The sequence below is a fragment of the Podarcis filfolensis genome (genome assembly GCF_964270895.1).
Source record: "Podarcis filfolensis genome assembly, chromosome: 3".
Classification (NCBI taxonomy): domain Eukaryota; kingdom Metazoa; phylum Chordata; class Lepidosauria; order Squamata; family Lacertidae; genus Podarcis; species Podarcis filfolensis.
The window spans coordinates 19,899,089-20,042,691 of NC_139606.1; the positions used below are offsets into that span (position 1 = coordinate 19,899,089).

A 143,603-nucleotide genomic window follows, 5' to 3' on the forward strand; every position below is an offset into this window, starting at 1 on the left:
GCTCCCCATGCCTCAGAGCCCACTGTGTTCATGGAGATAGGAGCCCCCCTGACTCTGGTGATGGGTCCTGCTGCTCTGATTTTTGCTCACTGACCCCTATCCCCTCATCATCCTCAGCCACCCTGTGAGTATTTCCTACAGAGAGCCAGTGTGGTGTAGTGGTTAAAAGCGGTAGACTCGTAATCTGGTGAACCAGGTTCACTTCCCCGCTCCTCCACATGCAGCTGCTGGGTGACCTTGGGCTAGTCACACTTCTCTGAAGTCTCTCAGCCCCACTCCCCTCACAGAGTGTTTGTTGTGGGGGAGGAAAGGAAAGAAGAATATTAGCAGCTTTGAGACTCCTTCGGGTAGTGATAAAGCGGGATATCAAATCCAAACTCTTCTACACCAGCTTCTCCTTCCCCATCCCCAGTGTGTCCCAGTCCCGGCTATTTTCCTCGCTGGGATCCTCTTTCTTCTCTTCCTCCTCCCTGTTGTCCTGCCCAGTTCAATCTCAGTCTGAACATCATCACTGCTTGGTGTAAGAGCTCCAGTGCCTGAACTGGTTAAAGAGCACCTGCATAATGAATATACTCAGGACCTGCGTAGAGAACTTAGAAAAACTCATTTCACACACATCTGTCCTTGTGAAGTTTTCATCCTCTCTTAGACATAGATCAGGTCATTGAAATACCCAGAATGTAATACTCACAGGCAAGCCCAAAGGCCAGCACCCCCTCCCCTCTGCAGGCACCCCCTCCTCCCTGCCTTTTTGGGCAACCTTCCCCAAGAGTTAAGTGGGGTTTTTTTACATGAAAAACAGCTCCCTCCATCTGCTCCAATTCTGAATCATGGATATCTTAGGTAACGTCTCTTTCAGCACGATGAAGTGGCTGGGGCCTTGGTGGCCCCCAGAGACATTACATCGTCATAAATAAGGGGATTTATTTACAGATATAAATCAAGGCACAGCGTTTGAAACACACCATGGGGAAAACGGGGAAAAGGGGAGCGCAATCAAGAGATGGGCCAAAACCTCCGCAAAAATAACTCTTCCCAAACATAGCGAACATTGTTTCAGGCTCGCATTGGACCTGTCCCCAGCATCTGAGCTTCTTTCATGACTCATTTCCCACAGATTGGCAAGTAACAGTTTCCTCCAACAACTGGCTGACAAACATGGCTAAAACTGAGCAGATGTACTTTGATTGACTGAGTTGCTTTGGTTCTGAGGGGAGGGGGTGCCGCTCCTCAAAGGCTACTGTGCATCAAACGTTTCATGGCTGAGAAAACAAACCCTTCTCTTCTTTTCAACCAGATGTGAGTACGTTGCTCAATTCTACACATACCAGAACAACACTGAGAAATAACTGCAGGAGAAACATCTGGTCAGAATATTGCTCTCCAGATTGTCGTGTTTTGCTTGGGGAGACATACCTGCAAGTCTCTGAGAAGTCCTAGGCTCTTTTTGAGAGATGGCCAAAGGTTTCCCTGTAGAGGAGTCTTCTGCTATTGAAAGGGCTCTAGAATTGTGCCTCTTTTCTTCCATGGGGTAGGGGAAAATGGAAAAATTAACAAACAAGTTCCTTTCAGAAATGGTCAAAAGAAGAACTCTATACAGTGGCACCTCAGGTTACAGACGCTTCAGGTTATAGACGCTTCAGGTTACAGACTCCGCAAACTCAGAAATAGCACTCGGGTTAAGAACTTTGCTTCAGGATGAGAACAGAAATAGTGCAGCGGCAGCGGAAGGCCCCATTAGCTAAAGTGGTGCTTCAGGTTAAGAACAGTTTCAGGTTAAGAAAAGACCTCCAGAACGAATTAAGTTCTTATCCCGAGGTACCACTGTATCAACTTGACAGAAACTGATCCAATAAAAGGCAAGGGGGTGGCTGCCTAGTAACGTTTTAGCTTGCAATCCTTAATCTATTTCAACTCTGGAGTAACTACCATTTAAACACAGGCTTAGTTCTATTGAGTAAGGCCTGACATCAAAAGAGACCTAGGAATCAGATTCCGACTGTATTGTCTCACCCAGTTACTGATTACAGTAAAACAAAACAGCAGTCGGATAACTGGAGCATCTAGAGGAAACTTCACAAGAAACATATGAATTGGCCATTGGAGCTGCTGGACACAGGTGTTATAGCAAACACAGTGGTCTTAGCTCTGTCTAGGGGGGGAAAGCGAGTGACTTCAGTTGACAGAACTACAGCAGCACCTATGTGAAGCAGAGTCCATCTCATTATGTTACCTATCAATTGCTATTGTTATATAAAAGCTAACTCCAGTGATTGTCCACTGATATCTCAGTTTTGGTCTGAAGTTGCTGCCCTTATTAATCTTGTCTTGGCAAAAATCCTTGATATTCAGGGATGTAAATTTATTTTAAATTACATTCTTGTAATATGGTAAAAAAAATAATATGGTGACTAATGGCGGGGGGGAGGATTTTATGAACCCTTGTGGTTGCTAAGGGACATATACTTCAAGCTTGGAAGGATAAATATTCACGATCTGTTTATACAGTTTTCTAAGGACCGTTATGCCATTGCTAGATTTGAATTTGCTTTCTATAAACACCAACATATCTATTCGAACATTTGGAGGGCATATATAGTATGTGTCAGTTAAAATGGATGTGCTGATATTTATTGTGTTGTGAATGAGAGTTGATGACTTTTTGGTTTGTTTTTGTTGTTTTCCCTTTTTGGGTGTTGTGTTTTTTTTTTCTTTAATAAACTTGCAATTTTAAAAAATCAATAAATAATAAAAGCTCACTCCAATCTAACAAGTGTTTCAGTTTGTCCCAATGTGCATTTCCTCGTGGAGGATGAAAAATGGCTGGGGCAGGAGCTCCCAAACTGTTGTTCACATGCTTCATTCAAGTGTTTTGCAGCATTTCCTTGAATTTGTCATTGAAGATAGGAGATGCCAAATCCTTTGCACTAGATATTTGTATTGCTTTCAACTGTATATTTGTTGCTTCCTTTATTTTTTGCATTGCATTTGAATTCTATAGAATTCAAATTGCAATGCAATAAAATACCCCCTGTAAGAAATAAAAGAAGCAATTAAGGTAAAGCTAAAGGGGCCCCTGACCATTAGGTCCAGTCGTGGCCGACTCTGGGGTTGCGGCACTCATCTCGCTTTATTGGCCAAGCTTCCGGGTCATGTGGCCAGCATGACTAAGCCACTTCTGGCGAACCAGAGCTGCGCCCGGAAACGCCGTTTACCTTCCCGCTGGAGCAGTACCTATTTATCTACTTGCACTGGCATGCTTTCAAACTGCTAGGTTGGCAGGAGCAGAGACCGAGCAACGGGAGCTCACCCCGTCATGGGGATTCGAACCACCAACCTTCTGATCAGTAAGTCCTAGGCTCTGTGGTTTGACCCACAGCGCCATCCGTGTCCCTTAAAAAAAAGAAGCAATTAAAATGCAATTTTAAAAATCTAACACAGAGCATTACAACAGGCAGGAAAAATAAATTGTTACGTGGCCTGCCAAGACCCACAGCAATTTTTGAGTTGTCTGGGGGATGGGATTAGGAACCCCTGGCCAAGAGTACTCCTAGCCTTACACCCAGCCCAGTTCTTTTCTGACCATTTTTCAGCTGTGTGGCCAACACTATGTCCCATATAGAAACAATAGAAATTCCCTTCACAGTACAGGTAAGCCGGAGATATACCGTATGTAGTAGGTTTAAGTGGATAGAGGGAGAGGAGGAGGAGAGGCTACCATTGCCAAGGCCCAGCCCTGCATGATATGCCATCTATGAGGGGATGTGGGTGGCGCTGTGGTCTAAACCACTGAGCCTCTTGGGCTTGCCGATCGGAAGGTAGGCGGTTCGAATCCACATGACAGAGGTAAGCTCCCATTGCTCTGTCCCAGCTCCCGCCAACCTAGCAGTTCGAAAGCACACCAGTGCAAGTAGATAAATAGGTACCTCTATGGCGGGAAGATAAACAGTGTTTTTGTGCACTCTGGTTTCCATCATGGTTGCACCAGAAGTGGTTTAGTCATGCTGGCCACATGAGCCGGAAAGCTGCCTGTGGACAAACGTCGGCTCCCTCGACCTGAAAAGTGAGATGAGCACCACAACCCCATAGTCACCTTTGACTGTCCTTAACTGTCCAGTGGTCCTTTACCTTTACCTTTTGCCTGCCATCTCTGAGGGGCAGGCAGAGGACTGGGTCACCCTGGGTGGGAAGAAAGAGGAAGCAGAGCACAAGGAGTTTTGATTTAATTTTTTTTAAATACTTTGTGCATCAGTGTCTAATCTTGCTCTAATCTTGCTCCTTTCTAAAAATTTCTTTATTGGTGTGTATTTTTCTTTTCTTTTAATCTACCAAAGAATAAAATAAACTCAATTTGGGATTAAGGGGTTTTCTCCAGATGATGGAAGGCATGTTGGTGGAGCAGTGGGGGCACTCGCCGTTCTTCTGGTAGGAAAGGGGGGCAAAAAAAGATGAGGGGGTTCGAGGAGGGTCAGTGAAATATACTTGGAGTCGAGACTGTATTTCATGCTCTTTATTCAGCTCATAGTGGTGAGGAGGAATTGAAGTTCCCCCACAATATCTGCTTTATATACATTATTTACACAATGGGCTGCACGTGATTGGCTAATTCTGGGATTCTACTGTAGGCCAATCAGGTTGTGGATTCACTTCCACCTGGAGCTGGATTGGGTGGCTCCTGCGGACCAATCATACTGCTGCATTGCTCTAGGACCAATCAGACTGCTACATTTTGGATCCTATTGTTCTAGGACCAATCAGACTGCTGCATTTTGGATCCTATTCAACTCAGTACATAACAGTCAGGTGGGCAGGGAATGAAAAATATCCCTATTTTCCTCTGAGGAACGTCGGAGGGCAGGCTTCTGAAATGCGACTTAGAGAAGCCCCCAGCAAAAGCTGTGAATCGTGGACTTTTATTTGCCCATGAGACGACTGCCACTGATGGCTGGCTGGCTGGCTGAGAACTGCGGTTTTCCTGGTGCTGACACACTTTCTCGATGGATGCGAAGCTTTTCCAAACCTCAGGCTTTTGAAACTAGATACTGGCAGCCCTGCTCAGAACAATGATTTCATCCAGATACACACAAAGCCAAAGAACACAAGCCTGTGCCCCTCTGATGTTTATTTTAAAATAATTATTGCATGTTCTCTCTTGCTTTGGAGAGCGCAGAAATATCGTGCTAGGCGTGATTCAGTTCAGAAGGACCGCAGATGGCTGCCGTGAGGGAAACCCGGGGACAGAATCCTGAACTGAGGTATCCATGCAGAAACAGAGACTCAGGAACATAGGTAAACTACCTTATACCAAGTCAGAGTATTAGTTCACCCAGTTGATTGGACGTGACTCTCCTGGGTTTCAGACGCAAGTCTATCCCAGCCCTATCTGCAGTTGCCACGGGTTGAACCAAAGACCTTTTGCAGCAAATCACATGCTGTACCCTGACCTTTGGTCCTTCCCTGCAACAAATCCAACGCTGCTCTCAAGGACTTGTTTTCTTCTCACATCATTTGGGTCCTTAAGTGCAATTTTTTCCCCCTGGGGCTGAAAATTCTATCAGGCGCAATTTCCGCTCTCGAAATTACCAAACCCTCTTTGGCCTCAATTCAGTAGCCTCCTGCAGGGGTGGGTAGATTTTACACTGACGACAGCAACACTACAGAAGGGTAAATAGCCAATTAACTTTTGAAGGATGGGGAAAGAGACAGGCCTTCCCACCTGCAATGTTTATTTTGCACGTCCCACACTTGCAATTCAAAATACATAAATGGTTGCCTCCATTCGAAAGTGGCCCTCTAGCCCGCATTAACTTTCAGATGGTGGAACACCTATTACACATTCAAAAACACAGGCCATAAAGAAAGCAAACCTGCTAAGAACTGGACAGAGAAGAACAGAATGCAGTAGAAAACTGAGGGAGGGCTGGCTGTGAAGGGGGGATTAACCCCTACCAGACTGGAGATTCTTTAATTTTCTTTCTACAACTGGGCTTGCTTCAGAGCACGGGTAGGCAAACTAAGGCCCAGGGGCTGGATCTGGCCCAATCAACTTCTACATCCAGCCCACGGACGGTCTGGGAATCAGCGTGTTTTTACATGAGTAGAATGTGCCCTTTTATTTAAAATGTATCTCTGGGTTATTTGTGGGACCTGCCTGGTGTTTTTACATGAGTAGAATGTGTGCTTTTATTTAAAATGCATCTCTGGGTTATTTGTGGGGCATAGGAATTCATTCATTATTATTTTTTTCAAAATATAGTCCAGCCCCCCACAAATATGGCAACCCTAAGTTAGGGTTCCAAGCAGACGTTTGCAAACATACATGTAGACCTCTGTAAGAAAATGTGTTTTCGGGAGAAGATTGGGCAAAGAGAAGAAGTGGGTAAGGGTTGAGCACCACTTCCCTCCACTAAACTGCCCCATTTTGACCCTATTGTTATTCATTTAACAATGAGGCATTGAGGGAAGATCTAGTAAGCTCCTTAGCATTTCCCCATCGCTCGCAAGTTGTGTTAATATGCTAGCGTATGTCGTGGGAAGGGGCTGTGGGAGACCCTTGCATGCTGCCAAGTCAGCCTGAACCTAATTTGTGGGCATCTTCTAATGGAAATAGACCATATAAAATATATACAAATTCGCCGTTTGTAGTCTGGGGTCAAATAGACAGTTTAACTTAGAAATAATTACAAGCAAAGTGTCCCCCGTGAGCTGCCAGGCAGACACGATGATTGCCCAGACTTTCATTAAGAAAAGAAACCCAACCAGAAAAAGAAGGGGGGGGAAGGTTCCAGGCATTCTTTAACTCTATCGAGTTTGTCAGCACACTGCAGCTGATGACAATGTATCTGCCTGCGGATGCCAAAATAAGATGTTGAAATTTTTGTGATGCCTGTATTGCATTAAAAAAAATAAAAAAAATAAATCCCAAGTGGAGCCAATTTGCTGGGCACAAGCAGGGTTCAGGGAGTAGAGTGGGATGGGGAATCGGGAGTTGTCAAAAAACAGGTGTGCTGTTGCCAGGACTTGGATCCAGCCAAAAAGCAATTGTTGTTCAAGAGTGTTGCCTTCTCCGCCCCCTTTCAAAAGCCCATCACAACACTTGACCCCGTTTCCCTCCAAAATCCCTGTTCCTTTTTTCAGTTTCACCAGTAAAGAGTTACAGAGAAGAACAGTCTTGTAGCAGCTGTTTCCAGTGGACTTTGATCAAGAGATGCCGTAACCCCTAAAGGGAGGCATGCTTAATTTAAAAGGTATTCTTGGTGCTATTCCCGTGGAACAGACATACGTGTGTCCTGGACAGCATTCATAACCCATCCCACCCCCACCTCTCTCTCTCTCTCTCTCTCTCTCTCTCTCTCTCTCTCTCTCTCTCTCTTCTCTCTCCCTCTCTCTCTCTCCCATGTAACTACCATACAGTATTTCCCCCCTCCCCCAAGCTAAGGGCTTTTGTTCAAGGGACATTTGTTATAATGAACCTCCTCGACTTATGATACAGGGGGCAGCTGTGTCTAAGCATCACTGAAGACTTGGTTTTTCCATCTTGTTGTTGTTGTTTAATCGTTTAGTCGTGTCCAACTCTTCGTGACCCCATGGACCAGAGTACGCCAGGCACTCCTGTCTTCCACGGCCTCCCACAGTTGGGTCAAACTCATGCTGGTAGCTTCGAGAACACTGTCCAACCATCTCGTCCTCTGTCGTCCCCTTCTCCTTGTGCCCTCCATCTTTCCCAACATCAGGGTCTTTTCCAGGGAGTCTTTTCTTCTCATGAGGTGGCCAAAGTACTGGAGCCTCAGCTTCAGGATCTGTCCTTCCAGTGAGCACTCAGGGCTGATTTCCTTAAGAATGGATAGGTTTGATCTTACTAGTTTTAGTTAGTTTAATCATAATAGTTTTTAGTTAGACTAAATTTCTGTGAAATTGCAGGCGAAGGCTGAGAAATATCAACTTGCGTGGGACTTAACTTCAGGTTAAACACTATAGGCTTGCACCGTACACAGGCCCGGGGCAGGAATTTTTCCACTTGGCAACTTGGCACTGGCCATTGGGTTTTCTCCCCTTGGGTCCAATCCATGAAACAGCCCAGAGAGAAATGGCAAGACAAATGGAGGCTGCTGCTCATTTTCCTAACTCCTGTCACTGTTCCCTTGCATAGAGTAGACAACTGAACAGGCCAAGGCAGAAAGGAGAGTTAAAAGCAGATGGCTCTAGCGGTTGGCAATGGTTCCTGCTGCTGTGCAGGCCTTGACATTTGCCCGCTGATGCTGATTCCCAAAACTGGGCCTGATTACTTAAGGATATAGCTTGAAAAAGCCGCTCATGATCAAAAGTAAGAATAAATGTCCATGACCTAAGGTTTCCTCAGACTTTCCTTCACATCCGTCTAGGAACACCAATGAACGCTTGACAGATTTCCTGTTCCTCATTGTTTCCAGGGCTGAATCCACACTGCATAGAAACTCTGCAAAAAACCAAAACTTCGACATTCATTTTCATTCCAATACACCACTTTCTTGGAAAATATTTATCTTTGCATCTTACTAAATGATCGGGTAGGAGTCTATTAACATCACCATGAAATATGCAAAAGCATAATCGTGTTTGAATTTGCGCAAATGGATGCTAGCCAAAGGGAAATTATAAAACATTTCTATAGTCATATTCGCTTCTTTTCTGATTTTATCCTTAATTACTTCTAATTTCAAAGGGTCTGGTTCCTTTGCTTTCTTCACTAATATTTGCTGCTGAACACTTTGTACGAATTATGCCGCAGGAGACTGAGGTGTGGAGCTAATTGTACAACACTGCTCCCTTTGGTTTCTGTTCTCTGCGTCCCTACTACTATCATTATGTCCATCGTGTACATTTTTGAAGCAATAGGGAGCCAAGTATACCACCAACAGACCACCAGTATACTACACAGAGCACCTCACAAACACACTAACTGCAGCCTTTCTTTGTCCCATTGAAGGTGCCAATTCTCCCAAATAAAGTTTCAGACATGGGCTGATTTTTAGAGGTCCATGGCATCCATTTCCATCCAGGACTTACTGCCCTGTAGGAATGCAACTGACTAACATTACCAAATTTTTTTAAAAAATGAGCGAGGACTTCCATTAAGAGGTTTAGTTTCAGTTGTTACCACAATCAAATTTCATTATGGTTTTTTGTGTTTTTTTAAAAGGTTTTTGGACAGCTCCTTTGACAGACAACAGGGGTTAGTTTACACAGCCACTTGTATCCTTGATTTCCTTTATGGTGAACTGGGCAATGATGGTGTTTTTTCATTTCATTAGACCAGCAGTGTATCAACGTTTTTAGCCGAAGTGAAACTTTATAAGTCTTTCAGTATGTACTAGGCATTCGCACGCAATCATTATTACCGATTTGATTTGTCCTTTGCTTTCTGATGGCAGCCTGGAAACGGCACTATGCTCAAATATATTTGGATTAAACAATGTGTATTATTGTCCTTGGCCACATTCCTGATACTCAACATGTTTATCCACAGGATCGCATTCCACTGAAATCAGAGGAATTATGACTTCCATTGCTTTTCTTTAAATGGACGGGCAAGCACTTGCTACATCAAACCCCATTGCTACATTAAACACTGTGTTTGGGTTGTTGTTCTTTTCAAAATGGGGAGGAATGAATATTCTCTCCTTTAAAAAAAAAAAGGTGGACTGCCCCCCAGTGGCATGGGGGGGAGTACAATGACCATTTCACCATTTCAGATTAGTGCATCAGTCATTTATCTTCATAGGGACGCGGATGGCGCTGTGGGTTAAACCACAGAGCCTAGGACTTGCCAATCAGAAGGTTGGCGGTTCGAATCCCCATGACGGAGTGAGCTCCCGTTGCTCAGTCCCTGCCTCTGCCAACCTACCAGTTCGAAAGCATGTCAAAGTGCAAGTAGATAAATAGGTACCACTCCAGCGGGAAGGTAAACGGCGTTTCCGTGCGCTGCAATGGTTCACCAGAAGCAGCTTAGTCATGCTGGCCACATGACCCGGAAGCTGTACGCTGGCTCCCTTGGCCAATAAAGTGAGATGAGAGCCGCAACCCCAGAGTCGGCCACGACTGGACCCTTTACCTTTACATTTGCCTTTACCTTTACATTTGCAGGACAAAGATTTGTTCACTGACTGTAGAACATAGGAGCCAATTCCCAAGGGCTGAGATCCCTTCACGCCCCCCCCCCATAAAATATTTGAGGAGGCTGGGGCCACCCAAAGTTGATGGGCATTGCCATTCAAATGGTGGGCATGTACCATGTCATGTGATCAGCTTACCTCCCCCCCCCCCAATATTTTATTCAAGTTGGCACCCCTGTTATGGAAAATAGGCACTGCAACTGCTATAGGTTTTTCCATATGTGCCATCAATGTTCAATGGTCCTTTTTCTTAAAATCCTAGAGGTGGGGTGAGGGAGAACTTCTCCACTCCAACTACTGCAATTGCGAAAGTAACAGCACTAACATTACATCTGTTTTCTAGAAGAGAGACTTGAGGGGGGTGGGCAAAAGGGGGGGAAGTTGGCATCCATGTCCTGTTTCCTCGGCCACTAATGGCTACTTGTTTGAAGAAAATGAAATGAAATGAAAAGGCACTGCTTCTAGGATGCTGATTTTTTTAATGGACATTTTAAATGAATTATCGTGATTGATCTGCTTGTCAAGATAATTAGATAAATTATTCCTTCAATCTACATTTACAAACTCAGTCCAACAGGTACAGAAAATTATCCAGACTAAGAAGTTAAAGGACTCTGATGTAAATCAACAATGAGATTAGTGTTCCTATCGCTCGCTCTTTCCCCGACATACTGGACAACAGAATGAATAAGCTTATGTTTCAGCTTCCTTTACCTTCTGCTTTGAGTTCCCCCATTTCAGCTCTGTTTAAACGTAAAAGCATTTGAATGACGAGCACTGTAGTTTTCTAAAGAGCGTTCATGAGAAGATCGCGAAGTATTTCCAGATCTTAGGCGCCAGTTCTTGGCAAACTTGCTCGGGTAAGAGAAAAGATCTACTTAAAGGCAGGAGAATATCGAAGGGTTGTTTTTAAGTAACATGAATGTACATTTAAAAAAAAGAACAGTACATTGTTGTAATTGTTTATTTCCAGGAGATTAAAAATGTATGCGCCAGGCTTATAAAGATAAAAAACAAACTTTGCCTTAGACAGTTAAAGCATTTGTCCCACACTATTTTCATTGGGAGTGTTAAAGCATATGCCTAGATCTCTCCCACTTGTATCTGCGGGATTCACAAGTGCTTAAATGCAACTAGATCGTGCCTTTATTATGCATCTGCATTTCATCCAAATATTACTTGTCAACATGTCCTTCAAACAGGATTTTTTAAAACTTTTGTTTAATATTTAATTAATTAAATTTTATTTATCTTCCACCTTACACCCGGAGGTCTCAGGGCGGTTCACAGAACAAAAATCAAAATATAAAACCACAATATATATATAATCAAAATAAAAACAAAAACCCAATAACACCCTCTCTCCAAAAAGAGAGAGAGAGAGAGAGAGAGAGAGAGAGAGAGATTTTAAATGGGCATAGGCTGTCAATCAAATCAACCAAAGACCTGGTTAAAAAGGCACATTTTTGCCTGGCACCTAAAGGTGTATAATGAAGGCGCCAGGCAAACTTCCATGGGGAGAGGATTCCACAGACGGGGAGCCACTGCAGAAAAGGCCCGTTCTTGTGTTGCCACCCTCTGGACCTCTCGAGGAGGAGACACACAAAGAAGGGCTTCAGAAGATGATTTCAGGGTCTGGGTAGGTTCATATGGAAAGAGGCGGTCCTTGAGGTATTGCGGTCTTGAGCCATTTGTTTATTTATTTAGGGTTTATTTATTTAGTTATTAAATTTATATTCTGCTTTAGCTGAGATTCCTACATTGCAGGGGGTTGGACTAGATGACCCTTGGTATCCCTTTCAACTCTACAATTCCTCCCAAATGAGCCCAGGGTTGCAGCCAAGACTTCATGGGTGGCATTCCCCTTTCCCTCATCCCTTGTTGCCCGCCCCACCCCAAAACAGACTGCTCCAGAAGATCCCACAACCCTCTGTGCCATTGGGGGTGAAGTCAAGGTATTGCATGGTGGCAACACCTTCTGTGGCTGTAGGGACTGATATGGGAGAGACATGTTTTGTTACAGCTGGGGGAGATAAAAAGTGTGTAAAATGGTACACTGGGTAAAACCAAACAGCCTACCTCCCCTACTGTGCATATACTGCCTACATAGTTTAAGCATGAACACGAAGTGGAAATTATGCTAGTGACCATTGTGCAGTGAAGGTGGCTTTCCCAACAGGGAAAAGAAAAACAAACTAAGACAGGTAGAAGGAGTGGGGCAGCTGGTTCGCAGGCAGTCTTGAAGCAGCAGCACAGCCCCTTTTTCTCCCTGAATGCTGAAACAAACCTATGAAGACAGAAAGATCTCCCTTCTGTGAAGATAAAGGTAAAGGGACCCCTGACCATTAGGTCCAGTCGTGACCGACTCTGGGGTTGCGGCGCTCATCTCACTTTATTGGCTGAGGGAGCCGGCGTACAGCTTCCGGGTCATGTGGCCAGCATGACTAAGCCACTTCTGGTGAACCAGAGCAGCGCACGGAAACTCTGTTTACCTTCCTGCAGGAGCGGTACCTATTTATCTACTTGCACTTTGACGTGCTTTCAAACTGCTAGGTTGGCAGGAGCAGGGACTGAGCAACGGGAGCTCACCCCATTGCAAGGATTCGAACCACCGACCTTCTGATTGGCAAGTCCTAGGCCCTGTGGTTTAACCCACAGTGCCACCCGCGTCCCTTCTGTGAAGTCACTGGCTAAAGATTTCTCTTGAATCACAAGGAGACCAAAGAACAAAAACCCAAGATACATCAGAAGAGCCCTGGCTGATAAGATGTTCCTTGGCTGTTGTCGTCTTATGGACACATAAAACTTATCCAACCTGGGTAAGGCGCACCACAGTAATAGGGAAAGACTTGAGAAGGGAGTGAGGAACAACTGTTTGGTGATGAGGAATCACTGGCAGACCACATGGATGACTAGAGGAGATATCTATCTTTTGGTGTTCATGATTTCCCCTTTTATGTTAGTTGGCCCAAGATCCTTTTACATTTTGTGCGCAATTGTGGCAAAGCGTAGTAGGAGAAGGCAGCTTATAAATGTTTCAAGGTTTGGAACCGAAATCAGAGGATAATGACAAGCAAGTTTCCTAACTGAGGACTGCAGATTATTTGCCATCATACTTAATCCACTTTGTGTTTCCTTTCATGTGCTCCTTCATGCCAAAGGCTAGCAGCGACCAAGAGCATTCGAACAGTGGAGGTTTTGTCTCTGAGCTCGGGCAACAAGTCTACGATAGTTTTCCTCTCATAGTTTTTTTTTCCTTTTGTGATGGATGTGGTGATTCTGAAAGGTGAGCACTTGGAAAACAATACGGGCTGTTTTAGTCAGCTCAGGTTCGCAGGCCAGCAAGCAAATTGACCAAATTTTTAAAAATAATACAGTGATCTATTCTGTAGAAATTTGTTAAGCCTGCTTCACTCTTTCCTGGGATATGGCACACACAGTGAGTAGAGAGGGTGAAATGCTGTTCAGTCTTTGCAGCATGAAAATGGGCTTCTACTACCCATCATGCCACAGACAGGTGACCTTTGACATTGGAGTAAGTGAGGCGTCAGGGGGCGAAACCCTGTATGGCCTCCCCATGGTGACCAAAATGCAAAGAGCCGAGCTTGTGCATTTTTTCGAAGAGGGAATTTAGATAGGTGCAGGTTTATTGCCTACACAGAGCTAGAGAATGAGGGGAGACAATCTGGAGTTGCCCCTTTTCTAAACATCTATTAAAAATTACAAGAACTCTGCCTCTATTGTATCTGATCGATTGAGTTAAATCTAATCAGAAGTGCAGACTTCACATGTCCATATTTTCCAGGGACAATCCCAGATTTACAGAAGCCATCCCAGTTTCTGATTTGATCCCGGAATGTCCCGCTTTTCCTTAGGATGTCCCTATTTTCATTGGAGAAATGTTGGAGGGTATGGCATTGTGTGATCCCTGAGCTAAGGAGATAAGTAGCTATACGACCTGAAGAAGAAGAAGAAGAAGAAGAAGAAGAAGAAGAAGAAAAAGAGGAGGAGGAGGAGTTTGGATTTGATATCCCACTTTATCACTACCCGAAGGAGTCTCAAAGCGGCTAACATTCTCCTTCCCTTCCTCCCCCACAACAAACACTCTGTGAGGTGAGTGAGGCTGAGAGACTTCAGAGAAGTGTGACTAGCCCAAGATCACCCAGCAGCTGCATGTGGAGGAAAGGGGAAGCGAACCCAGTTCACCAGATTACGAGTCTACCGCTCTTAACCACCACACCACACTAGAAGACATCTGAAGGCAGCCCTGTATAGTTTTATTATGTTTTATATATGTTGGAAGCCGCTCAGAGTGGGTGGGGCCACCTGTCAGTTGGGTGGCATAGGAGCTAACTCCTAGGGGCTGTGGAGCTTTAGTCCCCAGAATGAAATATTTGAGGGGGCTGCCCCCCAAGTTGATGGACATTCCCATTCCCATGATGTGTGTGCACTGCATCATGTGATCGATTATGCAGGGCGGGACTTACCTGGCCCCCACAATATTTTATTCAAGTTGGCACCCCTGATGGATGGGTATAGATAATAAAGTTGTTGTTGTTGTTGTTGTTGTTGTTGTTGTTGTTGTTGTTGTTGTTATGGAGTAGGATGTACCTATTTTCATCAGAGAAATGTTGAAGGGTATGGAAGTGTGGTCAGATATAGTTATCAGATCCCCACTGGAAAATATTAGGTGGCAGTGAAAAATAACCAATGAGCTCCATGCAGTGTGAACTCAGCAAACTAAGTATGTATGATTGACAGCATGCATGTTCACATACTGACTCTTCTTCCCATTTTCTCCACTTTCATTGCCACACTTCCAGGCTGAGAATGAAATACCTGCCAGCAGTGTGGAATATTCCCTTGATTAATTGCATAACACTTTTTTGAGGGGGAGGGAGCAAAGCTGAACAAACTTGAGATTTCTTGAACTGACCAGAAGCACTCGTAGAGCTATTCCCTATGATGCGAATGAGGTTACAGACTCTGCGAATGCTTCAGGTTACAGACTCTGCTAACCCAGAAATAGTACCTCAGTTTAAGAACTTTGCTTCAGGATGAGAACAGAAATCGCCCGGCGGCAGCGGGAGGCCCCATTAGCTAAATTGGTGCTTCAGGTTAAGAACAGTTTCAGGTTAAGAACGGACCTCCAGAACGAATTAAGTTCTTAACCCGAGGTACCACTGTATTCGTATTCAAAAAGGCATTGCTTCAAAAAAGGAGAGCATACGCTTTATAACAGGGCTTTAATTCATTTCGCTGATTGGCACCTAATGAGATTGTGACCCATGAAGCAGCAACATGCATTGTGGGTGCAGCTAACATAATAATAATAATAATAATAATAATAATAATAATAATAATAATTTATTATTTATACCCCACCCATCTGGCTGGGTTTCCCCAGCCACTCTGGGCGGCTCCCAACAGAATATTAAAAACACGATAAAACATTAAACCTTAAAAAACTTCCCAATACAGGGTTGCCTTCAGATGTCTTCTAAGAGTCAGATAGTTGTTTATTTCCTTGACATCTGATGGGAGGGAATTCCACAGGGCGGGTGCCACTACCGAGAAGGCCCTCTGCCAGGGCCTTCTGGTTCCCTGTAACCTCACTTCCTGCAGTGAGGGAACTGCCAGAAGGCCCTCGGAGCTGGACCTCTGTGTCCAGGCTGAACAATGTGGGTGGAGACACTCCTTCAGGTCTACTGGACTGAGGCCGTTTAGGGCTGTAAAGGTCAGCACCGACACTTTGAATTGTGCTCAGAAACATACTGGGAGCCAATTAATTAAGAACTGTGAAATAACACACTATTAGACTGTACAGGTGATCATTCTAACTGCCTGCCTTAATGTGTTTGCGTTGCATTGTGTTAGTGGACTTTGCTGTTGTGGATATTATGCATTTTTTAAATCATTTAAACTGTTGTGGATATTTTTGGCATAATGCAAATATGTGTGTGCTTTTCTCTGCAATAACAATGTATTAGAATCGTGGGTGGGTGAGTGTGCAATGGCAATAGCTTTATATTCCCTCTCACACTGTTTCTCTCAAACACCTCACCCTCGACTAAAACCAAAACCGTACACAAAATTCAACTGCATACACATTCACAGCCTCCTTCATGCATAGGACACCAGTAATTGCCAACAGAAAATGTACTGCATTAAAGCGACAATCCTGCACACACTTACCTGGAGAGTAAGCCCCCAAAATGCAGCGGGACTTGTTTCCAGTTTGAAGGAACAAACAGCACAGGAACAAGCTTTGTGCCTTGAATGTACAGTGGTACCTCAGGTTACATACGCTTCAGATTACAGACTCCGCTAACCCAGAAATAGTGCCTCGAGTTAAGAACTTTGCTTCAGGATGAGAACAGAAATCGTGCTCTGGCGGTGCGGCAGCAGCGGGAGGCCCCATTAGCTAAAGTGGTGCTTCAGGTTAAGAACAGTTTCAGGTTAAGAACAGACCTCCGGAACGAATTAAGTACTTAACCCGAGGTACCACTGTATCGCAACACTTTTTTGTTTCATTTTCACTTTTTTTTTCAAAGTTTCAGTGTAAAGTTTTTCAAAGCTTAAGCTGCATGTATTCAGGTCTCACCTCACCCCAAAAGAAAGAAAGAAAGAAAAGATAGCTCAGCACTAAAGAAAGGCCAAGAAAAATAACCCACTCACCCTGACCTGCCGAATGTTTCCCAAGAGTCGCTCTTAAACAGGTCAGAATGTCTGTCTCTGGTACATTATTATCCTAACCTTAAGCCTGAACATTCCATGAATTAAGGCGAGTTTCACCCTCATGTTGCTTTAAAAACTTACCTCCGTTCGAAAGGTAACCCTGACTTGCATTCTTCCAAGTTCAGGTTTATTTAAACCGAGACTCACTTGTCTCCAGTTATGACAAGAAGGTGCACATGCGAGAGAAAATTGCTTGCCTCAAATGTGGAGAAGGGAGACATCCCGTGGAGATGAACCGCAATGCAGTCCGAGGGTGAATGAGCTGCGTTTGTGGGAAACGGTGGGAAATGATAGAGTGTCAGTGTTGTGTTACTCTCACTTTACAGCAGCTTGGAAGGTAGACAGTAAAAAGTGTAGCATTCCTCAAGCGCTTTCTCACACATAGGCTGAGTAGAGGCAAAAGAGGGCTTCTGTACTTTTAATTGTTATCATATGGGAAGGGGAATTTCATTGAGGCCCAAAGACATATCTAGTCCACCATTTTTTTCCCCTCACAGGCGCTAACTAAAAGCCAATGAGAACACCACAAACAGACATGAGCACAATAGCTGTCTTTCACTCATGGTCTCTGACAAACTCCACCTGTTGAAATAACCTCAATTATTAAACACACGGGATCCCTGACTGCCTTAGCCTTTGCTCACTCTACAGCTGTGCTCCTCCTCACACTTACCTGGGAGTAAGCCCCACAGAAGATGCCAGGGCTTAATTCTGAGTAGACCCTGATAGAATTGCACTTCAAGTGTGAATTTACAATAATACATTCGCGGCGCATGCCGTCCCCACAGCTCGGATTTGAACCCATTGCCTAAGAGGTTTTCCCACGAGCATTCATGAAACTCATAAAAACGAGCAGAGTTTCAACGCTGGAGCCAACATGTGATCACACAGCCATCTGCCATACAGTACTTACTTTGTATTCACACAACCTCCAAGATTCAAATAACCAAAGTTTTGTAGAAGATCTTAGCTTTGGTGTTTAACTTTAACCACAAGGTTATTCTAGCTGGTTCAAATGACTGTAGGGAACATCTATACGGACCATTACTCATCCAACAAATATTGTTTTTGTAATCCTGACGTTTTTATTTGTCACTTTTAGGCAATAAAATGCATACTTCTGCCAGTTATTTGACATTACACTGGCTTTGGACAATTGCCTTTCCCACATATTAATAGTAACTCATTATGGACACAGGACTGGTATTTAGTTAGAGCAGGCCAGATTTTCCAAAAAAGAAAAGAAAAGAATGAAATAACTGTTTCATATTGCAAAAAGAAGAAAAAAGAAACCCAAATGTTTTAAATTTTCATACAGGGAAAAAACACAAAGTTCTGTTGTTTAGGAAAGTGATCACAAACATGAAAGATTAAAAAAAAAACACCAAGTGGTTTTGGTGTTGTCGTATTTTTTTAAAAAAAAAATACATAATTATATAGCTTCATTTATTTGTACCTTTTCCTCTTTGCAAACACAGGCCTATAAATAGCATAATGCTACATTAGGGCAAAGGTCCTGAAGCACCTCATTGCAACACGTTAGCATTTGAAATAATACAGCCGGTTCAGAGGGAAATAAAATTGCACAAGGAAGATCCAGATGGCAAAAAGGTACCCATAAATATCCCAGATCAAAACATGCATACTGAGAAGGAAAGTTTCCGGCTTCAACAGGAGTAGCCTCTACTCCTGGCAGGTATGCTTAGTAATGCAACATTGCAGTGGGAACTTAAGAATGCAGAATTAAGGTTCATTCAATTTCGTTTACTTCCAAATAAAACTGCGATCCTATGCAGGGAATAGGGAATAGGGCAACCTGGGAATAGGGTTGCCACCTTTGTTCTGGCAAAATACAGGACAGAGTGGGGGGGTTGGGGGTGTGTTTTAAAAAATAAATAAATCTAGTGCTAAATTGTCTTCAAAGCCAGTGGCGTAGCGTGGGGGGTGCAGGGGGGGCGGGCCGCACCGGGCGCAACATCTGGGGTTAGGGCAAATCCATGGGTTAGGGGGCGCAAATCCACGGGTTAGGGGGCGCAGATCCACGGGTTAGGGGGCGCAAATTACTTGCCTTGCCCCGGGTGCTGACAACCGACGCTACGCCACTGTTCAAAGCAATCCATTACATTTTATTGCAGCCTAACGGGATGGCTCCTCTGGAAATTGACACACACAGAGACACAAATTTGTAAATCTGTCTGTGCTTGGCTTAAATATATGACCTTTCAAACACCCTTTTGAACACATGCATTTGGAGCGGATCTCTAACATGGGAGAGGGAGAAGACCTGAAATACAGGACAAAACTGTATCAATAGTACAGGACGCCACATTTTACATTGAAACACAGGACAAGCCTGTATTATGTAGGACAGGTGGCAACAAGTTCAGTTGAAATCAGTTGGACTTACTTCAGAGTAAATATGAAGCAGTCAGGCTGATTAGGACTGCAGTTTGCAGCTTTGTGTGTTTATTGGGAAGCAAATCCTGTTAACAACTCAGAAATGTGATAGCACAGGGAAATGGCAAAGTTAGGCTAAGCCACGTGGCTGGAGGCTGCAGCTGACCACTTCTCTGAAGAATGGTTAGCTTTTAAACTGCTGATCATCTGAAACCAGCCACACACTAGCCCAGTGGCAGCCAAACTCGGCCCTCCAGATGTTTTGGGACTACAACCCCCATCATCCCTAGCTAACAGAGCCAGTGGTCAGGGATGATGGGAATTGTAGTCCCAAAACATCTGGAGGGCCGAGTTTAGCCACCACTGCACTAGCCCAAAATATTTTGTCCTGTACCTTTAACAATGGGGACTTAGCAGGTGGCTTTTTCTGTGGCAAGGAAGGGAAAATGTTGGGGACAGCTATCAGAATCACAGGGGTGAAGCAGCCCCACTAATCATCCCAGAGCTTACATAGATTTACTCAAAAGTAAATCTCATTGAATTCAATTGATTTTAGGTCCTGGGTTTTGCTCCAAAAGGCTCCCATGGGATTGCATACAGATCGACATCATCCCTTCTGGTGATTAACAATTGCTGCTGGAGCACCTGCCCCTAATTTAGTGAAATTGTGGGACAGTTTTTCTTTATAAAGGGGACCCAATCGGATTCCGCCATTTAGAATGTGTCTGTTTTGTTTGTGGTTTGTGTTGTGTCATTGAGGAGCTATCCTGTAAAAAGAACTGGATGAACTTGGACTACACTCCTTTGGAAACATGAAGACTCTAGAAAAACTGCTTTGCAGGTAAAGTGCTTTGAGAGAGGCTCCTCCTCTCACACTTACTCAGTTTTGTCTGATCTATTTACATGGTTAATTTCTCTCTCTCTCGTTTATAGAATATTACTCCTGTTTCTCTGGTTCCAGTCTGGAGCAGGGAGGAATGGACCAGCATTTACTCCTCCAGGTTGGAGAAAAGACTCAATTGCTTCCTGCCCTGTTAACCATGGCTCTAGGGGAACTCTAAAAATTGTGTATCTTCGTGTTGTGTGATTACTGTATTATTATTGTAACTGTAAAACCTTTAATCTCTCTTAGGTTTTATAGAAAGCACCTGTTCCTCCAGTATGTTTTGGGTGAAGCTGCATAAGTCCTTTCTTCAGGACAAATTCTTCACAGTAGAAATAATTGGTGAGCTGTAATCCATGGGGAAAGATAAAGAGGGTATCACTTCATGCTTGCAGCCTTACTCCTATGTGTACATGTTCCTTTGGGAGTATCATTCAATTATATCAGGGTTTCCCAAACTTGGTTTTTGCACTACAACTCCCGTCATCCCAGATAGCAGGACCAGTGGTCAAGGATGATGGGATTTGTAGTCCAAAAACAGCTGGGGGCTCAAGCTTGGGGAAACCCTAGATTCGATCAGTGGGGCTTACTTGGAAGCAAGTGTGACCCAATTAAGCTGTTTACAAGAGGGCATAGGTTTTTCTCAGTGAAAATTCAGTAGCTCTAACCTGAAAACTTCATTTACCATCTATGTTTACATGTATTTCTTGAGTTTCTTGCTGACAAATCTAATAAATTACTGGGAGAAGCCAAGAAGTAATAAGTTTCTGAAGGGGAAATGTTTAATGGCAAAGTTGGGTTCCTGGGTGATCTTGATTGTGAATAACTGTTCCTACTGTAGGTAGGAAGACTGAACTGAAAACTAAAAACCCTTCAGTTTCATTAAAGTAACACTTGAGCAAATGTTTAAAGGATGGGTGTGTCTGTTAACCAAGTTTGTTAGTGTCCATCTTCATCACTTAGTTTTCCTTGAAAGCGAGATGGATGGATTCATAATCCCCTTTCCAAAACCTGCTTATTCAAGCCTTGCAATGACAAAAGTATGCTAAATTGAAATTATTATGTGTCATAAAGCAATGCCTTCTTTTTAAAATCACACACACACAACCCAGAGGACATGTGCCATTTGAAGGCTATTCTTAGCAATTAAATATGTTGTTGGAATAAACAACTGGCTCCAAACTCCACTGAAAGTCTCTAAAGATGGTAGTACATTCTTAATTGTGATGGCATGTTTGACCAGAATAAACTAGCAGCTAACACTCTGTTGTGTGTGTCTCTAGATCCCTCTGGTGTCTTGGTTCTGCTTGACGAGGAGCTAGAAGCTCGCTGTGGCTATGTCCTGTCAAATGATGTGTGGGGTAATACCATATTCCGGGCTTCTTTTCTTGGCTGTCATGTTATAAATGAGGTGAGGCCAACTCATGCTCTGATTCTATACTCTCAGTATCAGCAGTGCAGGAAAGGTTAATGTGCAGTATTACTGTTCGGTGCCCCCTACCAGAATGAAACAAAAGATTTGATCTGTGAAACTTCTGAGAATTGTGGCAGGGACTCCTGACTTGGAAAGCTCCCCTCATTCAGTCTAATCTTTGGTTTTACATTGAGGTAGCGGCTTACAAGTCTTGCAACGCTAGGATCCCTAGCTCAAAGGAGGATGGGAAGCAGAGGCTGGATTTGATTTTCCAGAGATGCTGGATTTCCCCTTACCCAACTGGGGACCTTCTGGGTGAACACTGAGCATTTATCTTGATTTATTTGAACAAAGTTTACATGTAGCTTAGACATAATTCAGCAGTGCATTCATCCTGATTTGCCTGTGGAGTGTTCTTCCTGTTAGTCATCTGACTTTCTTCAATGCATTCCTATGTCCCTTCCTGACTTCAAAAAGCCCACTTAATTTTATTTTATTTTATTTTTGCTACACTAGAGTTACAGAACACTCTAGTCCAATGCAATTTAATTGCACAAAGCTAAATTTCCAGTGTGTGCTTGAATCCCCCCAAAGTTTGCAATGAGGGGGTAGACCACCTGTGCTTTTTTCCTCCTTTTTGCCTGCCCTCTGCGTACGTATTATGCTAAAAAACACCAGATGCACTTCCAGGCTTCCAAACTTTTGCAAAGATCTCTCACATTTGAGCAGATACTGATAATAATAAACAACAACAACAACAACAACAACTTTTTATTTATACCCCGCCCTCCCCAGCCAAGGCCGGGCTCATGGCGGCTAACAACCAATAATAAAAACAAGTTGAATGAATACAACTTAAAAACAAGAATAAAATACAACATTAAAATATTGAAGCATTAAAATATTAAAATGCAGCCTCATCAGGAGTGCAACATCGTATCCCATTGCAAAGAAAGCGGATACCTTGCAATAAATTAGCAATAGTGCTCTTGCAAAACAAATCTGCTCCCCCGTGCAAAAAATGATAAAATTTCAGTTTTAGTTTATTGAGGCAAGAAAAGTGACAGAAAACTACTGTGGAATGTGCAGGATAACAGCCACATGACAGCGCTGCTTTATAATCTCCATGCAGTTGCTCAAAAAAATTTTATCCGGAAGCCACCCAGTTTTGGATCACACAATGACAAATGTCATTAATGGGCAGGAGTCTTTTCCTGGATACCCAGGCAAGCAACTAGTACTGAGTGAAAACATGATTGCCATCTTTGTGGACCCCAGTCCTCCACACTTCCTATAGATAAATCCAGATGGTAATTTTGAAGTTGCATGTGCAGAAAAACAGAATAAATCATTCTTCTTTTCATACAATTTAGTGCTGGGCCCGATGTTGTCAAAATGGCGCCATTCAAACAGGTGGGGGAAATCAGCTGAAAATGAAAATAAATAAATAAATCAGGCAAAATAAACCTAAAGAGGGGTACCCCCAAACCATGTGTAAAGGGAATTGGGGGTTGCTCGTGCGTAAGGGGGCTGCTGCTCTAGGCAACGTTGTCTGGCTAAACCTTTCCCTGGCTGGACAGCCCTTTCTCCGTGGCTGTGTCAGTCACTGGCAGAATCCGTCAGTGGGCGTTTCCTGAACTTCTTCCAACATAAAAGCTCTTTGACGCCAAGTCTCCGCCTAGCCTCCCTGCACGGACGTCTTCTGCGCAGAGTGGGCGTGGCCAGCGGAGGTCCTGGGCTCTCCCCGCTGGTCTCTGTGGAAGAGACTTGGAGCCATCTCTCCGAAGTCCTTCCCTGCTCCCCTTTCTTCCTGGTGTCACGCCGATTTCCTTCCCCAAAGGAAGTGTTCTCTCTCTCCCTGCTGGTCCCTTCTCCTGCATCGTTGGGGAGCCTTACCTCCACTCTTGGCTCCGATGGCAGTTCCCTGACACCATGAGGACTAAGTAAGCTCAGCAAACATATAATTTTGAAAAGGGAGAAGTGTGAAGAGAGATATGAAATATAGTATCCAGGAAAAGAGCCATCAATGATGTGCTGGAATACTGAATAGGAACACTCCATACTTCAGGATTTTGTAACAGGACCTATTTGTTGTAGGTGTTCTGCTGTCCAAGCATGCTAACCCACACACATTTGTATTTTGACTGTCAAGAGAAATGTGTGATGGGGGAAGCTGGGACTATTATTATTATTATTATTATTATTATTATTATTATTTTATTAATACCCTGCCCATCAGACTGGGTTTCCCCAGCCACCCTGGGCGGCTTCCAACAAAATATTAAAAAGACAATAAAATGTCAGACATTAAAAAAATATCCTAATGAAAGGCCATAGATGTGGAGGCAATGAGAAAACAACTCTGGGATAATGTATGCAAGCATTAAATTAAGTTATTTTAAGGAACCAGTTATGTCAGATTCTCTGTGAAAAGCACTGAGTTGGGTTTTGGAAGAGAACAGCAGAAGAAGAATCTGCTCCAAGTGATGTTCAGTGACAAAATCTACAGAAGCTCAGTGTTCTCCTCTGATATTATCTCCTCCTTGAAGATGTAAACTACAATGGCACAACTGATAGTAAATGCAGCAAACTTGTATAGATCATCACTCTGGCTTTATTAAGCACTTTGGTGTGTGGGGGGGAATGCATCTCTATCACTAAATTCAGTGTTTTCTTCCCAAACCAATATCCCAAATGATTGCAGATGGATGAAAAGTTCTCTCTTACTTTAAACATCAGAGTGTCATTATTCCAAGACCTGAGGGCAGCTACAACCTACCAACACCCTATGCGCTGCTCCTACCCCACATGGGCTCCAAGGGAAATTCTGTGTGAAGAGAATTACATGGAGGTAAGAAATGGTTTGATATGCTTCATAAGAATGAGTTGGTATAAAAATGATAAGAATATAAGAGCATTTAGCTAAAAGATTATCAAAATAAGACAAAAATTAAGCAGAAGTAGCAAATATTTAAAGAAGCAGAAAGGGAAGTTGAGGGAAGTCACAGAGTGGGGGGAATTTTATTTTCTCTCTTTTATATGATAAATGTGTCGAATATTAAATTGTAAAATTAATATATATATATATATATAGAATGAGTTGTGCTACCAATGATCCTGCCAAGTGCAGGATGTGATCAGCCTTCCTCCTTTGCACAACAAATAAAAACATTGGAAATTTAAGTTCTCTAAAATAAGGAAACTGCTAGGAGGGAACTGAACAAATTTGGACCTCATAACTTGTTGCACATTCTATAAATAAGTATAATCTCGTTTCAAGGTATCAGTGAAGACCGATGTCCCTGTGATTTCGGATTATGAGACTGCAGAATGGATGTCTGCATTGCCTGAGGTAAGAGGGGGGAAGTATATGATACGCTGGTTTTTGTAAGTTTTATTACCTAGCTTTCATGGTAAGAAACACTCTAGAGTTGACTTATGGCAATTCAAAAACAGAAAAATTTAAATTTAAATCCAATGAAATATCAGTTGAAATCTCTCTGTCCCTTTCTCCCTCTGAAAGAAATGGTTTGTAATAAGCTATCCATCCTATGTGTTATGTACTGAGTTGAATAGGATCCAAACTGCAGCAGTCTGATTGGTCCTAGAACAATAGGATCCAAAAGGCAGCAGTCTGATTGGTCCTAGAACAATAGGATTCAGAATGCAGCAGTCTGATTGGTCCTAGAACAATGCAGCAGTATGATTGGTTAGCAGGAACCACCCAATCATGCTCCAGATAGAAGTGAATCCACAACCTGATTGGCTTACAGTAGAATTCCGGAATTAGCCAATCATGTGCAGCCCATTGTGTAAATAATGTATATAAAGCAGATACTTTGAGGGGATTTTCATTCATTCCTCCTCACCACTATGAGCTGAATAAAGAGCATGAAATCACTTTGCGACTCTGAGTATATTTCACTGGCGACGAAGGTGGGATCCCGCTGAGCTGACTGCCACACACAGCACCGCAGCACCGCCACCTGCCGCACCGCTGCCTCGCACCGTGTATCCAGGCTTCAGCTCCGGGAGACAAGGAACTCAGAATGGCAACCGACAACAGCTTCTCACCGTTCAACCCAGCATCTGGAGACTGGGAAGCGTACGCCTCCCGTTTCACCTTCCTCCTAGAAGCCAAAGGGGTCACCGATGAAGAAGACGCCAAGAAGAGGGCAATATTCTTCAGCGTCTGCGGAGAGGAGACGTTTGAAATCGCCCGGGCTCTCCTTGCACCTGAAGACGTTGCTACTGTTCCATACAAAACAATAATGGAACAGCTGAAGGGGCACTTTTCGCCACAGCCCTCAGTGGTGGCTCGTCGAAATGCCTTCTACGCAAAGCGGCAAGCCCCTGGGGAAACCATAACTGGGTTTGTGACCTCTCTCCGCCAAGCTGCCCGGTTCTGCAACTTCTCAGAGCTGGAGAACATGCTTCGTGACCGCCTCGTCGGTGGCCTGAAGGATGAGAAGCTGCAACGACGCCTCTATGCTAAGAAGAACCTAACGTTCCAGGTTGCTCTGGAGGAGGCCCTGGCAACGGAAGCTGCCGAGAGGTCGACGCAAGAGGCACGGCCGAGCCAGCCATCCCAACCGAGGGTCCACCACGAAGACCTCACCGACGACTCAGGATCCAACAGGGAGGAGGTGCACCGAGTACAGCAGCGCACTCAAGCAGCCCACATACCACAGCTGCCTCGACGAGAAGGAGGGAACTGCGCAAGCTGTGGAGAAAGTCACGAGAGGAGGACCTGCCGTTTCCGCAACGCAGAGTGCAGGCAGTGCAGAAAATTGGGACACATCGCCCGGGTGTGTCGGGCTCGGCCCACCCGACGCCAGGCATCAGATGACCAATCCAAGAGCCCCAGGTCCCGGGGCCCAACACACCAAGGCAACTCGACGGAGCTCACGGACTTCCAGGTATACCAGTTGCCCCACCCCAACGTAGAGAAAATTTATGTAGAGGTACAGATAGAGGGGGCCCCATGCCGCATGGAGCTTGACACGGGTTCAACTCTATCCATAATCTCGGCAAGGACCTTAAGGAAACTGTGTCCTACTGGGGGTCCCAAACTCAGGCCGGCCCCATTCACCCTCCGGGACTTCCAGAAACGTAAGGTCCCCACAATGGGGGTGGGGACCTTCAGGGTGCAGTACCGAGGGCGGACGCGGCAACTGGACTTGCTTGTGGTCAAGGGCCCCTACATTAGCTTACTGGGATTGGCATGGTTTGGACCACTGGGGCTAGCCGTCACCGGGGTGAACCACACTACCTTACAAGTGGACGTGGATGCCATATGCAAGGAATTTCCAGGGGTTTTCGATGGGAAATTGGGACAGTATACGGGCCCCCCCATTGCTCTACAGCTTGACCCCGCAGTACGACCGGTCAGGCTCAAGGCCCGTCGGGTCCCGTTTGCCCTGAAACCCCGTATAGACGAGGAATTGGACCGACTCGTGGAGCAAGGAGTGCTGGAGCCGGTGCCTAATGCCCCCTGGGAAACCCCAATCGTCACACCCGTCAAGCCTAATGGTTCGGTCCGCATCTGCGCAGACTACAAATGTACCATAAACAAGGCCCTCACGGCCCATGCATACCCAGTGCCAGTGGTCAGCCATGTCCTTGCTACCCTGGCTGGGTCGAAAATTTTTGGCAAGCTGGACCTGGCCCAAGCATATCAACAGCTGCCAGTAGATGAGGCCACAGCAGAGGCACAGACGATTGTGACGCACAGAGGAGCGTTCAGGGTAAAGCGACTGCAATTTGGTGTCAGCGTGGCACCAGGCATATTCCAGAATCTAATGGACTCTCTCCTTAAAGGGATTCCTGGCGTCACCCCCTTCTTCGATGATGTGTTGATTGCCGGGCCCACACCCGAGGAGTTTGAGGACCGCCTCCGCACCGTTCTGCACCGTTTCCAGACGGCAGGCCTCAAGGTGAAGCGGGAAAAATGTCTACTAGGAGTGCCTCAGGTGGACTTTCTAGGATTTATGGTGGACGCAGAAGGGGTCCACCCGACTGGGGACAAGGTACGGGCCATTTGTGATGCCCCAGCGCCCAAGAACAAGACTGAACTTCAGGCCTTCTTGGGACTATTGAACTTTTACCATTCCTTCCTTCCCCACAAGGCGGCAGTAGCGGAGCCCCTACACAGACTCCTGGACAAGCGGGCCCCTTGGGTGTGGGGCCAGCGCCAGGAGGCCGCATTCCAGGCAGTCAAGGACTTGCTTGTCTCAAACTCGGTCTTGGCACACTTCGACGAGAGGCTGCCGGTGGTGCTAGCATGCGACGCCTCGCCCTATGGCATTGGCGCTGTCCTGGGACACCAACTCCCGGATGGAAGAGAGGTACCGGTGGCATACTTTTCCCAGACACTCAACAAAACCGAGCGGAACTACTCGCAAATCGACAAGGAGGGTCTGGCAATAGTGAAGGGAGTAAAAAAATTCCATGATTTCTTGTACGGGCGGCCCTTCACCGTGGTGACTGACCACAAGCCGTTGCTTGGCTTGTTTGCCCCCGAAAAGCAGACCCCCCAAGTGCTGTCTCCTCGCGTCCTCAGGTGGTCAATTTTCCTTGCCAGCTACCAGTATGCACTGATTCATCGCCCTGGGAAGGCGATGGGCCATGCGGACGCCCTCAGCAGGCTACCACTACCGGAAACAGGCCCCGACCCAGCACCTGCACAAGAGGTTATGAGCCTGGAGCTGCTTCCCGAGCGCCCCATTCAGGCACAAGAAGTTGCACACCATTCCAAGAAAGATAGGGTCATCTCCCGGGTCCTGGACTGGGTGTGGAGGGGATGGCCCAGCAGCAGCCCCGGGCCAGAATTCGCCGGCTACACAACCCGCAAACATGAACTGTCAGCCCACAAGGGGTGCCTGTTATGGGGAAGCAGGGTCATTGTTCCCCAGCCCCTCCGCAAAAGGGTCCTCACAGCCCTACACGAGACACACCCAGGGGTAGTAAGAATGAAGGCCCTTGCCAGGAGTTATGTGTGGTGGCCGGGGATCGACGGAGAGATAGAGGCCTGGGTCAAACACTGCCAGGCCTGCCAAGAATCCCGCCCAGATCCCCCAAGGGCCCCAGTCCAGTCCTGGGAGTCCGCCCGAGCACCATGGTCACGCCTGCATGTGGACTTTGCTGGCCCCTTTCAGGGGAAAACATTCTTCATAGTGGTGGACTCCTACACCAAATGGCTGGAAGTCGCACTGGTACCGTCCACTTCTACGTCCGCAGCCATCCGGGTACTACGCAGGCTGTTTGCAACCCACGGGCTCCCTGACACTCTCGTCTCAGACAACGGGACTGCATTTACGTCAGGAGAATTCCAAACCTTCACAGTGCAGAACGCCATCCGCCACATCCGTTCAGCGCCATTCCACCCTGCCACCAATGGCCAAGCAGAACGCATGGTGCGGACCACCAAGGACACCCTTCGCCGCATGACGCAAGGGGATTGGGAGTACCGCCTTGCCACATTCCTTCTAGCACAGCACAGCACCCCCAGCTCAACGACTGGCCGGAGCCCCGCTGAACTACTAATGGGTCGGCGCCTTGCAATCAGATTGGACCGCCTTCACCCCAATAGAGCTCAGGATGAGGTAGTGGTGGGGGAAGGCAGGAACCCCCGGACCTTCGAGGCCCAGGACCCAGTGTACGCAAAGAATTTTGGGGCAGGCCCTGCATGGGTACCCGCCACAGTCACCAGGGTCACTGGCCCCGTGTCGTACGAGGTGCTAACAGATGGGGGGCAATGCTGGCGCCGCCACTGCGACCAGATACGGCGACGATTCCCGGGAGAAAACCAGGAGGAGGAGGACAGGTCAGAGGAGTCCCAAGGGAACAGTGGGGCAGTGAGGCCCATAGAGCAGGAGGGGCAAGCAGGAGAGGCAGAATCAGTAAATACAGAGAGGACCCATGAGGCCGAAAGGACACCGGAACCAGAACCACGACTGAGCGAGCCGGTTGCGCCAGACCATACAGCCCCATCACAGCCAGGATCCTTGGAACACGAGCCAGAACCTGAACCCCAGACCAGGGAACACCCCAGGCCGCAACGCACACGTAGGCCGCCGGCGTACCTTGAGGACTATGAATGCAACCTCCCGGGCAGGACTGGAACTTAGAGGGGAGGGGTGTTATGTACTGAGTTGAATAGGATCCAAACTGCAGCAGTCTGATTGGTCCTAGAACAATAGGATCCAAAAGGCAGCAGTCTGATTGGTCCTAGAACAATAGGATTCAGAATGCAGCAGTCTGATTGGTCCTAGAACAATGCAGCAGTATGATTGGTTAGCAGGAACCACCCAATCATGCTCCAGATAGAAGTGAATCCACAACCTGATTGGCTTACAGTAGAATTCCGGAATTAGCCAATCATGTGCAGCCCATTGTGTAAATAATGTATATAAAGCAGATACTTTGAGGGGATTTTCATTCATTCCTCCTCACCACTATGAGCTGAATAAAGAGCATGAAATCACTTTGCGACTCTGAGTATATTTCACTATGTGTATACAGTGGTACCTCGGGTTACATACGCTTCAGGTTACAGACTCTGCTAACCCAGAAATAGTACCTCAGCTTAAGAACTTTGCTTCAGGATGAGAACAGAAATCGTGCTCCAGTGACGCAGCGGCAGCAGGAGGCCCCATTAGCTAAAGTGGTGCTTCAGGTTAAGAACAGTTTCAGGTTAAGAACGGACCTCCGGAACGAATTAAGTACTTAACCCGAGGTACCACTGTATAATGGAATGCAGAGCCAAGTGCAGTCATTATTTGTGGTCCACCAAAGGAACTTGAAGTAGTGGTTTTGGATTTTTTAATTTATTAAAAAGGGAAGGGGAGTTGTTAAAACTTCATCCTCACAACCGTAAGGTAAGTTAGACTGAGATAGAATTACTGTTTCAAAGTCACCTAGTGAGGTAGCAGGTATTGAAACCCAAGTTTCACTGGGCAACATCTAGTACTTTGTCTGCTACGACAAATCACATCAATTCTGGTCATGGCATAGTTTCTCCAAACCTCAAAGTGCCCACTGAGAGGAATATCTCCATTCTGCAAGGTGGATCTGTAGCCATGACTAGATAGCAGCCCCCCTTTTATGTCCTAGCTTACAAAAATCTACGGCACTTCAAACCCCCTGACAAAAAAGTACCCATCACACTTTACTAATACAGAAATAGTTGGGTATTCCTCTGAATATATCTAGCTCATAAATGCCAGTGGATTTTATGGCTGGTTGAAGATTTGTACTGAAGTCTAGACCTTGCATAACATTCTTTAAAAGCTTGTAATGAAAATGAAAAATTGCTCATTTTTGTTCTGAAGCTTAAGCTGCGTGAAAATGCTTATCAGCCTAATATGCTCCCCCCCCCCCATTTAGGCACGAAAAGTTCTGTATCAGATATGGCAGCTGATATTCTATTCTCCTTCGGGGAGAAAGAAAACATTGGTGAGTGATGCTGACAAGCTTGGCTACAGTTTCAATAATACGCTGTCGAGAGTGTTCCTCCGGTCTCCCTACTCTACAAATGAAACAGAACATTCAGTGGTGAGTTAATCCTATTAGGAAGAAGATGGTATTGCTGAGATAGGTCTCGTATTCCAACTGGACTAATAAAACTTTACCAAATGTTTTTTTCAATAGGCTAATGGGGTCACTATGAGCACAATCAGCTCCACTTCCATGTACAGACAAAGGTGGCTGCTTCTGTTGATTGACACCACAGTGTCATGCCCAGTTGGTGAGTACCTCCCTTCTTTTACCCTAAAAAAGCATAGTTCATTCCTACAATCCAGTGTGACCTGATCCTTTCTCGGAAACTGTTTCCTTTATGACCCTTTTCATGAAGTCCCACGACACCTGGTCAAATGCCTTTTCCGCATCTATTGATATTAAAGCAGCCTTTTTGTCTGATCTTTCTTCTTGGTATTCTAGTGAATCTACTACATTCCTCATGTTGCTGTGTATGTATCTACCTGGCAGAAAGCCAGTTTTCTGGGAAACTGTTACATGAATGTTAATACAAGCAAGGGCCTACAGCAACTTGAGTTGTATGCCTACTGTGTTCATAAAAAAAAAGTATTAGTACTAGGTCTTAAAATAAGATTTGGCCAGCTTGTGCATGGGTGGTGTTGCAAGGTGATTCACAAACATTTAAATGTTACCTCCTGGTGATCTTGCCTGTTTTTTGTCAAGCACTGATCTGAGTCTTACCAATCGGCAGATGGTACCAGCTTTACGGATGTTGCCATAATATGGACTGTGCCAAGTATGATCCCCCGATTGGTCCTTCAAGAACCCACCTTTACATCCCATAATATATCAATGGCGGTTGATGGGCAAAGAATAGAGAATCCTGAAAATTTCGGTTATACGCTGGATCATAACAACACACACATTGTAACGACTATCCCAATTGGAGCGTCTGGGGGCAGGTTAAAGGTAAATGTGATTTTTATAAAATCAAACAATATGGAAGCAGACTCAAGTTGGTATACAAAAAAAAAAATGCAATGGAAGTTTCCATTAATTCAGTCAGCTGTTAGATCAGCACTTCAGCAAAGCAAAACCCAACTACTTATTTCCTTTGCATATAGATATTGCAATCAACCCAGCTGGCATAGGGTAGGCCTGTCTCCTGACTTGTTCTGCATATGTAGGTGAACTCTGAGGTCTCATGATATGGGTTTACAAACTAGAAAACAGTATAAACTCGCCCCATGAAATTTCTGCTTATGTACAACACTGTGACCTGCCTTTTGGGTCTCTGAAGGAATGAGGTCACTAAAACCTTGCGACAGAAAGATTAGTGTGTTCATGTTGACTTCATATTGCCATTGAAGTGTTATGAAACCTTTGTTGTTGTTTAGTCGTTTAGTCGTGTCCGACTCTTCGTGACCCCATGGACCAGAGCATGCCAGGCACTTCTGTCTTCCACTGCCTCCCGCAGTTTAGTCAGACTCATGTTTGTAGCTTCGAAGACACTATCCAACCATCTCGTCCTCTGTCGTCCCCTTCTCCTTGTGCCCTCCATCTTTCCCAACATCAGGGTCTTTTCCAGGGAGTCTTCTCTTCTCATGAGGTGGCCAAAGTATTGGAGCCTCAGCTTCACGATCTGTCCTTCCAGTGAGCACTCAGGGCTGATTTCCTTAAGAATGGATAGGTTTGATCTTCTTGCAGTCCATGGGACTCTTAAGAGTCTCCTCCAGCACCATAATTCAAAAGCATCAATTCTTCGACGATCAGCCTTCTTTATGGTCCAGCTCTCACTTCCATACATCACTACTGGGAAAACCATAGCTTTTACTATACGGACCTTTGTTGGCAAGGTGATGTCTCTACTTTTTAAGATGCTGTCTAGGTTGGTCATTGCTTTCCTCCCAAGAAGCAGGCGTCTCTTAATTTCGTGGCTGCTGTCACCATCTGCAGTGATCATGGAGCCCAAGAAAGTAAAATCTCTCACTGCCTCCATTTCTTCTCCTTCTATTTGCCAGGAGGTGATGGGACCAGTGGCCATGATCTTCGTTTTTTTGATGTTGAGCTTCAGACCATATTTTGCGCTCTCCTCTTTTACCCTCAATAAAAGGTTCTTTAATTCCTCCTCACTTTCTGCCATCAAGGTTGTGTCATCTGCATATCTGAGGTTGTTGATATTTCTTCCAGCAATCTTAATTCCGGCTAGGGATTCATCCAGCCCAGCCTTTCGCATGATGAATTCTGCATATAAGTTAAATAACCAGGGAGACAATATACAGCCTTGTCGTACTCCTTTCCCAATTTTGAACCAATCAGTTGTTCCATATCCAGTTCTAACTGTAGCTTCTTGTCCCACATAGAGATTTCTCAGGAGACAGATGAGGTGATCAGGCACTCCCATTTCTTTAAGAACTTGCCATAGTTTGCTGTGGTCGACACAGTCAAAGGCTTTTGCATAGTCAATGAAGCAGAAGTAGATGTCTTTCTGGAACTCTCTGGCTTTCTCCATAATCCAGCGCATGTTTGCAATTTGGTCTCTGGTTCCTCTGCCTCTTCTAAATCCAGCTTGCACTTCTGGGAGTTCTCGGTCCACATACTGCTTGAGCCTTCCTTGTAGAATTTTAAGCATAACCTTGCTAGCGTGTGAAATGAGTGCAATTGTGCGGTAGTTGGAGCATTCTTTAGCACTGCCCTTCTTTGGGATTGGGATGTAGACTGATCTTCTCCAATCCTCTGGCCACTGCTGAGTTTTCCAAACTTGCTGGCATATTGAGTGTAGCACCTTAACAGCATCATCTTTTAAAATTTTAAATAGTTCCGCTGGAATACCATCACTTCCACTGGCCTTGTTATTTGCAGTGCTTTCTAAGGCCCATTTGACTTCACTCTCCAGGATGTCTGGCTCAAGGTCAGCAACACCTGGGGTGTACGAGGCATCCATTTCTTTCTGGTATAATTCCTCTGTGTATTCTTGCCACCTCTTCTTGATGTCTTCTGCTTCTGTTAGGTCCTTACCACTTTTGTCCTTTATTATGGCAATCTTTGAACGAAATGTTCCTTTCATATCTCCAATTTTCTTGAACAGATCTCTGGTTCTTCCCATTCTGTTGTTTTCCTCTATTTCTTTGCATTGCTCGTTTAAGAAGGCCTTCTTATCTCTCCTTGCTATTTTTTGGAAATCTGCATTCAATTTCCTGTATCTTTCTCTATCTCCCTCGCATTTTGCTTGCCTTCTCTCCCCCGCTATTTGTAAGGCCTCATTGGACAGCCACTTTGCTTTCTTGCATTTCCTTTTCATTGGGATGGTTTTCGTTGCTGCCTCCTGTATAATGTTGCGAGCCTCCATCCATAGTTCTTCAGGCACTCTGTCTAGCAAATCTAAATCCTTAAACCTGTTCCTCACTTCCACTGTGTATTCATAAGGGATTTGATTTAGATTGTATCTTACCGGCCCAGTGGTTTTTCCTACTTTCTTCAGTTTAAGCTTGAATTTTGCTATAAGAAGCTGATGATCCGAGCCACAGTCAGCTCCAGGTCTTGTTTTTGCTGACTGTATTGAGCTTCTCCATCTTTGGCTGCAGAGAATATAATCAATCTGATTTCGATGCTGCCCATCTGGTGATGTCCACGTGTAGAGTCGTCTCTTGTGTTGTTGGAAAAGCGTGTTTGTGATGACCAGCTTGTTCTCTTGACAGAACTCTATTAGCCTTTGCCCTGCTTCATTTTGCTCTCCAAGGCCAAACTTGCCCGTTGTTCCTTTTATCTCTTGATTCCCTACTTTAGCATTCCAATCCCCTATAATGAGAAGAACATCCTTCTTTGGTGTTGCTTCTATAAGGTGTTGTAAGTCTTCATAGAACTGGTCAATTTCAGTTTCTTCAGCACCAGTAGTTGGTGCATAAACTTGGATTACTGTTATGTTAAAAGGTCTGCCTTGGATTCGTATCGAGATCATTCTATCATTTTTGAGATTGCATCCCAGTACTGCTTTCACCACTCTTTTGTTGACTATGAGGGCCACTCCATTTCTTTTCCGGGTTTCTTGCCCACAGTAGTAGATATGATGGTCATCCGAACTGAATTCGTCCATTCCTGTCCATTTTAGTTCACTGATGCCCAGGATGTCAATATTTATTCTTGCCATCTCATTTTTGACCACATCCAACTTACCCAGATTCATGGTTCTTACATTCCAGGTTCCTATGCAATATTTTTCTTTACAGCATTGGACTTTCCTTTCGCTTCCAGGCATATCCGCAACTGAACGTCCTTTCGGCTTTAGCCCAGCCGCTTCATCAGCTCTGGATCTACTTGTACTTGTCCTCCGCTCTTCCCCAGTAGCATGTTGGACGCCTTCCGACCTGAGGGGCTCATCTTCCAGCGTCATAACTTTTATATGCCTGTTGTCTTTGTCCATGGAGTTTTCTTGGCAGGGATACTGGAGTGGCTTGCCGGTTCCTCCTCCAGGTGGATCACGTTTGGTCAAAACTCTCCACTATGACCTGTTCATCTTGGGTGCCCTGCTCGGCATAGTTCATAGCTTCTCTGAGTTCTTCAAGCCCCTTCGCCACGGCAAGGCAGTGATCCATGAAGGGGTATGAAACCTTAGATGGTTGAAATCATCATACCTGAGAAATCAATAAGGCTGACATGAGTCCTCTTAAATATATCTATGCACCAAATCAGATTTTTAAAAAGATGTGCAAAGATATTGATGGCTGCTCTTTAACTCTGGAGCGCCCTTCCTCTAGAGTTTTCTGAGCCTGCCTTCAGAAATCACTGTCATATTTTTCTATTCAGAATAGCTTTTGACAGTATCGTGTACTGTCAATCTATCCAGAACCCTCTGGATGGGGCAAGCTTTGAAGTCAATAAATATAAAGTGTTAAACTTCTGTTATTCGGGACAATGATAGATGCATTTAAGCACTGCAGAATAGAATGTGGGAAGATACAAACCCTGTATGTTTTGAGTTCATGGGCATATAACTACTTAACTGTACAGGTGGTTTTCACTGCTGTTCGTCTAAATCAGGCATGGCCAAACTTGGCCCTCCAGATGATTTGGGACTACAATTCCCATCATCCCTGACCACTGGTCCTGTTAGCTAGGGATGATGGGAGTTGTAGTCCCAAAACATCTGGAGGGTCAAGTTTGGCCATGCCTGGTCTAAATGAATCTACTTTCCTTAACACTTTTTTTCCTCTTGTAGAGCACTGTATCCAATGGTGTCTATGGGGCAGTATATAGCATTGACTTATTATTGGAGCATACCTGGACAGATACAGATTGGCACTTGACCAAGTACACTGTGATTAAGCAAATCACCACACCCTTCATGCCTAGAATACCAAGAGTAGTCAATAGTAAGTGGGGCTAAGATGCATCTACTTTTCAGTTATATGTAAAACATAGGATTGCTGCTGGGTCGTTGTAAAAAGCTGTGCCTTATTGATAAAGTATTTTGATTTTTTTTTATTAAGAGATTAATGTACTTTCATTAGTTCCTCTGCTGGGTTTTTTAAAAAATAAAATCTTAATTTACCATTTGGGATCTAATCCCCTAGTCCTGGGTCCTAATATTGACTCAAAGATGGTATGTAGAAGCGTGTAAATGCATGGCTTGTAGCTTTTTTGTCTCAAAGGTGAAGAAAATAGTTCTGCAGTAAAGGGTCTTGTTGGAGGGACAAGACTAAGATCCCAATTTCTTATTGAACAAGTTTATTTTGTAGGTTTCTTTGCAAAATACATCCAAGAACACACTCCCTAGGCAGAATATAGATCCTTAAAGAAGACCCTTTCTTCTGCATGGAAAGTTTTTGGGAGTCAGTTTACTAAACCTACCAGTTATTACCAGTGGCTACCAGCTGACTTCCATCATCTAGTTACAAAAAACATGTAGATCAGTTTACAGAAACTTGAATTCTCTCTCCCCCCCCCCCCCGCCCCCAGTCACATTCTTAAATGAGGGTAAGCCAGCAATAAATTCTTAAATTTAAGAATTCACATTCTTAAATGAGGGTAAGCTAGCAACAAACTCCTGAGAGTTTGTTTTCAAAGTGGAGACCACGGGGAACAAACTGTGTTCTAATGTTCTAGTTACAGGTAGGTAGCCTTGTTGGTCTGCCGTAGTCGAAACAAAATTTAAAAATTCCTTCCAGTAGCACCTTAGAGACCAACTAAGTTTGTTATTGGTATGAGCTTTTGTGTGCATGTATCTGAAGAAGTATGCATGCGCATGAAAGCTCATACCAATAACAAAAATAACAAACTTACCGTATTTTTCGCTCTATAAGACGCACTTTTCCCCTCCTAAAAAGTAAGGGGAAATGTGTGTGCGTCTTACGGAGCAAATGCAGGCTCCATGGCTTCAGTGAAAGAAGAAGAGGAGGAGGAGTTTGGATTTGATATCCCGCTTTATCACTACCCTAAGGAGTCTCAAAGCGGCTAACATTCTCCTTTCCCTTCCTCCCCCACAACAAACACTCCGTGAGGTGAGTGAGGCTGAGAGACTTCAGAGAAGTGTGACTAGCCCAAGGTCACCCAGCAGCTGCATGTGGAGGAGCAGGGACGTGAACCCGGTTCACCAGATTACGAGTCCACCGCTCTTAACCACTACACCACGCTGGCTCCCGCTGCAGTCCGGAGGCTTCGTGCACACCAATCCCTCTTGCTCTCCTGGCTTCGCTTCGCTGGAGAAGCGCTGCGCAGCTTTCCCTCTCTGCGCAGCGCCCCTTCAGCGAAGCGGGAGGAGAAATGGAAGGGGCTCCGCTTCTCCTGCCACTTCCCTAAAGGGGCGCTGCGCAGAGAGGGAGAGAATATTTCTTTTCTTGTTCTCCTCCTCTAAAACTAGGTGTGTCTTAAGGTCGGGTGCGTCTTACAGAGCGAAAAATATGGTAGTTGGTCTCTAAGATGCTACTGGAAGGATTTTTTGTGTTCTAATGCACTATTCCTAAACTTTGAGTCCTTGGATATTATTGGACTAAAATTCCCATGATCTCCAACAAACACCTGGGTGCCTTACGCTGAAGAACACTGTTCTAATATTCATGCCTTCCCAGTGACAAAATGCTTTTGTTTTAACACAGACACTGTTCCAGAAACACGACTCTTTGATGTAACCTTGGGAGTCTTCCTTCATGATGTCATTCTGGTAGCACTTAAAATAGGAGAGGAACATCTATCCCGTAAGGAAGCACAGCAAAGGGGTTACAAGATCTCTGACATTCACTTCCCCAATGGAACAATAGGCTTTAATCTGGTAGTACCTTTTGACGATCCCAACATCTTAAGAGAGGTAAGGCAGCTGGGCATGACATCTCACTGGGGCAAGCATTGTACACACATAATGGTTGAGCTACTGGTAGGTTGGATACAAGAGGTATTTGAGTCTCCTTATGCATGTACTTTCTTGATCCCGGAATTAGACATTAACTCTAAATGTGCATATAATTAACTTGATCTTGGCAAATATGCATGTGTTTCCCTGTGCTGACCACTCAAAGTATTGAGAGTATTGGGAAACTCTTGCCTCAATAAGTTTGATCTTGTGCTTTCTAGCATCTTACAGTAAAATATTGGTGGGAAGTGGTGTTGAAAGCTAATATGAAGGTACATGTGGGAGACGTTCATACCTAGAATATGGCGGTGGGGAGAAAAACATCTGTGCAGCACTAGAGATCTTTCTACTGTCGTCCTTCCAAAGTGATTTTGGCATAATGTGACTATTGCCCTGAAAATCCGTTCTGATTAAGCTAATGCAGTCAAATTTTCTCTCTTCGTGGGTTTTATAAAACTTGTTTAAAGTATGTGAACAAAAATGAAACCAAGTATCACCTTCATGTGAACTACACTCTGAATGTGGGACCTCAGCTGAAGTTGTATCACCACCCTGCCGACATAGAATGCATAATTGCAGATGTTGGTAAGTTGTTTTGTCTAAACTGACAAAGTTATAACTCCTGAATGGCTTGTTTAAGTTGCATGCACGATAGCTAGACAATTCCTATTGTATCCTCTAGAAATATAAACCACTGGGAGCAATGAAATCTGTGTGAAACTGAGTAGATGAGCCAGTAAATGTCTGGATAGATTTTCTTTCTTTGCTTTTTAAGAGTTTAAAACTCTCATAGCATGTCCTAAAGAGGTCTCGTTATCCAAAGGAGAGGCAAATATTTGCAATACATAACCCCAAACTGTATGATAGCAGTCTTCTTTAGGCTCTGGGTTCCACCATCAATCCTAATTTGAAACAAAGAATCTACTTCTACTTTTCTCTCACTCCATGACTCCTCCATTTTTATTTTTATATACATAATTTAATCACTTTTTTTTTAGTGTAACCTATCTAGGGCACAACCCCAAATTTGACCATATATGTACCATGAGTTGGAAGACCAAGTATGCAGATAAACTGTGGGAAATCTGTGGCCTTCCAGATGTTGAGGGACTTCAACTCTATTGGCCATGCTGGCTGGGGCCAAAGGGAGTTGGGGGTCCCAACAACATCTGAAGGACACCAGGTTACCCATCCCTAATATTGATAATCTTTATATTTGCAACCAAATGGAGAAAAGTTACCCAACAGAGAAGCAGTTTCTGGTGTCTCTACCTGTTAGGAATTTGAATGTTAAGCCACTTCTGTCAGAAGCCTCATGAGATGATATCTTTTCATATAGCTTTTTTCAAAAACAACAACATTCACTTAGCAACTTTCTTTTTTCCTTTACAGAACTACCAGAAGGCATTGGATACTGTGACAAAGAGAACATGTATTTAGCTGTTCCGATTGCAGGCCTATACAAATACTGGAGCCTATATGTAGGCAGTAAGCCGCTAAGTCAAGCCACTGCCCTCGCAGATGGGTATTTTGTTACTACAAATGATACTCATCTAATATTGCAAGTGCCTCTCTTTGCTGTTGGGATTATTTATGAGGTATACAACGGGAAGGCCTTGACGCATAAAGCTTCCTTATCTCACTTGATGGAAAAAGCAGTGATATAACTAAATGTGATTTTCTAGGGATGGGGAGCCAGCAGAACTCCAGATGTTGCAAGTTCTATCAGACCCCAGCTAGCAGGGTTAATAGAGATGATGGGAATGTAATCCAAAATCACCTGAAGGTCCACAGGCTCCCCGTAGGCTTTTCTTCTGCAAGGATATGTGTGTCAAAGTATGGATGCCCAGGGAGGGTGGACAGTGCCTCAGATGATGGCAGGGGTGGGCCATGCATAGGTTCTAGGTATGGAGAAAGGGGTATTCACAGGACTGTGTAAACTAGTGCTGTTATCCTTTCAAAGCAATCCTAGTTGATTAGTGTGGCGTTTGTACGGAGCCCCCGGTCGTCTCGCGGACTATTGACCCGTACACCACTAATCCACAGCCACCAACCAGGTCCTCCCCGGTAAATCACTTAGTCTCAGTCAGGTTCTCAAGTTAACAAAGAAGAGTGTAGTTTATTGCAGACAAAAACAAACTTTAACTGCATTCCAAATGTTGTTACTCTTTACCTTCTTAGTCTTATTTTATCCTGCCTCTATCTCTTCTACCTCCCCTCACACAAGAACCCACTGCACTAACTGTCTCTCTATTTCCAACTGCCTGCCAACTGCTTTTCCAACTGCCTTTCCCAACCAACCAACACACTAAAACCAACCAACTACCCACCAGCAACTAACTCAAACCTCGGGCTAAGCCCATTTATAAACAGGTAGGCTCCGCCTCCAGCTTTCCTATTGGTCTACATTTTAATCCTTCCCCCCCGCCCCCGTACAGACATTTTCTAAACGAACGGGCAAACGCCAGTTAGTCATATGGGTTTTAACTGATGATGGGTTTTTAATTTATTTTCGTTGATGAGATGATGGCTCAAATGCTTAACTTTTAACTAATGCTAGAATATATAAATGAAAAGTTATCCTTATAGATACACTTCTTATCATGTTTAAAGGAAGTGTCATTTGAGAGAATTCGAGCCAGGTTTGATCTTCTTCTGAAGAAAACAAGCACTATGGAGACTTTGGATATCTTCTCTGTTAGATGCAATTTTCAGTCTTCACAATTCATAGGTGAGCTGTATTCCAGTCCAGTTTATCACTAAAACAATGAGGAGATGTCTTATGATCTGATTTATTGTTTGGTTTTTTTTAAAAAAAGGTTTTTATTTATGCTTTTCAAATTTATACATTTCACATTCCAAAATTTGACTTTCTTCCTCCTCTTTCTTGCGGTTCCTTAAATTTATTTTTTAATACCTTCTGCAGATCCAAATTCATTTAACTTGTTCAATTAATTATGTACTGTAAATATATACTCTCATAAAAGTCCAGGTTATTACAATAATCCTGCTAATGTTTTTATCTGTTTACAATTTATCTGTAAATATTCAATGATTCTTATGATCTGATTTACTGTGATCTGGCTTTTCTTAGTGTGCTACCCTAATGGAACAGTAACCGTATCTGCTCTCATGAAGACTGTGCCATCCATTGACATGGGCAAAACTAGGCTGAAGGACAGCACCTGTAGGCCTAAGGAGTTTACAAAGGAGCAAGTCTTCTTCCAGTTTCATGTTTCTACTTGTGGCACTTCACTAAGGGTTAGTCCTTGGGCGAAGGGTGTGGAGAACAGAAGGGGAAAGGTGTGCTCTTTCCAAGCATGATGAACCTGAAATATTTTTTCCCGACAGTTTGAAGGTGATCACCTTATTTATGAAAATGAATTATTATTTGAAAAAGAGACTCTTCCAGCACAGGGACCACCAACTATCACAAGAGATCCAGCCTACAGGTAGGAGTTACTTTTTTAAAAAAATATGAAACCAGCACTACTCTAGTATCTAAGAAATGTCCCTCTGTTGCAGGCTGACTATCTTGTGCTACTACCCAATCAAAGAAACGCTCATGCAAAGTGCTGTGATCTATGGCTCCTCCTCCTCTTCTAGAACTCTTCCTACTGGCTATGGCACAATGATGACTAGGACAAATGTAGCAGGTAAGCAATCTTGTAAAATGCAAAAACCAGGAAGTATGTAACTTCATTTTGTGTGTGTGTGTGTGTGTGTGTGTGTGTGTGTGTAAGAGAATAATCATTAAATACGTTCTTCTCCTATAGGCCCTAGAAGAGCAAGGCAAGTTCTACATATCATCTCAAGCATCTTCAAAGGTAACATTTTCCTAAAGGGAGAAGGAGAGCTATTCTAGAACTAAAACTGAATATATCAATTGTTTTAAAAATAATGATCTCCTTCTCTTTATTGCTCTTGCTGTTGGCAGATGAATCTTTCACAGAAACCTATGGGCAACATTCGGTAGCTCTCAAATACTCAAGGGAACCTGTTTATCTTGAAGTTGAGCTAAAAGACGAAGCTCCTGGTGTTGAACTGTTCTTGGAAAACTGCTGGATGGCTGGGTCTGAAGAGTTTGGCGACATTCCCCAATGGAGCATCATTGAAGATGGGCAAGTGGCTCTAAACAACTGTTCTATAACCGTATTGATCAAGCTTTGTGGACTAATGACTCTTATGGTTCCTCTCTCAAACAGATGCGAGAGCAAAGACAGTGGATCTGTGAGCTTCAGCCCAGTTACTAAAAGTAACAGAGTGAAATATCCCAATCACTTCAAAAGGCTGAGAATACAGATGCAGACTCTTCCTCTGAGAAAGGTACAATCCAAGTGAAACAGACAGGACTAGAAAATACTCATTGTGCAACTTCCATAGTTGAGGCAATCAGTTCACAATTGTCAGTTTTACTTGAGCATCAGTAATTAAGTACAGTACTGTGGCATTCCCAATCAAATGTCCCACCCCGCATTTGCAAATAGATTGGGTGGGAAGTGCTTGATGTTACCCAGTGAGCAGTACTTAATTTTAGTTTCTTTGGGATTCCATTCCATATGGCAAAAGCCGCTTAAGCCAAACTCCTACTGAAGATCAGTAAAACCAGAAATGGCACACGAAGGGCCAGTGCAAATGATGTCATGCAGGGGAAACAGAATAAGCAGCCCTAGAGTAACAGCAAAAACATCTGACATCATCCCTCTTTGCTAGTGAACACTGATGGGCGGTCTGAATAGGTCTTTTTCTCTTAAAGTTCTGAATGGCATAGACCTGGCCTGCACAAGTTGTGATCCATCAGGTCAAATGCAGAGAACTCAATTGTTTTAATGGTTCCCTACCTCCTTGCCTTGGAATGCAAGAGGGGGCTGTGTTGGTTAGGCTTAATCAGTGTTTTTATTGAGTGAGTATCTTCTCACACACAAAAAGAGTTTTGATGCATCACAGTCATGCAGGACTGCTCTATACTGTTGTCATCCAAGCACTGGTCAGAAGTGTGTCACTTTTAAGCAACTTTTTAAATGCTGTCACTTAGCATATTGCTATTTGAAACAAAAATGTAAAATCCCACTACAACAAAGCTAGCATCTTTTCATAAAGCTTTTTTTTTTTTTAAAGTTCAATTAAGGGATCCTCTCCATAGAAATAAGGCTTGTTGAATGAGAGCACTTGGGTACAACATTTTCGGCTGTAGGACTTATTCTTGCAATTTTCTATGCCCGCCTGAAATAAGGGTCCTTTAATTTCTCTCTTCCCCTTCTAGGTATACTTCCACTGTACCGTAAAAGTCAGCACCTGCCTTCATCTGCCTGGTAATGGTCTTCCAGAAGGACAATGTTTACAAGGAAGGAAGCTTGGTAGGTGCACCACTGAAAACTCGGGAGATGCTGGCCATTAACCAGCTGCTGAACTTTTAATATATTGTAAGGTTACTTGTCTTATCCCATAATTTCAGTGCAATGTTGTTGTTAAAGAATGGGGGGGGGGGGGTCACCAGCTCTTTTCAAACTTCCTGGTAAATATGCACCCATTAATTCCAGGAACAATTGACTATACTTGCCATACTTCAGATCAGCGTTCTGAAATCCACGGTTACGCAGTAGCTGGACCAGTCTTGGTTAATCACTCCTGAACAAATTAAGTAGTCGGACACGTAGATATATAAGGTATGTTTGGGGAATTTCAATAAACAATATACAGAAGTTACTTTTTTATATAGAATTGTGCATCTATCAGTATTGCTGCTTGCCTGTGGCAATCCAGGGTTCTCCAACTTAACTTTCGTAGATCTACCTTGAAATTCTGATTAAACCTGGAACACTTCTGCATGCAAAGCATAAATTCTACTCAGCTATAGGCCCCAACCTTATAGCAAAATGGTGTATAAGATGCTGCGCATGGAGGACGAAATAACGCCTTCGGTCTTAAGATCAATAACTTAGGCCACAATTGGTGCTGCAATATATATGCAGTTAGGTTCTGCTGATGACAAATAGATTTAACCTGTCTGCACTTCATTGGTGGCAGATTTAAGCATGTCTAATTCTACATGGTGTTGGAGGAGACTCTTGATAGTCCCATGGACTGCAAGAAGATCAAACCTATCCATTCTTAAGGAAATCAGCCCTGAGTGCTCTCTGGAAGGACAGATCCTGAAGCGGAGGCTCCAATACTTTGGCCACCTCATGAGAAGAAAAGACTCCCTGGAAAAGACCCTGATGTTGGGAAAGATGGAGGGCACAAGGAGAAGGGGACGACAGAGGACGAGATGGTTGGACAGTGTTCTCGAAGCTACCAGCATGAGTTTGACCAAACTGCGGGAGGCAGTGGAAGACAGGAGTGCCTGGCGTGCTCTAGTCCATGGGGTCACGAAGAGTCGGACACGACTAAACGACTAAACAACAACAAATTCTACACTGAATTTTGGGCAGAGTCTTTCTCCCAGACTCTGAAACCATAAAAATGAACCCCATGATCACAGACCTGCAAGGCTGGTGTGGAGACAAGGACACTTTGCCTATCAATCCTGTTCTTGATCCTGCCACAGGCATAGGCAACAGTCCAAGACAATGGCCCACCACCTGGATCCAGAAACCTTTTGACAAATTTAGCAGCTTGATGTAGCCACACCTGCTAAATGAGAAGTTTGACTTAACTTTCACAAGCCGTTGACTGCTGATGATTCTAGTACCAAGAAGATCTAAAAGTTCCTCCTTTCTCCAAAACAAACATACAAACCGAAAACACCTACCTGGTACAAAACCCATGCTTATTTGCTGAATTCTAGGATGAAGGGCAAGTCTGTGTGTGGTCCATGTATGTAGTAGGCACCCACATGTGTAAGGGGACAAACTGAAAATTATTTTTCTTTTCCAGATACAGCTACACAACCCTACTTGCTATGACTGGCCTTTGGATTCGATGTATTACCTGGGACTGATTTAAAATGTACATATTGGCTTCCTATGGCAACACTTCATAAATAAAAATCTGGAGGTGCAAAATGTGAGTTGACCTTATTTTAGGACTGAATTTGCTACTTCTACAAAAGCATTTTGAATAATTTTGAATTTTGGGGGGAGCCAAGAGGCCTGTGGGGTGCAGTTACAAACTCAGATAATCAGTGCTGGATTGGTGAGGGGGTCAAGACCCTCGTTTGCCAAAGGATACAGTCGTACCTTGGTTGATGAACACCTTGTGAGTCAAAAGTTTTAGTTCCCGAACGCTGCAAACCTGGAAGTGAGTATTCCAGTTTGCAAACGTTCTTTGGAACCTGGACGTCCAACACGGCTTCCACAGCTTCCAGTTGGCTGCAGTAGCTTACTGCAGCCAATCGGAAGCCGCGCCTTGGTTTCCGAATGTTTTGGAAGTCGAATGGACTTCATGCTAATCTATCACCTTCTTGCATAGTCTTAGTTACAAGGATAAAATGAGAACCTCGACTTAAAATGCTTTAAGTATCTTACAGTAGAAAGAATCAAACTGTCTCATTCTGCATGACAAATTCATTTATTCTTGGAGGCAAAATCACATTATTTTGTATCTACTCAATTGTACTAGACAGCTTGGCAAATATCCAGAGTTAGCTAGTAAAACATTTTGCAACAACCCATGCCTTTGCCATTTCAAGCAACACCAATGTAACTTTATTCCCCATTTTGTAAGGCCAAGAGTTGAATAGCTGGCTGTCAAGCAACAGCCTACTTTAGACCTCCTGCCAGGTGTGCATGTGGGCCAAACTACCTCATAGAATAAAACAAAGCCTTATGTAATGCAGTGAACCACTTCTAGACAACTATAGTAGAATCACCAGACAAAAGTATGGCCATTGTTTGACATTAATGGCGCAGATCTTATAGGAAGTGATGCATCCCAATTTAGAAGAAACGTGAGAAGTGCATAAAATAATCTTCATCATTGTTCTGGACATTCTAAGGCTTTTCTTACAATGTAACTGAAGGCTTCCCATAAACTGTCCATGTCTGAAGACATCCTAGCCAAGGGAGAGTCCACCAAACCTACAAATCAGCAGCTGCCCATCTGCTAAATTTACAGGCCCCCAGGACGGTGAAAGGCACTGCCAGAATTGCTTCATGCATTCGTCATATAGTGCTGGAAGGCTGTAATCCTGCATGCTGACCTATTTTTCTATAGAATCTCTATAGCTTATTGTCTCTCTGAAGCTCAGCAGGCTCTTTTCCGTTGGAAATATATTATTAAAATGTAGGGGGGGTTGTTTCGCAGTCTCTCTACTAATCAATCTATGAAGGCTTTACACAATGATTATTAAACCTGCTTGTAAGAGCCGATGTGACTTGGTTGTCACATTTGTCTAATGTCCTACGTGTGGCAGGTTGTTTCATACTATGCGAAATCCTTAAATAAGTGAATGTGGCCCCTGAAGGAATTTAATGCTTGTCTTGAGAAAGACAAAATGTTACCCACCCTTGGTTCCAATATTTACAACGAAGAGAACCCGAGGCAAGGTTAATCCAGTACTTTTAAAAAAATAATCTGCTCTGTCATTAGAAAACATCCACAGTACAAACAGGTTACACTTCAAATTAACTGACTTTAAATTTAACAAATTAACATAGTGGAGTGAGGTGGGGAAAATATGTGTGTTCCTATTACCAGGTAATCTAAGGCAAAGGAAATATGTGTGTTCCTATTACCAGGTAATCCAATCCCAAATTTGTCCAGGTTCATCTGGAGTAGAATTTCAATAGTTTCTTTTTAGCTTTTCTTCTTTATCAAGAATAGTCTGCTTTAAACTCAGAGAAGCATCTTCAAACGTAGGGTTTAGCTCCAAGACCTTGTTGAAATCCTTCATGGCTTCATCAAAGAAACCTGCCTCAAAAAAAAGAGATGCATTTGTCTTACTCTGCATATGACTATTGTACTATTTTTCTGTATCTCTTCTATCAATACAGTCTATTTAATCTTGCTGCCCTGCAGAAACTTCAACTGCTTACTTTCATTGTCACTCACAGAACCCCTCACAAAACCCAAATTTGTTGGGTTGCCCTAACAAATTTCATAAATGAATAATAATTATTTGCACCCTTTTCTGTTTTCCAAAGACGCAAAAAGTGCACACCAGATACTATTCCTTGGTATAGTGTAATGATTAATATAGTGAATAATAAACTCTGAACTAATTTATGTTTGTATGTCTGTGTGACTGAGGCTTCAGTCATCTGGCTGCATGAGTAGACAGAATTACAATGTAGGCTATAGAATCTATCACAAAGCAGTTAAGTCCCCCCTTCCCCTTGCCTCTGAGGCCATTTCAGTGTGCTGTTCCTTTGCCTACAAGTGGGTGTTTTCACCTCATATATTAGTTAGCAATACTAATCCTAATACATAGGCCCAATAAGACAAAGTAATGGGTATTACAGTGCAATTGTGCAGACTTGTGTTTAGGAACTATCCAAATGCTTGAGTAAACCGTTTACATGTACGGTAGAAGTATACCAGGTTGAGCAGGAGATTAAGCAAGGTTTCAGTCAGTCATTACTTTGAACTGATCTATTTCTGATACATTAGTTTGAATCTTCTTCATAAAACTTTATCTAATAAATCACAGCACACAAGTAAAAGGGCAGAATCTTCAAACAGGAAACAAAGCAGCTTTTACAAAGTCAACACACATTATGGACACTGTGCCCTTTTAGAAAGTGGGTCATTGTGTTCTAGGGTCAAACATTGCACAAGCACTTTATTTTTACAGTGCTGCATTTCTAAAGTATAATCTTTTGGGAATACGGTGTTATGTAAACCCAAGGGAAATCACGAAATGTGCTGCTACAGTTTTGCATTACCTTTTTATTCCACTTGTTAAAGGGGATGTGATGGCATTAAGAAGGGGGGCTTACTCTGTGTTCTGCTGAAATCTGGGTTTCCTCAGTGGAAGGACTGATAATGGCAACAAGGTTTCTGGAAAGACTGGTCACCTACACTAGCAATAAGCCATGGGTTGGCAAACTAAGGGCCACGTGCCGGATCAGACTCAGTTGCCTTCTAAATCCGGCCCATGGAAGGTCCAGGAATCGCTGCATGGATCGCCAGTGCGCATGTTCTTTCCCTCCCTCCCTCCCTCTCCCTCACACGGCAGCGCAGCAGTGCCTCCTCCCTCCCGGCTTCTCCCCGCCCTGCCTAGAGGAGGAAGGGGGCTGGGCTCTGTTGGTGACAGCCCCTCTCCGGAGCCCTTTCGTGCACCACTCATCATTCCCCCTCCACCAGCCCCTGGCACTCTCAAGACACAGGTAAGCAGCCACCGGCGCTCGTTCAGTGCTGTGGAGAAGGTAGGGGAGAGCTGGGGGGTGGCTTACCTGAGTAGAATGTGTCCTTTTATTTAAAATGCATCTCTGGGTTATTTGTGGGGCCTGCCTGGTGCTCTTGCAAAGAATATTGTGCCCTTTATTTAAAATGCACTACAAATACAATATGTGTAGTGTGCATGGGAATTCTTTTATATATTTTTTCAAAATATAGTCCGGCCCCCCACAAGGTCTGAGGGACAGTGGACCGGCCCCCTGCTGAAAAAGTTTGAGGACCCCTGATAAGCCCTGGCAGTGCACAACCACAGGAGAGCACTGGGTTTATGCTAGGGCAAGGAGCAGAAAGTAGATACCTCTCAAATGTTTAGCAGCAGCAGAAACTCTGATTATACTGTTGAATATAAGGAAGCTGGGGTTAATCAGAGGTTCAGCTCAAAACTAATTCCTGCACATAGAATTATTTAATTTTAAGTTAGAATTGGGACGTGGGTGGTGCTGTGGGTTAAACCACAGAGCCTAGGACTTGCCGATCAGAAGGTCGGCAATTTGAATCCCCGTAACGGGGTGAGCTCCCATTGCTCGGTCCCTGCTCCTGCCAACCTAGCAGTTTGAAAGCACGTCAAAGTGCAAGTAGATAAATAGGTACCGCTCTGGCGGGAAGGTAAACGGCGTTTCCGTGTGCTGTTCTGGTTCTCCAGAAGCAGTTTAGTCATGCTGGCCACATGACCCGGAAGCTGTACGCCGGCTCCCTCGGCTAATAAAGCGAGATGAGCACCGCAACCCCAGAGTCCGTCACAACTGGACCTAATGGTCAGGGGTCCCTTTACCTTTAAGTTAGAATTAGCCTCTATTCTGTGGAACTTGGGATTGATCCTGCAAGCCTGAAGTCTGCCCTGTTTAGAGAAAATTTTAATATTTGATGTTTTATTGTTTTTAATCTGTTGGGAGCTGCCCAGGGTGGCTGGGGAAACCCAGATGGATGGGTGGGGTATGAATAATAAATTATAGTAATGATGATGATGATGATGATGATGATGATGATAGGGTGCAGCCTTACTTCATACAAGTGAAGCCTAAGAGCCTGATAAGCACTGATGTGCACACAAGAATCTACCTCAGAATCTTGCTAGACTGGGGTTCCTCAACAAAGTGGAAAAGGTTCCCAGAAGGTAGAAAGTTTTAAAGCCATCTGTCAAGAGAACCTACTCTGAATGTTGCCAATTAAATGAGGACAAAGAAAGGCATTTAAATATCCAAAAATGAAAGCTTACTTCCATACCTAGCCTATATAATATTAATCCTCGGTTATAGTATGGGACTTCAAATTCAGGCCAGGCTTCTATAGCTGATGTATAATCCTCCATTGCTTCATAGAAGTCAACTCTCAAATACTTGATCTGTCCCCTGTTGTTAAATGCTGTTGCCAGATCATGACTGATGAAAAGAAAGGGAAGAGAGTTATGGTCACCTACAAAGAATTGTGCTGCCTAAACATAAAATGACACAGAAAATCTGTCAACATTTAAAAAGTTAAGACATGGTTGAAATAAAGTGAGTTTTAAAAATTAGGTGAATAAAAACAAAAAACTGCTTAAAATCCATCCTTTGGAACTACAGGAAGAAGATGCACACAGGAGTCACAAATCTGTTGCAACATCTTAAGCAACAACCCAGGGCTAATCCTATGCATGTTTACTCAGTACAGTGAGGCTTGCCTTTGAAGTAAAAGTACACAGAATTGCAGTCTTGGGATTGCTTGCAAAATCACTTCCTGTGTAAATGACACGGAGGTCTGTTTCCCAAATCCTCATGTCCTTGCATTTAAATCCCACCCTTTTCTCCAAGGATTGTAATGTGACGTCAGTAGTCCTCACCCTCCTCATTTTATCCTCCACATCGACCCTGGGAGGTAACCCAAGCTCACCTAGTGAGCTTTATGGCCCAGTGGGAGGATTTGAATCCTGCCATCCCAGATCACGCAGTCTGGTACTCTAACTACTACACCACACTGCCTCCCCTTCCTTCCCTCCCCCTCTTTTAAAAGGGAAAAGGAGGGGAAGGGGCTGTGAAGTTCATTTACTGCAGCAGAGACGTTGAACGATTTTGGATGAGGGGGAGAGAGAAAATACGTGACAGCTTCCCTGCGAAACACACACACGATATTAATCTCGTCTATTGGAACTAGACTCCCCACCTGCCGGCACATGCGCAGTAGTCGATGTAGCTGCTGTACAGCTCTTCCGCCCTTTCGTACTGTCGCTCCCGAAACGCTGCGTGCGCATCACGCAGGACGTTCAGCGCAGGCGCAGACTCAGCTGTCGAGCCTCGGTCCATTATTATTATTTTAACGGCCGCTGTACTCGGCGGCTCCCAACACGCAGCTCTTCCTCCCAACCCGCCACAAAATATCTACAGTGGGAGCAGAGCCCCTTTCCTTCCCTCGCGCGTGCGCGCTCTCCCGCCCGCTCGCGCCCAACTGTCCTTCGTGGCAGCCGTTGGGGCTGAGGCAACGTCGCGCGTCTCTCCTGCCGTGACGTCATCGGGAAGGCCCCAACCATAGATCTATTCAAGAAATGAAGACTGCCGAACGTTTCGGAGCTTCCGGGTTAGTTTGGGATATTCGCTCGGATGGCCGCTAAACGGAGCACATGCGGTTTTTAGTGGGTTTCGGCTACGGAATTTTATGGGGAATAATTATTATTATTTTAAATATTGCTAATAGTATTTATGGCAGTGTGTAAGCAAATATATATGTATGTGTGTATGTGTATACATGCATATATATATATATATATATATATATATAATTAGTAATATATATATATATCGAACATTATATATGCAAATAAAAATACAGTGGTACCTTGGTTTACGAACTTAATCCGTTCCGGAAGTCCGTTCTTAAACCAAAGCGTTCTTAAACCAAGGCGCGGTTTCCCATAGCAGCGGGGGACTCAATTTAAAAATGGAACAAAACTCAACAGGAAGCGAAACATGTTCTGCTTCCAAGGCAAAGTTCCCAAACCAAAACACCTACTTCCGGGTTTGCAGCGTTCTTAATCCAATTTGTTCATAAACTAAGCTGCTCTTAAACCAAGGTACCCTTGTAATAATATTAATAAGAGAAGTGGTTGGATGGCCCTTTGTCATGGATGCTATAGCTGAGATTCTTTCATTGCAGGGGGTTGGACTAGATGACCCTCGGGGGTCCTTTCCATCTCTCACATCATAAAACTGTAAATTTTAAAAGGCAAAAAGTTGGAAGGGACCCTGAGCAATACTCTCCAACATTTTCTCAGATGAAAATAGGAACGTCCCATTATCCATAAGGATAATTTTACTATTTCTACCCCACCCATCTAACTGGGCTGCCCAACACATATAAAAAACATAATAAAACATTAATTTTTTTTAAAAAAAAACAACCATACGGCTTTGGGGGGTTGGATAACTCTGTACCCTCCAACATTTATCTGATCAAAATAGGGGCATCCTAAGGAAAAGCAGGACGTCCTGGGGTCAAATCAGAAACCGGGATGGCTTCTTTAAATCAGGGACATCCCTGGAAAATAGGAGGCTTCTGCAATGCACGAATCGCAGCAAAAAAATCTCTGGTATAAGGCCATTGAACCTCTGTTTAGAAACATCCGATAAAGGAATCCACCCTGTTCCAAGACATTTCTACAGTCCAAAAGCTCTTACCCTCAGAAAAGTTCTTTCTCGTGTTTAGTCGGAATCTCCTTTTTCTTGTAATGCCTTCTTTCATTCCATCAGTTCAGGTCCTACCCTCTAGATCAGAAAAGTTCTCTCCATCTTCATCGTGACAGCCCTTCAGATATTTGAAGATCACCATCATCACCTCTGAAAGATGGAGGGCGCTAGGAGAAGGGGACGACAGAGGACGAGGTGGTTTGGACAATGTTCTCGAAGCTACCAGCATGAGTTTGACCAAACTGCGGGAGGCAGTGGAAGACAGGAGTGCCTGGCGTGCTCTGGTCCATGGGGTCACAAAGAGTCGGACACGACTAAACGACTAAACAACAACAAATCATCACCTCTCAAGTCTTCTCTTCTCCAGGCTTAGCAATGCCCGACTCCCTCATCCGTTCCTCAGAAGGCTTGGTTGCCACACCTTTAACATCTCTGTCTCCTTCCCCTTACTCCAGTCTGGAGAGGGGCACTACACATACACAAATAAGCTTACAGGTGTGTATTCTCGCCTGAGTTGAAAATTGAATGTTCAAAATGCATCCTCTGTATGTAGTTCTCACATGCGGCCTTTAAAAATTGCTTATATTCTGCTGATCGGCTGCTTGGGCAGAGCGTGGATTCAGCCTTCACCCAATACCTGATTTGAAGGTGTTTTAGCTTTGGGGGAAAACACTCCCTGTGCTGCTGTGACTGATCTGTTTGAGCATGGGTTGCCATCACAAATTCTTTCCTTCCAACGTTTTTGGAAACTTCTTTGGCCCAGTATATAGTGTCCATACAAAAAGAAGAAGAAGGAAGGCCTTGTGAAGTAGAGAGGGACTTCAAGAAACCAGAGAAAGTCAGTACAGGCATTCATTTTGTTTGTGTTATGTCTCAGGCCTCGTTTATGTTAAGAAAGTGTTCTGCCAGATTTGAAGAAAAGGTTCAGATCATTTCAGTTGCAGGAATGGATGAGTCATTAAATTGCTTTTTTTGTTTGTTTCTGAGTTCATTCTGTCCTCTAACCACTTTAATGGGTTTCTAAACTTTTCAGACCATATCTATCAGGTGTGTAGAATCCCATAACTAATACCATATGACAGGAAAGACATGTTAGAAGGTTCTCTTCTCTCCAACTAAACACACTGAAGCAGTATAATTTTTGCAGAAGAACCCCAAAACTCAATATTATAGTGTTGTGGGGGGGTTATGCAGGGGGTTAGGCTGTATCCTTGAGTCTCTTCTGTTTCCTGGGTCCAGCAAAGAATCAGTTGCTGAAATAGCCATGCTATCTTCCTGGTGAGGTAATGCCCTTTGTATGTGTTGTTAAGGTAACAAAGAAAATGGCTCTGTGCCAGAGGACAAATGTGTGGTGCTCCCTTGCCTCAACTGGTTGGTAGTTACCGAAAGACAAAAGCCAGAGTTGGAGGTGGGTGAGAACTAGAAGCAGGCAGCAGGCTGAAGCATGTAAGGGAGAAATATGCTTGATATCTGTGGAAATCCAAGGCTGTGGCTATGGAAGAAGCAAGGCCGCCTTGGGGGGTTAATGCTGTGAGCCCCTGACTCGTAAGCTCAGGTTGAATATCTGTGTAAGCGCCTGGAACCCCTGAAATCTCACACAGCTCTGAGATTGGGATGGCACGCAACAACAGGATTGCTCTTTGTTTAGGGTTGCCATATTTCAAAAAGTAAAAACCAGGACACCCTGAAAGTTGTTTTGTGGTTTTTTTTTACAAAAACACCCAAAAAAAGACTTATACAAGCATATGAACAACTTGCATATAAACGCAGACTTCCATGGACGAATTAAATGATATTTGGAATCCATTCTTACAAATACTGTTATAGGTTAAAATCTGGTGAAGTGCAAAAACAACCTTGTAAAATATACAGTTTTGGTTTTTCCCCCCTCACCCCTTTATTTTCCCTTCTACGCGGGTTCTGTTTCTCTTTTTCTGTTTCTCTTTTTTATTTGCATCTCACCATGTTCAGTGCACATATAATTATGTACTTTTTGAACTTTTAATAAAGATGTACAAAAACAAAAATGCCAAAAAGCCCATAATTTTTCGCCACATCTCAGGAATTCCCCCCATACGTCATTTCTGCCTTTGAAATCCTGGAAATGTCCGAACGTATGGCAGCCCTACCTTTGTGCATGAAAACAAACAAGCTGTTCTAATCAAAGCTCTGGTTACAGCTGTGAGTCATAATAAAAGGTAAAGGGACCCCTGACCATTAGGTCCAGTCGTGGCCGACTCTGGGGCTGCGGCACTCATCTCGCTTTATTAGCCGAGGGAGCTGGCGTACAGCTTCTGGGTCATGTGGCCAGCATGACTAAGCTGCTTCTGGCAAACCAGAGCAGCGCACGGAAACGCCGTTTACCTTCCCACCAGAGCGGTACCTATTTATCTACTTGCACTTTGACGTGCTTTCGAACTGCTAGGTTGGCAGGAGCAGGGACCGAGCAACAGGAGCTCACCCTGTCGCGGGAATTCGAACCACTGACCTTCTGATCAGCAAGTCCTAGGCTCTGTGGTTTAACCCACAATGCCACCCGCGTCCCCTGTGAGTCATAATACTATCTGTTAAATTACCCCTGTTTACAACTTCACTAAACTGTGATTTGGATCCTGGTTAAGGCTACAGTACACACTTAACTGGAGTATGTTTCATTGAACTCAGTGGCGCTTACTTCTGAGAAGGCATTCCTACAGATATGTGATGATTGCTCTGTAAGTCTGTTGCATGTAGATTCCATTGAACGCTGTAGGGCAAATTTATCATTGCTTAGTTCTCAATCAAAACAGTGAGGCTTAAGTGCAACTAACTTACAGTGCTATCTTTCAGATGCCCAAAAAACCAATCTTTTAAGTTCAGTGGGCTGTCAGTGAAGCTGCAGCAGAAACAGCCAATGTGGATCATAAGACACCATTGAGGCTGCAGCATTCAGAACCAATTGAAGTTTCTGAACTGTCTTCCAGGGACATGGAGTGAAATGATTCTATATTGAGTTAAATTAGCATGTGGGAAAGGGAAATTAACCCTACAAGTAAGATATTGACATAGCGAGGTTGCAAATCCTATTAGTGCTGCTGAGTTTATTAATCATGTCACCAGTTGCTGTGCAGTTTTGAAATCCAATTATTGGCCCATTCACAAATTTCCTTTGTTGTTTCTATAGGAACATATTTCAACCAGTATTTGTTTTCTCTGCAGAATTATCTTCTACAACCTGAGCGCCACAAGGGAAGCCTCAAATACACATTAAGTCATGCCGGTAATCAGGGTTTGCAAAAATGACTCTAAGAATACCCAAAACAAAGCTGTAAATTATTCTGAAAATCTGAACAAATGTGAGCCTTAAAAAAACAAAACCTCTCAGACCTACCTCACAGAACTTTGGTCTGACTACCAACTTTTTGTTTACTATGGCAGTGACACATTTACTCTGAGCGATGGACCATTGCCTAAATTTCCACACCTGGTTTGAAACTCTTGCTTTTTTCCTTTTCTTTTCAAAGAGTGTGTACACAACAGTCCTAGTCAAAACCCAAATGGGTATGGCCTTGGAAATGAAAAGTAAAACCAAATAAAACTACTCTCCTGAGTTGACATGACTTTGATAGATACTGTTGATGTCTTCTCTGGAGACAGACGAGACCAATATGGGTCCAACAGTCACTAAGGTGTGTTTTTTTCTGCATGTGCTGTGGGGGGGGGGGATGAGGGGCAGATGGGGCTCATCAACCTGGGAAGGCAGCCCATCTAGGAGAAGGAAAACGCTTATCCTAAACCTCTGCTGCCTTGTGGAACATCTTTGGGAGAGAAAAAGGCTAAGGGGTAAACCCTACACAAATTTGGAGTGGAGTCCCTAAGACAGTAGGATGTCATCCTGTACTACTACTCCTGGCTCAGACGCAGGTGGCGCTGTGGTCTAAACCTCTTGGGCTTTCTGATAGCAAGGTCGGCAGTTCAAATACGCAGGGTGAGCTCCCATTGCTCTGTCCCAGCTCCTGCCAACTTAGCAGTTTGAAAGCACGCTAACGCAAGTAGATAAATAGGTATCGCTGCGGCGAGAAGGTAAATGACATTTCCATGCGCTCTGGTTTCCATCACAGTGTTCCATTGCTCCAGAAGCTGTTTAGTCATGTTGGCCACGTGACCTGGAAAGCTGTCTGTGAACAAACACCGGCTCCCTCGGCCTGAAGCAAGATGAGCGCCGCAACCCCATAGTTGCCTTTGACTGGACTTAACTGTCCAGGGATCCTTTACCTTTTACCTTTTTACTCCTCCTTCTGGCAACCCCCACAGCTAAGCTGGTGCCAGACCTATTGCTCTGCTTTCCTTTGGACCACATCAGCAAGACAAAGAGCAGGGTCTTGTCATCTGGGCAGCCCAGGACCTCCATACGCACTGCCCAGACTTGTGCCCCAGGGAGGTCACTATATAATAATAATTGTTATAAAATGTTGTTATTTGACAAATTGGATTCCTTGTTCCCTGAAACCGTATAAATGTTATTATCTAATAATCAAAATCGGGATAAGTTAAAACACACACATACACACACACACACACACACACAGAGAGAGAGAGAGAGAGAGAGAGAGAGAGAGAGAGAGATGCAGAGCAAAACCACTAATATGTTTGTGATAGTAGTTAATAAAGTATCTCTCAATTTGTGAGTATTTGATTCACCCAAAGGTGATCTCAGGCAGTTTTATCTTGGAAACAGCAACCCTGGGTAGCTTTCATCAAAGACTGGCAAAATAAAGTACAGTCTTACCTCAGGTTAAAGTTGCTTCAGGTTGAGCGTTTTCGGGTTGCACTCCGCGGCGACCCGGAAGTAACGGAATGCGTTACTTCCAGGTTTTGCCGCTCGCGCATGCACAGACGCTCAAAATGACGTCATGCACAGAAATGGTGAATCGCGACCCACGCACGCGCAGACACCAGTTGCATCTCTTCGCATCTCTTCAGGATGCGAACGGGGCTCCGGAACGGATCCTGTTCACATCCGGAGGTACCACTGTATTGATTGAAATCGCAGCTTACGCAGGTGGCTTTGGGCATCATTCAAAAGGCATATCATTCATCTTCATTGTAGACTCTGAAAGAAAACAAGTGTTGATGGGTGACCAGGAAGATTGGATTTTGAAGCAGGAGAAACAGGGCCATGTTGGAAAGAGTAAAAACAATTTAGGGCAAGGAGTCACACATCGCAAAACAAGATACAGTGGTACCTCGGGTTACAGACACTTCAGGTTACAGACACTTCAGGTTACAGACTCCGCTAACCCAGAAATAGTACCTCAGGCTAAGAACTTTGCTTCAGGGTGAGAACAGAAATCGTGTGCTGGTGACGTGGCGGCAGCAGAAGGCCCCATTAGCTAAAGTGGTGCTTCAGGTTAAGAACAGTTTCAGGTTAAGAACGGACCTCCAGAACGAATTAAGTTCTTAACCCGAGGTACCACTATAGTCCTAACCTCTGATCAAAGTATTGTGCAAGATAAAGAACATAAGAGGATCAGCCAGAAGAAGACTGACCCATCTAGTTCAGCATCCTTTTTCCACAGACACCAGTGGGGAGCCTGAGAGCAGAACCTGACCACAACAGCACTCTGGTGATTCCCCATAACTGGCATTTAGAGTCCTACTGCCTCCAACTCTGGAGTGGAGAACATGGTCGCTGATAGCCTTTCTCCTGCATGAATTTGTCTAATCCATTAAAGCCATTCGGGTTTTGCTATGAAAATCAATAGCCCTCTTCAGTAGAGCCGGATTTAGGTCTGATGAGGCCCTAAGCTACTGAAGGTAATGGGGCCCTTTATATGTCCAGCTGTCCTTTCTCAACAACAAATTGTCACTGTTTTTTGTGTTGAATATATGCTATATGGTAATTTGTGGACCTAACACGTATCTAAAGCCATTTGCACATAACAAAATATGTATTTTATCTTATATTTTGGAAATGTACATCCAGTTCTTTTTTCCTTTAAGTTTTTTTGGGGCCCCCAAGAGAGTGGGGTCCTAAGCTATAGCTTGTTTAGCTTATATGTAAAACCAGCACTGCTCTTCAGGTGTGCATCGGGGAGGAAAAACATGCTTAGAATGGGGCTGTACTTCTGGTCCTGTACCTGAAGTCACTAGGCATCCCTCTGATGTCCACGGCTAATATGTGAACAATCGGTGTAGGAATCATCAGCACTATGCAATACTGAGAGTGGGGCCAGAGCACCAGCCCCATTCTTCCAGTGATTCCGCTTCATGCAATCCACAGGTGAAGGGGGCTGATAGATGTGCATTTAACATGCAGCCTCGACCATCCCTATTATTTTGTGCCTTAGGAGCATTCCATGACAGCGAAGATAAAGAGCCCAAACCTTTAAATTCAGCTCACCTTATATTCCCTCCGAAAAAGTACTCTGGGCCTTTTCCCACCACTTAGGAAAAACTGAGAAAACCAGGGGAGGATCTTAAATTATTACAGAGCGAGGCAGAGCAAAAACTGGAAAAATATGTGAATCAGATATTTCAAAGCCTTTAAAAAAAAAAAATAGCCAGACCTTTTCATAAAATTGGCAGGCGATCTGTGACAGGAATTTGATGGGATACCCACAAGACAAAAACATTAATTATTTTGCTGTGTTTATGAAAAGTGACATTTGTTAAGTCTGAACTAGTGAGGCTACAGAAACCTTTGCTGATTAAAAAATGCAAATAGTCCTAGTCTCAGGTATTTACCATTCTTTGAAGGTGGTGGATATTTGCCATCTAGTATTTTTAACAGATGACACATAGAAGTTAGGATCCAAGCCACAGTGAATAGGGTGAGTTTGGCTTATTATACATTTTATATTATATGTGATCATCTATTAGCAGAAAACACTGAATGCACATGTGGAATCATGCAATTCAGTGAATGTACTTGGTTGATTTATTTCTTAAATGATATTCATATATTAAATGTAAACATAACTTAACATTTAGGCATGGCAGATTAAATAGAGTCACTGGTATTCCATAACAGGATATACACATAAAAAAGTGGAATATACTGACCGATAGTGGAGTTCTCAATTCAAGGAGAAAGCTGCGCAGAGGCAGTCAAGTATTTCAGGGATAAATTGATCTAGTTCCATCTTGAGGAAAGTTGTTCTCTAAGGTGCTACTGGAAGGAATTTTTTTTACAGTGGTACCTTGGGTTACATACGCTTCAGGATACATGTGCTTCAGGTTACAGATCTCTGCTAACCCAGAAATAGTGCTTCAGGTTAAGAACTTTGCTTTAGGATAAGAACAGAAATCGGGCTCCGGCGGCACGGCAGCAGCAGGAGGCCCCATTAGCTAAAGTGGTACCTCAGGTTAAGAACAGTTTCAGGTTAAGAACGGACCTCCAGAACGAATTAAGTACTTAACCCGAGGTACCACTGTATTTTGTTTCGAGGAAAGTTTGGTTCTCTCTCTCCACCTTTCCACACAAATGTGTCACCTGTTCTTTTATCATGGCTTTCATTTCCATCCATCGCTTCTGAGGTGTGGGCAACCTTCCTACCTTCAAAAATGAGGAACAATTTCCTGGGGTGATCGTCTCCAAAAACAAAAGGTTTTCCCACCCCCCATAATGGGCTCCCTTAAAGGTTGGCTTTTGGAAGCTAGTATTGGGGGGTGCGGGTGGCGCTGTGGGTTAAACCACAGAGCCTAGGACTTGCCGATCAAAAGGTTGGCATTTCGAATCCCCGTGATGGGGTGAGCTCCTATTGCTCGGTCCCAGCTCCCGCCCACCTAGCAGTTTGAAAGCACACCAGTGCAAGTAGACAAATAGGCACTGCTGCGACGGGAAGGTAAACAGTGTTTCCATGCGCTCTGGTTTCCATCAAGATGTCCCGTGGCACCAGTAGCGGCTTAGTCATGCTGGCCACATGACCCGGAAGCTGTATGCCGGCTCCCTCGGCCAATAAAGCAAGATGAGCGCCGCAACCCCAGAGTCTGTCATGACTGGACCTAATGGTCAGGGTTCCCTTTACCTTTACCTTATTGGGGGCTGCTGAGAATGGAGAGGGACAAAGCGAGAAATGGGGTGAGGGAGAGCTCAGCTGTATGACCAGTTATGACTTGGCTGTCCAGGTGCAACTTGGATGTCTGCCCACCCAGAGGCTGGAGTTACTACTCCCCATGTTTATTTTATCTAATACAAGTCCTGAACATCTTTGACAGCTGTGTGAGAAGATTTTTTTTTTTTGACAGGTTTAACCTCCCTTCTTCAGTGCATCTCTCTGTGTTGACATTAAGTATCCAAAAATCAGAGACACAGAGCCTTTATTATGAACGCTCTAGTCTACTTCCTCTCTTGCTTCAGTTTATATCTGTGCAATTCATTTTCCCCACCTCAGGGTATGAACATATATTCACACACAGTTAGGTTTGCCATACATCTGGAATTTCCTAAGACAAGTCCGGGATTTAATTCCGGCAGGGAGTTTGGAAAATCAGCAAAATATCTAGGAGGTTGTTACCTGAAGAAAGCTAAATGACTTTTGTGTCCTGACTCTTACTTCTAGAAATATGGCAACCCTAACTTAGTGAACAATAAGCAGTGCATGTAGGGTCCCTGTGGGAAAATCAAACTTGCTGTTCAGATATAAAAGCATTTGTTTATTTTAAGGACCTGTAACAGAGAATAAGGGACAACTATATTAAGAAGAGTTTGGATTTGATATCCCGCCTTTCACTCCCCTTCAGGAGTCTCAAAGCGGCTAACATTCTCCTTTCCTTTCCTCCCCCACAACAAACACTCTGTGAGGTGAGTGGGGCTGAGAGACTTCAAAGAAGTGTGACTGGCCCAAGGTCACCCAGCAGCTGCATGTGGAGGAGCGGGGAAGCGAACCCGGTTCCCCAGATTACGTGACTACCGCTTTTAACCACTACACCACGCTGGCTCTCGTGGTGAGAGATAAGAACTCACTCACGTTGAATCAATGAATCGTACACCATGGGCTAAGTCACTTTCACAGCGACAAACAAATTTCCCGTTTTTTTAATGTGTTGTATACATTCTCACAGAGCTACATAGAAAAGAAAAAAAAAACTTTTTCAGAGTATGCTGATCTTTATTAAAATGAAAGGTTGCAAGATGTAAATTACATTAACATGTGCCATTGGCAAATAATATCAGGGGCTTTTAACCTTCCGCTGTACATTGTGTTTCATCCACATAGTAGTGATATTTGAGCCAGTCCATTCTGCTGATATATTTTGAGTCCTTCTGGATTAAAAAATTGGGAATAAAGGGACCTGAATGTCATTTAGAGCAGCTTGTCCCACTGGACATATATGTCTCTAAGGGCAAAGAAATATCATTTAAATGGAAATCAGAGATAGGAGATAGCATTTATATTCTACTTTGCCAGATGCAGAAAAGTTTTTACAATGCACCATACCAACCACAACTATTTATATGGCTTTATCTGTACCTATAAATGGTTGGATATGAGAGGGGCAGATTTAGTTTTAACCACTGCATTCAGATACAGTTGTAAAAGTATGCACTGCACAGTGCATACGACCATAAAAACAACATTGATTTTTATGCAGAATGAACTTTCTTTGATTAGACACAATTATGTGCATTACACAAGTGACATCACTACACACATTTGCACATATTTTTTTAACCACAAAGCAACTCCTTTGAAAGAAAAGCTTGCAAAGTGCAATAGAAAGGAATTGTTTTTAATTGCAGCAGGTTCTTCAGCTCTAGACATGCTCTGCTCCATACTGGTATGCTTCTAATTTCTTGGACAGATCATCTAGTGGTCAACCGTTAAGGAACACATCACATGGTTGCAGATCAGATTTTGCAGAGATGTTTGCTGCACGAGGAAGCAAGTGAAATAGCAATGCACCCACCATTGAAAAGATCTCAAAAGAAAGGATATGTTTTGTAGATATTGCCTCAAGGTATGAAGTGGCCAGCTTGTGAAATTTAGCAAGTGATTCACATTTACAGGCCTCTTCCGTTGTCACAGAAGGAAGACGGCTTCTTGCTATTCCTGAGGAGAGAATGAACCATATGCTTTCGGTTATCCACGTATTAACAATACTTGTTACCCACTTTTCAGCGGGTGGCACTGTGGGTTAAACCACAGAGCCTAGGACTTGCCGATCAGAAGGTTGGCGGTTCGAATCCCCACGATGGGGTGAGCTCCCATTGCTCAGTCCCTGCTACTGCCAACCTAGCAGTTCGAAAGCACATCAAAATGCAAGTAGATAAATAGGTACCGCTCTGGCGGGAAGGTAAACGGCGTTTCCGTGCACTGCTCTGGTTCGCCAGAAGTGCCTTAGTCATGCTGGCCACATGACCCGGAAGCTGTACGCTGGCTCCCTCGGCCAATAAAGCGAGATGAGCGCCGCAACCCCAGAGTCGGTCACGACTGGACCTAATGGTCAGGGGTCACCTTTACCTTCATTGCCACAGGCAATATCAGAGCAGGGTACAATAAATAAAACATTAGAATCTAAACCAGTGGTTCCCAATTAGCTGAGTACTGCAGACGCCCTGTTTTTTAAAAGGCTGAGTCATGGACCCCCTTACTTTTGAAAATGTTGATATCTCTGTGGTAGGTTTTTGCTGTGTGAATGGTGCCACTATGCCCTCCAGCATGTCCCAGTACAAAACCGGGATGTGTGTCTTCCGGGCCTCGCTCCCATGTGAGTCACAAGACCCATGGGAGAGCACAGCTCCCCAAAATGGGATGTCCTGAACAGAAAACCATTAAACGTTTCCATGACAGAAGATATCATGACAGCATAGCTTTCCTCCTCAGTACATCTCTCTTCAAGGGTAAGTGTTGTCCTGTCATGCAGCTGTTACACACCACACGTTTAAAAACACATTTCCACACACCCCAAAGAATCCTGGGAACTGTAGTATGTTTGGATGCTGTGTGGGGTGAACTACAGATCCCAGGATTCTTGAGGGGTGGGTGCCTTAAATGCATGGCACGTACGCAGCCATGGGGGGAGAGACCATTCCCAAGAAAAATGGCACTAAGCCCACTAATAATGCAGTTTCTCAAGCAAACTGATATATGTACTGGGGGGAAGGAAGCAACACAATGCTTTTCCTTCCTGATGTATCGGCCAGATTCTTACTTGAGCATGTTTTCTTATCTGCATTCAGGGTGAATCCTTCATAGCACTCACAACGATGGGAACTGCCACTGGGAACACAGATTTGTTGGCAGTCGTGGGTTCCAGGAGCACAGACGTCCAAAGCTGAAGAATGAACTATTAAAAAAAAAAATTGCGATAAATAGGCTTGCACCCTCCCTTTCTCATTAAATATATGCTGAATGAGCTGCCATATCTTTACTTGAACAGGTCTTCTTGTCCGGATTCAAGGTGTGCCCTTCAAAGCAGTCGCAGTGCCAAGAGTCACCGCTGGCGACACAGATCTGTTCGCAGTCATGGTCTCCAGTTGTGCAAACATCCTTTTCTCTAGCTAGGGAGGGAGTTGAGATATACTGTGTAACTTGGTCTTCCCAAAGACACATTCACTTATTTAGCACATCCATATCCTGCCTTTCCATCAAGGGGGCTCAAAGTGGTGTGACCTAGTACAATGATTATATATATAGCGAGAGAGAGAGAGTTCTTCGTTTATAAAGACTTTTGTAACTGGGGGGGAAACAAGACATGCTAATTGAAAAATGATTCGAATCACCCTCTTGAGGTATTTAGAGAGAGTGGATGTGACATAATAGCTAGGTTTGTCACCTGAGACATGGGGAACTCTCCAACTCAAACTGTACTTTAGCCATGACATGGCAAGGTATAAATAAAGTTTTGGGGATGCTATTCCCTCAGACCCAGCCCTCCTTTACCAGCAATATGGGAATAAATAATAATGACCTACCTTACAAGATAGTTTTGAAGAGCAAATGTGAATAAGAAATCACATTGCTGAATGTTTTTAAACCAAAAAAACACAAAACCTCCCGTCACGAAATGTGCTGGCTAATGAAGCTGCCAGATTCTTACATGAGCAAGTCCTCTTGTCTTGATTCAAGACGTAGCCTTCAAAGCACTCACAATGCCAGGAGCCATCACTACTCACACAGATTTGCTCACAATTATGAGTCCCAGGTACACAGCTCTCCCCACCTAGGACAGATGAGGAACTACATTAATAATTCAATACTAAACTATTTTTTTTAATAATAAAAAGACCCTCAGAAAATGTATTACGTGAAGGAGCCTCCAGATTCCTCCTCGAGCAAGTTCTTTTATCCGGATTCAAGGTGTACCCTTCATAACACTCACAATGCCAGGAGCCATTACTACTCAAACAGATTTGCTCACAGTTGTGTGTTCCAGCTACACAGTTCTCTTCACCTAGGTTGGATAAGGAACTATATCAGTAACTAAATAATAATTTAAAAAACAACAAATCTCTTCATAACATGTTACCTGAGGGAGCCTCCAACTCCTTCCTTGAGCAAGTTCTCCTGTCTGGATTCAATGTGTACCCTTCATAGCACTCGCAGCGCCAGGAGCCATCTGTACTCACACACAATTGCTCACAGTCATGGCTTCCAGATACACAACCCTCTCCACCTAGGATGGATGTTAAGGAATTACATTATTAGTTGAATAATAAATGGAAAAATTACACAGAAAACAGAAGAAATCTCACAAAATGTGTTACATGAGAGAACCTCCAGCTCCTTCCTTGAGCAAGTTAAGTAATAGTTGAATATTAAATTGCTGAATTGCTTAGAAAACAAAATAAATTTCATGAAATGTGATACCTGAGGGGGCCTCCAACTCCTTCCTTGAGCAAGTTCTCTTGTCTGGATTCAAAATGTACCCTTCATAGCACTCACAGCGCCAGGAGCCATTGCTACTCACACACAATTGCTCACAGTCGTGGCTTCCAGATACACAACCCTCTCCACCTAGGATGGATGTTAAGGAATTACATTAATACAGTGGTACCTCGGGTTACAGACGCTTCAGGTTACAGACTCCGCTAACCCAGAAATAGTACCTCGGGTTAAGAACTTTGCTTCAGGATGAGAACAGAAATCGCACGGCGGCAGCGGGTGGCACCATTAGCTAAAGTTGTACCTCAGGTTAAAAACATTTTCAGGTTAAGAACAGAGCTCCAGAACGAATTAAGTTCTTAACCTGAGGTACCACTGTAGTTGAATAATAAATGGATAAATTACTTAGAAAATAGAAGAAATCTCACAAAATATGTTACCTGAAGAAGTTTCCAACTCTTTCCTTGAGCAAGTTCTCTTATCTGGATTCAAAGTGTAACCTTCATAACATTCACAGCGCCAGGAGCCGTCTGTACTCACACACAATTGCTCACAGTCGTGGCTTCCAGATGCACAACCCTCTCCACCTAGGGCAGATGTTAAGGTCTTACATTAATAATTGAATAATAAATGGATAAATTACTTAGAAAACAGAAGAAATCTCACAAAATGTGTTACCTGAGGGAACCTCCAGCTCCTTCCTTGAGCAAGTTCTCTTGTCCGGATTCAAGGTGTACCCTTCATAGCATTCACAACGCCAGGATCCATCTGTACTTACACACAATTGCTCACAGTCGTGGCTTCCAGATGCACAACCCTCTCCACCTAGGGCAGATGTTAAGGTTTTACATTAATAATTGAATCATAAATGGATAAATTACTTAGAAAACAGAAGAAATCTAACAAAATGTGTTACCTGAGGGAACCTCCAGCTCCTTCCTTGAGCAAGTTCTCTTGTCCGGATTCAAGGTGTACCCTTCATAACATTCACAGCGCCAGGATCCATCTGTACTTACACACAATTGCTCACAGTTGTGGCTTCCAGATGCACAACCCTCTCCACCTAGGGCAGATGTTAAGGAATTACATTAATAGTTGTACCTTGGAAACCCGAACGTGTTGGTACTTGGACATTTTGGCTCTCAAACAGCGCAAACCCGGAAGTGAGTGTTCCGGTTTGCGAACGTTCTTTGGAACTCAAACGTCTGATGGTGCTTCTGCAGCTTCGGATTGGCTGCATAAGCTTCCTGCAGCCAATAGGAAGCCACACTTTGTTTTCCGAACGTTTTGGAAGTCGAACAGACTTCCGGAACGGATTCCATTTTACTTCCAAGGTATGACTGTAATAGTTGAACACTAAATGGATAAATCACACAGAAAACAAAATACCGTATTTTTCGCTCTATAAGTCGCACCAGACCATAAGACACAACTAGTTTTTGGAGGAGGAAAACAAGAAAGAAAATATTCTGAATCTCAGAAGCCAGAACAGCAAGAGGGATCGCTGCGCAGCGAAAGCAGCGATCCCTCTTGCTGTTCTGGCTTCTGGGATAGCTGCGCAGCCCGCATTTGCTCCATAAGGCGCACACACATTTCTCCTTACTTTTTAGGAGGGGAAAAGTGAGTCTAATAGAGCAAAAAATACGGTAAATCTCACAAAATGTGTTACCTGAAGAAGCTTCCAATTCCTTCCTTGAGCAAGTTCTCTTGTCTGGATTCAAGGTGTACCCTTCATAACATTCACAGCTCCAGGAGCCATCGCTACTCACACAAAGTTGTTCACAGTTGTGGATCCCAGGCTCACAGGTCTCCCGACCTAGGAGAGGCATTAAGGAACTACATTAATAACGCAATAATAAATTGATAAAAAGACAAATCTCAACATAAAATGTGATACCTGAGGGAACCTCCATCTCCTTCCTTGAGCAAGTTCTCTTGTCCGGATTCAAGGTGTACCCTTCATAACATTCACAATGCCAGAAGCCATCTGTACTCACACACAATTGCTCACAGTCGTGGCTTCCAGATGCACAACTCTCTCCACCTTGGACAGATGTTAAGGAATTACATTAATAGTTGGATAATAAATGGATAACTTACTTAGAAAAAAAATAAATCTCATAAAATGTGTTACCTGAAGAAGCTTCCAACTCCTTCCTTGAGCAAGTTCTCTTGTCTGGATTCAGTGTGTACCCTTCATAACATTCACAACGCCAGGAGCCATCACTACTCACACACAATTGCTCACAGTCGTGGCTTCCAGATACACAACCCTCTCCACCTAGGATGGATGTTAAGGAATTACATTAATACAGTGGTACCTCGGGTTACAGACGCTTCAGGTTACAGACTCCGCTAACCCAGAAATAGTACCTCGGGTTAAGAACTTTGCTTCAGGATGAGAACAGAAATCGCACGGCGGCAGCGGGTGGCCCCATTAGCTAAAGTTGTACCTCAGGTTAAAAACATTTTCAGGTTAAGAACAGAGCTCCAGAATGAATTAAGTTCTTAACCCGAGGTACCACTGTAGTTGAATAATAAATAGATAAATTACTTAGAAAACAGAAGAAATCTCACAAAATATGTTACCTGAAGAAGTTTCCAACTCTTTCCTTGAGCAAGTTCTCTTATCTGGATTCAAAGTGTAACCTTCATAACATTCACAGTGCCAGGAGCCATCGCTACTCACACAAAGTTGCTCACAGTTGTGGATCCCAGGCTCACAGGTCTCCTGACCTAGGAGAGGCATTAAGAAACTACATTAATATCGAAATAAGAAATTGACAAAAAGGCAAATCTCAACATAACATGTGTTACCTGAGGGAACCTCCAACTCCTTCCTTGAGCAAGTTCTCTTGTCCGGATTCAAGGTGTACCCTTCATAGCATTCACAATGCCAGGAGCCATCTGTACTCACACACAATTGCTCACAGTTGTCGCTTCCAGATGCACAACCTTCTCCAGCTAGGACAGATGATAAGGAATTATATTAACAACTAAATTATAAATTACTTTTTTTAAAAAAAAAATCTCCTCACAAAACATGTTACCTGAAGGTGCCTCCAACTCCTTCTTTGAGCAAGTTCTCTTGTCCGGATTCAAGGTGTACCCTTCATAACATTCACAGCGCCAGGAGCCATCGCTACTCACACAAAGTTGCTCACAATTGTGGATCCCAGGCTCACAGGTCTCCCGACCTAGGAGAGGCATTAAGGAACTACTCTAATAACTTAATAATAAATCAATAAAAATCCTAATTTCTTCATAAAATGTGTTACCTGAGGGAGCCTCCAACTCCTTCCTTGAGCAAGTTCTCCTGTCTGGATTCAGTGTGTACCCTTCATAGCACTCGCAGTGCCAGGAACCATCTGTACTCACACACAATTGCTCACAGTTGTGGCTTCCAGATGCACAACCCTCTCCACCTAGGGCAGATGTTAAGGAATTGCATTAATAGTTGAATAATAAATGGATAAATTACTTAGAAAACAGAAGAAATCTCACAAAATGTGTTACCTGAAGAAGCTTCCAACTCCTTCCTTGAGCAAGTTCTCTTGTCCGTATTCAAAATGTACCCTTCATAGCATTCACAACGCCAGGAGCCATCGCTACTCACACAAAGTTGCTCACAATTGTGGGTCCCAAGGGCACAAACATCTACAGCTAGGGAAGGAGTGTACAGAAGAATTATGTCCGCTGGTGCCACAGAAAACATTTAATGCTCTCTGGTCAAATAACTTATTAAGCATTTCCTGGCTGAGATGGCACAACTGTCTCATAGAGAGACACAGTTCAGTTTTTATGTGGGGAATTTATTTATTTATTTTAAACATTTGTATAATGCTGTATCATGAAAAGATATTACAAATCAACTTACATCAATAAAACCATATAATACATTAAAAAAGAAAAAGGGAAAAAACCCGATTTACCTAACAACATACTTTGAATTCTGAACACCCTGAAACTCAGACGTTTTGGCTCCCGAACGCCGCAAACCCAGAAGTGATTGTTCTAGTTTGCAAATGATCCTTTGGCACTGAATGCCCGATGGGGCTTCCGTGGCTTCTCATTGGCTTACAGGAGCTTCCTGCAGCCAATCAGAAGCCGCGCTTTGATTTTCAAACGTTTTGGAAGCTGAACGGACTTCCGGAATGGATTCCGTTCGACTTCCAAGGTATGATTGTATAATTTTATCCTAGCAGCAGAAACAAAAGGGAGTATTCACCATGTAGTGATTATCTTACCACAGAACGTTTTTCGAAATTTGGAAGCCAGCTTTTCTATCACACCGTAGGTCTCCACATAAGAAACGTGCTCACTGACCGGCTCACTCACTATCAGCCGCAAGAACTCCATATCTGCTCGGTCAACCCCAACGGCATAAATCTCGATTCCAGAGGCTCGAGCCTTGTAAGCCACCTCATGAACCTGATCCTGAGGTCGACCATCGGTCACTATAATGACCACCTTAGGGACGTCATGGGAAGAGTCCCTTGCCCCTCCGTCTCTGGTGAAAACTTCGTTGATGGCTGTCTGGATGGCCAAGCCAGTCATAGTCCCCACAGATAATGGATGGATGTGATAGATGGCATTCTTCATGGAAGCTTTGTCAAAGTACTTCTGAAGATTAAATTCAATCTTGACTGTGCTGGCATAGTTCACCACCGCCACACGAGTCGCTCTTTCCCCCACATCCAAGGCTTCAATCAGTTGGGCCAAGAAGGTTTTCACTTTTTCAAACTCCTGAGGCCGGACACTGCGGGAGCTGTCTATTATAAATACAAGGTCTATGGGGCGACTCCGGCATATATCCTCTGCAAGACAATTGAAGCACAATATTCCAAATTAAGTGGCTGGACTTAAAAGAGACTTTGACAAACTACTCCTGATTTTTTCTTTTCTTTTACAAGTTGGACTCCAGTGTGGTACAAATGTAAAATCGAGAAATCTGCCTGCCTGGGATAGTAATGTGTACCACAAAATGGTGCAGTTTTAGAAGTACATTTAGGAAGAATATAGAAGAGTTTAATAGGGCTTACTTCCCTCAGGTGAGTATAGATTTGCAGTCAAGACTTTAATAATTTTATCACTGTGAAAGGATTGAGAATATCAGCGCTTTTTTTTTAAAATGATTTCTACACTAATGGTCATCACAACAGGCTTGACACAATTGGAATAGTGTGTTTTCAGATAAGTGCTTATTGTGGGATTGGAACTCCTCACACATGCAAGTTTTTCGCAATGTCCCGCCACCCCCATTTAATATGAAGTTGCCAATTCTGGAGAAAATCTGAAAGTAGGACACACACACAAACATGTCGCCAATGGCCCATTTGTAATATTTCAACAACTTCTTTGCAGTTTAAGCCCCTGTCTGGAGATCCAACCATGGTAGCAAGTCAGGGAGAATATTTAACATTTGTGCATCTTTTACAGCTTCTTCAAATTCCCTATCCTCTCTCCACCCCCACCCTGCCTGCCTTATTTTTGATTGCTGCAGCTTAGCCGCATGGCTCTAACAAGCCTCTCTTGAGTTCCTATATACTAATGATTTGGGAACTTTCACCACTTTGCAACTAAGCCAAGTTATACTGCCTGTGCAACTTTTCCGAGGGATGTACGGAATAGCACATGGACCGGACCTTGGAAGGGTTCGTAAGTAAACCAATTTTTAACTCAACTAATGTGGGGTCTTCTTCTATGCTAGGGGAAGAGGGAAGTTTTGGAACTCACAAGGGCATAATTAAAAGTTCTAACAACCTATATTTCCATGTGTATTTATAATATATATTTATATTACTACTTGGCTTTTCTCTAAAGCACCCTGGTATCCTCCAGGTGCTTTGGGCAACAACTTCCATCATCCCTGATCATTTGTCATGCTGGCTATGGGCTTGTGAGAGCTGTAGTCCACAACATCTCGGCTACAGCGTTGAGAAAGTCTGGCCTCAAAGTATCCCAATATATCATCAGGAATTCTCATCAATCCAATATGGTTGTTGAGTGTTTATGATAGAATGCCTGCCATCATCACATCTCGTCAATAAAAAAAATACACCAGAACAATTTTTGTCCCACCTGCAGACCTGCCAGAAAAAAAGGAGATTGTGTTGGTCCTGAGTGGGGTAACTGTGCCCCTGAAGGACTAGGTGTGCAGCCTGGGAGTCATTTTGGACTCACGGCTGTCCATGGAGGCGCAGGTCAATTCTGTGTCCAGGGCAGCTATCTACCAGCTCCATCTGGTACGCAGGTTGAGACCTTACCTGCCCACAGACTGTCTTGTCGGAGTGGTGCATGCTCTGGCTATCTCCCACTTGGACTACTGCAATGTGCTCTGTGTGGGGCTACCTTTGAAGGTGACCCGTAAACTACAATTAATCCAGAATGCGGCAGCTAGACTGGTGACTGGGAGCGGCCGCCAGGACCATATAACACCAGTCCTGAAAGACCTACATTGGCTCCCAGTACATTTCCGAGCACAATTCAAAGTGTTGGTACTGACCTTTAAAGCCCTAAACGGCCTCAGCCCAGCATACCTGAAGGAGCGTCTCCACCCCCATCGTTCAGCCCGGACCCTGAGGTCCAGCTCCTATTATTATTATTAACTGAATATTTGGGAATACAAGAAATAGAGCATATAGCCAACACCTAGAAAATATGCCTGACCTTTAGCATTTCTCCAGACCCTCTGCCCATAGCACAGAAGCTAAATTACCTGTAGAGGAGACTGTTGAAGAACCCTCGGTATCTCCGGAGTAGGGGTCATCAGCCCTTGCTGCAGCTTTTCCGCCGAATCTCTTGCCCTGCAGTGGAATGGAGCGCAAACCTACCCGAACTGAGCGCTTAGGAAACCTGTACCGGACCCCTAAAACTGCAGGAAGTAGTAGGAAAAGGCAAGCGCCAGGCGTCTTGAGTAGCCAGAGCATTTCAGCTGCTTTGGTTTGAAGACCAGCTCCTCTACCTCCCTGACACTGTCTGTGTGCTTTTCCTTGAGACAGGTTTTATTTTATTTTTTAAGTTCCTGGCCAGACAGCAAGTGTGTGGCGGGCAAGGAGAAAGCACAGTCAGTTCACTCCACCCTTTCCCAGGCAGTTTCTTCCGTTGAGTCACCCACGTTCCCTCAGTAGCCTTCTCAGTAATCACAGTGGGGAAAATCAAAGCCAGGTACTTCGCTTCATCAATCAAGTGCTTCAGCTGTCAGGATTTGGGGTGGCCAACTTCAACTTAGCAAGGGGATCAGCTGCAATGAAAACAGGGCACAAAGGGAAGCCAGAATCCAAGAAAAATGCAGGACAGGGTAGGAAAAGAATGAATTTAATTCATCGGAACTAGCATTCGATTTAAATTCATAGGTGACAACCAGGAAAGTGAATTTATCTCCCCACCACCCCCTGTCCAAATATCTTTGGGAAAACTCATACATGCATTTCAAACTAACTTGACAGATTTAAAGTGATCAGCTAATTGGAAAGTAAAATAGTATCACCATTTTGGAAGAGCCTAGGGAGCTGGCTTGAATTGTGTCAGAACACTAGTTCATCTAGCTCAGCAGTGTTTAAAGCAGCTCTCCAAGGTTTCAGGCAAGGATCTGGAGATGTCAGGGCTTGAACCCGGGACTTTCTGCATCCTTCTGCCCGATGGCCCTTTTAGCAAAGTTCCCATACCTTCTCTGAACTCAACATGCCTGCTGCATGCTGAATATAGGTAAGTCACATTCAAGCAAATCAATGTTTAGATAATGGCAATGAAGTTGCACATGTTGTTCTCGGCACATCAACAGAGAGCCAAGGAGTAAGTCTTGGCTTGTTTACATGGATGGACCACCCTCGTATAAACTCCCAAGACGACCAACAGTCCACATTCAGAAATCCTGAGGATCCACGTCAGTGATACAAATGGAGCTGAAATCCTCCTGCTTCCTAAAAATATAACCAGACTTCTCGCAAGAACAGGTATGTACATAAGAACAGAAAAGTATTCAAGAGGTGAGCCCATCATGACCGCATCAGAGGGCTATGCCATCATATCAGAGGGTTGCAGCCAACTGCGTATTAACCAGAGTAGACACACTAAAATCAATGGGCCTAAGTCAGTCATGTCCATTAATTTTAATGGGCCTGTTCTGGATAGCCTTTTAATTAAAGCCAGAAAAATTGAAACGTACAGCACAGTACAATATCTACCCTGAAGATTGAGGCATCAGCCTGGGAGTCAATATGTTTAATAGCAGTTCTGAGATCTGAAGACCAACTGAACCCCTCCTTGCACCCGTTTTTAAAAGGTGCATGGGGAACACTGCAAAAGTAATGTTTATGTGGTATCTGCCATGGAGATTGAGATATTGCCGTTAAAGTTGATGTGCATATTCAGGAATGTGTTTTTACCTACCAAACCTGAACACCCTCTTGAAAGTAGATAGCACAAACAGAAAGGAATCTGTTTTGAAGACTGGGAGATCGCTGTGAACTATGTTTATAGCAGAATTCTGTATCTGAACTTCAGATACCCAGCCTGCACCTCACACCTGTTTTATGGTTATGGGAAAAGAAAATATACATGTTGCAATGTCCTGAAGGCCAAATTAGACATTAACCAGATCTATATTGGGGATGGGATTCAGCTAAGGAGTCCCATCACCTGCATAAGGGCTTCTGTAACAGAGTTCCCCCCCTCTAATTCCCTAGGCCTCCTGAAATTGGCTTGGGGGGTAGGGGTTGGGAGAACCTCCATAATAGTATGTAGGGGGGAAGGAGGTAGGGTTGTTCTATCTAGCAAACCAAAAATGCTTCCCTTAATGGAATGATCACCTTAGTGCAACACTGAATTCCTCCCAAGGTCTTCTTCAAAGCAGCTAAGGGATATTGGATTGGGACCATGACAGCGAAGATTGGGCTTATCCCTCCTTCCATACAGACCAGGCTTTGAGATGGACTTTTGTCAGCCACCCAGCTCTCTCCTGGGATCCTCTCCCAAAGGACAGTTGGTGGTAGGCGGGGAAAATCTCTGGAGTAGGCTCAGAGGTAGTCTTTACCCATGTTCCCACTCTCTCCAAGGTGGACAAGTCTATTGAAGGTGCTTCCCCAAGCATGCCCTAACATCTAGAGCAGGGACGACCAACTCCCAACAGACTAGTTACAGATAGGTATCCGTGTTGGTCTGCCATAGTCAAAACAAAAAAAAAAAAATTCCTTCCAGTAGCACCTTAAAGACCAACTAAGTTAGTTCTTGGTATGAACTTTCGTGTGCATGCACACTTCTTCAGATCTGAAGAAGTGTGCATGCACACGAAAGCTCATACCAAGAACTAACTTAGTTGGTCTTTAAGGTGCTACTGGAAGGAAAAAAATTTTTTTGTCCCAACAGACTGTCACAGTATACTGCCTACTCACAGTATAAAAAAACTGGAGATGATCTACCCACCTACCCATTGGGCCAAAGTTGTTGAGCTTTTTTTATAGGAAGCCTAAGATTTTTCCCCCCTTGGGAACACCCTGCAATCTGCCAGTAGATCACGAACTACCGTGGCACAAGGCATGCCTTTTAACAATTCAACCCAAGCAGGCGAAGGTCCTTATAACCCACCCCCCTCTTGAAGAATGGTGCCCACCTCACAATCCCAGCCATAATTATTATTATTATTATTAATAATAATAATTATTTATTATTTGTACCCCGCCCATCTGGCTGGGTTTCCCCAGCCACTCTGGGCGGCTTCCAACTAAGATTAAAGATACACTAAAATGTCACATATTAAAAACTTCCCTGAACAGGGCTGCCTTCAGATGTCTTCTGAATGTCAGGTAGATGTTTATCGCTTTGACATCTGATGGGAGGGCGTTCCACAGGGCGGGCGCCACTACCGAGAAGGCCCTCTGCCTGGTTCCCTGTAACTTGGCCTCTCGCAGTGAGGGAACCGCCAGAAGGCCCTCGGAGCTGGACCTCAGTGTCCGGGCAGAACGATGGGGGAGGAGACGCTCCTTCAGATATACTGGACCGAGGCCGTTTAGGGCTTTAAAGGTCAGCACCAATACTTTGAATTGTGCTCAGAAACGTACTGGGAGCCAATGTAGGTCTTTCAAGACCGGTGTTATATGGTCTCGGCGGCCGGTCCCAGTCACCAGTCTAGCTGCCGCATTCTGGATTAGTTGTAGTTTCCGGGTCACCTTCAAAGGTAGCCCCACGTAGAGCGCATTGCAGTAGTCCAAGCGGGAGATAACCAGAGCATGTACCACTCTGGCGAGACAGTCTGCAGGCAGATAGGGTCTCAGCCTACGTACCAGATGGAGCTGGTAAACAGCTGCCCTTGATACAGATTTGACCTGTGCCTCCATGGACAGCTGTGAGTCCAAAATGACTCCCAGGCTGCGCACCTGGTCCTTCAGGGGCACAGTTACCCCATTCAGGACCAGGGAATCCACCACACCTGCCCGCCTCCTGTCCCCCAAAAACAGTACTTCTGTCTTGTCAGGATTCAACCTCAATCTGTTAGCCGCCATCCATCCTCCAACCGCTTCCAGACACTCACACAGGACCTTCACCGCCTTCACTGGTTCTGATTTAAAAGAGAGGTAGAGCTGGGTATCATCCGCATACTGATGAACACCCAGCCCAAACCTCCTGATGATCTCTCCCAGTGGCTGCATGTAAATGTTGAAAAGCATGGGGGAGAGGACAGAACCCTGAGGCATCCCACAAGTGAGAGCCCAGGGGTCTGAACACTCATCCCCCACCACCACTTTCTGAACACGGCCCAGGAGGAAGGAGCGGAACCACTGTATGACAGTGCCCTCAGCTCCCAGCCCCTCAAGACGGTCCAGAAGGATGTTATGGTTGATGGTATCAACCGCCTCTGAGAGATCCAGCAGAACTAGGAAACAGCTCTCACCTTTGTCCCTAGCCCGCCGGAGATCATCAACCAGTGCGACCAAGGCAGTTTCAGTCCCATGATGAGGCCTGAATCCCGACTGGAAGGGATCCAACGTTCATATGCAATTTTTAATGTGACTAGAGAGACATAGGAAGCACACGCACAGACAGAATATATTGCAAAATTTACTTTTTCAGTCCAGGAGAAGGGAAACCCAACGCCTTGACTTCAAAGTGTGTAAAGCAAGTATTGCTAAAATTAACAGTCCAAGCATATTCTGCAAAATATTACGTCTGCCATGCCCCCACACCCAAATGTATTGCCATATTGGCCTGAATATAAGCCTCGCTTTTTTTCCAAATTCCAACTGTGAAAGTGCGGCTTAAATTCGTGACCTTACAAAAATTGGCTTTTACGATATCGCTGCTGAAACAGACTTACGGTAAAACAGAATGGGTGTGAGTGCCTGCAAAATTTTAAGGGAGTGGCTTATATTCAGGTATTGTCTTTTTCTCTCTCCCCCCCCCCCCTTGAATTTTAAAGATGCGGCTTATATTTGGGCCAATATGGTATTTAAAACTGCCTTGGTATCTTTATTTTTTACTTTCTCTCTCTCTCTCTCTCTCTCTCTCTCTCTCTCTCTCTCTCTCTCACACACACACACACACACACACACACACACAGAGTGCGACAGAGAGAGAGAATCCAAGCTATGCCTTCAGATAAACAGAACATGAGATACTACTGAACTCTCACGGTCTCTTAGGTCAACCCACAGTTAATAACATTTGTCCCTGGCTCCAATGATGAAATAGACTTAGCACTGGCACAAAAGAAAAGAGATATGAAAGCAATTTCTTATACCACCACAATGAAAAATGAATGTATATTCTCTGGTAATTAATTGTTTTTGCTTGAAGCTACAGGACTGATTTCAAAGCATGAGTTTTATTTTAGTAGACAAAAAAACCCCAAGAATTATTTTAATGAACACAACAAATAAAATCATACACCACTGGATTATTTTTTTAACAAGATTTTATTAAACATCATTTATAAACAAAGATGGAAATGCACACAGATTGGAAGCATGCAACTGACACAAATGTAATTTCTTGCTGCACTTTTGCTGCATTCACAGCATATAGGAAAAACTTCAAATTAGTGCCAGCTTTAGGCTTCCTGAACATACTGTTTCAAGGCATTGAATAACAATAAAGAAAGGTAAGAGAAAGTGCAAGTAAATATATATATACATATGCGTGTGTGTGTGTGTGTGTGTGTGTGTGTGTGTGTGTATGTATGTATATATATATATATATATATATATATATATATATATATCGTATACCACATCTGAACTTCCCACTACAATATAAATGAAGAAGAAAAACACAAGCTGTTATCTTGCCAACTGATCAGATTGTCCTTCAGAACTAATCCGTATTTGTAAAATGCCTGATCATGTGAACACCTACGTCCGATACTAATCCTTATTTATCAAATGAAATGAAAACGTAAATGCATATGAATGAAGTTATATACAAATATAGAGGTACTTGCAGAATTAAACCCTAAGGCATAACTGTAAAATGATTGAGATGATCAATGAAATTAAAAACTACTGGCAAGGGAATGATTTTCATATGGATTTTAGTAAGGTTATATCAAATGCCTCTCAACCATGTAGCTTTGCACCTAAAGCCCTGAATATTAAAGCAGTCTGGCAATATAAAAAAGTGAAGCTGGTACGGGTGTTCAACCACAAGTTTTCAGTTTTCTTCAGGCAGGTATGTAAGGAGGTGGAGGTTCCTTCTCTGGCATCTTTACTGCCATTTCATAGGTTGGCAGGACATACTATAGAAGGGAAACACAGATTTTAAATATACATATATATGAGGAAGTTGAGAAACCAATTTCAGATAACCTCGAGAAAGTTTCACTGCTATGTGTTTTTAATAAATAATAATAATAATAATAATAATAATAATAATAATAATAATAATAATTAAAAAAAAATTATTTATACCCCGCCATCCCCAGCCAAGGCCAGGCTCAGGGCGGCTAACAAGCAATAATAAAAACAAGTTGAATCAATACAACTTAAAAACAAGATTAAAATACAACATTAAAACATTAAAATGCAGCCTCATCACAGGAGGAGAAAGGAAAAAAGAAAGAGGGGGAGGGAATCAAATTGACTCCAAGCCAAAGGCCAGGCAGAACAACTCTGTCTTACAGGCCCTGCAGAAAGAAATCAGATCGTGCAGGGCCCTGGTCTCATGAGACAGAGCGTTCCACCAGGCCGGAGCCAGTGTTGAAAAAGCCCTGGCTCTGGTTGAGGCTAATCTAACTTCCTTAGGGCCCGGGACCTCTAGGGTGTGGCTATTTATGGACTTTAAGGTCCTCCGTGGGGCATACCAGGAGAGGCGGTCCCATAGGTACGAGGGTCCTAGGCTGTGAAGGGCTTTAAAGGTCAAAACCAGCACCTTAAATCTGACCCTGTACTCCACCGGGAGCCAGTGCAGCTGGAAAAGCACTGGGTGAATATGCTCCCATGGGAGAGACCCCGTGAGGAGCCTCGCTGCAGCATTCTGCACCCGCTGGAGTTTCTGGGACAGCTTCAAGGGCAGCCCCGCCTAGAGCGAATTACAGTAGTCAAGCCTGGAGGTGACCGTCACATGGATCACTGTGGCCAGGTCGGGGCAGGAAAGGTAAGGGACCAACTGCTTGATGCAGCGAAGGTGGAAAAATGTCACCCTGGCTGTTGCTTTAACCTGCGCCTCCATGGAAAGGGAGGCGTCAAGGATTACACCCAAGCTCTTGACAGAAGGCAATGGCACTATAGTTGGGCCCCTGCAAAAGAAGGGAGTTGGTCCCTCATCCCCATACCATCCCGACCCAGCCAGAGAACCTCTGTTTTCAAAGGATAGGCCACAGAACAAAGTGGCTTATCGCTGAACAGTGTGTCAATATACCTGCAGTTAAGAGTTTGACAATAAATCCACGGATTCAGAATAACTTTACCCTTAACATAAACATTTTAGATGAAGCTATCACTTTGTGTCTCCTGGTCATGCAAGTACCTGGCTGGTGTTATGAGTGGACTTGCAAAGAACTCCTTCGCCCAATGTCGAAAGATTGCAAATTAGCATAAAATGAAAACTGCTCACATTTTGTGCTACTACTTTATCACAGAAATCAAAGAAAGTATGTTGCTTGGGGCTGACTACTCCACCTCAAGAGTGACAGCATAAATAATAGTTAAGAGAAAAATGTGATTTTGGAGGCATCCCTCCTGAAAAGTTGCTTACACAGGGAAACCCATTACAGCTATTGCAAGAATTGTACTGCTTTAATAGTAGGTACAGATACAATTTGAAACAGCTACTAATTTAATCATTTGTCAGATGTATTCAGGCCATAAATGATGAGTGGAATTTTGAAACTTCTTAAGATTCCAGAAAAATTCATTGATCTGGAGTTGCCCAAATCATGGCATAGCAAAACTTTGACCATGTAGGCTCCTGGATAGGAACTTGCAGCTGCTTTGCTCCTCACTGAAATACTCTCTTCAAGCTCATGGATAAAGTTCTCTCCACACTAACCACAAGCTGTAACCAAGACCACCACTTGGTTGAAACTCATGGTTTGCCTGGAGAAAGCTTAACCAGAAACCCATCTTTGAATAACACACTAAGTCAAGCCTTTGCTCAACTCAGCATGGTGTTGTAGCGAAAAGGCCCAGGGAAGAGTACAGCAGTTGCAATCTCCTTTCTGGGAGCTTGTATGTTTGCATAGTCCCAGGCTTGGCTAACCCGAATATGCAAACTAGGCCATTATATAACATTTGCCTTAATACACTGCTGTCAGTTTGATACCAAAGCTTGTAGCTATCAGATTTTTCATGTTGTTGCATTTTGCATCCAAATACTTATGCTTGACGGAAGAATTCTAATTTGGCACTTGTAAAAAATGAAGTAGGTTCAAAGCATGGGTAGGCAAACTAAGGCCCGGGGGTCAGATCTGGCCCAATCGCCTTCTAAATCCGGCCCGTGGATGGTCCGGGAATCAGCGTGTTTTTACATGAGTAGAATGTGGGCTTTTATTTAAAATGCATCTCTGGGTTATTTGTGGGGCAAAGGAATTTATTAATATATATATTTTTAAAAAATATATATATGAAAAAGTTTGCTGACCCCTGGCTCAGAGACATATAATGTCATCAGCCCTGTCACTCAAAATTACAACTGGCAGCTTATTTTGGTCTTGTCAAGATTTTACCTGTGGAGGTGCTTCAAATGCAGGGTACACTGCGATCTCAGGCAAGTTTCTGTTGCAAATGTATTTATAGCAATTCCACACACAGTTAATTAGGTAGGCCTGCAAGGGGACAAACAATATTTTAAAATAATAAATAGCAGATTTGTAAATTACATTTCTAGGAAGACCATACATACATACATACATACATACATACATACATACATACCATTCAGCAGACATGCTATGCAAGTTTATTTAGTTGTTTATTCTAGCACAAAGTAAGTGCTATCATTTTCTAAGGAACTGAAGGATGCTACAGCTAAAACTACAGCACAAACACCTTGTTGTCACAGAGCCAGCACTTCTAGTGCATCAAATTAAAATACCTTCATTTTAGCTGGATAGCATGCCAACATCAGCATAATGTATATGGAGAACAAAACAAAGCACAGAGGAATGTAAACTTCAGAACTGCAGGGGAGATGGAATTTAATTGTTTCAACAGTTCCTAACTGTGATTGTGTACTCTTTATGCTTAAAAAGACAGGTTCAGTGCACCAAACAGAAAACTTTTAGACTAGATTCTGAAACTGCCATGAAAGGAGCTAAAATTACCAAACTGAAGAAGTAAAGGGATGGTGTTGAGTGCATCCATTATCTCATGCCTCTCTGAGTGGAAAAGCTTCATGCAGCAGACCTCCACACCTGTCCCCAAGCTAATTTGTAGGCAGAAAATTAAAAAGACAGGCCAGTAACCCCTGATGCATTCCACTGTCTAGAAAGTGTGGACCCTTTCCTGGATGATGGAACAAAGAGGAAAGCAATATTAACTAGGTAACCTGGTGCTGCAAAGAGGCTGCCTTCTAATTGTTAGAAGTGGGTGGGAAATCTTTAGCCTGTACACTTAATTATGTCTTCCAGGTTCCTGAACTTGGTCCACCAGGGCATTTTGGCAAACTATACCTGCCTGCCTTATGACTATCACATAAAACCAGGCATGAAAATCGATTATCTCCAATCTAAGCACACATATAGTTTTATACCGTATGGATGCCATGTACTTGCAGTGTATAATTCAGAAAAAATATATGTCTAAAACACCCTAAATGTTACTGTACTGGTCTGATTGGTAGTAATTTTGTCTTCTTTTTTAACTCTGACCTAGTACAACAGACACTCTGCTTCACAAGGCCATACTCCATAACCTGAAAAGTAAGAAGAATAGGGGCAGACCTCACAAACTTGTTCTCACATTTAGTAAACATTGGGAGGGGGCAGGCAGGGCAGAGCTTATTAGTTCCATCCCAATCACCTTTCAGCTTGTGGGGGTTGACCTTGTGAAGTGAGGAGTCCCTTGCACTCATCAAATGCACAGGGAACCTCAAGTACTTCAGAAAATTGTCTTTTAGCTAACAAGGGAATTAGCACACTAATCTCTACTTGCTATAAACCCTGTTTGCTTAGCCATAAGTTAAACACTTGAAGAAGGCTATAGAGAAAATTCAGCAACAACACTAGTGTTCCCTAAAAGATGCAATGTATAGTATCCAAAAAACTGACCTTCAAGATGATCACCAAGGCAAAAAACACCAGAACAGTGAACAGAAGACAGCTTGAATCGAGGGAAAGGAGGTCATCTTTGTACGGAAACTCTGGCTAGTGAAGGAAATAGAAATGTTTTAAATATAGACCAGGATAATGTTATTCAACAACTTCAAAAGCTATCTTTTGTACTTAGAAGTTATTTTTTAAAGAAAAAAAAACAACTATGTTTCCTAAGCTCTACTTTATTTGTAAAGAAAATTAGATGAAATGAAAACAGTTTCATAGAGTATCCATTTAGCTTGTGACAGATACACCTCTGCTTTGGAACCATAGAAGGCAGGCCCATACAAGTCTCCTGACGTATTTAAATATGACACAGATCCATTCTAGGAAGCAAGGAGGAAGTCGATGTGTTTCATTAGCATGGAATCCAAGGCCAACACACAAAGATTTTCCTCAAAAGTTTCAGAAGGGAGGAATACACCAGTCATAACCAGAACAAGGATGTCAGACCTCGTTCTTTTAAAAATGAGTAAGTTATAATGACATTCAACCAAGCTGTAATTTTCATCCACTAAAAATACAGCTAGTAAATATATTTTAACCAATATGATATAAGAGAGAACACCTGCTGTTAAACAAACAGATGTAGAAATTTTCTTTAGAAATACAGAAGTCTGGATACAAACATACTGGGCATGTATGGAAGTCACTGTAAGAATGAGCCACAGCAAGCCACTCACTCATTTTCCTCTGCTCCTCTGATGCAGCCATGAGTTTGGAAGTTTTTGCTTCCAATGTTTATTAACCAGTTTAGCATATTGTCTCAAGTCTAAATTGTAAACAAGCCAGCTTCATAACCCATGATCTAAAGCCAGCTTGCTTCAAACACAGTGTTAAACTTTATACTACAAGCTGGAGTAATTATAAATTAGACATGAAAGCTCCCAAACTGCTCATTGTGGCCAAGGGGGAGAAGGAGGGGCAGCTCATTCTCACCATGCAAACTCGGCCTTTATCTGCATATCAAAACCTGATAAAGCATCCCCTTCATCAGGAAAATAATAAAATTTGTCTCCATATCAGAATACAACATTTACATTTAGACACTTACCAGCTGATCCAGGTAGTCCTTTATTCTTGGTAAGTATGTCAAAGAACTTATAGCCACCAGACAGCTGAGAACAAAGTCAAAGAGCTGGTAACAGAAGAATGGAATCAGCCAGCCAACTCGATGCTAAAAGTGCAAAACAGGAAGAATTCATTAATTCTGAAGTGAATCGAAATCGAGGAAAGTTTAGTGCTGAAAACCATTCATATATACTTACAGCAATTGCTCCATACACCATCATAGCACTTATTGTGAACATGAGGAGCGAGATAGCAAAGAGAACACATGCATTTTCTGGTGGGAGAAAAACACCAAGAGTCATTTTTAACAATAAAAGTACAGCAAGGATTTATATTTGCTGAACATCCAATTAAGTACCTTGCAAAATGAACTGAAAACTAACACAAATGACAAAAGCACTGTGCACTGGTTAACAGCAGAGCGCATCAGAATGTAGCAGAAGGAAGTAAAAAATTGGAAATGTGATCAAAAGTATTGTAGGCCTCTCTAGTAACTGCTTTTTGAACCACTATTTTAAATATACAATATGATGAAGAATTTCTATCGCAAAGGGGATACTGCAGCACACTGACAATCTATCAGTATGTAGGCATAAAAGTTAATGTAGGGGCATAATGCAGCCCACCTCTAAGCTACCAGAACACTCTACATCTTTGACAAATTTTAACACACGAATTTTTCACCACAATGAATTATTTTATCTTAGGAAAGCTGGTTGCAAGGGGAGAAGCTAGTTTAACAATGCATATTCCTTCAGAATACTTCATTTTCTTTTTATGTTCTCTATGGTTTCAGCATTGTTAGACACCTTCGCAATACTACTCTTCTGCTGAGCATCTCAATGTCACTTGGTAGGGAGGGAGCACCTTGACTTCCGCTAGGGATTTTAGAGCAGCTGTCTTCAACCTTTTCAGACCCATGGCCCACTTCTGACCCAAACATGCATCTGGAGACCCATTTCTTAATCTTTTATAATATATTTGCGTACCGACAGTGCTCTTGTTGTGACCCACCATGGATCAGGCCATGGTCCACTAGCGGGTCGGGACCCACCAGTTGAAGGCCAACTGAGTTTCAGTCTGCATTTCCTGCTTATCAATTTTTTGACCAAGTCAGCTTGACTCTACACAAATAGAACAAGATACTGTTTACTATCACTTGAGACAGAAGATACTTTGCCATGTTTTATTTGTCTGAAGAAAGTTGGAAAACAGTATGCTAGGCAACACTTAGTCACAAGCCTAATTCTTAGCTGAAAAAGGCATTAGTTAAGTTTCTTCTGCCTCCAACTGATGGAGTGTGTTGTTTTCTATACAGATCTTCCATAAACATCTTTCTATTCTAAATTGAGAGGTCAGTGTGAACAGACCTCCTGTAAATAGGACTTGCAGAGTGGTGAGGGATCTTCTAATCAATCATCTTCTCACCAAAGAGAAACATGGACATGTTTCCCCATGTTCTCTGGCATATGCAGAAGAGAGGAGAAATTACTGAAAGCCACAAATTATGGCTTGGCAAGCTAAGTGAAGTGTTTGATCCCTGATTAACATACCTCACAAATGAATTTTAAAACATTTTGATATGGAGTTATGTACTCTGAAAAACACACAACACACTATATCAAAAATCATTGCTCTCCAGAAAATATATATACCTACCAGCCACCCTCTCAGAGGGATAGTAGCTACCAATGATTTCAGATTGGATATCCACTGTTGGCACAGTATTAGGGTGAGTAACTTCAACAGTCAGCAAAATGCCCATCAACAGATTCACTACCTGCAAAAAAACAAAAAAAAAAAAAGCATGAGAACGGGGGAAAGCAAAATACTGTACTACAAACCACATATATAGCAAAGCTTTCTCAGTATATATACTCAAAACCACAAAAAGTTCAACAAGGAACGCTCCCTAATAAGCACATTTGTGTCTGAAGTTTCCACTTGTCATCTGGTGAGTGTTTCAGTGACTCTTTTCCCTGTCTAAAATCTGGCAGGTCTGATAAGCTGGGGGACAGAAGATACAAAAGTTAAAAAACAGCAGATCGCCTGCTTACATTAGATAAGTTTCTTTCAACCATATTGAAGACATCAAAACAGCTCTAATTTGCCATTCAGAACTAGAACAGCCAGTGGTGAGTAGCGGACCTGCTTTTTTCTTTTGGTTCCACTTCCTGCTCCATGCCACCCACAAGAAATCAAGCAAAGGGCTGCATTCAATTGGGCAGAGGCCACTGTTGGCCCTCACCTCACCTCAGTATTTACTCTGGTTTCCACTCCTTAACTTGTATCTATTTTTTTTCCTGTTTTCTACAACATAAGCACTTAAGAAGCTCCACATTTTCAGCTTTGCATGTTAAGACTGCAACTGATTGGAATAGGATGAGCAAGCTTGAGATAGTTAAAGAGGGGAGGGGGCTTACCGTATTTTTCGCTCGATAACACGCACCTGACCATAACACGCACATAGTTTTTAGAGGAGGAAAACAAGAAAAAAAAAATCTGAATGAAACAGTGGATGTATCATTTTTGTGCTTCATGCTGCAGCCACAGACATGTGATTTGACGGTGAGTTTGGGGTAGCCCAATGCAAAGATCCTGAGGATCCATGTGGATCCATGCTTTGTAACCACGTTTTTGCACCATTGCAGCCCCAGGCAACAGTGGGTGCGTGATTTTTTTGGTGCAGGCTGTAGCCATGGACATGCTATGTGATCTGATGGTGAATTTGGGGTGACCCAATGCAAAGATCCTGAGGATCCATGTGGATCCATGCTTTGTAACCATGTTTTTGCACCATTGCAGCCCCAGGAAACAGTGGGTGCGTGATTTTTTTGGTGCAGGCTGTAGCCATGGACATGCTATGTGATCTGATGGTGAATTTGGGGTGACCCAATGCAAAGATCCTGAGGATCCATGTGGATCCATGCTTTGTAACCACGTTTTTGCACCATTGCAGCCCCAGGAAACAGTGGGTGCATGATTTTTTTGGTGCAGGCTGTAGCCATGGACATGCTATGTGATCTGATGGTGAATTTGGGGTGACCCAATGCAAAGATCCTGAGGATCCATGTGGATCCGTGCTTTGTAACCATGTTTTTGCAGCATTGCAGCCCTGTTTTTGCATCAGATCATTGCTATGTGATCTGATGGTGAATTTGGGGTGACTCAATGCAAAGATCCTGAGGATCCATGTGGATCCGTGATTGGAACCACGTTTTAAGTAGGGAGGGAAGGAAAAACATAGAAGCGACAAGGAGAGACGCACGGAGAGGAATCTGTTTTCCACTCTGCTTGCCTGGAGGGGAGGGGTTTTCTCTGCTCTTTGTTCCGTCTGAGCAAACACAGTAAGGAAACAGAAGCGGGTGGGCAGTAAGACCCTGAGGCAGAATGCAGGAAAGCAGCAGCTTCCTCTTTCCTCCCTTCTCCGGACGTTTTGATATTTGCCTGATTTTTGCCTTCACTCGCGCTTGTCAGCTCCAGGGACCACACATTCGCTCTATAACACGCACAGACATTTCCCCTTACTTTTTAGGAGAAAAAATCTGCGTGTAATAGAGGGAAAAATATGGTAATTCATCCATTTAGAGCATGGAAGCCTCAGACTAAAAAAGAAAAGAAAATATGGTCTTCCTACTTCCACTTGTTCCTCCTGCACTGCAGGGAGTTGGACTAGATGACCCTTCGGACCCCTTCCAACGCTACAATTCTATGCTTCTTTCATCACGTCAACAAATGTGACCCATCCCCCTTCTTTTGCTCTTGGCATCATTTCTATGGGGCTGTGCCAGTCCTTGAGGTCTCTAAGGGACTTAACGAGGCTTTTAAAGGAAAGGAATGTAAAAGTAGAAAGGACAGAAGAGATTCAGAAGCTGCTGTTCCAGAATATGTTCTGCTGTCAAGCACAGCAGAGCCCATGCTTTCTAGTTATCGATGAAGAGAGTTTTAAGTTTCACAGAGGATAAGATTACCTTCCAATGGCTATTTGCCATGATGGCTATATACTACCCACCACTGTCAAGAGGCAGTATACCTCTGCACGCCAGTTGCTGGGAATCACAAGAGGGGAGTGTGTTGTCAGTGTTTGAAATTAGTCAGGCTCCAGGCGCATTTTGCACCTGGCTATTGATTACTTGCGACCAAGTGGAGATGCCTGGGTGCAAGGGCGCATGACATCTCTACCATCATGAGGTACATGCCTGGGGATCACTGGATCTAGACTGTTTTCACACACTAAATGCACCATCATGTACAATTCTATCCGTTATATTTTATCTGTACAATTGGAATGAATTTCTGGAACCAAAATGCTTTTTCTGTGCAGCCTGAGCAGGAGTAGTCACCATTAAGAAGAAGAGGTCGAAAGAGGCCAATATACATGTGGACTGTCCTTGGGATCAAGGGACTTTTCTTCTTTAGGTTCTCAATGTTCTTAACCTAGCTCAAGGTTTTCATCTGAACTGGCCAGATGTTTAACTGAGAATCAATCACAGTCAGTCCATCATCTGAAAAATGAGACTTTCAAGCAGTCTTGCCCAAAAATGGCAACTAGACGTTCCATTTTGATGACTGCAACTCTGGTTTAAGGAGCCATTTAATGTCTAACTTATATATCTGAGTTTCTTACACTGTGTTGCACTCTGGTCCTGCTTGCAGGTTTTCTGTAAGCATCATGTTAGGTACTGTAATAACAAAATACTGGACTAGACAGGCCACTGGCCTGATCTAGTAGTGCTTACGTTCTCCCAAGAAACTACAAATTATGTTACATGACCTCCACAAGATCTTGAGAATAAATGACAAGTGGCAAGGGGAACATTCAACTCTCCATTATTTTGCCTATCCAAATGGCTACTGATACACAACACAAAGTGAAAGCAGAGAAATCTGGAGAGCAAACCACTGCAAGAAGGAAACTTGAGGAGAAACTGTGTGACAATCCCACAGATCAAGTTGTCATGCAAATCACCCTTGCGGAGACAAGTGGCAAGGTTGCTAAGGTTGCTAAAAGGAACAACTTGTATGAGTAATAACACTTAATGAAACACAAGCGACTCTTGTTACACGTAACTGAGCTATTAATATATATTGATGCTGTGATGAGACCTTTCTAACTCCTGAGAACTTTTATAAACATTAAGATACCAAGCTGTAGGTATAAAAGCCTGAGCTAAGGAATGCAGAGGTTATACCACCTGTGTTGTACAAAGGAAACGAAATGTCCATACACTCCTACAGAAACACTTACAGACTTAAATGCTATATTTTAAGTCTGGTCCCCTAACAAAGATACTGGCCACAGTTCTGGTTATGGGGGGAAAACCAATGCAACTCTCCAAACAGTGTTTGAAACTCCCATTGTTCTAGGCACATTTTGTGACACAGAATTTCATTAGCGCAAGCAGTTTCTGAGCTCTGGGCGCAGTACTGAGCCTAAGATTTCAGATTAAAACTGTAGAGTGGAAGGAAGGAAAAGAGGACCTTTTTCTGCCTCCCCACTTACAGCTACTCTCTGAAGACTGGAGAAGAGACTCTCTTAAAAATATTTGGGGGGTGAGCAAGGGAAGGACTAGGCTATGTGAAAAATGAACACAATATTTTTAGCTGCAGCTCATTCATTTCCAGCTTTGTATTCTTGTTATAAAAAAGCACGTCCAGACATTCCGTTGTTGCGGCCCTAACCTAGGTTTAAGGTGCCATTTAACTCCTAGCTTTCATATCTCAGTTTCTAACACAGTCTCCAAAAACACAAAACTTTGGAACACTAAATTCAAGGCCATGGATTGAATTTAAGATGTGAAGATGCACTAGACACACCAAATGTTTTTAATCTTAGCAAGAAATATCTTCATCTTCCATGCCCATTCCCTACAGATTAACTGAAAACATCACCAACTTTTTGAGGTCTTTGGGCACATCAGCAAACTGGAGAAACTCATGGGGACCATATCACATTTTGTAACCAAGCAATATTGGTGACATTAGAATGCCTGTTTCAAGACTAATTTCAGACAGGGTGGGGATGTCCTGCAGACAGAAAAGACCACCCCTGAAAGCAAATGGGTGCCCATGGTTATTACACCGACAACCACAATGTAGAGTTTCTCTCTGTTGACTTCAGATCATATTTACGTACAGGAGGCATTGAGTCAATATAAAATATTCACTTTGCAAAACTGCTAACAATTTTTAAACAATTTAAGGACCAGTATTTCCACCTCCTAAAAATTGTTCTGTAACATAATTGGTCATGTTTTCTCACCTAATGGCTGTTTCAACAAATTCTAATGCTGTCTTCAGTCTCCCAAACTGGTATTAAAAAATGTTTCCCCCACCTTATAATAAATATCACCAATGCAACATATTTAGTTTAAAATGAAATCAGCAAGACCGACTCCCAAATAATAGAAGCCACACTGGGAAGCCTCTCTCAAGCTTTTTCACTTTATTACAACAGTTAAGCAACTTAGGTACAGCATTCTGTATCTGACAATTGTGATACTATTATACCCTGCTCATCTCTCTTAATGATCACCATCAATGAATAATTTAGAAATACAAACTTCACAGTAATCTATTCACCAAACAGGTATATGCAAGTGGGTTTTGTAACAGGAATTTACATTCACTGCAAAATGAACTATATATCTAGGAAAGGCTGAATATGAGTTGGAAAAATATAAAGAGCAATAATTTGGCTCCAAATCTTCCTATCAGCCCAATGCAGTAGTAAAAAGCTTTACATTTACTTAAAATATTTCAAAGGATTTGGATGGTTTGACAATCTACTCTTTCCACCTAATGAATATGGTGGAATATGGCATGCATTTAATATTTTTTATAAATATATATAGATATAGATATATTTTCCAGGGAGCATGAATTAAAAATTTAAGCTGCACATACAAACCCCCAATGTGATTGTTTTAAAGTATTATAGCTTAATATTCCTCACATGCCAAATCTGAGAAAGCATACCATCAAGGAGGGGTGGAAATCAAATGGCAGCAATTGAACAGAATTGAGACATGCTTTTATAAAATGAACCACAACACTTTCCTTTAAGTTTGCAAAAGAGGATTTTGTTTGGCTTATCTTAATAGGTTTGTTATAATCCGCAACACAAACAGAAAACAAAAGTGCCTCATGAATAGACAGGCATTATGTAATAATTTGTGTTCCAAGCAGCCAGTGAACTTTTACCTATTATAATCTTACCAAAGAACAGAGACTGAAATGCACTTTGCCTTGAATTTAATAAGTGCTTTTCTAGGTTAAAACAGAGGAACACAGGTTCACCGTACCAAAAAGGGTTTATAAGCTGGTCAACTTACTGGTGAAATATGATCAAACCCTGCTCAAGGGTTGCACCCAGTGCTACTCAAGTGGATTTCCACTTGAACAGTAGGATTTCCCCTTCCCTTCCAGCTGTTCCAAAATCTGCCCATAATGGTCCTGACTGCAAGTGACAGAGAGGAAAGGGCAGTTCCATTGTGCACATGGAACCTTGTTGCACGAGCAAAACTGCAGTGTTACATACAACCCTCAGTTTTTAAAAGCATTTATTTAGCACAACTACAATTAAAGACCTATGCTAGTTATGAAAACTCAAGGTGTGGCCCAATCCTACTCAGAAATCATACTATGTTCAACTGGGCTTAAAAAGGTAAAGGGTGAAGGGACCCCTGACCATTAGGTCTTACTTCTATATAAATGTCCATAGGATTGGATCCCTAGTTAATTGCAAGACTATTAAAATTCTAAAATTAATGCAATGTATATGCCTCATTAACAATGTTATGCATTATAGAAGTATGTGGCTATATAACATGTGGAAAAGATATATGGATAAAAATCTCTATAATTACGTACCTCCCTCAACTGAGTATTGATCTGTCTTTTTAAAAAATATATTTATTGAAAAATTTTAACAAGCAAATTATCAATCAATATAACCAATTACATTCCCCCTTTTTATTCCCTTCCATCCCTCCCTCTCCCACCCTCCAAAGACTTCCCTCAGCTCCCCTCTCTGATTTGTTTGCACATATTATTCTCTGCATGTTAAAAAATTATACATATCGTTACCTTATCTAGAGTATTGATCTGTCTTATTCATCATGATTCCAGCTTAAAACCACACTCTGTAGTTTTAAAGTTTTAAAGCTGTAGGAAAGGTCGTGCACCTACAGTTTTGTTGAAATGTGTTTGAAGATCTCAATAATATAATGTATCCCCACACACTTGGTTACGTTTTTAAATTTACTACGTACTGTAATGCAACCAATGTAACTTATGTGAATAAAAAGAGGTGGAATGCGAGCTCTGCCAAGATTGCCAAAGAGAACAAAGCTAGTTGCTGGTGGCTATAAACAGGATTTTGTTTAAGCCAAACATCAGATTAAAGGAAAATAACATTCCATGAAACTGCATATTTCAGGATGTCTGTGCCTATTTGCCTACAGGGACCCTGATCTGGACAGGGAGTGTGACCTTTTGTCACATACAGTATTGAGAAAAATCCTTGCAATTCAAAGGATATCTGCAAGCAACATAGTAATTGGTCACGTAGCAAAGGGCTAAGGAGCTTGTATGAGCTTTGAGGGCACAGCTACTTTCTGGGGGGGGGGGCGAATCTCTGCAGCACTCCAAGGAGCCATATGAAGCCTCACCATCTTCCTGCTCTATCACCTTCTCTGTACTATTATCTCTCCTTCCCCCTCCAATTTCAGGATGCATTTATGACAGAAGCTTCAAGTCAATGTATTTTTAATTTCCTTACTATAGTATTTAAAGTGTTAACTTCCCAAGTACTTTCCCCAGAATTTTCTCCAAAACCACCTAAGTCACACAAAAGCTATTTTTGAAAGAAGACATTTTGAATACACACTTTACTTAAAAGGCATTTCTTAGGCATTTAACACGATTTCTAAATTTGAAGTTTGCAGGTTCACAATGTCCTATTGACAATCAGCTAGAGAACACATTAAATATCCTACACAGTCCATAAGGCCTACACAGTCCATACGGTTGCAATATAAATACCAATAGTTCCCATTGTTTTAACTTAAGCTGATCAACAAGCTGAAAGAAACTGCATCTCATAAAGTTTCCTACGTTTACTTTAGTTAATAGAATCTGAAGGAGCTGACATCTCCTTCCACAGAAGAACACACAACAGAACTGCAACTCTATCACACCAGTTTTGTTAGTGATATGTTGCCATCCACCTGTCTCAAGACAATGCCAACATTCATGTCCCAAATTTCTATTGATTTCAACAGGGCATAGTTTTGTGTGCACAGGCTTAACTTTTACAGCCTATAGCAGAGGTGGCTAAGCTGTGGTGCTCCAGATGTTGTGGTACTCCAACTACCATTAGCTCTAGCCAGCATGACTAAATATAAATATTGTGCCCCAGTAACACCTGAAGGCCAAACGTCAGCTAATCCTTGTTAATCTGAACCCTACTATGCCAGAACAACTACAGCAAACTTCAAACCTCCAATGCAGCAGCCATGGTTGATCAAAATGGATGAAATGTACAACTGTCATTTCTGTGCAAGCTGCTTGAAAATGGTGCGCCAGATTTCAGAATCATCTCTTCCCCCCCACCCTCATTATTTCTGCTATCTATTATCTATCCATCTCTGCTTCATGTGCTTTTATACCCAAGTAAAGGTCCCATTATCTTGGCCTACTGTCTTGGATTGGTAACTATAAACTTTATTCTAAAATGCAAATATGCTAGGAAGCTAAAAACTTTCACAACTAGGTGGGCTGGGGGAAGTTGGGAGGAGACTATTTTAACAATACTACTTACTCCAGTGTTTATAAAACTTGGGTCCAACAGCTAGGGATCCAAGCTTGAGAAAATGATTTACTCTGATTGTGCAATACATTTGCAACTTGGTGCCATTTTTTTTAAAAAAAACCACATATATTATTTTCTATTATATTACGTTCCTTTAATAAGTTTTATTGTTTGAAAATTTCATAGCACTGTATAGCCATAATCCAAATTTTTCATTTCAGTTACAATCCTGAGCCTATGGCTTTATTCCTCACTTAAGCGGGTTGCAAATTCAAACTCTGACTGAAAGATCTAATTAGTGTTGGTGCATTGGCCAAGAATTGATCTGCACTGGTGTCCCCAAATTAACTTTCCCCCCACATTTTTGTTGTCTGAGAGCTTGACAAGGGTGTACTCTCTTCAAGATGGGTCTTGTCAAAAGAAACATGTAATCAAGTAGCAGGTTCTGAAAGCACGATTCTGCCACACTACAGTATGGGGGGGGGGGTTGCCCCTGCTGTAAAGTCTCAGAAAGCAGCAAGATTACTATTTTCTGCTTCTTTAAAAAATCCTATCCATGCCAGGCTCAAGGGAGGGGCAAGAAATAAAAAGATTTAAAAAGTAACTCTCCAGTGTTAAGCACATTTATGAACCCTAGCTAAAGAGATGCTATGCCGGAAATGCCTTCTGTAACTACTGCTGTGTGGGAAGTGTCCTATTGACCCAATATTCCCTCCCACCTAGTACAAAGATGCAATCTCTTCCTGCTGAAAGGAAGTGACAACGGCATCGTCAGGGTGACTGGTCACCCTCACCATGGAAAGGACAACTGACTGCATGCCAACACTTCCCTGAGTACCAGCAGCTGAAAACATCAAAAATAGAAGCTCTTGTGAAGACAAGCAAGTGATACCAAGTGGTGTTGAAAACTCACGGAAGTCACACCCCAACCCCCTCCATGCAAGAGTTTGACCTACAAGAAACACTTGCTGCTAAGTGACTTCCCCACTTCCTTATAGAAGTGGAAACTAATGCTACATATATTATGAAGTTTGTAGCAAGTTTCACAAGAAGCAGTGAGTTAATTTCTATTTCAATTAAAATTGCACTCACAGCGACAACCTTGCAATTTGCTGTTTCAAAGCCACAATGCTATCTCAGTCAGCATTTTCTCCATAGTATTAAAGTTCCAATTGTCTGGTTTTATTAACTCTTTCAGTAACATCCTCTTATAATATATCCACTAGCATCTGAAAATAAAGCATAAACCCAGCTGTTGTTTGGAGTCGGGAAACTACAACAACAGACAAAATAAACTAGTAGTTAATTCATTCTGCCCATGGGATCTATATTTTAGGGGAAGGTGTACTATGAACCTTCAGAAGAATTCTCACCACTGTCATCAAAAACTGCAACTCCCAGAATTCTCTATGGAAGAGTGGTAATTTTAGAACTAGAAGAAGATGACTGAATTTTATGAAAAATAGTTCTCAAGAGGAAATGGTAATTAAGCAGTATATAAACTATTTTTTTAGTGTTTCTCCTCTCCTGTCCATCACTGCAGAAACTATAGGACCAGAAACAGACTGAGTAGTCAGTATGGAAAGGGAAGGGAGTAAGAACAAATGTTTAGCACTCAGAACCCACTCTACTTTGTGCAATTGGCAAAAGGGGCATGTAGCAGGGAGGAATCCTAAGGAGAAACACAAACCAATTCTCACACACACACCTTGGAAGGTCTCTTTCCGACACTACCTCCATGAGTGTAAAGATTTCACAGGTGAGAGGGTGTCGGATTATTTATTTACTACATTTATATACCACCTTTCTCTTCCGAGGAGCTCAAGGTGGTGTACGTGGTTCTCCTTTTCCCAATTTCATCATCACAACAACCCTGTGAGGTAGGTTCGGGTTACTTTCAAAAGGCTTTGCAGCGAGGAAGTTAAGCCTTCGCAGGCAGCCATGCCTAAGGAAGACCAACCGCAGTCGGCCAATCCAGTCTCCTTCCGGGATCGCCGCTCTCCCAGGTCTTACGTATTTGCTGGCAAAGTTCTGGAAAACACTCCGGGGGGGGGGGGATAACGCGCATGCGCGGCAGCTCCACGGGGCACGTCAGCGCCCGAGGGAAAAAAGGGACGTTGTACGGCGGGGCTGCGCGCACGCGCAATAAAGGATCCCCATCACCCGGAACATCGCCTCACAACCCCTCCGAACGGACAAAAGCGGCCCTTTGCCCTTAACAGCGAGGCCTTCCTTACCATGTACCAAGTGCCCAGGATGATAGTGCCGGTGCGGACATGGCAGCAGCCGCAGCAGCGGGTGCTGTAGAGCCGGTCGCGGGCCCGCTTGAACGTCATGGCGGTGTCGCTAATGGCGCCGGCCCGCTTCGCTCGCCTCGGAACGGAACGCTGAAGGCGCTGAGGGGGTCCCTTAAAAGCGTCCCTACGCGTCCGGATAAACCAATCAGCAAGCGGATCAGGAAGTGAAGGGCTTCCTTTATCAAGCTCGCAGGGCGGGACTACGGCGCGCTATTGGCAGGCGAGCCGGCCACTCACGAGGCTCGCGGCGGCTATGCAGCCCCGCCCACCGACGCCTCACGACAGTACTCGGGAGAAAGAGAGAGGCTGGGTCTCGTGGCCGCGGGGGGGGGGGAGCGGGGGCGGTTTATGTGATTGGTCGCGGGCGGGATGTGGGCAGACGGGCGCTTCGGCCGTTGGCGCCGCCAGCCTGCCCGCGTTTACCTCAGAGTTAAGCCCCGCCCTCACGCTGTCAGTTGGATTAGTGGCGTCCGAGTGGAGGATGCTGAGAGGTTTTGCGGCCTTGACGTGAGGAGAGGGATCTGCTTTAGATTCCCCAGGAGTTAGTCGCTTTGGGCTGCCCTGCGACTGACCAATCTAGTAAATAAATGAAAGATAAAACAGCAAACCGTTAAAAGCACAAACAAACAAAAGGAGACGATAAAGCAGTTGGCTCCTTGCATTGAAGGGGGCTGAACTAGATGACCCGCCTTGGGACCCGACTGACATTCTTTGGGAACCTGGAAGTTTCGTTCTTTATGGGCTCCATCCATCATCATCAACAACAGGGTGTGAGGCAAGAGCGACTGCCTGTCCCTGTCCTCCATTTTTGGTACAAATATACTCTGAGCGGGAAGGAGGCAGCGGGGAGAAACCTGTGTGCATCCTTCATAGTCAACCATTCTCAATCCCCGGCTCCCCGCACACACAAAAAAAGAAGTTAAAATACTACTAAAGTAGGATACTGGCAAAATTAGGCAACGCAAATGGAATGGGTGTGACGCTGGTTGGCGCAAGAAACCCACTTTCTCCCCCCAACCCTACAAAAAAGAAAGCCATTTGTATGTGTGCCTTTTTTTGGAAAGGAAACTGATGGAGAAATGCAGGGGGCCTAGCACTTGCTTTCTATGTGATGTCGTATATAAGCTTGCAGAGTGTATAAGTTCTGTGAAAACTTAATGCCAGCAGATCCTAGGGTGTCTGAAATTGTCTCCTAGGCACCACTGCGGGTGCCAGTGTCCTGCCTCCTTGCCACCCAGCCTACTCAACAAATTCATTAAGCAAGTGGCTAGCATAAGTTTTCCAACTAGCTGCGCTTTGGTGGCTTTTAACAGCAACCTGCAGTAAATGAAACTGCTTCCCTTCCCCCACTGATCGATCGCTAAGAATTCGCCTTGAAAAGTCTACATTTATTCAGCGATAACTCCCCTCCCAGGGAAATTTACATAAGCTTTTAAAACCATGCAGTTGCTTTTATACTCTAATCATACATCTTAAAACAGCTTCATTGAAACAGCTGCTAAGTTTTTTCAAGAACATTACATCAATGTGCCTACAATGTGGCATACACAGAGACTGAAAGTTAACAAGAGACAGTCCCTGAATCACAGTAGGCCAAAGTTTAATCGTGCAAGAGCGGCACGCAGGAAGCAAGGTCAATAAACAGTTCAAAGTCATAACATAAGGCGACAGGAAAACCAAGGACCAAAAAACAGCCTGAAATCTAAAATAGGGTGGGGGTCAGGGAAAACTCAGTACCAGCAGTTTTTGATACAAATGAGGTATAGTATGCAGATATTGATAAAAGGGCCAAGGGTGCCAGCAGAAAATGGCTAACAAAAATAAACACAAATGTGAGTACTGTCTGGGTACTAAAGAACTGGTGCAAAGATCGTGTCATAGCATGCTTGGACTGGAACTGAAGGCTATTAGATCTGAGCCTTCAGCTGCAATTTTGCTTGCATATTTGATATACTAGCTTACTTGGAAGTATTCATCTACTCCTGAGGAATCCTTCAGGCAGGCACTTTGGCATTTTGCAGCTATCTGAGCCAGCACCTGCACTCCTTAGGGGTCTGCCTTTGCCCCTGACATGGGGGCAACTTGTGCTTTGAGGGGGGTAATGTTGAATTGTTGCTTCCTCTGAGGCTGCAGATCTCCCTCCCTCCTTCAGCACAAGCTGCTCCTCTGTGGTATTTTACTCTGGGCACTCCAGGTCATCCTCCAAAGGGGATTCCTCTAGTGAGCATCTGCACCATATATGTAAAGGACATGGCTTCCCCCCAATAATCCTGAAAACTGTAGTTTGTTAAGGATGCCAGGCTTGCAGCTCTGTGATGGGGAAACCACAGCTTCTACGGGGAAGCCATGTGTTTTAAATGTGTGTTGAGTCTGCTCACAATGTCACAAAGTACTCGTAAACCCAGAAAGGTAACCTCTATCTGATAAGGAAAGTGCTACTTTGGCCTGGAGAGGCAAGGAGAAAGTCTCTATTACATTACCTCTGGTACTGCACATTCAGGCAAGATGAATTGCAACACCTGTAAATCCACTGACTGCTGCCTCTGCCTCTTTTCACTTCTCAAATCTTTGCCATCCTCTCTTGTCGATTACACATTAAACAAAAGAGCGTCACACTCCTCCTGGAAGGGCTGAGCCCAGATATGGTCACCTAAAATGCCACTGCTTTGTTGCCCCTTCCAACAATAACCAACCCCACTCAGAGGAAATATTTATTCAGCTGAATATTAATTTCTGCCTTCATTTGTTGTATCAGGAAAAGGCATGCTAACAGGGTACATACTCTCAGACGTGCACCTCTTTAAAGTAACTTTTAGTGCCAACATTTAGTCTGTTACCCCATTGAGGCAGGGGGCCTGTCCCTCTCTGTAAAAAGAAAAAAAGCTATTTGTACGTATCTACAAATAGGTAGATAATTAATAGCAAAAAGTTAAACTAGCAGCCTGGGTGTTTTGATGGCCCAACTCCCCAAGTTTGTTACTGGACAGAGATGAATGAGCTGAGGCAGAATTCCAGTGAAAGCAAAGCTGATCTTTTATTATCTGTTGCAACAAAGTCCCTCCCCCCTCCCCCTCAGGAGGTGAAGGACCCAAAACAAAGAAAAAAACACTCTCTTGAAAGGTTTGCATTTTGGCATGGAGGAGGATATCCTCTTCTGCAGTTCTGCAGGGTCACTTGGGATATTTGTCATGGTTACATCAGATACCTTTTTACCCCCCCCTTCTTTTTTTTACATACTAAGTGAAGTCAGGCAGACTGGGGTGTCACATTCCTGAAGATTAGCATGCTTTCACACAGTTCCAGACAGACTTTACACAAAGTATTGACACTGGAAATAAGAGTTTCTTGGGGTAGGCTACGTGATAACAGCAGGATGCAGAGATTTCTTTTATGTAGGGTACCTGAGCAAACAGGGACAACCTTCTAGGGCTATTAACACAATAGTGTTTGCAGATTCTGGAAGAGGAACTCCTTTAGGCACTTCCCTGATGGGCATCCTGTCTACATGACCCTAGGCTTTAGGGATTATAGAAGACCCAAAGTTTCCCACAATGTAATATCACATGTGCACACACACACACACACACACACACACACAAATAGGCTCAAGAATCATACATTTACAAGCGATCTTATATATAGTTCCATAGAGAAATTTAGGTTTTCCTTGTTTTAACAGGCTAGAGTGAAATAAAAGTGGCTTAAAAGTTGAAGAAAGGTGAGAGCATATGTAGGTTGGTGCTTTGAGGTAACATAAGGATACTGTACATTTATTTCATGTGCATCCTGGGGAATTGTGGCGGGGCCCACAACAGATGTATAGAGAAGGGGAAAGCGGGGTGTGATGCAATGGGCATTTTCCTGGTAAAACTCACATCTCAGCTGCTTCATGAGTCAGGCATTTTACCAGCCTGTGTTTCAAAACTGTCCTGGGCTGATGCATAAATGCTTGGAAGTTAAAACGCTTTCTTTTCATGTATTAAAGAGATATAGATCAAAATCGCCATGTAAGTGCTATTGCTATTCCTTCTATTTTTTTGCAGGGTCCCCCCCCCTGCAACTTATAAAGTTAGCACCCTGTCATTCAAAACCTCTGTAAATGAGATTTTGGTGTTTCACACAGTCGTTTGTGACTTCTCTACCCACTGTGGATAGACATACCTTTAAAGTTTTTTTTTGGTACAGTTTCCCACAGTGAATGTTTTTCCTTGTTTGCGACTAGCAGTTGGCTGAGTCACTGGTAAGATCAAGCATTACTATTCCATAGGGTTCAGTTACAGAACTACGTGTTGAAATCCTGCTGAGATTTGGGTATTGGAAATAACTTTGCGACTCTGCTGAATGTATAAACACGACATAGTTCTCCGTTTAAAGAGCACATTATCACTGGAGAATGTGTGTTAGAGAGAGGGGGGGTGCCTCTTCTCTGATACAGTGGTACCTCAGGTTAAGTACTTAATTCGTTCTGGAGGTCTGTTCTTAACCTGAAACTGTTCTTAACCTGAAGCACCACTTTAGCTAATGGGGCCTCCTGCTGCTGCCACGCCACTGGAGCATGATTTCTGTTCTCATCCTGAAGCAAAGTTCTTAATCTGAAGCACTATTTCTGGGTTAGCGGAGTCTGTAACCTGAAGCGTATGTAACCTGAAGCATATGTAACCTGAGGTACCACTGTACTGGGTGTTTACATGGCTAATTTGCTTTAGTGAGAGAGGAAGAACTATTGTTTGTGGCTAAACTGGAATCTGGCATCTCAGAACTATCTCAGTTATTTTGCATTTATTTGATGGTATATGTAGTGCTGGAAGTAGGTCCATTGGTGCTTTATTATGGGAATAAGGAGGACAATGGTTTTGAGAGAGGGGGGCGACTTACTACAGTGGCCTCCAAATGCACTAGTATCACTTCTGCATTCTAAATCTGTAAGGAGAAATGACGTATAGAGGCAACACATATTTTGCCGACAGACTTAAATAACCTTTGAGCCGCTCACATGCTATTTATGTGAACATCTGCTTCTTGTTACCATGGAAGAGAAACTCTTGTTAATATAAACTCGCTTTCTGGCTAATGCAAGTTTTATGTTTGCATTGCAAACTGATTGAAACAAGAGCTGCTCCAAGCAAGTCCCATATGTAAAAAAATGCCCTTTGATTAGTAGAAGCAACGTTCTCAAAGTTAGACGTGACTTCAGCATATGCATCTCTCTTTGCCACTACAAACAAAGCGATCACTTCTCTAATGACTCAGCAGGTTATCTCACAAGTTACCATCTGTTACTAGTTGTGGATTTTTAATGCTCCCTTCTTCCAGTGAGTCATGCTCCTCGTATCTTTTCTGTATCAAGAGCTATTTATATTTTGGATCTCCAACGGATCAGGAAAAAAAATGCTTTTACCAGGCATTTGATCTTCAGAAAATAAGTAGCTAAATCTTTGCTCCCCATGGAGATGAATATTACCATGTGGTAATATCTGCACATATAGTTGCTACAGAAGATATAGCGGGAGGGGGGAAGAACTGTTAAAAAGATGTCAACCTTGTTTAAATTAGGACTGTTGTGACTTTGGCTGTCTTTGATTACTGCGAATTGCCATATCCTCATCAAATTTATCAGTAAAACGCCGAGTGTTCAGGGATGTAACAACAAGGATTTAAGATTCCTTAATGGTCTAGAACGGGCATGGGCAAACTCAGCCCTCCACATGTTTTGGGACTACAACTCCCATCACCCCTAGCTAACAGGACCAGTGGTCAGGGATGATGGGAACTGTAGTCTCAAAACATCTGGAGGGCCGAGTTTGCCTATGCCTGGTCTAGAATCTGCCTCCAACCTAGAAAATCTGCTACCCTTTTAAGTTCCGGGGAAAGACTGAAGGCAGTTCCCATTTGAATTTAGACAACCCGGTAAATAGCTTTTAGAGAGAGGGAGAGTGGAGCTCCTGCGCCTTTAGTTGTGAAGAAGAAGGCATTTTAGTAAGTTTAGCTTCCTTCCCTCTCTACAACTAAAGATGCAGAAGTCCAGTCTTCTTTTTCATCTGTCCACAGAGAGAGAGCTAGATTGAAAGCAGATGAGACCCGTGATAGTTTTATCCTGTTCCCTGATGAGAATCTGAAGTAGAATCAAAATTTAAAAATTCCTTCCAGTAGCACCTTAGAGACCAACTAAGTTTGTCGTTGGTATGAGCTTTCATGTGCATGCACACTTCTTCAGATACACTGAAACAGAAGTCACCAGACCCTTCTATATAGTGAGAGGGTGGGGAGGGGTATTACTCAGAAGGGTGGTGGGAATGGGTGATTGGCTGATAGGTGTGGTAAACCTGTTGACTGTTGATGACTGCAATTGGTCTTACGGGAAAAAGCAAGGGGTGAGATGGCTACAAATAGTTTTATCATGCATAATGAGAATCCAGTGTCTCTATTCAGACCAGGTCTCTCTATGGTTTTAAGTTTGGTAATAAGTTGCAATTCAGCAACTTAAAAAAAAAATTGTTTTGACTACGGCAGACCAACACGGCTACCTACCTGTAAGTGAAGCAGAATCGTTAGTTTTCCTGTCTGTTTTAACAGCCTGCTTGCTTCCAATAGGTTCTGCTAGTTTATGTGTAAATAAATCCGATTATAGAAAAAATATTGTTAGACGAAGGGCTGTAGCTTAGTAGAAGAGCATCCGTTTTGCAGTTTCAATCCTTGGCATCTCCAGATGGGGCTGGGAAAGATGTCTGCCAGAAACCCTAGAGAGCCATTGCCAGTCACTAGACAATAATTTTTGAATAAAAAAAATATTTCAGTACAAAGATGGATACTTACATTGAGGAGGAGGAGAGCAAATACATACCGAAAACAAGTGTTTTGTTTTGATACTGGTCATTGACCATAATAAAATGACTCGACTTGAAGTGGTTTAAAAATCTTAACGGGGGGGACGGGACACCTAGCTATTATCTGCAGTTAATGGAACAGGAATTGGGCAATGAAATACATGCACAATAGAAAGGATGCTGGGAGATGCCCTTAGCTGTCGGGGAGCAGCAACGTACCACCCACTACTGTTTTAGATCAGTCCTAGCAAGCACCTTACTCCTTGTGAACCTGATTAAGCCCTGCCTCCAGTTTACCCCTTCTAAGCATCACCCAGTTGCTTGAAGAATGTAGATTCTTAAAGGGCCATTCCTGGTCTGAAGACAGATGCTTCTCCTCCCTATGGTCTCCTGTCTGGTAGGCTCCCTGCACTGTTGAGCAGGTGTGGAACTGTGGAACTGCAGGAGACATGATTCCTCAGGGGGAGAGACAGCTGAGGGCCCTCACTCTATCTCTGTTAGCTTATGTGGGCTCCAGTTTCTGACCACCAGCCTCAGACTCAGGTGAGGAGCTGGGTTCAGGCACATTCTCAACCTCAAATGCTCATCTTCCTCTTCTGGTTTGGAGGTCAGTTTCGTGACAATCAGGTATGCAGAACAAAAAGTTTCTCCTAATTAGTGATTTTCCAGCCCCCCCCCCACTTAGTTCCCAATGCCATTGCTGAGGTCACAGATAAATTACTCCTGTGGCTCTCTCTTAATTGCATTTATAACCCTATTTTCTTTTCAATAACAACGTAAATACCAATTTTTCAGTTACCTTATTGAACCAGTTGCTGTTGTTAATATAATCAAAGTATGATCTGCATAAATCTGAGGCTTAATAAGTATATCCAGTATTTCTGTCACCATGTCTGTTGATACCAAAGAAAAGTTTATACTGTAATAGGAGGTAGGTAGGTGAATAGAAAGCATAGTATAGTCTTTGTCGGTGGAAATGAAATATCTCTTTACACATCTATCAATTTAAATTCATATAAACCTTTTAAAAATGTTGTTGGCAGAACCCCAGATATTGATTTGAGAGCAGATAAAATACATCTGCCCAGGAAATAGTGCCTTTTAAAAAATTGATCTCATTCATCTACGATCCTACATTGATCGGTCTACAGGAGGAGGACAAATTCTTAATCTGATTATAAACTACATGTTTACCAGGGAGCAGGCCCCACAGAACTCAATAGGACTTAATTCTGAGTAGACATATATAGGATTGCATTGTAAGGCTGAAATTCTAAATGCACTAGGGGCAGTAAGCCCCATTGAACATGGTGAGAATTGTGTCTGAGATGACCTGCTTATTGAACATTGATCCTGATTTGTTAGCAGGAAGCTCAGATGTTCTTGGCTATTTAATAAACATTCATTCTGATTTGTTTGTGGGGTGGTTAGTAGTCAGCAAACTTTTTCAGCAGGGGGCTGGTCCACTGTCCCTCAGACCTTGTGGGGGGCCAGACTAGATTTTTTTTGGGGGGGAAATGAACAAATTCCTATGCCCCACAAATAACCCAGAGATGCATTTTAAATAAAAGGGCACATTCTACTCATGTCAAAACAAGCTGATTCCCGGACCATCTGCGGGCCGGATTTAGAAGGCAATTCGGCCGGATCTGGCCCCCGGGCCTTAGTTTGCCTACCTATGGTTAGAGAATATTGCAACCAAGCCAGTGTTGTCCCATACTTTCCAGTGCTGTCCCCCCAACATTTTCACCACCACAAAAGTCCAATTTTGGGGAAAATTGGGCCTGATTTGCAGCATCTTATTTTTTATAATATTTTTTATTAATTTTAACATATAAATTATAAAATGTACCGCAGAACTTATCACTTATACAATCTTTTTAGACTTCCATCATCACCGCTGATGATCCACCGTTTTAACCACTTCTTATGCATTTCTTAACTTTATATTGCCTTTACATCTCTTAACAAATCATCCTCCCCCTTGTCCATTTTTACAATACTTGTAATAATACTCCTCACAAAACTTCTTGCAACCCAACAAGCATTGTCTGTTCTTCACAATTACTTTTCAAATAGTCCGTAAATTTACTCCAGTCTTCCGTGAATTTCTGGTCTCGCCGGTTTCAAATCCTTCCTGTTAGTTTATCTAATTCTGCATAGTCCATTAACTTCATCCTCCATTCTTCAATCGTCGGTAACTCTTCGATTTGCAGCATCTCCTAATCCTCTATAATTGTGCACCCTGAATTTGCTGGTGTGTAATTGGATCCCACCTGACTATAGCAGAGAAGTGCCCTGAGTGCACCAGAAATCCAGGAATTCAATAGGAGTTGGATACAACTAACTTTCTCTGAATGAAGGGCGATAGTTTACTGCTGTTGAAGCACTTGCTGTTAATGTGGCATTCTCTTTGAAGGCAGGGGAAAAAATGTCATTAACTGCAGAGTGTTATTCCTTTTGATGTTTTATATGTGCTTTAAAGTAAGTGCCAAGGTTTAGCTTCATATTTGGTTTGCACAAATGGAATAGCAAAAGTTACTGCTTTGGAAAAATGTCTGTTAAAGGCTCTCTCACTTTAACAAAAGTGGTACCCCTGCCTCAAATGCACACATCATGTGAAAAGTGAGCAAAAACTTCCTGATTTGTGTGTGTGTGTGACAGTCACATTACTCTAATATTGTGTATTGTCACAATACTTAAATAAATTTTAAAAAACTGGCACAAAGAATCTGTTCAGGAAGCTAATGGATGCCCATTATTTGGGTATGGTTTGTTATGTGGAACAGCTAAATTCCTGTGACCTATCTTTGTGTGGACAGTGTAAAATTGTATAGCACTGGACTTAGGCTACATCCACACTAATACCTTAATTTTTTAATATTTTTATTTTATTTTCTGTTTTACAATTACAAATAAACATTTGACAAACTTTAAAATATCCAATGAATTCCCTTCTTCTCTTTCCATGGTTCATTTTACATATCATACATCCCTCCATATTTTACTATAGCTATTCAAATCAATTTTCTACTTTTACATCCATCAAAAATTATTCATTCTGTTGAATTTATCTGAATGCTGCCAGCGTTTGCAGCTGTATACAGTTATTTTCCATATATTCAATGAATGTTTTCCAATCTTCTTTAAACGTACGTTCTTCTTGGTCTCTTATTCTATATGTTAAATTGGAAAGTACACACTTATACCTTTAAAGCACATTTGAAACACAGTTTTTACCTCAAATAATTCTGGGCAGCGTATTTATAAACGATTGCTTGGAGTTATTACTCTGTGATGGGTAAACCACAGTGCCCAGAATTCTTTGAAGGAAAGAGAACGCTTTGAAATTGCTTTAAATGTATAGGGTGGAATTCAATGGGATCACCCCACTTTTGTGTGGCCCACATTTTGATAGTACAGCCGTACCTTGGAAGTCAAATGCCTTGCGAGACAAACTTTTTGGCTCCCAAATGCCGCAAACCCGGAAGTGATTCTTCCACTTTGCGAACCATCTTTGGAACCCAAACATCCGTGGCGTCTGATTGACTGCAGCAGCTTCCTTCAGCCAATCGGAAGCTGTACCTTGGTTCCCGAACATTTTGGAAGTCAAATGGACTTCCGGAACGGATTCCATTCGACTTCCGAGGTACGACTGTATTGCATATCAATTAACTCCCCTATGTCTGAGAGCTTTTCACATTGTATGTGTGTATCACAGGTGCCATCTATGCGGGGCTGTGGGGTCCCAGGCACCCACAAATTTTCAATGAAGGAGGCCCCCCCCAAAAAAAGTTTGATGTGGCTCCAAATGACTCTGCCGACCATTAATATGTGGCCCTGCAGATGCTTGATCCTTGGATGAAAAGAGTGTCTCCACTTCTTACGTACAGTGGTACCTCGGGTTAAGTACTTAATTCGATCCAGAGGTCCGTTCTTAACCTGAAACTGTTCTTAACCTGAAGACCACTTTAGCTAATGGGGCCTCCCACTGCCGCTACACCGCCGGAGCACAATTTCTGTTCTCATCCTGAAGCAAAGTTCTTAACCCGAGGTACTATTTCTGGGTTAGCGGAGTCTGTAACCTGAAGAGTCTGTAACCCGAAGTACCACTGTATAGAGATTAGGCAGCTTTCAGCAATGGCTGGTGCCTGTTGGGACCAGCCAGGGCTTTTCTTCTAGAGAAAAAAGGGTGCTGGTACTACGTACCCTTGAGTACCCCCAGGAAAAAAAGTACTAGGACCAGTAGGGCAGAAGGCAGTAGAGCCCATGCCACCCCCTGGGTTGGCTTAAGTAGGAAAGTGAGGTGGAGGACAGCGGGTAGGCCGAGGTTGGTGGGACAGGGCCCTATTCGCCCTAAGGGACTAGCCTTTGCTGGCAACTTCTCAAGACCAGTTATTCAACCTTTAGATGACATCTGGAGGCAGCCCTGTATAGGGAAGTTTTTTTGTTTTATTTAGTGTTTAATGATTTATTATGTTTTTTATATACGTTGGAAGCTGCCCAGAATCGCTGGGGGGGTCAACCCAGTCAGATGTTGTTGTTATTGTTATTGAATAGGACATCCCTATTTTCATCAAAGAAATGTTGGAAGGTATGGACTCACCTCCCGCCCCCATTTTCTTTTTAAAATGTAAATGGCCAAGAGACTTGAAAGAGTTTTCTTGAAGTAGAAGAAGAAGAAGAAGAAGAAGAAGGGTTCATGTTTACATTACTCTCTTTCCACCGTGCTTTATGTTTACTGCCCGCATCTGACATCTTTCTCCTCCTCTGCAAATCCTGGTGTTTCTTCTGTGTCTCCAACCCCACCTTTCCGCTCACTTGGGATTCTCCAAGTTCTGCTCTTTGCTTTGGATTCAGCCCTACCGCTTAGAAAGCCCCATTCTTACATATAATTAGCCCTTTGCTATGTTGGTTTCATGCTGCCTTGTCAAGGCTTTTAGCTTGTTTTCCTTCCCCTTTCCAGTCGTACAAACAGAATAAAAGATTATACAAGGGCTCTGTGCAGTGGTGAAGGTAGGAGGATGAAAATCTCTGGAAGGTATCAGGGTTTACAAAGACTTCTGGTGGGCAGGGAAGTTGGCACACACATATCTTTATTTTTTCTAATCCCAATAGATGTGCTATTTCTCTTACATATGCAGCAGACGGGCTGCATAGAATCTCTCCTGCAATTGATCTCATTGTGTGGTGCAATCCTAGGCATGTTTTCTTAGAAGTCCCACTGTGTTGTTTTGTTAGGGGAAAACTCCCATTGGGCACTACTTCTAAATAAACTTGGTAAGTTTCTCTTCCCATGACTAGATTTAATGGCTTGTTGTCGCTCAACTGCTACTGGTCTGTTTCCAGGTACATTTCAAAGTGCTGGTTGTGACATATAAAGCCCTACATGGTGTAAGTCCACGCTATATGAAAGACCGTGGTGGAATCTACACACATAAAAAAAACACCGTGAAAATGCTTTTTAAAAAATGTTTTGAAAAATTACATTGAAATTTGCATAGCTCACTGTCGCCATCTAGTGTCACATTTGTTTGGCTCATTTGCCACCTCTCCCTTTTCTTACATGGCTGTGAGAAGTTCAGAAGTTTTTGCCTCTATTTTAGATTAATAGCAGCTACCCAGGTTGTTGGGATGCGGGTGGCGCTGTGGGTTAAACCACAGAGCCTAGGACTTGCTGATCAGAAGGTTGGCAGTTCGAATCCCTGCAATGGGGTGAGCTCCCATTGCTTGGTCCCTGCTCCTGCCAACCTAGCAGTTCAAAAGCACATCAAAGCGCAAGTAGATAAATAGGTACCGCTCCGGTGGGAAGCTTGGCCAATAAAGCGAGATGAGCGCCGCAACCCCAGAGTCGGCCACGACTGGACCTAATGGTCAGGGGTCCCTTTACCTTTACCTTTACCCAGGTTGTTAAAACTGTGGATAGCCTTAACTATGGTTAGTGAAAACAAGACAACTTCAAACCATATATTATAAATCTGACTTGCTTTCTCTAAGCAAATTTGAGAGTTTGGATCCTTGCGTTGCATTGGATGTTCCTTGGGGTCACTTCCAACTTTATAATTCTATGATTCTATAATGGCACTCTAAACTGCACTTAATCTAAGTGGAAGCTTTTGATTTTCTCCTCATGGACATGCCAGGGCAGAGGCGATAAGTGCATAAGGCTAGCCGGGGGAGGGGGAGGCGGAGGCTAAGGCTGTTCATGTAATGCTAAATGTAAATGCAGTGAGTGTATTTTATAGTGACAGCCCTTAAAAGATGGATCTATTTTGCTTTCTAAGCTTTGCATATCCTCTAATCCTTAAATGTGCATACAGCATCTAACAGATTATTTTAAATGCACAGTCCATGGGACAAAATCTAAAACACCACAATACTAGCTGAGCTAAATATAAAGGCTCCATTATTTTCTTCCAACATCCAACCAAGGAAGCATTATGAAAATTAAGTGCAACATTAGAGAGAGAAAGAGAGAGAGAGAGGGAGGGAGGGAGAACTGCCTTCATTTCCTGTTGCAATTAAGCAGTTTCTGCAGAGATAACAGCAACGGTCTATGAATGGACTGTTTCATTCAATCAAGATGTCAATGAAATGTAATGCTTCACCACTGGAACAGAACTGTAACTTCCTGTCCAGCTGGAAATCAATGAAAGGGAACTACATTAATAGAAGAAACCAAAGGCATAGATTCTGCCATTTATTATTATTAATTGTACTAATACCACTGCTATGCTACAAGGTCAGGTCACATAATGAAAGCAACTTGAATTTTACAAACCTCTAGGTCATTTTTCATTGCAAGGTGATGCATGGCAAGCAAATGACAGCAGTATCTGGGTTAGCCACACTTAACATGCAAAACCACGAGACATGTCTGATTTTCTAGAGCCTAAATTAGGGAGCTTTCAGATGGGAGTCTATTGTAGAATCGGTGCCACTGATGCACACAAGTTTTGTACTGTCATAATCAGCATGCTACATTTCATATGCATATGAATATATTTCAATCCAGGTTTCTACTTTCTATAGAAAATCCAGTAAGGAAAAGCAAGCCATTGTCCACCTGCTGTCACGGTACCTGCATTCCATCAAACTTTGCCCATGGGTGTGGATGAACATTAAGGCTGACAAAATGGGAATGTGCAAAAGTTAATGTGCCTGTTGTGCTCATAGAAACATTGGATCTGTTCAACTTGTTTGCAGTGTGTGACCCTCACCTGAAAGCAGGCAGGGGGCTTCTCCCCCCCCCCCCAGATTAATGGCATCACAGATGCATGGAAAGCTGAGGCAGGCAATCTGACATAAAATTCCTTTGCAAAAAAATACTTTTGTACTTGCTTATGTGAACCCAGGTAGTAATGGGACCGAGAGCTGGCCTTCTATCAGATCTATATCAATCAATCATTCAATCTTTATTATGGTCCAGAGACCCAACAAATTGTTACAAAGCAATGCACAATTCAGACAGCCTACCTCCAGGTTAAACAAGCAGACTTAAAGATAGGGATCTTTGGTTCTTGCAACCACCAATAAAAAACTTCACCACTGCTAATGTTCTAGCGTTTGTCCTGTCTTCCAATAGGAACCTGACATAGTGAGCCTCTGATTTTCCCAGGAAAGGTACCAGCAAGGGCAATATCACTTCAGCCCTGGCTTGCTCGTATTTCGCACATTGCAGCAAAATATGTTTTATAGAATCGATGTCTTGAGCACACGAGCAAAGTCTGTCCTGGTAGGGAACTCCTCTCAACCTGCCATCCAACACTGCAGAAGGAAAGACGTTTAGTCTGGCTTTGGTGAATAACCTTCGATAATTTGGTACTGTCAGGTTTTTAATGTAAGGTGTTAAAGACATGCCCATATTGTACTCAAAGAGCTGCTATGGGGCTAGATGCCACCTGAATGTGGAGGGACATATGTGTGCTGGTTCTGCTGAAGTGATAAGCCTCTTAAATACTGCCTCTGCTGTTGGAGAGGCAACCAGGGGTAGGCAACCTAAGGCCCGGGGGGCCAGATGCGGCCCAATCGCCTTCTCAATCTGGCCCGTGGACGGTCCAGGAATCAGTGTGTTTTTACATGAATAGAATGTGTCCTTTTATTTAAAATGCATCCCAGGGTTATTTGTGGGGCTTGCCTGGTGCTTTTACATGAGTAGAATGTGTGCTTTTGTTTAAAATGCATCTCTGGGTTATTTGTGAGGCATAGGAATTCGTTCTCCCCACCCCTTCAAAATATAGTCCAGTCCACCACATAGTCTGAGGGACGGTGGACCAGCCCATGGCTGAAAAAGGTTGGTTCAATCACTGAACAATGACTTTCCTCTTCAGCAGAAGGGAGTCACTGCAGTAAAAATGGCAACCAAAGCTTTGACTTCAGTTCCCACATAATTCTTGGTGCTGTTTTTCTTCAGCTCCTGGCCTACATTTCCAAAAAAGACAAGCAATCTCAAAATCTAAACGTTTTCTTCCAATTCTGTGATGCACTGATGTTGTGCAGGAGCCAGAGAAGTGAACACGGAGCAATGGTTCCAAACTACAAGAAAGAAGATTCCACCTAAACATTAGGAAGAACTTCCTGACAGTAAGAGCTGTTCGACAGTGGAATTTGCTGCCAAGGAGTGTGGTGGAGTCTCCTTCTTTGGAGGTCTTTAAGCAGAGGCTTGACAACCATATGTCAGGAGTGCTCTGATGGTGTTTCCTGCTTGGCAGGGGGTTGGACTCGATGGCCTTTGTGGTCTCTTCCAACTCTATGATTCTATGATTCTATCTGAATGGCAGTTTGGAGCATCTTTCTGGGCAGGCAAGTATTCTTAGGCTCTGGATTGATCTCAGCTACCCAGGAAGTGCTGTAAAATGTCTTCCTGTTTGGGCTGGGACCTCCTGACTCTGAATCCCCTTTGATTGCTGCAGCTCAGCCCTGAAGGATTGAGGTTAGTTTGCTGCCAGTAGAGTCATGAAGTGTTCTGCCTGCTGATAAGCTACTGATAATCGAGAACATTCTGTTGCCGAACAGCCTTGGTCATATCTATTGCCTGCAATCTTTATTCCGAAGCACTTGGTTTCCAAGTATTTGTTTATTGTAATTTCATGCATTCAGGTTTGAAATTAAGGAAAGGATTCTAATAAGCAGATGATGTTTTTCAACATGACATCTGCAGCAAATAAAACCGAGCTCGCTGATCAAATCAACCGCACAGTGATGACAGCATTCCTACTGTGTTGACAGAGCATGTAATTTGTCAATGTAAAGGGAGCAAGAAACATCAAAGGCCAGCAAGATTGGAACACAGTGATCTGATGGTGCTGATTGTGCATACATTGCTGAGCGCATGTTGGAGTCCCACAGGCGTGGCGCTTTCAAGTAAACTTCAACAAACTTTAAATCTGGTCTAGGGACCAAGGCAAATTTAGCATCACATTCAGCTTCATGTCATGCCTTGAGCGGCTGCATCTTATAGAGTACAAGAACAGGCAATTAAGCTCTTTGTTGTTGTTTAGTCATTTAGTCGTGTCCGACTCTTCGTGACCCCATAGACCAGAGCACGCCAGGCACTCCTGTCTTCCACTGCCTCCCGCAGTTTAGTCAAACTCATGCTGGTAGCTTCGAGAACACTATCCAACCATCTCATCCTCCGTCGTCCCCTTCTCCTTGTGCCCTGCATCTTTCCCAACATCAGGGTCTTTTCCAGTGAGTCTTCTCTTCTCATGAGGAGGGCAAAGTATTGGAGCCTCAGCTTCAGGATCTGTCCTTCCAGTGAGCACTCAGGGTTGATTTTCTTAAGAATGGATAGGTTTGATCTTCTTGCAGTCCATGGGACTCTTAAGAGTCCAGCACCATAATTCAAAAGCATCAATTCTTCGGCGATCAGCCTTCTTTATGGTCCAGCTCTCACTTCCATACATCACTACTGGGAACACTATAGCTTTAACTATACGGACCTTTGTTGGCAAGGTGATGTCTCTGCTTTTTAAGATGCTGTCTAGGTTTAAGCTCTAAATCCTGTTAAAAACCAGAATATGGGAAAGCTCCAGTACAAATAGACAAGTCTCCATGCCTTTTTCTCTAAAATGCCAGAAAAGGGCAAACTGATAGGTTCAACCATATCAAGTAAGAAAGCGTATGATAGTGTTGGGGGGCTTCCTGTAACATTTTATTAATATCATTTACATCCCTCTTTCCTCCCTGTTTTATCTGCAAAACAACCCTGTGAGGTAAGTTAAGTAGAGAAACGGTGTGTCCTGATCTCCTGGCCTACCTGGCCACAAGTCAGTGTGCCAAGTCCAAGTGCAAAATCCGAAGGTTGATCAGCACAAGCAAAAGTCCAGAGGTGAGGAAACGAGGTTCAGGATCAACCCAAGTAGCCAAGTCCTGCAGTCAAGATACAGTCCCACTTCAAACCTGAAGCACAGTCCCATGGAGGTCTAGGAGCATCCAAGTCAAGGTGTCTCAACATGAACAGCTGAGTAGATGCAGCACTGCATCTCTGCTGCCCTTTTATACTATGTCTGCTGACTGCAGCATCTGGGCGTGATGAGGCATGGGACTCTCACCTGCTCCCAGGCTCCTCCAGCTGAGGAATCACATACCTCCTCCCAGAGCTAGTGAACCCCACCAGGCCAGCTAGGGAGCTGGGCTGTGGGCCCTTGCTGTCAGGAGTTCGGCCTTCACACAAGTAGGACCCTGGTAGAGACACATGCCCGACTGGTATGTTCCCTCCCTCCTGGTCAATCGTTCAGGAACTTCAAAAGCTTTCTTCAGCCCGAACATCACGGTGACCGATGCCAACTGACACCGGCACACTGAGGGATCCGCAGAGTATGCGCAGTTGCGTAACAGGCCTCAGCAACTCAGCATTTTGGCTAATCTACTTTATTTGTATATAAACACACGCGGAGCACTGCAACATGGCTCCCTTTCTCTCTAGCATCAGACAGCAAAGAGAAAAAGAACAAAGGACAATAGTCCCACTGCGCGGAACACAGTAACACAAACACCCTATCTCTGTCACTTCCCACTCTGTGGAGTCAAAACCCACACCGTCATGTGATAGACAAAAATCCCATGGCTGCAATCATGGAGCAGGAATTCTAACGCTTGCCTCAGCCTCCTGGAGTCCCCCACCTGCTGCTTCCTACGCCTCAGAGCCCACTGTGTACATGGAGATGGGGCCCCTCTGGCTCTGGTGATGGGGCCTGTTGCTCTGGTTTCTGTGCATTGACCTCCCATTCCCTCATCTTCCTCTGTCACCCTGTGAGTACTTCCTACACCAACATCTCCTTCCCCATCCCCAGCTTGTCCTGGTGTTTCCCAGTGCCGGCTATACTCCTCTCCAGGAACTTCTTCCTACTCTTCCTTCTCCCTGTAGTCCTGCCAGTTCATGACATAGTGACTAGCTCAAGGTCATCCAATGAGCTTCGTGGCTGAATGGAGATTTGAACCCAGGCTTCTTAGGCCTTAGTTTGACATGCTAACCACTATACCACACTGGCTCTCTGGAGCGGTATGTCATCTTGAAAACCATGCAAAATCTACAGGCAGCCTCAAGGCCAAACTTGCTGAAAAGGAATATCGTGCTAGCACGTTACGTTTTGCCCATCTCCTGTTGTATATAGAACCGATAGAGAAGAATGCAGATAAATGTGCCTGTTTTCAGTTCAGGAAAATGTACACAGCTTGTCTCAGAGTGCTGGGTGCTGATGCAATGAGCAAATCAGACACAACCAAGCTCAAGGATAAAAAGCTTGTCTCCATTTCTGGTGTCAAGTTCTGTTTCAAGGACAGGCTGTGCTTTGATTGTATTGGGGAAGCATGTAGATAGCACTTTTAACCCCGAAGCACCTCATCTTCCAGAAACATCTAGAACAGCAAGATGTGGCTCGTTACTTAGAGGCCAACCTGGGAGCAAACTCAACCTGGTTTGTCTTCAATGTAGCCTTCAAATATTTAGCCAGATTCCAAAGGAGCTATCCATCACCTATAGTCCTGAAATCACACCTAGAGGAGCTGGAAATGGAGATCATTATTCAAAAGCAAAATGTTTTAGCTACATAAGACATGGGTGGCACTGTGGCTTAACCACTGAGCCTCTTGGGCTTGCTGATTGGAAAGTCAGCAGTTCGAATCCCTGCTGTGGGGTGAGCTCCCATCACTCTGTCCCAGTTCCTGCCAACCTAGCAATTTGAAAGTATGCCAGTGCAAGCCAATAAATAGATACTGCTGCGGCATGAAGGTAACAGCATTTCCATGTGCTCTGGTTTCCATCATGTTGTTCCATTGCGCCAGAAGTGGTTTAGTCATGCTGGCCACATGACCCAGAAAGCTGTCTGTGGACAAACACCAGCTCCCTCATCTTGAAATCAGATGAGCACCGCATCCCGTAGTTGCCTTTGACTGGACTTAACCGTCCAGGGGTCCTTTGCCTTTTTTTTTTTTACACTTTTTCCAATTGTCAGGGAGGGACAACATTCAGCCCTCCATCTTGCAGCCCTGCTGCTGCTACTGAAAGTCTTTTATCCAGCATTAACAAAGGATGTGGCCATTTCAATCTCTCCAAGTTTCCATCAAGAATCATCTTCCATATTGGTAATAACTGTCTGTGCTTGTTAGGATTCTGCACTGGAGTACTGTTATTTTTTGTGTGCAATGGTCACTGCCTTGAGCGCATGCCAATGGAAATCTAAAAAATATCTACCACAGAAGTTATTTTGACTGCTGCAAATCCCATTTTTTCATGTCCCCGGTCATAGAGAGAGGGAAGGAAAACTTTAAGGATACTTACATGGATGTGATGAAGTGTTAACTGCCTTTTTTAAAGCCATCCAACTTGGAAGCCATCACTGTTGCTTAGCATTTCTATCTACAATTTCTAAACTACATGTTATCCACTTTTCAACTGCACACTCTTTTCCTAACAGCACCTTTTGCGTCCCACTGTGCACTAAAACCTTGATAATCTTCCTGATTGTCTCAAAGCCCTAGTAGATATTTTAAGAGGGGATGCACTGAATATTTGTGTGTAAATATTTTCGGCCCCAAAGTAGTAAATTGGGCAGGGGACATCCCCAACTCATTTATTTTGCCGTCTACAAAATGTATATGCTCATTGCTTAATCAACAGCTGCTTCTGGGAGCTATAGTTTGCTAAGGGTCCTGGTAGTTGTTAAAGGTAAAGGGACCCCTGACCATTAGGTCTAGTTGTGGCCAACTCTGGGGTTGTGGTGCTCATCTCGCTTTATTGGCTGAGGGAGCCAGCACACAGCTTCTGGGTCATGTGGCCAGCATGACTAAGCCGCTTCTGGTGAACCAGAGCAGCGCACGGAAACCTATTTATCTACTTGCACTTCAACGTGCTTTCGAAATGCTAGGTTGGCAGGAGCAGGGACCGAGCAACGTGAGCTCACCCCATTGCGGGGATTTGAACCGCCAACCTTCTGATCGGCAAGTCCTAGGCTCTCCACCCCCATCATTCTGCCCGGACGCTGAGGTCCAGCGCCGAGGGCCTTCTGGCGGTTCCCTCATTGCGAGAAGCAAAGCTACAGGGAACCAGGCAGAGGGCCTTCTCGGTAGTGGCGCCCGCCCTGTGGAATGCCCTTCCAGCAGATGTCAAAGCGATAAACAACTACCTGACATTCAGAAGACATCTTAAGGCAGCCCTGTTCAGGGAAGTTTTTAACGTGTGATATTTTATTGTATTTTTGGTTTTTATGGAAGCCGCCCAGAGTGGCTGGGGAGGCCCAGCCAGATGGGCGGGGTATAAATAATAAATTATTATTATTATTATTATTATTATTATTATTATTATTATTATTATTATTTAACCCACATAGGAGGCCCCTATTCCCCACACAAAACTACAGTTGCCCATGTTCCCTGTGAAAACGGGAACAGTTTCCACTCTGGGAACTGTAGCTCTGGAAGGGAGACTGGGATGCTAACTACTGTCTTGCACCATTAACAAACTACAGCTCCCAGAATTTAAAGTATTTGAAAAGTGGTACAACAGCATATTGAATGTATGGTGTGAGTGTGGCCTTTCTTTCTTTCTTTCTTTCTTTCTTTCTTTCTTTCTTTCTTTCTTTCTTTCTTTCAGATGTCCTTAAAGAAAATGATGACTGCATGTTCAGTGGTGAATGCTTCAAAGATTTTTCTCTCTGCAGAAGATGATCATAGGAAGGAAGCTTCATAAGAAGAAGTAAGCTAATGGTGCTCTTCCTGCTGACTTTGTGCATCAATATATTTCCATGCATGGTTTTACACAAGCTAATAATGATGTCAGGTTTCATATCTGTGGTCACTTTTGTGGCCACCACTCCTATCTTTCCACATCCTCATCCTCTTATAGGGCTCGTTTACCTTGTCATGTGCTTTCCTGTACTTCAGCTCTTGCCCTGCACACACTTTATTTCCACATCATTGCTTCGCTGCTCTCTCTTTCATTCATCTACTTCTGCTTTCTAATCCAACAGAGTCTGCTCTCACATCCTCAGCTTTATTTTCAGCAATCCTCCCCTTCCCCTTCACAAGCACAAGATTTTATTTTAATGCCTGTTCTTTTAAAAAATAAAATAAAATACATGTTGCAAACTTTTCCGAGAATCCTAATGGGCAGGGAAGCAGGGCATACCCCATTTTCACTAACTAACTAACTAACTAACTAACTAACTAACTATATGAATAAATAAGAAATCATAGGTCTATGATCGTGTTTAGTTTTTGTTTAGATTTTCAATTTAGATCTTATAGGGCTGCCATACGTCTGGGATTTTCTGGACGTATCTGGGATCCATCCATTGGAAATAGTGTATTGTCAGGAACCATGCTGAGGAGGGCTGCACTGAGGAGCCCCCGCTCCCCCTGATCCTGAATCTTCCCAGGAGCAGGAGGATAGTATAGACTTGGAACAGTGGTTTGCAGAGGGGCATAGTTCAGAAGGCAGAAGCTGGGAAATACTTGATGGGGAACAGCTAGAAAACACTGGGAGAGAGAGGGTTAACAGAGTCACAGTCTCTGGATAGCACCCACCCCCCTTCTCCAAAGTCACAGAGCTCAGAAAGTGGCAGAACAGAAAGCACAGAGGATACAAACTCAGATTACAAGACGTAGAAGTGATGCAGATTATTAGGGGTGTAAGGGAGTGAAATCCTTAACTGGGAGCACCGCCATTTCTAGGAGATGTGTTCTTTGTTCTCTTGCTGTGATTATTAACGTTTCTAACTGGGAAGAAGACTCCTTTTCCTTGTTCTGCTTATCTACTCCTGGGGGGAAGGAAGCCAGTTCCCTGAAGCCTGACACGTATGGGAGGAATTTCTAGAAATTGGTAAAAATTTCCCAGAAAACCTAGGCGTATGGCAACCCATATTGGAAGTGTTGACTTTTTTGGCGAATTGCCTTAAAAATAGCCCAAAAACCTTTGTGTCCCAATTTTCACTTATTGAAATATGGCAGCCTTAGATCTTATAGATCCTTAGACAGTATTATGCATATGCTTACGACTGTATTTGTAAGATAAATAGAATCATACCATTCAAGAGGGCCTTGTAGGATACCTGATCTCTCCCCCCACTGCCACTACCACACCACACTCATGCCCTCCAACATTTCTCTGATGAAAATAGAGACGTAAGAAAAAGAAGGACATTCCAGGATCAAATCAGAAGCTGGGACAGCTTCTACAAATCAGGGACTGTCCCTGGAATATAGGGACACTTGGAGAGTCTGCACACCACATATCTCCTTTGTCGCCCCTGCTTCCTTTGGGGCTAGACCCTTCTCTTGCTTGTGCCTTAGGCCTGTATCACACCCTGTGTTCCGTCTTCAGCCAATGCAAAATTGCAGTACATGCACAGGCCCTTAAGAAAGCACTGAGGCCTGACCTGTGATATTTTCCCCAAGTGTGAGATTGCTAAGAGTGGATTATAACTGCAAGAACTTAGCAGAACCAAGGTTGAAGGGCTGAGCAAGAAGGGAGGAGGAAAAATGTAGGCAATCTTTGGAGTTCCTTGCTGATTAGGACACGCTCAAGCCAATGTCTGTTGCTGACACTATACAGGGATGTTCTGAGTCAGGAAGTAGTGGTCCTGGTTTATTTTCTATCCATATGTATGTTCCTTAGTCTTGAGCCCAAACACCCAAGTGATAGCACCATGTGGTGCAGGCCCTATTGACTGCAGTGTAAAATAGACCAGTTTCCACCACCAGCTGAGTTTTGCTTATCATGCGATCTTGGTGAAAACCAGAGAAGCCCAGGCTTTGAGAAGTACCAATTGTCACAGCACAAGTTTGATGATGCAGCAGGAATAGACAACTTTCAGGATGATCCAACAGTGGGTCACTGAATTGGGATTTACACTGCTATGATCCAATCATTATTGGATTGTCCTGTACATTTTTGTGTAATATGCAAGAACTGCTGTCTTCTATGCAGAAACCACCACTGATAGTAGGTATGTAAGCAAGGAGCAAAGCACGCATTGTGTTCATTTGTCCTTACTTTCTCTCCTTTTTTTTTTTTGGTGTGGGATGTCTGCTGTGGAATTAATGTGTCTGGAAAATCTGCCTTGAAAAAAAACCACCTGGCAATTTTCTAAGAACGGAACGAAGCATGAAAACATGCTTGATAAACGTTGTGACGCAAGGTCATCTCACATCTTAATGGACTCTGTACTATCTACTAAAGGGGTAAAGCAAGGTTGTATTTGGGATCCCGTCATGTTCAGTTTCTAAATAAATGAGAGCACTGAGTTTGTATCATCTCCAACTTGCTGTGTCTGAAAGTTGGCCGCAAAAATTATTTCTGTTTTACTGTATGCAGACAATACTATACTTCTATCCCAGACAAAATCAAGGTTGAAAAAATGGCTTTGGACACTTTCTGAACCTTGTCAAAGAGATCACCTCATGGTGAGTTACAAGTGGTGTTCTCTAAATGATACAGATTTCCCCCAAAATGGTATTTGGATAAGCAACTCATCAAACACAAACAATTTTTCCAATATTTGAGCAAAGCGTATCAGTCCTCTGGAGCATGTTCAGCTCAACAAGAATATGTGGCAGAAAAAGCTGTAATAATATACTGCAAGTATATCATAATACAAGTATATTGGGAATATATAAAAAGGTGCAGATATGTTTTAAAATAAATGCATTGTGTTATCCCTCTAAGTCCTACTCAGAATAAACCAACTTAAATCAATGGCTTAAGTTAGACACGTGAGTCATTGATTTCAGTAAGTCTGCCTGGGACTTAGACACAACCCATTAAATATAAATATGGAAGTTTCTAGGTCAAATGAAGACACTGCTATAAGAAAGGTACACAGTCTCCTCTCTGAAGCATCTGCAAAGTGGAGGAGCTGATCATTCCCTGGGTCTTAGAATATGAAGACAGTGACGTTATGCACAATATTTCTAGTTTTGGGGCACACCCTTTAAGACTGAACTTTCCAGTCAGGATAAGGTTCGCTTGGGGATAGCTATAGTATAGTTAGTGGCCATGTTTGAACTTGAATTAAGCGATTGCCAAACAATATGAGCAAACTTTATCACAAAAATGCATTCACAGGACCCAGGGATGTGTGGGTTTGCCCTCAGGGATATCCGTAGACTGGGAATAGGCTTTTAAGAAAAGTCAAACAAAATACTGGGAATCCTGAGTGCAGAGAACGTCATAAAGTGTGTCTCTGGCAGTGACGTAGCGTGGGTTGTCAGCACCCGGGGCAAGGCAAGTAATTTGCGCCCCCTAACCCGTGGATTTTAGCAGGGGGCAGAGAGCTGCGAGTGCGAGCGCCCCCCCAGATGTTGCGCCCGGTGCGGCCGGCCCCCCCTGCACCCCCCCACGCTACGCCACTGGTCTCTGGGGGTGAAGTCAAACCATTGGAGAGTCACACCACCTGCTGTGGCTGCAGAGACTGGTATCTTGTAACTACTTCCCCCCACATTGTCTTTGCTGTGTTAGCAGCACCAAAGGGACCTCTCCAGGGTGCAAGCCTGTGCAGTATATATGGAGGTCCTAGGCTTCCCAGAGGACAAGATCCCCCACTCTCAGCCTTGCCTCGCTGATGTGGTCTAAAGGAAAGCAGAGCAATGTGTTTGTCACCAGATGGACTGTAGGAATTGCAGAGGTGTACAAGGCACCATCCAACCATCTGAGGGACTCCACTCCAGAATTGTGTAGAGTTTACTCCTTAGCCTTTTCTTCTCCCAAAGATGCACCACAAGGCAACAACTATGAATTTTTCCTTGGGGTTTAACTCCCAAAGCCTTTCTCATAAATGAATATAGCCACAAGGCAGGAGAGGTTTAGGATCAGAGTTTTCCTTCTCCTTGATGAGCTTCCTTCCCAGGTCCATGAGCCCCATCTGCTCCTCACTTCCCTCTGCAGCAGGTACAGAAACCACCTTCTTGACCTTTGGGCCCTCTACTGGTCTTGTCCACCAGAGCCTGTCTTCACATGCAGGGGAAGTCCTTAACTCACAGAGGGTTTGAGACCCATCAGATTCCCCCACCTGGTTCATAAAGTGATATAACAATCACCAGGACGTGGGTGGCACTGTGGTCTAAACCACTGAGCCTCTTGGGCTTGCTGATTGGAAGATCAGCATTTTGAATCCCCAGAACGGGGTGAGCTCCCATCGCTCTGTCCCAGCTCCTGTCAACCTAGCATTTTGAAAGCACGCCAGTTCAAGTAGATAAATAGGTATTGCTGTTGCGGGAAGGTAAACGGCATTTCCGTGCGCTCTGGTTTCCATCATGGTGTTCCGTTGCACCAGAAGCGATTTAGTCATGCTGGCCACATGAGCCGGAAAGCTGTCTATGGACAAACACTGGCTCCCTCAGCCTGAAAACCAGATGAGCATCACAACCCCATAGTCCCCTTTGACTGGACTTAACCGTCCAGGGTCCTTTACCTTTACCTATAACAATTACCTAGTCATGGCAAAGAACCAACTAGGCCAATGCTCTCTCTCTCTCTGTCTCTCTCTGTCTCTCCCTCCCTCCCCCTGGGGGATCTGTAGCACAATCCTATGTATGTCTACTCAGAAGTAAGCCTTATTGAGTTCCAAGTAAATGGGTATAGGATTGCAGCCCTAATCAAATACAGTGGTACCTCAGGTTAAGTACTTAATTCATTCCAGAGGTCTGTACTTAACCTGAAACTGTTCTTAACCTGAAGCACCATTTTAGCTAATGGGGCCTCCTGCTGCTGCCACGCCGCCGGAGCACGATTTTTGTTCTCATCCTGAAGCAAAGTTCTTAACCTGAAGCACTATTTCTGGGTTAGCGGAGTCTGTAACCTGAAGCGTATGTAACCCGAGGTACCACTGTACAATAACTGCTGAGTCCAGGGCCCTTTTTTCAGCTGGAACTCAGTTCCAGCACCTCTCAGATGGGCACCATGACCATTATCACAAAACAAGGAAGCATTCATGGTGAGTTGCAGCAACTCTTTCTAGAAAAGTAGCACTGCTGCTGACACAGGGTATGTTATGTGCATATGAGAGAGAGAAATCAAGTTCGGTACAGTTGCACCAAATTTATGATTATCTTGTATTTTGTCCTAAGCCACCAAACCACAGAGGAATTTCAAGTGGTGTCAATTCAAGGTAAAACCTGCCAGGGTATTAATCTAGCCTGAGACTGTCTGGAGCCCTCTTCACTTTAGGGAAAACACTGAAGGAAAGGGTTCTAAAGTCAAGAGTGAAGGGAAGGCCTTTTGACAGTATTATTTTATTTGGAACACAATCAAACCCTGGGGCTTTCCCCCTTCCACACAAGTATCACCTTAATGTTTGTTTATCACCTCTTGCCTTTAATGTCTTTTAGTCAAGATGAATTGAGCCTGGGGGTAGCGGCAGCATTTTCTTTTAATGTCTTGCCAGTAAGTCTGAAGTATGTTTTATCAGATTAACATGAAATTTCATACACAGGTGATATTGAATCTCCTGGGCATTGATCCTCGACTCTTTTTTTAATCTTCTTCTAGTGACCTGACAGATGAAATGCATCTCTTATGCAACCAGAAATCTTGTGGGGTTCTGGAAGTGAGTTGGCCAAGGGAAAATTGATTGCATATATCTCCTTGGCTGCAACATCCAGTGTGGATCTTTGTCCATCATAAGCTGCTAGCTGATCAAGTCAAGACCTCAGAGACAACACCAAACGCATTAGTGTCATGAGACAAAAGTTCTTGAGAGCAGAAGCATTAGGGCAAGGCCTAAACTATCATTTCAAGCCCGCTAGCTGTAACGGTTAGCAGTAAACTGCCATGTCACTGTGACTCGTGACTCATCTTGGGTTCCCTATAAAGGTAAAGGGACCCCTGACCATTAGGTCTAGTCATGGCCGACTCTGGGGTTGCGGCGCTCATCTCGCTTTATTGGCTGAGGGAGCCTGCGTACAGCTTCCGGGTCATGTGGCCAGCATGACTAAGCCACTTCTGGCGAACCAGAGCAGCACATGGAAATGCCATTTACCTTCCCACCGGAGCAGTACCTATTTATCTACTTGCACTTGATCTGCTTTCGAACTGCTAGGTTGGCAGGAGCAGGGACCGAGCAACGGGAGCTTACCCCGTTGTGGGAATTCGAACCGCCGACCTTCTGATCAGCAAGTCCTAGGCTCTGTAGTTTAACCCACAGCGCCACCCGCGTCCCTGGGTTCCCTATACTGTACAGTAAATGTAACCAGCCATCTCTCTGGGCCTCAGTCTGTCTTCAGAGTCTGAGTCGGTCTCAGCTCAGTATGTGAGTGTGTTGTTGCAGACAGAGCGGCTCTAGGACTTCAGTTCATCAGTAACTAAGATGTGTGCCTCTATGAAGAATCAGATAGCTGCTATGAGCACTCTGTGTATGCTCTTTAACTATGCTGTTTCTGAACAAGTTTATTTTCTGCAGTAAAGTTTTTATTCTGTTTATGAAGAAGACTGCATTGTTTCATTTACCGCTGCGCGACAATTAGGTCATATTTGATTTCCACTGCCCTAGAGATTTCCTCCACTTCTACATTCTGATATAACTCCCCTCTAGGTCACTGTGTAAAATAGGCACAGCCCAACTGGAAGTTGGTCATTCTTTTAAAGATCAACCAAATATTTTGAAGTGCCATTCCCAAGTCCTTTCTAGTATTTCTAGCTTTTTTATTATATGCTTGCTTTTCAAAACATAGACTCCCAGAATCTAGAGTTGTAAGGGGCCCGGAGGATCATCTAGTCCAACCCCCTGCGATGCAGGAATATGCAGTTGTCCCATACGGGGAATGAACCTGCTACCTTGGCGCTATCAGCACCTCGTTGTAACCAGCTGAGCTGTCATGCATCTCTTTTGTGATTTTGTGGGATGTGAACCCAATTTGGACACCATGAAGAAAGTCTGTCGAACTGCCTCAACATTAGGATGGCTTCTGAAATTTCCCCAACCAAATTTTCTCCCTGGATTTTGAACTCCAAATTATCTGGCCTTGATGCTGAAGTGGAACAGAAGCTTTGCCAATCAATCCATTGCTCAGGTTTTCTTTTATTTTCTAAATTTGTGCAATGTGTTGACCATTCACAGTTCCTCTTCCTATTAATGATATGTATGTGCACATTGAGAAACATATGTTTCTATAACACACACACACAAACACAGTATTATACTTACGTAAGTATCTATTACATACACACACATTGTTATATTAAGTACAATATATTATTACATTGTGATTGTATACATTATATACAGTCTATGATTACTCCAATATTATTCTTGTGTAGTGAATTTCTTCTGATGTGTGTGTGTAATTTTAAACTGATAAAATTCTGCAAAAATACGTAGCTCACTTTATGTAATTGTATGATCAGTTGTATCAAGAATCTTTTGTTCTTCTGCATGGTTGCTAAACAATGTGCAAGAGTCCATTGGCCTGTTGGTAAAACACCCCTCCCCCCAAATAAACTTGTTGCAGTCATGGAAAGCTAAAGGGATGGAATAAGGAAAATCATCTTAGCTCCACAGAACATTGTTCTAGATCTTCTAGATCTAGGTTCTTATTATAAATTCTGGCTTTGTTTGGTTTTGATATGGTAGTTGACGTTTCTTCATAAGAAATCTTGAAGGCTTTTCTTTTGATTTATACGGAGGTGAAGAAAAGTCCTAAACCTGTGTTTCGAAGGCAGAGGACCATGGTGGAATGAAAACTAATCTTTAAGCAGTGTGGGTGCTCTTTATCTGGGAACTATAGTTCCGTAAGGGTGCTGACATAACATTCTCCTCAGAGAACTACAATTGCCAGAGTTCTCTGAGGCGAGGTATTCACTTTTAAACTTCTCTGAGGACTGTAGCTCTGTGCACATAGCAAAGCATGGTGTAACCTCCAGCCACTCTCTCTTATTTGTAGAGAGGGCCTGATCAACATGCCGTGTACTTTGCCCAGAAAATCCTGTTGGCACCTCATATCACAGAGTGCATCGCGAGAATTGCACGACTCAAAGCTTCCTCATATAACAACCACCTATTTTTGCACATAGACACTTAACGTTTAAGGTAGAATACTAGACTGGATCTCTTCCCTGAAATGCTAGACTTCCACATTCAGGGAATTTTTTTTAAAAAATAATCTTTATTACTTTTCAAACTTACAAGAAAAGAAAAAAGAAAAGAAAAGGCAGGAGAAAAAGACAAAATAGAGCAGACAAGAAAAAAGAACAAAAGAAAAAACAATACAATAAACAATACAAAACACAACCTTAACACTAAACTAAACAAAACAACAACAATTTAAAAACATATAGCATGCCATTTCATTACTCTATCTTTCATTCTCTTATTTCATCGACCTCCTCTCACCTCCCTTTTTGTATTCCACTTCTGTTACTTGTTTCAGCAATTCCTTTCCATCTTTCTCTATTTTTATCATTATGAATATCTTAACATATTTTTAACCTTATTTTCCATTAATACTAAAGTACTTATTTATACTTAACTCCTTATAACATTTATGCTAAAGCCATAAAGTTTCATTCCAACAATTTTCAAACACTCATTAATTTTACAATATTTCTATGTACAAACTTTAAACTTTCCCAATCTTCTACCACCATCTCTTCTCCCTGGTCTCGGATTCTGCCAGTCATTTCCGTCCATTCCATATAGTTCATCAACCTGGAGATCTTCTGTCCGAGGCTCTTAAATCTTTTCCAAGTCCCTTCTGCAATTCTTCTTCATATTCTTTGATGCTAAAGATGCTGAAGAGCAAGTCTCGGGAGGGCCCCGACCCAACCATGCCCCCATTCCCTCTCAACAGGCCAGCCAACTCTCCACAGCTAGAACCAAGGTCCATACAATATCTCAAATCATATTTCAAGGCTCCTCCAGATCCAAAGGCCCCCACAACTCCAATCACCTCCTGACCCAGATTCAGGACCCAAAGGTCAGTAAATCCCTGCATGAAAGAGTCTATCCAACCTTCCTTCTCCAGTCCAAGCAGGGCTCCAATCTTCAAATTCTGACTTTTTCTATATTCATTCATAAAAGGCCTCCACTTATAGTCCTCAATTTGCCTCTGTAAGGCTGGGGCTCCCACTTGTATTACTTTAGGTTCAGCAACAACAACTTTCTCCTTTGTCTTCTCCCCAGTTTGTCCTGTCAAAGTAGGTTCCTGTGTCAAATCCTGAACAATTTCTGTATTGATGGTCACTTTTTGTCCCAAATTTATCACTTTTTGTTCCAAGTTCTCAAGTTTGGTATTCATAACATCCGTCTTCTTGTGAAGCTGTTCCAGCGAATAGCTTATCTTACATAAAACAGTCACTAAGCCTCCTTCTGTCAACATTCTTAAAGTCCAAGGTCAATCTCTGATTCTCACAGTTCTTATCTTGCAGCTGGAAAAAACCCAGCTCCACTCTTGTAACAGTTTCAAAAGCTCCCTCTAGAGGGAAACAGTCTCCACTTGTATCAATCCTTTCAAGCACAATTTAAACTATAAAGATAGTTTCAATTTTCAGTTACTTTTCCTCCTTTTTTAAACGCAGAAGAGGGCAATGGAAACAATATATTTCTCTTATTTAGCCATCTGTCAACATGCTTTCTGTTCACAGTCAATGAACTCTCCCAAAACGTCAATTCTGCTGGCAGCCCGTTTCCAGGTTCAGAGCAGTGGTAATTTAATTTTTCACTCTCCTGCAGGCTCGCTAGGTCCAAAATTTCCCCCCTCTTCTCCTGCTTCCAAGGGGGGTTTAATAGTTTTAACCGGTGGAAATTTAATCCTTTACAAAAGACTTTCCAAGGCTTTAACTTGCAACGTCTTTGCTTCAATCTATTTACAAAAGAGGAAGGCGGACTTCCTGTTTAGAACCTTCCCGTTTCGATGCCAAATTAATGAATTTAAAGATCCAATTTTCCGTTCTACTCACGGGTAGTTGTTTAAAGTCAAATTGTCCACAGGAAAAAGTCAGCGCTCTCCGGCAACAGCGATGCGGCTTCACTCCGTGAAAGAAGCAGTCAATTCGAAGCACCGTGCCGCTCACCCCACTTCGCTCCGGATCCCCAAATCAGGGTTTCCCCACGAGTAGGGGAGGCGCAAAAGGTGCCAGCCGAATCCCAGGTTCACAAGCTTCTCCCGCCTGTGATTTCAGTGGGTCTCTGCCTTCGCCATGGCGGTCAGACCCTAATTTCCACGGAGCAAATTGCTCCCGGAGGAACTCCGCCATTGCCTGGAGGCGCCAACCCGGAAGTCCCCAGGGAATTTTTGACTTGGGAGATGAGGGCATTGGATATGTCAGGATCCCACCCTGTCACCATCTCTTCAGTCGTACATACATAATTTTAATTGTAGGATGCTTTTCCACAGTTCCAGCTATGTTCAAGGCGGCTTACAAAATGGAAAAATACTTAACTACTACGTAACAAATGTAGTCATATACAATAAATTAAACATTAAAAAATACAAAACCCAACGGAAGGGTGTTAGCGTGTGCATTTTCCGAAGGTGAAGATTCTTCCTGGCTTAGAGCCAGAAGCAGTGGCAGCAAATCTCCTTGATAAGGAATCCACCACAATTTGAAAATTGCCAATTTGAGAACTTTTCCCCAGACTGGGTGGGGGTGGGGGGCGATAATTACCTTTTGAAATTCACTATGTGAACTTTATCTGCAGACGTTTGCACTTCAGGAGAAGCAGGTGTTTGGCTGTTGTGATGCATTGATACACCTGGATGCTGCAGGCAGAAATTATCAGCCCCCCCCCCCCAGTGTTAACCAGAGATGTGCTGATTTCATTTGAAACCTGTACAAGCCTGGTTTATTACATGCTCTGAGTCCAAGCATTTGATGTTTATTTATTATGTGTGAAATATTTAACATTTCCCCCTTTATCTGTTGTTCTGCTAGACAACTTTATACCTACCTAATGAAACACAAACTAACAGGGGTTGTTACTGTTTAGTCTCTTGGTATATTTTATGTTCATATTTGCACTTAAATACCCATGTCTCTGTGAGATATTTGACCGATAACACAGCAAAAGTGGAGAACTCCTCAAACAAGTTGGAAGCAGCTGTGGTTTGACTATCGTTCTGAGTGATCATTATTTTTCATTTAATTAATCACATGAAATAATTTTACATTTACATCTTTTTATATGTGAGAGATGCATATCCTTTATGTAATCTACTTGGGATCTATTTATGTAATCCAATGGGATCCTGTCACACATTTTACCTTGACCCCGGGTGAATGCAGATGACATACACTCCAGCATTTCTCCAATGAAAATAGGGACGTCCTATTCCATACCCTCCAACATGTACCGGTAATTGACCTATCTCTTCCTACCGTCTTAAGTATGAAGATTGTTTGCTTTCTAGCCACTTTTACAGATAGCTTATTTTCTTTTAGGTTTGGATGCCTAGCGATTTTGGTTTTATTACTAATAAACGTGCTTTAAAAAAAAATCTCTTAATAATAGTTAAACAGAACAATGGGCTTGTAGAATTTATATCCTCTGTGCCTACTTCTGTTTGAATTCCCCATTACGCTTTTCTTTACTGATGAACAGGTAATGTGGTTTATATGAGAAAGGAAAAAGAGTGGCAACTGTGGTTTTGTGTTTGTGATTTCATTGAAAAAAACGTTTAACTGAAAACATTGTGAGTATGCAAAACAAGGAGTATGCAAAACCTGTGAAACCCGAGTCTCCCATACCTCTCTTGTTTCCCTCCCATAATACCTCTCATTTCTTTAAGAAAGTCATTGGTTGCTCCATTATGTTTATAAAAATGTACAGTGGTACCTTGGGTTAAGTACTTAATTCGTTCCGGAGGTCTGTTCTTAACCTGAAACTGTTCTTAACCTGAAGCACCACTTTAGTTAATGGGGCCTCCTGCTGCTGCTGCTGCATGATTTCTGTTCTCATCCTGAAGCAAAGTTCTTAACCTGAAGTAATATTTCTGGGTTAGCGGAGTCTGTAACCTGAAGCGTATGCCACCTGAAGCATAAGTAACCCGAGGTATTGTCTAAGACAGGGGTCAGCAAACTTTTTCCACAGGGGGCCGGTCTACTGTCCCTCAGACCATGTGGGGGGCTGGACTATATATTGGATGAGCCCCAGTGGCTGTTTATCTGTGCCTTGTGAGCAGCAGGGACTGGCGGCGGTGGGACAATGAACAACGCAAAATGACTGGCTCCAGAGAGGAGCTGCTTAAAATAGCACTCAGCCAACTGTGGCTCAACATAGCTCAGCCCCCTTCTTCCTCTAGGCAGGGTGGGGAGAAGCCAGGAGGAGGGAGGGAAGAGGCGCTGCCACAGTGTGTGTGAGGGAGGGGGAAAAATGGCACAGCCCAAACTATCAGAATCCCCATGCTGATCCACGCGGTGATTCCCGGACCGTCCGCGGGCAGGATCCAGAAGGCAATTGGGCTGGATCTGGCCCCCGGGCCTTAGTTTGCCTACCCATGGTCTAAGATGCATACACTATATTTAAGATCTTTCTACTGCAAAGTATTTCAGACGACTTAGCCATTCTTACAGACTCTGCTTTGATCATTCTACGTTTGATTTCTGTGAACAAGGACTATAAACTATAACACCGGGGGGGGGGGGGGGAGAGACTTCAAGTTCCACAACCCTTGGCTGTAATTTCCTGCCTTGTAAATTTGAGCAAACTGAATGGCAGGTAAAATGTTTATGGAAATACGGGGTTGTCTTTTTTTTAAAAAAAAAATTATTAAAGATTTTCTTGGGAAATACAGAATCGTCTTGCGATAAAATATGGCGCAAATTATGGGTAAAATTATTCCCCCCAAAATGGACTACTGCCAACACCAAGATAATGCTGATGCCAGTCTCATCTGATCTTAGTGGATAACATAGTTGTACCAGCGAGGAGCTCAGTTTGTTGAGATGAATTGCAGATTCAGTGTGTTTTCGCCATTTCAACAGCAGATGGCAGTGTCTGAAAAGAAAGGAATCAAACTTTATGCATGCACTGCTCGTCTGGAAATATTATACAGACGTGAAGTGGCTTTCTTTCAGACCCTGAATATTCACAGGATTGCTTGCTAATGAAGCAAAGAAATTTGGAGTAGAGGGCAGGGGAATCTTATACAAGCATAACACCCCCTACCATTCTCTCTCTCTCTCTCTCTCACACACACACACACACACACACACACACACACAGAGACATGCATGTTGTTGTTGTCGTCGTTTAGTCGTGTCCGACTCTTTGTGACCCCATGGACCAGAGCACGCCAGGCACTCCTGTTTTCCACTGCCTCCCACAGTTTGGTCAAACTCATGCTGGTAGCTTCGACAACACTGTCCAACCATCTCATCCTCTGCCGTCCCCTTCTCCTTGTGCCCTCCATCTTTCCCAACATCAGGGTCTTTTCCAGGGAGTCTTCTCTTCTCATGAGATGGCCAAAGTACTGGAGCCTCAGCTTCACGATCTGTCCTTCCAGTGACCACTCAGGGCTGATTTCCTTAAGAATGGATAGGTTTGATCTTCTTGCAGTCCATAGGACTCTCAAGAGTCTCCTCCAGCACCATAATTCAAAAGCATCAATTCTTCGGCCAGTATTTCACAAAAATCAGTGGAATAAATACAAAAGAAGGCAGTGTTCTGTGCTGCTGTTTCGTTACTTTGTCATTGGCTGTTTTGTGGTTTTATTGTATGATCCGAATGCAAATTACCATATACTTTGCTGTAAAGTTTTCTTAAACCTGCCCTGCACCTATTTGGATGGTTAAATAAATAATTGGTGGTTAGAATGTTAGACTAGGGCTGGGAAGACCCCAAATTCATATCCCCAGTCAGCAGCGCCACATTTAGGGCAGTGGGAATGGTTCTCCCACACAGGACATTGAGTGGAGGAGACACAAAACAATAATTCTTATTCTCTTGAAAGGCGTCAAATTTAGTCCTCACTCAGGGTGCCCTATTGCCAAAACCTGCCCCTGCCACTCAGCCATGAAGTTCAGTGGGTGGTTTGGGGACAGTGACTTATCTCTCAGCCACACCTACTTCATAGGGAACTGGGACTTCCTTCTTCATTCACCTGGGCCAGGTGCAGGGATGAAAAGATGCAAATAACCAAATCAAGGGGAGAGATTTCAAGCAAGTATTAAGTAACCACCCTTGTGGATAGCAGGATCTTGAATAAATCTAGATTTATTCTAACATGTTGAGGATGAGCAGGAATGATTCCAGACTGAAAAAAACAAGAGCGCTTCAGTAAAATATATAGTATTTTAATGGATATGGTTAAATCTAAAAAACTGTATCAACGTAGGTGGGAAGAGGATTAAGACATGAGATACCAGATGTTGAAACCTGGGTCTGGCAGAACATTCCATAGCAAGCAACGAAGGTAAATCTTAAAGAAAGCTTTTGTTAGCTAACATTTTATTGATATCCAAACACCTATATGACTCAACTTCATATGCAACATTACAGTTATGTGAAGATGTAAAATGTTACATGCTGATATGCTGCAATACCTTTTAGACATGTCCTCACATAGAGAGAGTCATAATAAATATAATTAAGCTTATAAGGATATGATCTACCAGGAAACCTGTTAGCCGTATTATCTGACCATATTAAAGACACCGAATTGACAACTTTTATTAATTGTTCAGTGTATAGAATTCTGCTAAACTTGGAAGAAACAGCAAGCCACTATGGTTGAGAACTGGATGCCAAGGGCATCGGAAATGGCTCAAATGGCGAAACTCTGTTATTGTAAGGATGAGCAAAAGCAGACCACTTGATAATTTATTTATTGGGAAATGTTATTATGTATTGGTGCAACAACATAGAAGATAATACTTACCCTATGCCCTGCTGGTAATGATTAAGTTTTCTTTCTTGTCTTAAGCATCTAATGTATTTTCCTTCATAAATAACGTAATTTTTAGTATTTGTTTACATAGGATAGCATATATATTTTTGTACATACTTCTGCTTTATTGATTTCACCTCCCCCCTTTTATTTGATTAATGATAAATAAATAAGTGTCAGGGAACGTGCTGAAGAGGGCTGCCACCCCCTCCCCCTGATCCTGAATCTTCCCAGGAGCAGGAAGACAGCATAGATTTGGAACAGTGGTTTGCAGAGGGGCATACTTCAGAAGGCAGAAGCTGGGAAATACTGGATGGGGAACAGCTAGCAGAAGAAACACTAGAAGAGAAAGAATTAATGTTTGATGTTTTATCGTGTTTTTAATATTCTGTTGGGAGCAGCCCAGAGTGGCTGGGGACGCCCAGCCAGATGAGCGTGGTATAAATAATTTTATCATCATCAGCAGCAGCATCGTTAGATTCACAGTCTCTGGATAGCACCCACCCCCCTTCTCCAAAGTCACGAAGAACTCAGAGAGTGGCAGAACAGAAAGCGCAGAAGGTACAAGCTCAGATTACAAAACGTAAGAGTGACATAGATTAATAGGGACGTAAGGGGGTGGGATCTGCCATTTTTAGGAGATGTGTTCTTTGTTCTTTCACTGTGATTATTAAAGATTCTAACTGGTAAGAAGAATCCTTTCATTTCATCTCTTATCTACTGCCACGGGGGGGGGGGGGAGCCAATTCCCTGAAGCCTGACAATAAATAAACCTGATGAGTTTATGGGTGTTGCCTTGAATCCATATCACAGTTCTCAGACAGGTATCACTGAGAACTGTTGACACAAATTAAAATTTCAGTTCTTTTTTTAAAAAAAACATTTCAACAATACAGTGGTACCTTGGGTTACATACGCTTCAGGTTAAATACGCTTCAGGTTACAGACTCCGCTAACCCAGAAATATTACCTCAGGTTAAGAACTTTGCTTCAGGATGAGAACAGAAATCGTGCAGCGGCAGCAGGAGGCCCCATTAGCTAAAGTGGTGCTTCAGGTTAAGAACAGTTTCAGGTTAAGAACGGACCTCCGGAACGAATTAAGTACTTAACCCGAGGTACCACTGTACTGGTGTACCACTTGTATTACCAAATATCAAATCACTTGTATTGCAGGACAGGTGGGGACAAAAGTGTAAAGTTGGGGGTCACTGATAGAGGCAGTGGTATGTGGTGAATTTTTTCGTAGGGCAACAGGGCCAGAGGCGCCAGCTTGTGAGGGTGATTGGAAGGGGGCGACATTGTGATGTTGCACAGGTGAGCATTGTGCCCCCCTCCCTAAGACAGGCAGAAGCTTCCCGGACTTCCCAGGAACATTTAGTGGGCTAGCCTAGTCCCTCTAGTCTAGTGATGGCCAAACAAGGCCCTGCAGCTGTTTTGGGACTACAACTCCCATCACCCCTAGCTAACAGGACCAGTGGTCAGGGATGATGGGAATTGTAGTCCCAAAACAGCTGGAGGGCCAAGTTTGGCCATCACTGCTCTAGTCCAATAACCACATGCCGCTGGACAGAGGCAGAATAGGATCTAATGGGTCAAGATGGGGCCCTGTGGTCTATGTAATCTGGTGACTCATATAGCAGGAGAGACCCTGACAGGAATTTGGTGTACGTGCAGTTAACTTTCCTTTCAGCAATGGCAACAAAAATATTTGAGCATTTACAGAGAGAATGTGGATTAAAGGTTTTCACAGCACTTTAAAAGAGGCTAAGCATTCCAGCAGTATCTTCATCAGCTAGAAATGATTAAGTGCAAGGATGGAATACCACCATTCTGAACCATGAAATAAAAGTGTAGGAGAAAATAAACAAACTATGTCATGGCTGGTGGCCATAATTATCAGGAGTAGCATTCTGCCCGTGTCCATATATGTGTTGGAGTCGATGGGGCTTAGTTAGTCGAAATCCACTCCCTTGGAAATCTCTGTGTGGTAATAAACTTATTTTCTAAACTGCAGGGGAGTTTTTCCATCCAGACATATTTCTCTGATGTATCAGTCCTATGAACTAATCTCAATATATGACACGTGTTAGCGTAAGTAGGAAGTGCTACGTTTTTAAACATCCATGCTAAGGCATCATTATTTGCCTCATTTCATATCACTGCCGTTCCTTCCTTGGTTGTCTCAGTAGCTTCTCTGAAGGAATATTTCAGTCATGCATTGCTATCAAGCCGTTTTTTGTTCTCCATGCTTGAACACATATCTCTGAATTTTATAGCAGGGAGGAACACAACTTAAATGGTTTTTTTAATAAAAAACTTTTTTTCTTGTTCAGATTCATCATATTCAACCCATTGGTAGAGACCACGCATTTGCCAATGTTAGTGGTTAGCATCCCATACATCACTGAACCGCAGCCCAAAATCTCAAACAAAATTAACATGACCAGAAACTTGTGAGGTCAGCTGTCTCTCACATACAGTTCAAGCCTCTAATTTTTCTTTTTTGTGCAGGTAGGACAGTGGGCATGATCTTTTCCTCGGGCTCAGCTCCTACATATACAGTGGTACCTCGGGTTACAGACGCTTCAGGTTACATACGCTTCAGGTTACACACTCCGCTAACCCAGAAATATTACCTCGGGTTAAGAACTTTGCTTCAGGATGAGAACAGAAATCGTGCTCCGGTGGCGCAGCAGCAGCAGGAGGCCCCATTAGCTAAAGTGGTGTTTCAGTGTGACACGGCAGCTAAAAAAGCCAATGCAATTCTGGGCTGCATCAATAGGAGTATAGCATCTAGATCAAGGGAAGTAATAGTGCCACTGTATTCTGCTCTGGTCAGACCTCACCTGGAGTACTGTGTCCAGTTCTGGGCACCACAGTTCAAGAAGGACACTGACAAACTGGAACGTGTCCAGAGGAGGGCAACCAAAATGGTCAAAGGCCAGGAAACGATGCCTTATGAGGAACGGCTAAGGGAGCTGGGCATGTTTAGCCTGGAGAAGAGGAGGTTAAGGGGTGATATGATAGCCATGTTCAAATATATAAAAGGATGTCACATAGAGGAGGGAGAAAGGTTGTTTTCTGCTGCTCCAGAGAAGCGGACACGGAGCAATGGATCCAAACTACAAGAAAGAAGATTCCACCTAAACATTAGGAAGAACTTCCTGACAGTAAGAGCTGTTTGACAGTGGAATTTGCTGCCAAGGAGTGTGGTGGAGTCTCCTTCTTTGGAGGTCTTTAAGCAGAGGCTTGACAACCATATGTCAGGAGTGCTCTGATGGTGTTTCCTGCTTGGCAGGGGGTTGGACTCGATGGCCCTTGTGGTCTCTTCCAACTCTATGATTCTATGATTCTATGATTCTAGGAAGGAGTTGTCCCATATCTTCAAGTGAATGGGAGCTCCTCTGCTCATTAAAAAAAAAATCTGCTAGACTGAAGCAACAAGATAGAATGTGTAGAAACCCATTCATTCCTTCCTCCCTAAGCCAGGTAGAAGCTTCCTGGGCTTTGGGAAGAAGGCATTAGGGGAACCAGGGGTCATGCAATGCAAGTCATTGACGTATTTATTTTGATTTCCCTTCAGGTTTTAGGTTGAAGTAATAATTTGAAGATGTGACTGTCGGCTCACTAAATGCTTATAGAAGATGATTCATCACCTCCTGAAATTGTTTGGGTTATGCTTCCTGCTTAAGGTAGGTATTGGGCAGGGATCTTGTAGCTTATTATTGGATTGTGCTTGTAGACATACAGTGTGATCTAGATCTAGATACAGATATTGATAACATGCACACACACATATATACATACAGATTTGGGGAACCTCTGCCCATGGGTCAGAAGCCAGCACAGGTTCAAATTTGGTCTTCAGGGCTGTTTTCCCTAAACCTTGCCCACACCTGATGCCACATACGATGTGATAGGCAGAGATGCAGCTGCATTGGCTGCAGAATGAAGCCACCGCCCATCAGCTGATTGGTGGTGTCTTCAAGCTTGCTAACCAATGGCCCTTTGAGGCACCATTCTGCACTCTTCATGAGCCCTGAATGGTGCTTTGAAGTCCCAACAACAAATGCCTGATGTCAATGTGACATCAGGTGATTGACAGGTGGGCAAGCTCGCCCATCGAACAAAGTTAGACCTACTGGCCCAATCGGGTCCCCCACCTCAGTCATATACGTACATATCCACATACTTAAAGAATAAAATAAAGAATAAAATAACTTCTCCTCTGCATTGTCTACCTGAGGAGGTCATCAGAGCAGATTGCAAATAAAGAAAATCATAACAAGAAATAAGTAAAGAAACAGAGAGAGAGAGAGAGAGAGAGAGAGAGAGACTGAGACTGAGACTGAAACAGGAGGGTAAAACCACAAAATAAAATCAGCAGTGCCACAAAAACCACATTTTACACAAAGCCATTTCCCCATGCTCTCTTGATTGTGCTCTGACTTTCTTTCCTTCTGTTGCTCTTTCGCATGCCATTGCCCTTGTACATATCAAGTCAGGGAGACATCATACATCTATGTTGGTCATTGGTTGTATGTTGCTTTGGGTTGCCCTAGGCAAGATAATACAACCAACAAATTCAGTAAATAATAATAATAATAATAATAATAATAATAATAATAATAATAATAATAGTATAATAATAATCACTTTGGCTATGACATGAAAGGCATATATGGAATAGCCACGAGATCCTGCAAATGAGCTGAGGGGCAGCTTCTGCGACCTGGTATTCTTGCCATCAGCAAGTCCACTTGCAACGTCTTCTCCGTCTTTCCCTCTGAAGGGAAGAGCCTGGATATGGGCTATGGCCTCAGATGCTAGGAACCAAGAGATTTTGCCACACATTCATTTTATTATTGCATTTTAAAAGCGCATGTTAATTGTGGGCAACTTTGGGAGCCAATCCAGGCCAAAAAATTGTGCCCCCCCTTTTTTTTGCCCTCCTGAAATCCAGCTCCCCATTTGGGATGTTCATCTTGGTACCTCAAATTAGAAAAAAAAAATTGGGCAGAAATTGTATTTCAGTAAAGTCCTAGTAAAAAAAACCCCTGCAAGAAAACAACAACAGCAACAAACACGCTGACTCACCAGGGGAAAAATTTCCAGTTAAGCTTATTCCTTGCTTTACTACTTTTTTTGCTTGCACCAAGGTTTTTTTTTTTTTTACCTCTAGGCAGGAGAGCATTAAAAAAAAATAGCACAACACTCCCCCCTCCCCAAAGTCTGAGGTGGTGCAGTCCATTCTACCATCTCACACTTCTCTTATTCTGTTGCATGTGTAGACTAGTCCAGAATGAGACATTGCATGATGAGATATCAAGAGATGTACACACATGTGTGACTCAACCCTTGGGGTTGGGTAGTTAAGACAGCAACCGTCCAGAGAACCTGAAAACCGTTTTAAGAATCGTCCGAGCCATTTTCCTCATGCAACCTCGCCATCGTAAGCTTGCAAAATATCTGAAGCCAACTGTTTATCACAAAGATCATACTGTTGTGTTTTAAACCACAATGAAAACCCCTATAGGTAGCCTACAGCGAAGACATCACCACCGTGTTTCCTCCACCCTGATGCAAACAAAATTCAACAAATGGGCTTTGAAAAGTTGCTTGCAAAATTCAGGCCGTTTTGCAATTCTCAAAGATGCATCATGCTCCCATATGTTAGCCAATCCCTTCTGAGTCATAAACCTTGCCTGCACTTATTAGTACTGGTGCAATTATGTGCTTTCCCTGCGCATGGTCAGAAGATGATACAATCACCCACATGTTAATTACATTTGCATCTCTCGCTTTATTCCTCTGTATCCAGTAATGGCTTTGAATGTCTCGCCTAAGTAAATACCTCTCCCACTAGAATAATGATGCATTTATTTATGACTGTTGCTATTCCAACCCCATCACAAAGGCTGAGGATTACCTGGTCTTGTGCATGGAAGGGTTTTGCATCTTGCCCTGTCATGCATACGCCCAAGGCTGGCAAGCTGGCAGCCGAGCCACAGATATACATAATGTTACTCTTTATGGAAAATGCTGATTAAACGGTTCCATAGCAAACACCTTGCTGCTGTGTCTTATTTATTTAAGTTATACAAGATGGCCGTGCAATTTATTGACACATGCCGGTGACTCCCTACACAGCTCATAACTTTCCTAATATGAAAGGAAAATGGAAACAAAGTCAATGCATTATATATGAAGGCCATGAGACAGAGAAGCAGGGAATACAGAGAGGTGCATATAAAGCTAGGACTTGTTGTTTTCCCAGAGCACTTCTCAATTCTAATAGTAGCTTTGAAGCAGGGTGTGTAGTGACAATTTAGCTAAATAATGTCAGGTAATGCTAAATGCTGATGCCGATGATGATAGTGTTATTCGATATCCTTTTTAATGTTTTCTATGCAATTCTATGGGGCGCGGGTGGCACTGTGGGTTAAACCACAGAGCTTAGGACTTGCCGATCAGAAGGTCGGTGGTTCGAATTCCCACGACGGGGTGAGCTCCCATTGCTCGGTCCCTGCTCCTGCCAACCTAGCAGTTCGAAAGCACACCAGTGCAAGTAGATAAATAGGTACCGCTCTGGCGGGAAGGTAAACGGCGTTTCCGTGCGCTGCTCTGGTTTGCCAGAAGCGGCTTAGTCATGCTGGCCACATGACCCGGAAGCTGTATGCCGGCTCCCTCGGCCAATAAAGCGAGATGAGCGCCGCAACCCCAGAGTCGTCCACGACTGGACCTAATGGTCAGGGGTCCCTTTACCTTTACCTTTATGCAATTCTACATACATTATACGTACCAAGCAAAGCTAAATCATATTAATTTAACCAAAATATTTTTCAAATTCCCAAATCATGTTATAACTTTTTAGCACCCCTGAGCTTTGGAATTTGATAGTTGAAAAGTGTAACACCCCCTACTGGTCCACTGTCATCACATCTACTGCAATGGGCCCCTTTTTTCTGCAGTAGGCTAAACCTGAACAGTGGAAGCTGCTCCATTAAAGCATATCAACCTCAGTTTGGCCTCAGCCAACCCTCATCTGCAGTCTTCATACTTGCAGCTGATCCAAGGGGTAGCTGTGCTGGTCCGTTTCCTCTTTCATAAGTCTCAGTGTTGCCCGTGTCAAGCTCAACAGGGAGGAAGACGGGGGCAAAACTTGAATTAGTTGCTTCTTCCTGTCTTTGGCTCTAGAATAGACACCATCTCCAGGAGAACTTGGGTGCTGGGCCCTTCCGCTGCAGCATCAACATGTGATGTCATGCACTGTGCGTGACGTCACACGCCAGGCGTCCATAATGTTGGGTGGAACATGGCGCACCTGGCTCTGAATCCACCTACTGTTGGCCTCCCTGGCTTCCACCCCACCAGTTCATATGGGCACCAGCCACATGCCCTCCAAGACTTCTACAATGGAAACAGGGTCATCCTATTCAACAACAACAACAGTTTTATTATTTATACCACACCCATCTGACTGGGTGGCCCCAGTCACTCTGGCCTGCTTCCAAGATATATAAAAACATAATAAAAACTGTACAGGGTTGCCTTCAGATGTCTTATCCCCTTGGCTCAGGGGGTCACATAATTCCAAACCCTCCAATATTTCTGCAATGAAAATAGGAACATCCTAAAGAAAAGCGGGGCATCCTGGGATTGAAACCACGAAAGACTGTGAATCTGGGACTGTCCCTGGAAAATAGGGGCACCTGAATGCAAAATTGCCACTGCATTTTTCACTAGGACCTCCATTCTCCATTTTAAAGTCCATAATACATGCACATTCCATACAGCTGTGAAAGATCCGTCGTCCCCCACAATGTGTAGCATCGCTTTTCTTCCACATCAGGTGCTCATTTCGTTCCACGACTCTTGTGCTCAGTCTGGAAGGGATATGGCTCCACCTCTGCAGTTTCACAGCCCTCGGGCTCCGTGGCTTGTGCCAACTTTCGCTGAGCGGCCTCTCCCAACTCACGGCACCAGAAATTGCTTTCCTTTCTCCATTCTATGCCTCCTCTTTGCTCTTTGTGTTCCCATGCTCAACATTGTTTGTGTAAAGGTAAACTTTGAGATAAAACACAAAGGACTGCAGATTTACCTTTCAGGGAAGCGGTATCAGCTGTATTGAGGCAGCTGGCTCCATCCGCTGACGTTGCCTGCATGTTCTTATCGATAGAGGAAGGCTGAAAGAAAACACAGTATACACAAACATGTTGAAATACTTATAACCAATTCCCAATATTCTCCTAGGTTGTGTACACACCATGGGCCAGACTCAATTAACCTGAGGTGCAAGCAGAAGCCAGCTCAAGTTCTCCCACTAGTGGAATGGGGCTTTACCCCATTCTTCACCCCTCCATGCCTTCTCCAAATCCACTCTGGAGGGCTGGAAGACCACCACCCCCAAAAAACCCCTGCACATGGAAGAGAGTGGAGACCATTCCTTATGGCAAGCAGAAATTCTTGCTCTGATGGAACCTTAGTATCTGTGCAATGTTGAATTCCATCTCATACATTTTAAAAGCACACGACCCCCTCCCTAAAGAATCTTGCATACTGTCATTTGTTGAGGCTACTGAGAACAGTCACCCCAAAGAATCTTGCATACTGTCATTTGTTGAGGCTACTGAGAACAGCAAGGCATGAATTACAGTTCGCAGAACATGGGTGGCACTGTGGTCTAAACCACTGAGCCTCTTGGGCTTACCGATTGGAAGGTCGACAGTTCAAATCCCCATGACGGAATGAGCTCCCATTGCACCAGCTCCTCTCCCCAGCTCCTGCCAACCTAGCACTTCGAAAGCACACCAGTGCAAGTAGATAAATAGGTACTGCTGCAGCGGGAAGGTAAATGACATTTCCATGTGCTCTGGTTTCCGTCACGGTGTCCCGTTGTGACAGAAGCGGTTTAGTCCTGCTGGCCACATGACATGAAAAGCTGTCTCTGGAGAAACGCCGGCTCCCTTGGCCTGAAGAAAAATGAGCGCCACACTCCATAGTTGCCTTTGATTGGACTAACTGTCCAGGGGTCCTTTAGTTTACTTTTACCAGTGTGGTGTAGTGGTTAGGAGTGGTAGATTGTTCTTTCAGGGCTCTACCATCGCCATCGATCCCCGGCATTGAATGTGTTGGCCTAGTGTGGGGCTCCGAGGTGAGCTTGGCTGTCTGGCTGGTGTACCGGCCACCTAGCGCACCAGCAGCCACCCTGTCAGGCCTGCTGGAGGCGGTGGCCAGCTGGGCCTTGGAATTCCCTAACCTATTGGTATTGGGGGACTTCAACATCCATGCTGATGCCACTCCCTCCTCACAGGCTCTGGACCTGGTGTCTTCCATGGCGACACTAGGGCTCTCCCAGTTTGTTTCGGGCCCCACACATCAAGCAGGCCACACGCTGGATTTGATCTTTGGCGTTGGTATAGATGTGATCACGTTTCCTTCGATGAAGGTGCCATGGTCTGATCACTACGCTCTGAAAGCCAGGATTGACGTTCCACCCCCACCCTGCTTAGGTGGCGAGCCGATTTGGGCTCGCCCGCAGAGGCTGATGGACCCTGATAGATTCCGTCAAGCCTTGCAGGACCTTTCTCCCCCTGGCGACTCATTGACTGAGCTTGTTGAGGGCTGGAATACCCAGCTCCTGGCAGCCATCAATGAGATCGCACCTAAGCGCCCTCTGCGATCCCGCAGAAACCGGGCTCCCTGGTTTACCGAGGAGCTCTGGAAAATGAAGTGGGACCTCAGACGGCTAGAGCGAGTATGGCGGGGTGCCCGTGACGGAGCTTCAAGAACATCTTATAGGGCTTTTATGAAAACCTACGAGATGGCAGTGAAGGCCGCTAAGAAGTCCTACTTCTCAGCCTCCATTGCATCCGCTAGCTCTCGCCCGGCACAATTATTTACTATAATTCGGTCTTTAACGTCCCTCGAAGGACAGCCAAATTTAAATAACAATTTGACACACAGCTGTGAGGCATTTGTGAGCTTTTTTGCAGAGAAGGTCCTGTTGCTCCGCCATGACCTCCCTGCCAGTTTGGATACAATAAAGGAACTGGAGGCCCCTCGACTGTCCTCAGGTCCAGTATTGGACCACTTTGACCGGATATCCCCAGCCGATGTGGACAGACTCCTCCGAGCTGGAAAGCCCACCACTTGCCCTCTCGACCCGTGCCCGTCCTGGCTGATTAGAGCGTGTCCAGACGAGGTGCGGGCCCCCCTGGGGGATATCATCAATTTGTCCCTTCGCACCGGGACATTCCCAGGGGAACTGAAGGAGGCAGTGGTGCGCCCGCTTTTAAAGAAAACATCATTAGATCCCTTAGATCTATCCAATTACCACCCGGTTTCGAATCTTCCATTCCTGGGTAAAGTGATTGAGAGAGCGGTTGCTGAACAGCTTGGTAGGTTTCTGGATGAAACATCAGCTCTGGATCCATTCCAGTCCGGCTTCCGCGCTGGTCATGGGACCGAGACGGCTCTGGTCGCCCTAACAGATGATCTCCGCAGGCAGCTGGATCGAGGCGGGTCGGGGCTGCTGATTCTTCTAGACCTGTCAGCAGCCTTCGACATGGTCGATCACGAACTCCTGGACCACCACCTTGCCGACGTGGGGATCCAGGGCACAGTCCTTCAATGGCTGCACTCGTTTCTCTCTGGTCAGGGACAGAGGGTGGCACTTGGGGGGGGAATTGTCATCCCGCCACTCCTTGGTGTGTGGAGTGCCCCAGGGTGCGATACTCTCCCCGATGCTTTTTAACATCTTTATGCGCCCCCTCGCCCAGCTTCTCCGGAGTTTTGGGCTGGGCTGCCATCAGTATGCTGATGACACCCAACTCTATCTGTTGATGGATGGCCATCCTGACTCGGCCCCAGACACACTGATCAGATGCTTGGAAGCTGTGGCTGGATGGTTACGTGGGAGCCGGTTGAAGTTAAATCCTTCGAAGACAGAGGTCCTCTGGCTGGGACGGGACGGTATGGGATTGAGGGGGCAACTCCCATCTCTTGCGGGGGTGCAATTAGTGCCAGCACCGTCCGTTAAGAGTTTGGGTGTAATCTTCGATACCTCCCTCTCCATGGAGGCGCAGATTGCAGCTATAACAAAGGCGGCATTTTTTCATCTCCACCAAGCTAAGCAGTTGGCTCCTTACCTCTCTCGCCCTGACCTAGCCACTGTGATCCACGCGACGGTCACCTCCAGACTGGATTATTGTAACTCGCTCTACGTGGGGCTGCCCTTGAGACTGACCCAGAAACTCCAGCGGGTGCAGAATGCCGCAGCGAGACTCCTTACGGGGTCTTCGCTGCGAGATCACATTCATCCGGTGCTATACCAGCTGCACTGGCTCCTGGTGGAGTACAGGATCAGGTTTATGGTGCTGGTTTTAACCTTCAAAGCCCTATACGGCCTAGGACCCTCGTACCTACGGGACCGCCTCTTCTGGTATGCCCCACAGAGGAACTTACGGTCTTCAAATAAAAATATCTTGAAGGTCCCAGGCCACAAAGAGGTTAGGCTGGCCTCAACCAGGGCTTTTTCGGCTGCAGCTCCAACCTGGTGGAACGCTCTGTCACAAGAGACAAGGGCCCTGCAGGACTTGACATCTTTCCGCAGGCCCTGCAAGACAGAGCTGTTCCACCAGGCCTTTGGTCAGGGCGCAGCCTGACTCCCTCCTTTGGCAACCTTTACAAAACTTTAGTTTATGGTTGCCATCAATTTTGATTTTAATTAATTTTTATAATGTTTTTATAACGTTGCACTGTTTTAGTGTTGTTAGCCGCCCTGAGCCCGGCTTCGGCTGGGGAGGGCGGGATATAAATAAAATTTATTATTATTATTATTTATTAGACTCGTAATCTGGGGAACCGGGTTCACTTCCCCGCTCCTTTACATGCAGCTGCTGGGTGACCTTGGGCTAGTCACACTTCTCTGAAGTCTCTCAGCCTCACTCACCTCACAGAGTGTTTGTTGTGGGGGCGGAAGGGAAAGGAGATTGTTAGCCGCTTTGAGACTCCTTCGGGTAGTGATAAAGCGGGATATCAAATCCAAACTCTTTTACTTTACAGTTCCCAGGATTCTTTGGAGAAAGCCATGTGCTTTGAAATGTGCTTGAAATGTCTGGCATGTACACATAGTTATGAAGTAAAAAGGAATGGGCCCAACATTCAGGAGAGCTGTCTACTGGGGAGAAACAGAGGGCTGTGGTGGAAACCACAGTGTTGATAAATGGTTTTGTATTTGTTTTGCCCTAGGAAACTCTTTTTCTAAGCCTCATTTTGGCTCTTAACCTACTGTAGGACAAACATAAGTCATGCTCCAGTGCCTGATCTAG

At 43.6% G+C, this 143,603-nt stretch overlaps 5 protein-coding genes and 2 long non-coding RNA genes across 11 annotated transcripts; 3 read left to right on the forward strand and 4 right to left on the reverse strand.

Moving 5' to 3' along the window:
• Positions 1 to 20,083: 20,083 nt before the first annotated feature.
• LOC310759654 (uncharacterized protein) lies at positions 20,084 to 45,409 on the forward strand. The gene is made up of 23 exons (XM_083607219.1): positions 20,084 to 20,127; positions 20,220 to 20,287; positions 20,419 to 20,511; positions 21,453 to 21,580; positions 24,288 to 24,434; positions 24,864 to 24,935; positions 30,971 to 31,138; positions 31,235 to 31,331; positions 31,815 to 32,032; positions 36,279 to 36,432; positions 38,155 to 38,363; positions 38,873 to 38,990; positions 39,798 to 40,003; positions 41,019 to 41,136; positions 41,500 to 41,666; positions 41,757 to 41,857; positions 41,931 to 42,061; positions 42,182 to 42,232; positions 42,343 to 42,526; positions 42,611 to 42,731; positions 43,669 to 43,762; positions 43,946 to 44,071; positions 45,282 to 45,409. Exons 1-22 carry the CDS (start codon positions 20,099 to 20,101, stop codon positions 44,035 to 44,037), a joined length of 2,766 nt encoding a protein of 921 aa, XP_083463345.1. The 5' UTR covers positions 20,084 to 20,098; the 3' UTR covers positions 44,038 to 44,071; positions 45,282 to 45,409.
• Positions 22,505 to 40,777, reverse strand: LOC310759817. Of its 2 annotated transcripts, XR_014546523.1 has the most exons (4): positions 40,579 to 40,777; positions 39,678 to 39,819; positions 24,311 to 24,410; positions 22,505 to 23,010 (listed from the first exon to the last, which is right to left on the reverse strand). It is a non-coding gene; the product is annotated as an uncharacterized lncRNA (long non-coding RNA). The 2 variants fall into 2 exon arrangements; XR_014546522.1 differs by lacking the exon at positions 39,678 to 39,819.
• LOC310758960 (uncharacterized protein) lies at positions 25,960 to 27,485 on the forward strand. The gene is made up of 2 exons (XM_083605736.1): positions 25,960 to 26,502; positions 27,404 to 27,485. Exons 1-2 carry the CDS (start codon positions 26,014 to 26,016, stop codon positions 27,440 to 27,442), a joined length of 528 nt encoding a protein of 175 aa, XP_083461862.1. The 5' UTR covers positions 25,960 to 26,013; the 3' UTR covers positions 27,443 to 27,485.
• Positions 45,410 to 46,957: 1,548 nt separating the features above from the next.
• Positions 46,958 to 51,201, reverse strand: TTC32 (tetratricopeptide repeat domain 32). The gene is made up of 3 exons (XM_083607492.1): positions 50,883 to 51,201; positions 49,968 to 50,122; positions 46,958 to 47,255 (listed from the first exon to the last, which is right to left on the reverse strand). The coding sequence occupies exons 1-3, from the start codon at positions 51,020 to 51,022 to the stop codon at positions 47,128 to 47,130; spliced, it is 423 nt and encodes a 140-aa protein (XP_083463618.1). The 5' UTR covers positions 51,023 to 51,201; the 3' UTR covers positions 46,958 to 47,127.
• On the forward strand, positions 51,190 to 63,746 carry LOC310759839. 3 transcript variants are annotated; one of them, XR_014546555.1, is made up of 4 exons: positions 51,239 to 51,293; positions 57,958 to 58,195; positions 62,186 to 62,341; positions 63,564 to 63,746. It is a non-coding gene; the product is annotated as an uncharacterized lncRNA (long non-coding RNA). The 3 variants fall into 3 exon arrangements; XR_014546554.1 differs by lacking the exon at positions 57,958 to 58,195 and having other exon boundaries at positions 51,190 to 51,293; XR_014546556.1 differs by lacking the exon at positions 51,239 to 51,293 and having other exon boundaries at positions 57,863 to 58,195.
• Positions 62,198 to 72,243, reverse strand: MATN3 (matrilin 3; the record flags this gene model as incomplete). Its single annotated transcript, XM_083607140.1, has 18 exons — positions 71,927 to 72,243; positions 69,456 to 70,025; positions 68,725 to 68,871; positions 68,487 to 68,633; positions 68,259 to 68,405; positions 68,026 to 68,172; positions 67,798 to 67,944; positions 67,343 to 67,489; positions 67,106 to 67,252; positions 66,878 to 67,024; positions 65,887 to 66,033; positions 65,649 to 65,795; positions 65,194 to 65,340; positions 64,853 to 64,999; positions 64,631 to 64,777; positions 64,424 to 64,546; positions 63,536 to 63,670; positions 62,198 to 62,433 (listed from the first exon to the last, which is right to left on the reverse strand). Exons 1-18 carry the CDS (start codon positions 72,135 to 72,137, stop codon positions 62,198 to 62,200), a joined length of 3,186 nt encoding a protein of 1,061 aa, XP_083463266.1. The 5' UTR covers positions 72,138 to 72,243.
• A 4,855-nt stretch (positions 72,244 to 77,098) lies between these two features.
• Positions 77,099 to 97,389, reverse strand: LAPTM4A (lysosomal protein transmembrane 4 alpha). 2 transcript variants are annotated; one of them, XR_014546489.1, is made up of 8 exons: positions 95,072 to 97,389; positions 84,680 to 84,800; positions 83,218 to 83,294; positions 83,004 to 83,126; positions 81,905 to 82,000; positions 80,363 to 80,461; positions 77,405 to 77,935; positions 77,099 to 77,350 (listed from the first exon to the last, which is right to left on the reverse strand). XR_014546489.1 is itself a non-coding variant. In XM_083607453.1 (7 exons), exons 1-7 carry the CDS (start codon positions 95,168 to 95,170, stop codon positions 77,861 to 77,863), a joined length of 690 nt encoding a protein of 229 aa, XP_083463579.1. In that variant the 5' UTR covers positions 95,171 to 97,389; the 3' UTR covers positions 77,099 to 77,860. The 2 variants fall into 2 exon arrangements, 1 of the variants encoding a protein (XP_083463579.1); XM_083607453.1 differs by having other exon boundaries at positions 77,099 to 77,935.
• Positions 97,390 to 143,603: the final 46,214 nt, after the last annotated feature.

Bases quoted from the DNA above. Each gene is read 5' to 3' on its own strand.
- LOC310758960 (XM_083605736.1), top strand. From the start codon at position 26,014: ATGCTTCGTGACCGCCTCGTCGGTGGCCTGAAGGATGAGAAGCTGCAA. The intron at 26,503-27,403 runs GTATACCAGTTG...CTCTCCTTAAAG, and splicing joins CGGAGCTCACGGACTTCCAG to GGATTCCTGGCGTCACCCCC.
- TTC32 (XM_083607492.1), bottom strand. From the start codon at position 51,022: ATGGACCGAGGCTCGACAGCTGAGTCTGCGCCTGCGCTGAACGTCCTG. The intron at 50,123-50,882 runs GTGGGGAGTCTA...TCTTTTCATCAG, and splicing joins TACTGCGCATGTGCCGGCAG to TCATGATCTGGCAACAGCAT. The intron at 47,256-49,967 runs GTATGGAAGTAA...TTTTTGAGGCAG, and splicing joins ATTAATATTATATAGGCTAG to GTTTCTTTGATGAAGCCATG.
- LAPTM4A (XM_083607453.1), bottom strand. From the start codon at position 95,170: ATGACGTTCAAGCGGGCCCGCGACCGGCTCTACAGCACCCGCTGCTGC. The intron at 83,127-83,217 runs GTAAGTATATAT...TTGCACTTTTAG, and splicing joins TGGTGTATGGAGCAATTGCT to CATCGAGTTGGCTGGCTGAT. The intron at 77,936-80,362 runs GTAAAATCTTGA...TCCCTTCTATAG, and splicing joins CATTTGAAGCACCTCCACAG to TATGTCCTGCCAACCTATGA.
- LOC310759654 (XM_083607219.1), top strand. From the start codon at position 20,099: ATGAAGACTCTAGAAAAACTGCTTTGCAG. The intron at 38,991-39,797 runs GTAAGTTGTTTT...TTTCCTTTACAG, and splicing joins ATGCATAATTGCAGATGTTG to AACTACCAGAAGGCATTGGA. The intron at 42,732-43,668 runs GTACAATCCAAG...TTCCCCTTCTAG, and splicing joins AGACTCTTCCTCTGAGAAAG to GTATACTTCCACTGTACCGT.